The sequence below is a fragment of the Ambystoma mexicanum genome, chromosome 9 (genome assembly GCF_040938575.1).
Source record: "Ambystoma mexicanum isolate Mex_15411 chromosome 9, UKY_AmexF1_1, whole genome shotgun sequence".
In the NCBI taxonomy this organism is placed as follows: domain Eukaryota; kingdom Metazoa; phylum Chordata; class Amphibia; order Caudata; family Ambystomatidae; genus Ambystoma; species Ambystoma mexicanum.
This window is the reverse complement of record NC_090931.1, coordinates 1,497,981,377-1,498,125,555: the sequence shown is the minus strand read 5'-3', so window position 1 is coordinate 1,498,125,555 and position 144,179 is coordinate 1,497,981,377. Positions and strand designations below refer to the sequence as shown.

Genomic DNA, 144,179 nt, shown 5'->3' with positions numbered 1-144,179 from the left:
CCACCTCAGTAGCGTGGAAGACACATGTCTCTGCTTTAGTGAACAGATGGTTTTCTCGCAAATGCTGGAGTACAGAAGTCACATGGAGGACGTGTTGTTGATAGGAGGAAGAGTAGACCAGCATGTCGTCTAGGTATACTACCATGTATTGGTCGATCATATCCCCAAATATGCCATTCATAAAATTCTGGAATGTGGCTCGGTAGTTGCAAAGTCCAAATGGCATTATACAATACTCGAAAAGGCCAAACCGCGTCTTGAAAGCCGTCTACCATTCATCACCCTCGCGGATCCTCACCACATTGTATGCTCATCTTAGATCCAGTTTTGTAAATAATGACAGAGGATCGATCCAGCAGGGTGGAGATCAAAGGCAAGGGGTAATGGATGCGGATGGTTACTGCGTTTAAGTCCCTGTAGTCTGTGCAGGGCCTTAGGTCCCCCTCCTTTTTTGGAACAAATAATAATGGAGAGGCTGCGTGGGAATGTGACGGGTGAATGAAGCCTGTACGTAATGCATTATCAATATATTCCTTGAGTATTGTGGTCTCTTTCTGACTGAGGGAGTAAATCTGCGCATTCGGTACACTTGCTCCGGGAACCAGATCTTTGGGGTAGTCGTATGGTCTGTGTGGTAGTAACTGATCTGCTCTTCCATTGTCGCACACATCCCTATATGCCAGGTAATCCATAAGTATGGGTGTGGCGGTAAGAGAACCAACCACCAAAGCAGGGTCCATCAATGGACGAGAAGACCCAGTTGTCTTGTAGTCGTCATTGTCCAAACATTGTGACTCACAGTAATCTGATAGGAAGAAGATCTCGTCTTTCTGCCAGTCGATACAGGGATTGTGCAATGAAAGCCATGGGAGGCCAAGAATCACCTTGAACTGTGGAGTAGCTATCAGGTCTAAAGTAATGGACTCTGTGTGTCCGTTTTCTGTGACCATCAGAAGGTCCACGGTGCACTTGGTTACCAATCCAGACACCATAGTGGTCCTGTCCACTGCATTGACCACTTCCGGTCTTTCCTTGGAAAGGACAGGCATGCCAGACTTGCGGGCATATTCAATGTCCACGTAATTGCCTGTGGCTCTGGAATCTATTATCGCTAGGGTAGTCCAGGGCCTCCCCTTCGGAAACAAGAGGGTTACCTGGATGGTAAAAGAAGAGTGACCATCCCCTGGATTGGGGTCCGTACTTAAAAGACTCAGCAGGTTGACCCCATCTACTGTTGAGTCTTGGCGTTTCCCAGTTTTTTGGCTGGTTTTCAGGGGCAGGACTGTATAAAATGGTCCAGAGAGCCGTAATAGAAACAGAGATTGTTGACTCTCCTGTTTTTCCGTTCAACAGGGTTAGAGTCAGGGAAGGAAGCGGGGCGGCAAAGGAAGTGTAACCAGCACTGATTAATGAAAGTCTGGTACTGTTTGGGATCCCCATGAAACCTCTCAGGGGCAGCCAGGGGAAACTGGGTTGACATAAGCACTGGAACCGGATACTGGCGAGGAATGGGGACCCCAGAGCCTAAGGTAACCTGGGGAGCGGAGGCCTCAGCTCCCGCAGGGAGAGTCACGGCCTATAGATCATCGATACGTCGATGTGTGGCTTGGTGTGCTGCTGTCATGACTGCGCGCAGCTCCGAAACCAGGCGGACCAGGTTACCAAGGGCATCTGCGGTCTGCATTGGTAAGGGCTTCTGATTAGGTTAGGACCCACCGCAAAGGTGAATACTGCTTGGAAGAAGAGTAACTCCAAGGAAGCCTGAACAGTAGCCAAAGATTTCTTTCTACTGTTGTAACCCTTTGCTGTATAAGGTGAGCAGACAGAGGGGTCAAGCAGTCAAAAGAGGAGATACATGCCCACAAAACACAGGCTGTGGAAAGACAAAACAAAACCGTATCAATACCAATGGTCCGGACTCTGGGAACACCCAACCTCCAGGAGAATAACCAACCTTATGATGGAAAAAGGCAGGGAGGCCGGTCACTCGTGGTATGTCCCCAAGATCCCAGTACTGGTGTCTAAGATGGCAAAAAGCAGCTGATTACCCAGACAGAACTAAAACACGATGCAATGTAGCTTAACAAATGATGAATGACTCTTACCGTCATGACAGTCTGTTTGAGTCCTTTGTTCTGTTCCTGTAGTTCCAACTTCTAGCCCGACAGCACGAGGACGCCTGGAGCAATCCCACAATGTCCAACCTACCCCGACGCACTCGGACACCTAGTAGGCACCTGCAGCAAGCATCTCTAGTCCGGGTGCGTAGAGTGTCCTGAACGGACCTGTGCTAATGAGCTGTTCCCAGGCAAGAAGCAGGATGTAATCTGAGAAGAGGAAGTCCTTACACAATCCGGGTCCGTAACGTGTGGTCATCAGACAAGGACAGAGTCGTGAGGCAATGCAGTCGTTATGAAGGCTTAGTTCGGCAACATTGCGCAGTAGACAAAGTCAGAATAGTGAGGCAGTGCTGTCCGTTATGGAGGCTGCGATCGGCAACTTGCAGGCAGCAGAATGGGACAAAACCGTTCAGCAGCTCAGTCCGTTGTGAAGGCTGAGTTCGGCAACGTGCAGGCGGTAAACAGGAACCAACACGTAGACAAGGGATTCTTGAAGCGGGCAGCATAAAATCAAATAACGTAATATAGAGGGCTAAGCAAGGCAGTCCAGAGAGAAAGCTGGGGTCAAAGATACAAATACAAAGTGAAACAACAGAACAAGAAGGTCCTAGCAACTTCAATCAGAAGTGCCCGCTTATTTGTTTGGCATAAGCATCCCTGGGTAATGTGGACAGCTTATGAACGCCTACTTCCTGCTAAGTGAGGCTTAAGGGAACGCTAATCAGCACACCAGGGCCACATGGAAATGAGGTAGGAAAATCGATTTTGGGGAGAAAGCAAATGCAAAAGGAAAAAATACAAACAGCAAATGGAAATTTATTTTACACAGGGTTTACAATGACAGGTAGCTAAGGAAAGGGTCTAGCTTTCAAAATAGGAAATCAGTTTCATAGACAAGGACAAATGCACATAACAGATAGGATTCTAGGCAAAGGGGATTGCTCTCAATGGGACTACGGTTTGGGGTTTTCAATAGGACAGAGCAAATTAGGAATTTGTGGGGTAATGCACACAATACATGGGTAAATTCGGTTTTCAGTCACACAGAGACTAATTCTGTTGAGGCTATACTTTAATGACTATAGTTAATAAAAACACTCAACAAGATTGTTGATTTTGAATGGCAACAATTTTGAATGTGAATTTCAATGGGAGAATTAATTGATTTATTTCAAAATGATGCTAAGGACTTATCCAGACAACTGAAAGATTTATCAAAGGAATACGCTAACGTACAGAGGCTAATACAGATTCTTCTATGGAAAGGTGAATTAATTATACTGGCAGTTTGGTACTTTCAATGGGATTTTCAATGGGGTTATGTTGCAAAAAGGAAAACATTATGCAATTTAGGGCTGGGGTTATTTGCTACTAACAAAGTAAGCCTTGGTTTAGGATTCTGGAATGCCAGCTGGATCACGGGACACTCTGGACAGCTAGGCAAAGGGTCTGGTCTCTGCACTCTCCTGGATCGGATTCCGGACAGCCAGCTGGATCTCAGGACACTCTGGACAGCTAGGCAAGGGTCTGGTCTCTGCATTCTCCTGGATCGGATTCCGGATAGCCAGCTGGATCTCAGGACACTCTGGACAACTAGGGAAGGGGTCTGGTCTCTGCACTCTGCCTTGGTATGGTTCAGCTGCCTCCTCTCCGTCCTCCTTCTCCTGGCTCCCCAGATTCTTGTGTGTCTGTCTCCCTGTGTCTGTGTACAGTCCCCCTTTTATAGCCCAAATGATATCATTCACTTTACAATCTGGGGGAGTACTCATTAAATACTCCTACCCTGGGATAGGACAATCTACCATTCCTCTCCCCGCCCTCTGGCATCATTGGTTCAAGGGGAGGGAGCACCATCTGTCTGTTTGGCATTCATAACAGTTCTTTGTTTCTCAGGTCAACCTTTTAGCAAAACAGAGTTATGTTTCCTAACTTCATATTTATACTGGCCACCACCATAAGAAATAAATATGCGGTTTCAGTTAGTCATATGGAATTAGGTAAGCCATTCACCAACTCTGTGCAAGGTACCATGGCCCTTTGGCACATTTATGTCCTTTTCATAAAATATATAACAGTTATAACTCTGCAAATAATTAAGCATGATCATAATCTCATTTATTTTCCATCTTTCCATCAAATCTCATGCTTGTCACATTTTTAAATCAGCCAGAAACAAGTCCTTACTGGCCATTTCAGTCCACAAAGTCCTAGGAACATGCACTAAGTCTCTAAATAACCGCCTGGAAATCACATGGAAAAATAGCAGAAAAATAAATTACTTCTTATTCTGAGTGCTGCGAAAAATCCCTAAAATGAATAAATCCTTTAATGTCAGTTTGGAGGATCTGTCACATATGGGAGGGCTGTGCTTCATCCCTCACAGCCAAATGTGTTCCCCTTTCACAGCCGGTGACCAAAGATTTTTATTACACCCTTTGAGGTTTGTCAGCTTGTTGTTACGACACTCGCCCCAGGCCCCCACTGGCAAGCCCACTTGCCAGGTGGGATCAGGGATCAGGTCTCCAGTAAGGCCTTGAAGGCCTGGCATCCACTCCCAAGGCTCTCTTGGGGCCGGTCCTGGCACCTATGGCACCAGGCTCATACACCTTGAAGAACATGTGTGCAGGGAACTATTTTTTTCATTTGGGGCCTTCAGCCAACATGGAGGCATCCACATAGCTTGGCTCCTAGGAACCAAGCTATGCGGTATAGTGTTTTGGGTGTGGTGGCCTAGGGACTACTTTACCTGGACTACTTTGTTGAGGCTATTTAAACCACACCCGAACAGGAAAGCACACTTTGCGTTACTTTGCAGTCTGCAACGTGCCGCTCACCGTGTCCTGTGATACTCACGAGCCTCGGAGAAGCAAACCTGCAAGGAGACAAAAGGAACATCGTTAGCAGCATCTTATCTGCAATCTCCATCTTATTATCCACTCACAGCTCCAGTGAACATCTTCCTCTGGATCAGCATGCCTCCCGGACCAAAAGACCTGAAAGAGGAAGGGAAAGGACAATATTAAAGAAGGTATATTGGGCATTGCAAAACCACGAACTGCACAAGAAGCTTACCTGGCTGGTCGCCTCCCGGCCGGCATCGTTCCGGAATACCACACACGCTGGGAAAACAGTGCGACCTGCAAGAAAGGAAGTAAACAGGTTAGCAAAGGCAAGATAATGCAGCGCTGCGCATAGCGCTTACTTACCGCATCGTAGCGCACATTATTTACTGGCGAGGCCCAACTCAGCCAGTTTGCCACGCTGAATCTCTGCACACCTAGGACATTATTTAAACAAAGAAAGGCATGCAAGAATAACAACGCTATACAAAAGCTGCAATAAGACCTACCTGAGAGACACCAAACGGGCCCGTGCCAGTGAAGTAACTTGGCCGCACACGCCCACACAAGACAACGCCCCCTGCCAAGAAGGCAGGACGGAGAGCATGCCTAATTCCACAACAAGGTGAGGAGAGGGCCCTGAGGGGCTGAAGTCACACGGGGTAGTGGGAGGATATTTACCTCAGTCGGCCAGTCTTGAACACAGTCCTCCTGTATTTTCAGGCAGAACCTTCCCCACAGACCATACCTGGGAAAAAACTGGGAAGAAGATACCAGCAACCAGCCCGGCTGAGTGGCGTCCCGTGGATACCAGGTGAGCGTAACAGAACGCTAAGCCTACCATAACTAATCCACCTGGGCGCCATGGAGACATTGGAAATTGACCAATTGGCTCAATTGTTGGGCCAACTTCGTGCCTGTCAGAATTCTTCCTCACAAACTTGACCCCGTAGTGTAGAGGAAGAATTCTTTCGATCAATATACCTCTCTGAATGTACAAAGGAACATCCAGAAAGATTGATTAACTGAAAGACCGGAATCCTTGGAGACCTCGTGGCTGTGAAGAAAGATACGATAATTAATAGGTGACTTCAATAGCAAACCCAGAACTAAAGATTTCTAGTCGGGAGTCATGGAAATGTCACGTAACAGAAACTACTGCGTGAAAAGAACAGAATAACTGAGAAAATAAATGATATAACCAATACCCTAAGTGCTATGTAAACTAAACAGTTGGTATAGGTAGGAATAACCCTTGGACAGCCAATGTGAGGGAAGGTCCTATCTACTAGTATGGATTGAGGTGACCCACGTCCCTGAACAAAGAAAAAATAAGAATGAAGCACTAGTTACCGTACGTGAAGTTACAATGATCCCGCGGTGCAGCTGAGGCTGAGAACTACAAATCCCACGATGCAGCAGAGGCTGACAGGATCCCGCGGTGCAGCTGAGGCTGAGAACTACTAATCCCACGATGCAGCGGAGGCTGGCAGGTTTCCGCGATGCAGCGGAGGCTGACAGGATCCCGCGGTGCAGCTGAGGCTGAGAACTACAAATCCCACGATGCAGCGGAGGCTGGCAGGATCCCGCGGTGCAGCTGAGGCTGAGAACTTCAAATTCCACGGAAGCGAGTTAGAGAAAGAAAGGAAGTCAAAGCACTGAAAATCCGAAATCCAAAAGGCGTAAACAACAAGAGGGTCAAGCACATCAAGCCAAAGTCCAGTCCGAATCGAAAACACAGACGAGCGGTGACAGAACCAGGGGACAGGCAAGTAGCGAATCCAGGGACGAATGCCGTAAGTCGAAAACAAATCAGAAGTTCCAGGTACCAAGGCAGACTAGGGTAATCCAAAAAGCAGGTCCGAACAAAGCGTAAGCAGAATCAACATAGCAGGGATCGAAGCAGTAAACCGAAATGCTCAATCAGAAGCACTGAGCATAGGACAGGGCGGAGTTTAAGAAGGGGAAGTCATGTGACTAAGGGTTCCTTCCTGGACGCCGATTCCCTCCCCTTGACAACGGCTTCCACCGTTGCCAAGGTAACTTCCAAGCCCTTCTGCGTGAGTCCGGTCGGAAAAGCAGGATTCTTTTGCTGCCGTTCCGTCTTACATCAGATTCAGCGAGACGCTTGGTGAACAGCGGGTTTCTTGAAAACCGCTCCCGTGGCGTGACAGTACCCTCCCCAAAAGGTAGACCCCCTCTCCGGGACGCCCAGAAGTCGGCAATCAAGCGTGGGGCATGGATATGATCCACGGGTTCCCAAGTACGGTCCTCTGGCCCATAACCCTTCCAATCAACGAAATACCATCGAACACCCTTGGAAACCTTAGTAGAGAGGATCTTGTGAACTTCATATTCCTCCTCTCCCTGTATCTGTAGAGGTAGCGGGCGTGAAGGCAGGGAGGTGTTTGGGTAGAAAGGTTTCAGAAGGGACACATGGAATACCGGATGTATCCGCCACTTCAAAGGAAGGCGCAGACGCACCGTCACCGGATTTATTAATGCAGTGATCGAATAAGGACCCACATAACGAGGCAAGAGGGCCCTTCTGCCTGGCAAGTGTAGATTTTTTGTAGATAACCACACCTTCCCACCCACAGAATAGTTAGGGGCTGGAGAACGATGAGCATCAGCATAGTGTTTGGTGCGTACCTGCGCCAGTTCCAAATGACGTCTAACCTGACTACGGATCGACACCAAACGCTCCACACAAGAGGTTGCCGCGGGATGGTTAGAAGGACAAACAGGGGACACCGGCAAAGACCTAGGATGACGTCCAAATAACGCAAAAAAAGGCGAAGACTGAGTAGACGAGTGCAGAGAATTATTATATGCAAACTCCGCCATGGTAAGGACTGAGAGCCAGTCGTCCTGATATTGATGGGTCAGACATCTTAGGTATTGCTCCATGGAGGAATTCAAACGTTCCGTTTGCCCATCCGTCTGGGGATGATATGAGCTAGAATATCTGTCGTCGATACCAAAAGAGGTAGTTAAGGATTTCCAGAAATGAGAGGTGAATTGTGAACCCCTATCCGAGATGATAATAGAGGGAAGACCAAAGAAACGGAAGACGTTCTTTAGAAACAACTCCGCCAACACCGGAGCAGTAGGTATCCCATGACAAGGTACGAACAAGGCCAACTTGGTGAAATAGTCAACGACGACCCAAATGGTATCGAAACCGGACACTGGAGGCAGTTCCACTACGAAGTCCATAGATATCATATACCAGGGCTGGTCTGGTATGGGCATGGATTGAAGCAAACCTACTGGTTTAGCATGGGTGCTCTTACACTGAGCGCAAACATAACAACGAGCGATGTATTCCGGGACATCTTTGCCCATGGATGGCCACCAACACCACCGATGTAATAGATCCATGGTTTTCTTAGTACCAGGATGTGCTGCCACCTTAGAATCATGGCACCAACTAACTGCTTTCTTTCGGGTGTTCTCGTCTGGTAAGTATAACAATCCTTTAACATACGGAAGACCCCTGATAACATCAAGACTCAAACGTTTAACTTCGTCTGGACTTTTCTGCACCCAAACCAGCAGTTCAGAACGAAGACTAGGTTTTAGAGTACAAGCTCATACTACCTGATGGGGCAGTAGCAGCTGCTTCTCGGGTCGGTTCGCAGAAGGAACACCATGCATACGTGATAATGCATCAGCTTTGGTATGTAAGGACCCAGGTCTGTATGTTATGGTAAAGTTAAACATTGCAAAGAATTCATGCCACCTTGCATGTCGAGCCGTGGAACATTTAATTGATTGTAGGGCTAGTAAGTTCTTGTGATCTGTGAATACCTGGACTGGTACCGCTGAACCTAACAAGTGATGCCGCCAGGTCATAAATGCATCCCTGATGGCCAACAATTCTTTTTCTGTTATGGTATAGTTGCTTTCATAAGATGTTAGTTTACGTGAATGAAAAGCGACTGGGTGTAACCCGTGAGTATCTGGGCATTCTTGAGACAGGATCGCACCCAGGGCTATGTCAGAAGCATCAGCTTCAAGCACAAAAGGAAGAGAAGGATCTGGATGTTGAAGAATGGGAGCGGTTGTAAACGCTGTCTTGAGATTAACAAAAGCATTAGTGCAGTCCTCTTCCCATATAAACGACTTTTTACTGCTTGTGAGAGCAGTTAAAGGAGCCGCCACTGTAGAGAAGTCCCTAATGAATCTTCTGTAGAAGTTTGCAAATCCCAAAAAGGACTGGAGAGCTTTAAGTGATTTAGGTATTGGCCAGTCTAACACGGCCTTGACTTTAGATTGACTCATTTGTATTCCCTTGGACGTGATGTCATACCCGAGAAATTCCACTTCCGTGGCATGGAAGATACATTTCTCTAATTTAGCATACAGGCGGTTCTCTCGAAGCCGTTGTAAGACCTGGTTGACATGTTGCACATGAATATCATAGTTAGCTGAGTAAATCAAAATGTCATCCAAGTAGATAACAAGGAATTGATCGATCATATCGTGAAAGACATCATTTATGAAGTACTGAAAGGTAGCCGGGGCATTACAAAGTCCGAATGGCATAACCCTGTATTCAAATAGGCCATATTTAGTTTTGAATGCAGTCTTCCATTCATCCCCACTACGAATTCTAACCAAATTGTAGGCTCCTCGGAGATCTAATTTGGTAAATATGGCTGAAGAACCCAGCTGGTCTAACAAGACCGAGATTAGAGGAATAGGATATTGATTCCTAATAGTGATTAGATTCAGGGCCCTGTAGTCGATACATGGACGCAGCTCCCCTTCTTTCTTCGGAACAAAAAAGAGGGGAGAAGCCGCGGGAGACCGAGAAGGACAAATGAACCCAGACTTAAGAGACTGGTCAATGTATTCTTTAAGTACTTGGTCCTCCTTGTGTGTCAATGAATAAACCCTCCCAGAAGGTATCTTAGATCCGGGAATAAGATCTATGGGGCAGTCATAAGGTCTATGAGGCGGTAAAACCATGGCACTTCCTTCGTCAAATACGTCTTGGAATTCAACATATTCTTTAGGTAATTCCCCTGTGAGCACTGCTCCGATGGTGGACGTAGCCTCCATCAATGGACGACATGGATTATCTCCTGGTGATCTCGACTGCCAACATTGGTTTTCACAGTGTTCCGACAAGAATTCAATATTATTCGTAAACCAATCAATGGTTGGATTATGTGTTCTAAGCCAGGGTATCCCTAAGATTAGCTTGAGCTGTGGGGCTGAAATGACATCGAATCCAATGGTCTCAGTATGCCCCTGACAAGTTTCCATAACCAGGTCAATGGTCTGATGGGTAACCATACCAGACAACAAGGAAGAACCATCAACAGCATTAACAGCCACCGGTTTGTCTTTCGCAAGGACAGGTAAGGCTAGCTCCTTGGCGTATAGAGAGTCGATATAATTTCCAGTAGCACCCGAATCGAGCACTGCAGTAGCTGGAACCGGTTTCCCAGGAGGGAACAGAAACATAACTTGGATGGTGAAAGGCGTTACCAAGTTGGAGTCCATTAACACAGAAGGACTCGACAAACGGACTCCTCTTATTGTCGAGCTTTCAAGTTTCCCTGTTTCTTCATGGGTTTCTTAGTACACTCTTTCAAGAGATGATCTGAAGCACCACAATAGAAACATAAACGATTCTTTCGTCTATTTTCCCTTTCTTCTGGGGAAAGGGGTCCCCGTGTAGCCGCTCCGATCTGCATGGGCTCAGGACCACCTGCAGTTGGAATGGGGTTAATAGATATTGGAGGAGGTAACCCCCTCTTCTCACCCTTTCTGGCGGCTTTACGGGCATCGATCTGTAGAACCAGTTCCAACAATCCTGGAAATGTGTTTGGAACAACTGGTACCAAAGCAAGAGTGTCTTTCAATGAATCGGATAGCCCCTTGTAAAAGAGCGAGGCCTTCTTATCATCTGGCCACCCTGTCTCAGCAGCCAGTTGATTGAACTTGGCCAAATAAGCCAGAAGAGTTGAATCCCCCTGTTGTAAACTTAACAACTCCAACTCCATAACCTGGGCCTTGTACCGTGTATCGAACACTTTACTCATGGCTGCAATTAGTGCATCGCAGTCAAACAGTAGGGGGCTACCCTCTTCCAATAAAGGGTTAGCCCACGCTGCAGCAGTACCCCCAAGGTGGGATAACAGAAAGGCTGCTTTAGTTGCGGAATCAGGGAAAGATCCTGGGCGACATAAGAAGTGTAACCGGCATTGGTTCAAAAAGGTCCTGAAATGTTTAGGATCCCCATGAAACCGCTCAGGAGGAGCTAGCGGAAACTGTGAGGTGACGTAAACCGGCCCTGCCTCGGCCTGTGCGGCTGCAGCACCTCCATCCGAAGTGGACGGAGGTGAATGAGTCTGAAGAGAGGAGGGGTGCATGGCCGTTTGAATCTCTAGGATCTGTTGTTGGGTCGTGGCATGTGCATTAGCCATGTCAGTGCGCAAATCTGCCACTAACTGAAACAAATTAGCCAGGGTCTCGTTAGATTCCATTTATGAGGCTTCTGATTTTGTCAGAATTCTTCCTCACAAACTTGACCCCGTAGTGTAGAGGAAGAATTCTTTCGATCAATATACCTCTCTGAATGTACAAAGGAACATCCAGAAAGATTGATTAACTGAAAGACCGGAATCCTTGGAGACCTCGTGGCTGTGAAGAAAGATACGATAATTAATAGGTGACTTCAATAGCAAACCCAGAACTAAGGATTTCTAGTCGGGAGTCATGGAAATGTCACGTAACAGAAACTACTGCGTGAAAAGAACAGAATAACTGAGAAAATAAATGATATAACCAATACCCTAAGTGCTATGTAAACTAAACAGTTGGTATAGGTAGGAATAACCCTTGGACAGCCAATGTGAGGGAAGGTCCTATCTACTAGTATGGATTGAGGTGACCCACGTCCCTGAACAAAGAAAAAATAAGAATGAAGCACTAGTTACCGTACGTGAAGTTACAATGATCCCGCGGTGCAGCTGAGGCTGAGAACTACAAATCCCACGATGCAGCAGAGGCTGACAGGATCCCGCGGTGCAGCTGAGGCTGAGAACTACTAATCCCACGATGCAGTGGAGGCTGGCAGGTTTCCGCGATGCAGCGGAGGCTGACAGGATCCCGCGGTGCAGCTGAGGCTGAGAACTACAAATCCCACGATGCAGCGGAGGCTGGCAGGATCCCGCGGTGCAGCTGAGGCTGAGAACTTCAAATTCCACGGAAGCGAGTTAGAGAAAGAAAGGAAGTCAAAGCACGGAAAATCCGAAATCCAAAAGGCGTAAACAACAAGAGGGTCAAGCACATCAAGCCAAAGTCCAGTCCGAATCGAAAACACAGACGAGCGGTGACAGAACCAGGGGACAGGCAAGTAGCGAATCCAGGGACGAATGCCGTAAGTCGAAAACAAATCAGAAGTTCCAGGTACCAAGGCAGACTAGGGTAATCCAAAAAGCAGGTCCGAACAAAGCGTAAGCAAATCAACATAGCACGGATCGAAGCAGTAAACCGAAATGCTCAATCAGAAGCACTGAGCATAGGACAGGGCGGAGTTTAAGAAGGGGAAGTCATGTGACTAAGGGTTCCTTCCTGGACGCCGATTCCCTCCCCTTGACAACGGCTTCCACCGTTGCCAAGGTAACTTCCAAGCCCTTCTGCGTGAGTCCGGTCGGAAAAGCAGGATTCTTTTGCTGCCCTTCCGTCTTACATCAGATTCAGCGAGACGCTTGGTGAACAGCGGGTTTCTTGAAAACCGCTCCCGTGGCGTGACAGTGCCGATGTTCATTTTGCCCGGCAAAAGCCTAATGCTCTCCTGAGAGACCTAATAGTGATCAAGGATCGCACTGAAGAGATCAGTAGGCAGTTATTGCAATCACAGGCAGGACAGACTCCTCTGCCCGGGAACAATCCATTGGTACAAGACCCCACTTTAACATCCATTACCCCCACTCCAGTACAAATTACGCTGCCGGGGACAGTTCCCCTGGCACCACCAGAACCGTTCTCAGGCGACCCAAGGACGTATGCAACATTCATAAGTCGGTGTCGCCTTCACTTTGTAGGCCTGCAGCATTTCCAAACGACCAAGCTCGGGTAGCTTTTGTTTTGCCATACATGAGTGTAAGCGCAGCGGATTGGTCAGTGCCGTTGGTGACCCATGATGATCCTCTGTTACACGACTTTGGGGGGTTCCAGAGAGAAATTGAAAAACATTTTGCTCGCAGAACAAGCAGTAGACAACAAACTCTTATCACTCCGACAGGGGAATTAGGACTTCTTAACGTACATTGCCACCTTCAATAGACTGGTTGCTGAAGCTGGTGGCCAGAAAACAAAAGAACCACGCTATTTCATCGAGGCTTACGAGGCAAATTAAAGGACGTCCTAGCCCAGGTGATTGATCGCCCCAGAGACTGTACCGAATTAATAAATTTGGTCGTGCAGCTAGACCACCGGTTGCAGGATCGGAAAGCAGATCAGTCTAAAACGGACACTCGGGCTGTGTATGTTCGACCAAGGGACAATACATCACATGTGCCAGAAAACAATGTATAACCCATGCAACTTGGAGGGATACGACCTCCATTAACAAAACAAGAACGGGATGAAAGAAGAAAACAACAACTTTGTTTATATTGTGGAAAACCAGGACATTTCCTTAAGGACTGCCCAGTGAAACCCCCAAGGAGAACAGTCAGGCCACAGAGAAGGATGAGGTTACGGAGTTGGAAAACTACCAAGCTCTGCAAACGTAGAGGTCAGTTTGTCGAGTGAGAAGAAAGAGCCACTGACCTCGCACTTTGCAATACCAGTGATCTTAATTAACCACCAACGGTCATCTAGGATGCATGCCGTTGAGGCATACAGAGAGTGGAGCAGTTGGGAATTATATTGATCAAGAACTGGCAGCAGAGATGGGGCTTCCTTTATGTTCCAAGCCGACCACAGACAAGGTAACCCCTGTGGATGGGACAGAAATCGCTTCTGGACCAGTAACCCAGTGAGAACCTTGCTATGTCAGGATGGACACCGGGAGTCCATTTCGTTCGATCTCATCAAGGCACCTCAGTTCTGGCTAATATTAGGGATGCCATGGTTAGTTGCTCACAACCCTTTGATAGACTGGCGGGCACGGAAATTAACCTTCCCCGGCGACTGCTCCCCTGCCTGCTATTACCAAGAGCAGAAACCTGACTTTTGTACCCCCATGGCTCCCAGAGCGACAGTATCAACTCTGTGAGTAACTAATACCTTACCAAGTGAATAACACGATTTCCAGGATGTGTTCCGAAAAGACCAAGAAAACATATTACCGCTGCATAGGCCCTATGACTGCCAGATCGACCTTGTCCCAGGTGCACAAATACCTTGAAGCAGGATCTATGCACTCACAGAACCAGAAAACCTCCACCTGAAATCCTATCTAGACCAGTACCTTGCAAATGGATTTACCCACCCGTCTAAGTCCCCGGCAGCCAGTCCTTTGTTCTTCGTACCGGAGAAAGAAGGGGACTTGAGGACCTGTATTGACTACCGCGCATTAAACCAGATCACAGTGAAGAACCGCTACCGCTTGCCACTCATCCCTGAAATGCTAGACCAAGTCAAAGATGCCCAGATTTATACCAAATTGGACCTTCAAAGAGCATACCACCTGGTCCGAGTTAGAAGCGGAGATGAGTGGAAAACTGCTTTCCATGCTGAATACGGCTTGTATAAATATCAAGTCATGCCCTTTGGGCTATGCGTCGCTCCTGCGGCATTCCAATATTTCATGAATGACGTCTTGAGAGAATTAATTGATGTTCGCGCCTTGGTTTACATAGATGACATCTTAGTTTACTCAGCCTCGAAGCAAGACCATATAAAGCACGTTCGTTCTGTTCTCACCAAGCTCCGTCAACATTGTTTATATGCAAAGCTTGAGAAATGCTTTTTTCACGTCATCGAAGTGGAGTTCCTTGGTTTTATCCTCACTCCAGGAGGCATCAGAATGGACGTGCACAAGGTAGACGCCATTTTGAAATGGCCATCACCGATGCCTCTAAAAAGGGTTCAAAGCATGCTGGGTTTTGCTTGTACCGCTGGTTCATCCCAGACTTCTCTCAGACTGTACACCCGATCACAGCATTATTACGAAAAAACAATAAAAAGTTTGCTTGGACCGAAGAAGCAGAAAAGGCTTTTCAAGAACTTAAACAAAGGTTCACCTTTGCTCCAATCCTGCGACACCCTCGTCCAGACCTCCCTTATGTTGTTGAAACCGATGCTTCCAGTATGGCAATGGGGGCTGTCCTTTCACAGAGAGACCCAGAAACTGGCCAGGTACATCCTGTGGCTTTCTGGCCAAAAAAGTTCTCACCTCCGGAGATTAATTATGCCATCACCGACAAAGAACTCCTGGCTATCAAATCCACCTTTAAGGCCTGGCGACACTATCTCCTAGGGGCCAGACATACTATTACAGTTATCACGGACCACTGAAACCTGCAATATCTCGAAACAGCCAAGGCCCAGTCCTCGCTCCAACTACGGTGGGCCCTTTTCTTTGCCGAATATGACTATGTAATTACATTTCGACCAGGAGTCCGGAATGGAAAGGCTGATGCCTTATCTTGTATGGGCATTGATAAAATGGTATATAAAACTCCAGACCCAGTACCCATTGTACTTGAAGACAAACTCTTTGGTCTCACGGCAGCCTTAACGCAAACAGAACTCTGAAACAAAATTCAAAGGGCAATGAACCCCGATGCTTTACTTGCATGGCATACTTAGGGAGAACAATAATCCATCAAGGACCGCTTGCCCTTTTTTGGGGACCGTCTATATGTACCCAAGAAAGAACTACAACAACATATTATTTCAGGTTATCATGATTCACTGATTGAAGGGCACCCTGGAATCGCCAAAACCCTAGCCAAGGGGAAACAGAACTTTTGGTGGCCTACCTGGCATAAGGACATCATCCAGTTCATTCAGTCCTGCTGTGTCTGCGTACAAAATAAATCACTAAAACAGAAACCAGCTGGTCTCCTACAACCATTGGACATTCCTCCTGCTCCATGGCACAACCTTTCCCTTGACTTCATCACCGACCTGCGTCCCAGTCAAGGGTTCAACACCATCCTAGTAGCCGTAGACTTGTTCTCAAAGATGGCACACTTAATTCCTCTCAAGGATCTCCCAGATGCATCCAGTTTAGCGAAAGTGTTCCTGGAAGGCATTGTTAAACTACATGGCTTCCCATCAGTTCTGGTCTCTGATCGAGGCAGGCAGTTTGTGTCCAAGTGTTGTGCAACGGCTCAAATCGACGTCCAGCTATCCACCAATCGCCATCCTCAAACGGACGGTCAAACCGAGAGGACCAATCAAACTCTCGAGCAATATTTACGGTGCATGCTGCACCAAGAAGAAAGGAATTGGAAGGATTTACTATGGATAGCAGAATATGCATATAACAATTCCTTGCATTCAAGCACCGGACAAATGCCCTTCTACACCCTTTATGGCAGACACCCACGCACTTCCAAACTAAACCTTCCAGCCAGCTTGGAAATGCCAGCAGTGAAGACTCTTCACACAACCATCTCTCAGGCTTTTAAAAGGGCAAAAGAACATCTCATTCACGCCAAGGACAGACAAAAGAAATTCGCTGATCAACACCGAAGAAAAGCTCCTGACTATCAAGTAGGAGACAAGGTTTGGTTAGCCACTAGATTTGTACCCATCAAGGGAACCCGGACCTTTCATCCTCGATATTTAGGACCCTATACCATCAAGGCAATTATCAACCCGGCAGCCGTCAAACTGGAATTACCACCCAAACGCAAATCCATCTGGTATTCCATGTGTCCCTCTTGAAACCGATGCAACCCGGTACACGGGTTATGACACCACCAAAACCCATACTTGTTGATGGAGAACCAGAATTCGAAGTCAAAGATATCCTGGACTCTATGTACACTAGGTCCAAATTATACTATCTCATCGATTGGAAGGGATATGGACACCAAGATAGGTCCTGGGAGCCCAGTGAGAACATCCATGCACCACGTCTGATCAAGAAGTTTCATCAGAACTTCCCAAATAAACCTGGCCCGGACAGAAGGAACTCCATGGGAGGGGCCTTAGGGGGGAGTGCTATCACGACCCTCACCCCAGACCCCCACTGGCAAGCCCACTTGCCAGGTGGGATCGGGGCTCGGGTCTCCAGTAAGGCCTTGAAGGCCTGGCATCCACTCCCAAGTCTCTCTTGGGGCCAGTCCTGCCGCCTATGGCACCAGGCTCATACACCTTGAAGAACATTTGTGCAGGGAACTACTTTTTTCATTTGGGGCCTTCAGCCAACATGGAGGCATCCACATAGCTTGGCTCCTAGGAACCAAGCTATGCGGTATAGTGTTTTGGTTGTGGTGGCCTATGGACTACTTTACCTGGATTACTTTGTTGAGGCTATTTAAACCACACCCGAACAGGAAAGCACACTTCGCGTTACTTTGCAGTCTGCAACGTGACGCTCATCGTGTCCTGTGATACGAGCCTCGGAGAAGCAAACCTGCAAGGAGACAAAAGGAACATCGTTAGCAGCATCTTACCTGCAATCTCCATCTTATTATACACTCGCAGCTCCAGTGAACAGCTTCCTCTGGATCCGCATGCCTCTCGGACCGAAAGACCTGAAAGAGGAAGGGAAAGGACAATATTAAAGAAGGCATATTGGACATTGCAAAACCATGAACTGCACAAGAAGCTTACCTGGCTGGTCGCCTCCCGGCCGACATCGTTCCGGAATTCCACACACGCTGGGAAAACACTGCGACCTGCAAGAAAGGAAGTTAACAGGTTAACAAAGGCAAGAAAATGTGGCGCTGCGCATAGCGCTTACTTACCGCATCGTAGGGCACATCACGTACCATCACTTACCGGCGAGGCCCAACTCAGCCAGTTCGCCACGCTGAAGCTCCACAAACCTAAGGGAGAAAAAAAGACATTATTTAAACAAAGAAAGGCATGTAAGAATAACAACGCTATACAAAAGCTGCAATAAGACCTACCTGAGAGACACCAAACGGGCCCGTGCCAGTGAAGTAACTTGGCCGCACACGCCCACACAAGACAGCGCGCCCCTGCCAAGAAGGCAGGATGGCGAGCACGCCTAATTCCCCAATAACGTGAGGAGAGGGCCCTGTGGGGCTGAAGTCATACGGGGTGGCGGGAGGATATTTACCTCAGTCGGGCAGTCTTGAACACAGTCCTCCTGTATTTTCAGGCGGAACCTTTCCCTCAGACCATACCTGGGGAAAAAACTGGGAAGAAGATACCAGCAACCAGCCCGGCTGAGTGGCGTCCCCGTGGATACCAAGTGAGCGTAACAGACTTGGTAGTGGGTGCCGCAGGAACTCACACTTCCGGGCCAAGCTCTAGCCACAATTGCTTTCTTTGTGCTCCCTGCTAGTACTGCCTTCAAGTCTGGCAGAACAGGGAATTATAACGTCTTCAGTCACATCATCACATATCATTGCGGAATAGTTCACTTATAGGTGTGACTTCCAGTGGGAGGCAAGGTTTTCAATTGAGTTTTGTGCCTTAGCCCAAAAACAGTTTTTTTCTGGTATTCTGAGCCTCTTCCAAGGTGATGAAGTCTGGTGGGGGAAAATATAATGTACATGGCTTTAGTCAACACCCCACCCGTAACACATTTCACTGACATTTTTTGTGCAAACAAAAGCTATCCTTTCACAGTGGCTTTTAAAAGTCATTTTCTTTATTTCACCCATGTGCAAGCCGTTTTTCCTCTAATGTTTGAAATGCTGTTCTGTAGGTCATGGGATTATTTACTTTGTCCGTTTTGAGTGAGTTTGCATCTGCTGTTTGTCCACTGACACAGAGGTGTAGGTCCCCTGCAGAGGGTTCTTTGATTTGACACAGAATAAAAGCAAAAGCCAAGCCATTTTTTTTCATTTGCAGTGTTTTAGTGTGCTGCTGTTCACATGAAAGGGAAAATAAAAGCAGTGTCGGGTTGCAATGTTGAAATCCTTGCCCATCATGTGATTCAACAGTAAAACAAGGCTGTTTTGGATGTAGAGCATAACTTTGATGTAGTGCATAGCTTTTTGGTATTCAGAAGAAAGAAAAGCAAACACAGGGCTGTTTTTGAATGTAGGGCATAACTTATTATTATTTAAATAAAAGAAAAGCAAACGCTGAGCGGTTCTTGGTGAAATGTTCAAATGCTTGCCACACATGTGCCAGGGAAAGCAAAGCACAGCCGTTTTTTGTGGCACTGTTTAAATGTAGTTTTTTGATGACAGGGATTTCTGCTTAGGGCCTGTAAATGCACCCCACACTGCTCTGGGTAGCCCATGGAAGGGATACCCAGTGCGCCTGTGCTGGGAGGCCCTCGGAAGTGATTCCCAGTCTGTCTGTGCTGGGTAGCCCCCAGAAGTGATTCCCAGTGTGCCTGTACTGGGTAGACAGCTTATCGCCTCTCTCTCTGCATTGTGACATGCGCAGAAACATGTGCCTTCCACATCTCAACCATTCTCCAAGATAAACCATGCGCGCTCTCAGATTATATGTTTTACATTCAGCTAGAGCAGTGGTCTTCAAACTGGGGTGCTGGCCCCCCTAGGAGGGCTTGAAGGAAGTCCCTTGCGGGTCAATGGGGGACAGATGCTTTAAAAAGGGATTAAGATTACTGTTTTTAATATAAAGAAGGATTAACGTGACTCCTTTTAATATAAGCAGTAGACAGTCTGCTTATATTTTAAAGACACTGTGGCACTCCTGAACGTCATTTGAATACCCCTAAGGGGTCCAGCCACTGGGTGGGGAGGGGCAGAAACAATATTTTTTACGGGGTCAACGGTCAATATTTAGTCAACGGGGGACTCGGTATGAAAAGGTTTGAATACCATTGAGCCATAGGGAGGGAATGGTTACGTTTTGATAGTGTCTGCTGTGAGGGCCTAATGAAGTACGACATCGACAACAGACCTCAAGTTCAAACAAAAGAATATTTATTAACTCAAATGTCCGGATGGTAGAAGCCCTAACGTGCCTTATTCTAAGGTGGGATTTCCCTACCTGAACGAATCTAAGGGAAGTCTGAGTCAAAGAGTTCAACTTAAAGGTCTCTCTGTGTCCAAAACCTAATCGTTGCCCTCACAATTACATTGAACCAATGTGTAGGCATGTCAAAGTCAAAAGAAACACGGTTTAACTCAAAGTTCTGAGCTGTGTTTAGCTCACAGCTTCCATTCAGCTTCCCTTCCCCAAGCATAAGAATGTTTCATGAAAAAGGCTCAAAATGTACCTATCCACAGTTCAAAGTGATGTAGTTCAGCATCTATCCTTGGGGTTCCCTTCCCCAAGTTTCAAGTACCACAATCCAAAACAACTGGGTCTTGAGACTCAGGTTCCAAGACAACAAGTGTAGTTCTGTAGGTCCCAGGGTTCCCTTCCCCAAGACTGCCAATACCTTTGAGGACACTTGTCTCAGTCTCTTCAAAAGTCTTAAACAAAAACTACCAGGTCAACCTGACTCTTTCCTGACTCGCTTTGCCAGCTCCTTTGCAGTGATTTTGGTGGCCTTTTCTCACAGTGTTTTAAGCTTTCACCATCCAGGGCTCTCTGGTCTGGGCGCAGTTGTCAGACCACATGGTCCACCTGTGACAGGTCACAAAACTAGAAAACCTGGGATCCTTGACACACCCACAGGTTACTTGGTGTTGGTTGCTGAGCACCAGGTTACTGTTGCTTGTTTATTTATATTAGGCTTGTGGTTTAGGGGTATTCCTGTGTTCCTCTGGCTCCTTCTTGGTCACCTCATGGCTGTGCCACCAGGCCTCACACACCCCTTTCGAACCTGTAGCCTCACCACACTGCATTCACTCTGTTTGGCTTTCTTTAGTCTTCAATGGTGGTTTAATTAAGATCAGAATTTAATGTATGCCGGCTCGCATTAATGTTAAATGGCGCTGTAATTCAATCTTCAAGGCGCGTTGGTTTTATCTCAATGTATAGTGTGCTATTCAGTTCAGGGTTTTTTTTATTTATTTTTTTTAAGTTGCACAGTAAACATCATTATACATTATCACAGTATTTTCACAGTAACACAAGTAGTATATAACATGCTGATCGCGGAAATCGCATAGTGAGCACTCATAACACATCATCGTCATTGCAAGCGGTATCAATTCTGTCATACAGATATCGGCGGAAATCCCCCCATATGTCCTTCGGCTTACTGGTGCCAGGAAGTAGGCTGGAATATGTTTCCTCCTGGTCATTCGCCCACACCATATCGTGTAACGAGTCCTCTACTGTGGCGGGCTTCCCCTTCTTCCATCTCATCAAGATGGCGCGCCTAGCCAGAAGAAGTCCAATGTTTACAAGTTTACGTTTCACCTTATTCATTTTGAGTACACATCCCAGTATACATACAGTTTGATCCCATGTCAGAGATTGCTCCTCCATGCCGTCCAATGCCTCACAAATCCCACACCAATATTCAGAGAGCTTCCCACATGACCATAGCATATGTATCAAATCTGCCTCTGTTTCTCTGCATCTAGGGCACCATCCTGTATGTGTTAGATACATTTCCCTCAACTGCGCAGGGGTGAGGTGTACCCTATTCAGTATTTTAAATGGGATTAACCTATACCTAGAGTTGTACGACGCCTGTTTCGTGAGACTGCATAGTTGTGACCAGTGTGCGTCTGGAACTCAACCCCCAGGTCCCTCTCCCACTCTCCTGTAATGTCTCGTAGCTGTACCCTCCTCGTTTTGAGCGCTATTTTGTAGAGTCCAGAGACCATTTTCTTGACTGTCCCTGTGGAGGCTACATAGTTGAGGCAGTGGTGTGACTTTGGCTTGTGAGGGAACCCTGCCCATGTCGCAGCTACTGCCGACCTAAGTCTAGGGTATTGTAATTTCCGGAGTGGGGTGTTAGCAACCTGTAATTTAATCTCCTCCCATGGTCTAAATACACCCTCCTGATAAAGATCTCCGAGTTGTATGACACCCGCCTCCCTCCAGTGTGTGGAGAGTGCAGTATCTGCTGAGGGGGCCAGGTATGGGGCATCCCAAATCAGCATGTGGGAGCTATATAGGACCGTGCCACGGGGATGTTGTCAATTTCGCCCATGCCTGCTGTGTGGCTAGCCTAGGGAAAATGTGGTCACTATTCCCTCATGTTCAAGCTGCTATCCCATGTAGCAATGTGGCCCTAGGTTTACCCTGCGTTTCCAATTTGGTGAAAGAGGTACATGGTGCCTCTGCGACCCAGTGCGTAGTGTACTGTGCCTGAGCCGCTAGGTAGTACATCTCAAAGTCGGGTGCCGAAAGTCCCCCCTTTTGTATGTCTGTGTGAGACGACGCCAGCTGGCCCGCACGGTGCCCCTCCACACCAAGGCAGAACAGGCAGCAGAGATCTTCTTGAAGAAAGATCTGCCTGGCCACAGCGGTATTGTACCGAAGGGGTAGAATACTTTTGGTAGTATTATCATTTTGACCAAAGCTACCCGGCCCATGAACGAGACAGGAAGATGGTTCCACTGGATGAGTTTAACGCATGCGCCGTGGCCAGTGCTTCATAACTAAAGCCAGAAGTCTGCACCATTTCCACCCCCAGGTATTTAATCTGTTGAGGTGCCCGACGCAGAGCGCAGAGGTCTCCCGTGGGGGTCATGCCTTCCGTTAGAGGGAACATTTCAGACTTGTTTACATTCAGCTGCAAGCTGGAGTACCTTCTAATCTCCTCGACCACCTCCAGCACTCTGTGGAGATATTTATTGGGGTACCTAACAAATAACAGTATGTCGTCAGCGTTTAGAGTGATCAGTTCTATACGCCCAGCCAAGGGGGATACGTGCTCTGGTGTAGCGCATTCTCATGAAATCAGCTAGATGTTCAATTACGAGAGCAAATAATAGCGGAGTGAGCGGGCAGCTCTGCCTTCCCCCTCCTGCCAGCTTCAGCCCCTCAGATAGCGTGCCATTTACCACTAACCTAGCATGCGGTTGTATATACAGGAGTTTTACCCATTTGATAAAATTAGGGCCAAATCCATAGTTATGAAGCACCCTAAACAAGAACGGCCAATACACTGTGTCGGAGGCCTTCCTCATATCCAGAGATATGGCGACCCCATTATAATCTGCTGGGATCCCGGCTAGCACATTGTAAAACCTGCATACGTTGTACACAGTCAACCTACCCAGTACAAATCCTGCTTGATTCTCATGGACCATGTATGGCATCACTGAGTTAAGTCACAATGCCAGAATCTTGGTGAACATTTTCGCCGCAGTGTTGATGAGGGACAGCAGGCAAAAAGATTTGCAATCCTCTCGGGGCTTCCCAGGTTTTAAGAGGAGGGTTATAACGGATACGCGCATAGATTCGGGAAGGGCGACGGTGTCCTGGGCTTTGGTCCACACTGCCAGGATGTGGGGGGCCAGTGTTTCCGCAAACTCTTTATAGAATTCTGCTCCAAATCTATTGGAGCCAATCGCCTTCCCCCCGGGGAGGTCCTTTATTGCTGCCTTGACTTCGCCTATCATTATGGGGGTTTCTAGAGTGTTGCGCATTTCCTCCGACAGTAATGTCATTGGTATCGTGGCCAGGTAGTCGTCTTTCTCTTTGTCAGTAGCTTCACTCTGGGGTGAGTATAGGCTGCTGTAGGAATCATAGAATACCCTGCTGACCTCGTCCGCGTTAGTGACCACCACACCATCTTGCCTGGCAATACATGGGATGGTTACACTGCCCTTTTCGGTACGTACCAGGAGTTGCCCGGCCTATCCTGTTCGCTGTATCTGCGCGCCACCATGGGCCTATCAAAGTAACAAAGCTCTCTGCCTGCAGCTTCTCGGAAATGGTCTAGCTGCGTCTTAATCTCGGAAGAGATCTGGGGTGTTGGACTAGTTAAGTATTCCTCCTGTAATGTGGTTATGATCTCTTCGCTTCTCTTAAGATCCCGCCGGATTTCCCGTAGTACCCCAAATTTGGTGGACATTGCTATCCCCCTCATATAAACTTTGAATGCTTGCCAAAGGGTGCTTTGCTCGGCGACTGAGCCGTCGTTGTTATCATAATAGTCTGAAACAATTGTTATGTGCTATGTTCAGTTTGAACACCAGGCCCAGGAGCCATGCTGGTTTAAAGCGCCATTGCGGCCTGTTTGGCACACCCTCTAGAATGTCCATGGTGAGTGTCACAGGGGAGTGGTCTGACAGTGTCCTAGCGAGAATCTGAGCCTCGGTCACCCAGGCCATAGCAGTGTCCGACAGTAACCACAGGTCTATTCAGGAGTGCATATCGTGCACAGAGGAATAAAACATAAAGGACTTCTGTGTCTGATGCAGTGACCACCAGGCATCCCTCAGAGACAGGTCAGCGATGTGTATGTGGAGCGCGCAGGCCGCATTAGACAGGGGTCTGGGTCTGGATGAGGTGCGATCCAGGTCAGTGTCGAGAATAGTGTTGACGTCACCCCTGCAGAGTACCTGTGCCGTGGGTATGCTGCGCATTTCTGAAATATCAGCATAAAACTGGGGATCATCTACATTGGGAACATAGATATTTATTAGCAACACTTCCACTGTGTTCATTAGATTTGGAAGTGTGATGCATGTAGGGGAGGGTCTTATGTATCAGGATCATAAGACCCCTGGCCTTGGTGGAATAGGAGGTGTAGTAGCAATGTTCCCCCCAAGCAGGGTAGAATTTACCTGCTTGGTAGTCTTGGAGGTGCGTCTCTTGCAGATATAAAATCTGCGCACCTTGTCGGTTCGCATATGCAGCAACCTTTAGGGCTGTCACTTGGTTACCCAGGCCTCGTTCCGGCTCATTAGTGTAATTCCTGAGCTTTTGGTGTTAGCCATCGCCTCTCATATGTCGATATGTGTGCATTGTCAGTGCGTGTTCGTATGTACTGTGATCATTACCCGTTTCTCTTTGTGCAATTTTTTTTTTAACATTTTCACCCCAACTCTGAACCCTGCCCTCCTCCCCCTTCCTCATAGTACCCCAAACTTCGACTATGCACCCCCCACACCCCACTAAACCTTCCTCCCCCAAAACTAACAAAACTAAACTATGCACTCGCATTGGGGGCATCTGGTTCTGTGGCGACCAGGAGTACTGGCTACTGGTATCCCGTAAATTGTCTCCCCGCTCTCCAACTTAACAATCTTGACTTACGTTTCTAACACACATTGTGTATACCTTCTGGTGGTATGGGTTACAGCCCACGTTGTATATAACTATAATCACTAACCGTATCAGAGAGTCTTCAGTAACCTCTACATGCTTGCAGACCATTTGCTAGCTGCTGGTATACCTCTGTAAAGCATAATTACAGTGTCTACATGGGCAAGCTAATAAAGGATGTCCGTCCTCTCCAGATCAAACGGATGGCATCCCAGCTGGATTATGTTGCTTTGCATCATTCTGTTTCGACGGTGGACTGTGCCCTGAGTAGGGGAATATTAGCCTCCACAAACGAAGCAGCCTCTTCCAGAAACGTGAAGAAATAGTTCTTGTTCTTGAACTGGAATTTTAGTCTTGCAGGATATAGCATAGCATATGAGACTTGGCATTCCCTTAACAGTTTCTTCACACCAGTAAATGAGTGGCGTTCCTGTTGAACTGACAGGGTGTAGTCAGGGACTATTCTTATCATGTCAGATCCTAGTTGAATTTCCTTTTTGTCCCTAGCTGCTCTGAGTACCAAATCCCTGTCCCTGTAGTTCATCAAACGAGCGATGATAGGCCAGGGAAAGGCACCAGGTTTAGGTTTTGCTGCAAAAGATCTATGTGCTTGCTCGACTGCAAACATCAGGTACCACCCTAGATCACCTAGTGTGTTTTTTAGGAAGTCCTCCACTGCTTGATCCAGGGGTCCTTTCAGGGTGTCCTTGGGTATCCCCACTATGCATATATTGTTCCTCCTCGACCATGCTTTGTGGTCCTCACACTTGAACTTGACGGTGCCCAAGTCTTTCGCCATTGCGGTCACAGTGGTCTGCAGGTTTTCCACTGTGTCTTCTACCGTGGTAATCCGCGTCTCAGCTAATGTTATGCGTTGTGTCATTTGTTCCATCTGCGTTCGCATTATATTGATATTGATGTTGATGCCATCCAATTTATCGTTCATTGCAGCAAAGCCTTGTTGCATAGCGGTAGTAGCTCCTTGCAGAACCATGGGCGGCACTGGACCTGCCATTTCCCGGTTGCCAGTAGCTGCACCTGCAGTGCACAGTGGCTTAGGAGCGGATTTCGTGAGCCTGTCAATCGTGCCACTTTTCTTTTTGTTGAGCGCCCTTTTGGGCATTATCCTGTTCGGTGAGGTGGGCGGGCCGGTATCACTGATGCTGGGGGGATGTATCTGCGTGTTCTAGCAGGGGAATTGGCAAGCACTGCTATCCAGCAGACTACTCTGGCATTCCCTGCTTAGGCGATGTGCTGTTTGGCCAAGGGTTTGGGAGTGGCGAGGCCCGTCGAATGTGCCACACAGCCTGCACCGGGCAGTAGCAGCTGAGGGGACAGTCAAGCCGTTTGTGTTTGTCAAGCCAATATGGGTTGGGCTCCTGCCAGCCATGTAGGTGATATCCTGGCTGCGGCCTGCTCCACAGATATAACTAATGCTGTCTCCCCTTCAGTTCTGTATGTCTCGCTGACCTAGTTAGCCCGCCATTTTGTTCCTTTCCAGAGGTCTCCCTCGTAGCACAAGTGTGTGTCTGTGCCCCATCGGAGGTATCACCTCGGGCACAGCGCTTCTTATTTTGTTGAGCCGGGTTTGGGCATATGCTGGACTGTGGGGTGGGGACCTGTATGGTAGCTGCATCTGTGTCGTGGTATCACGTTGGGATGCTGTTACATGTATGCAGAGCACCTAGTTATGGCCCTGCAGATACTGCAGGGTATTCCCAGGTGTGGCGGTGGTGCCACAAAGTCTAGCTGCCCCCACCAGCACTCCTCTTGTGTTGTTCTCCGTGTCTCTGTGCCTCCGTCCCTCTGGTGATGTGGAGAGGTGCATCCATGTACCCGCCCAAGTGGGGGGGGGACAGCACGACTCTTCCACGATATCTTCTTGTGCCCCTTACATGGCCAGTGCACTAATCACCACGGGGCAGTGATCAGCGCACCCCGTTTGATTTTATCTGAGGCCAGCCCCAGCCAGTGATGCCAAGAGAGCGTGGATCTAATCAGGCTGTGTATGAGTTTGCACAGGTCAGTGTGAGTCTGCCCCCTGCAGGCCAAATGGGTAGTATCACAGCAGCATCTAAAAGTGTTGCCTTATCAGACTGCCGGACTCCCACGCAGGATAGTTGCTCCACTTTACTTTATCCCTGCAGTCCCCTATTCAGTGCTAGTACGTGGCTCTAGTGTGCTTGGGGAGTTTACATCAAGCGTGGTCTCTTTAGCACAGCAGGTGTTCAGCATATGCCAGTCTGCGGGGGGTGGCCTTGTGCGTTATCTGTGCCCGTAATATCACAACTGTCCAGGGCGCCGCCGCTCCTGTGCGATATGTCCAGAGAAGGACCTCAAGGTGCCGCGCACCTCTCCACCGAGAAGCGGACATGCGGCACAATGTCCCTTTGTCCCCACTACATATGACACGGCACTGGGGTCTACGTTACTGTGTGGCTATCCCCTCAGTGAGAGGGACAGGGGAGTGGAGGGGGGGGGGTCCCCTTACCCTGTGTGTGAGCTGTAGTGGGCACTTCAGTAGCCCGGGTAGTCTCTCACCTGGGAGTGGGCAGGGGGCTGCCAGGTTCCCACAGCACAGGATCTGCTGTTGCGTGGTGGCAAGGGTGTGAGTCTGCCACGCCTCAGTCCCCACTTGCTTGCTCAGTCGTGGGTGAGGTGTGCCGCGTTTGGTGACCCCCTCTCTCATGCAGCCCTCCTCCGCTTGGGGGGTTTGCATACCACTGCCAATGGTGGGCTGCTCCTGCTCTGCTTGCAGATCATGGGACCTTGTGCTGAAATCCCTGGGTTGCGTCTCAGCACAGTGCGTTCAGAGAGCAAAACCAGTCTCGCCCACAATGCAGGGGGCTGTACCTCCTCCCGCCCAGTGCAGAGGTGCACAGTGGGTGCCGAATGGGGTGCAGCTCACAGCAGTGTTGGCGGGTCGGGATTCTCCGTTTGGTGTCTTTCGTCCTGTTCAATTGCGAGGTGCTGCCTCTTTCTTCCTCTATGACGCAGGTCCGGCGGGGAGCAGACTTCAACGTTGTGTAACTCCGGCGTTATGAAGCAAATTCTTCCAATCTTCGAACCGCTTGTGGAGAGTAGATTTATGATGGTCTCCGTGCAGTTTTGTGAGAATCCGGGAATATTTCAAGAAGTTGTCATGCTGGACCCAGTTGGTCATCCACCGAGCTCAGGCAGGGACCTGCATGCAGCTCAGCTCTCGACAGCGCCCCCCCCGTCAGTTCAGTGTTTAATATGCATCAGCGTTTAAATGTTAACTTTGCCTTTTGTTCAGTTTTCAATATGCCTTGGATTTCGCAAAGTCAACTTTTTCATTTAGTTTGGTATTAAATATGTGCATTTTCATTCATTTGCATGGCCCGTCACTTACTTGTGGCTCTTTCGGAGCTCCTGTGGTGCGGGTATGCCTCCCTGACACTCACCTGCCTTCTCTGCTCTCATCCGGTGGTTCCTGTGACTTCCTTTCCCTTCCCGAAGTCCGGACCAGCCACTGTAGCAAGCTCTGCTCACTCGCCATGTGCTCCTGCTTCACACCAGCACTTATGCAGCTGGATTTCAGACGTGGACAGCGTCCTCTGCATTCCGGGCCCCTTGGCAGCTCCTGCTGCACATGCTGCTGTTCCGAGGCTCCCAGGCTTGTGGGGGATATGAGGCCCACTTACATTGGGTCCCACAACTCCTCGGGGACATCTGCCGGCATCCTGGTCCCTCTTCCTGGACCACCATGGCTGGCTCCTGTCACAGGTCTCCTGCTGCCCCACCAGTTGCTTCACCCGTCGCTCTACCCGTCACTCTCCTTTATGCTAGGCCGGTCTCCCTTTATACACCTGTTGCCTCTTATGCCTGACCATAATTACAAGATAACACCGTAGATCCCTTACTGCTATGTATCAAAATCAACATGATTAAATTGTTCAAAAAAGTACCAAACTCTGGTATCATGCATTTTTATGAAATTCTCTGAAAACAAAAAGGGCAAATTTCTAGAAAGTTATTTGAAAAGTTTATTATTTAGACAAAGAAAATCCTGATGAGCATAAAGGTTGTAATAACAAAGAAGTATAACAGAAATTGTTAAAACACTCACAGTTGTAATTCACAATTTTGTTTAAAGAACAGAAAACAATCAATTATTCTTTTTTTGAGAAGCAGAAAAAAATATTTTTTAAAATAGGTTCTTCTTTGTTGTAAAGTCACAAAGAAGAAGTAAAAAAGGAATGGAGTACTAGTGGAGAGAAGATATATGGACGGTTCTTAAGGTAAACAGTTCTTCCTTCTCTACACAGAAGAACCGTATCCTCTCAAACTCTAACTCCAATATTCCTAATGACAGGTCTGCCTACGTGTAGGTGTCAAAAAAATATTTCAAGAAAAATCAAGGTTGACATCATCACAACAACGTTTCGGCTGAAATGCCGCCTGTCTGGCCATAGTTTCTTTACATAGTTGAAAGTTGCCTTCCTCAGGGCGAAAGAACCTCACAACAGTTTAACCCTGTGGGGAAGCAGACATGAAAGAAAATGAAATTAAATTTAAAAGCATAATGGGAGCGAACTCCAAAATTTGAGTAAAGTTGCCCTTGTTGTTTAAAAGAGAATAAATTAGGAAATAAATTACCTCAATTTTGTAGGCTGTGGATAAGTTAGAAAAACAGGCGTGAAAACGGGCTCAGGGGCCCACAACAGTAATGCCTGAAGAGTGGAACCAACAGGGCCCTTGGTGTAACTGCATCGAGTTAGGACTCACATTGGAAAAAAACAACAACTGAAATGGAAGGGGGAACTTATCAGAATAAAAGTGAAGAAAAGTACAAATAGAGGTTATCCAAATGGGGAGAGGAGTGTAGAGGTATGTACTCACATGTGGATTAAATCCTGTAACTAGATAGCATGCACAGTTGAAAGGTGCAGTCTGTGGAGTATATAGTGCGGAGAGCACATGCGTCGGGTAGCCTAGTGTGGTCCCATATCACTGGCATAGAAGGTGTACAGCCTCTGAAAAATAGAAAATGATGAATAGTGTTAGAAGAATGGACAGATATATACTGTAAACACTAAACTGTGTTTAAGAAAGAACCCACGAGAAATCGTGTTAGAAGAATGGACGGATATATACAGTAAACACTAAACTGTGTTTAAGAAAGAACCCACGAAAAAATCGCGTCTTACCTATAACGACTTGACCAAAGTATAATGCAGATGTACGAGGGGAACAGCCTTTCTTGAAACCCTCTCGCAACACTCTGCAAAGCGAGCACGAATGTTCATATAGCCTAAAGAGGGCAGGAGGCCTAACTCGCCATTTCATTGGGCCTAAAAACAAGATGTGTGGATAGGCTGAGAGCTGCCCCACCTGCATGTCACTCACTTGGGTGGATACAAAAGGGCGCCATGACAGCGGCCTCTGTAACGTCAACTAAGAGAAGCTGCCGCGCCGGAAAGCAGACAGAAGCCTGCGGAGAAGCGTCCGGCTGGGGAGCAGAACACATGCTGCTGGAAGGAGGCAGCCGCCCGCAAGGCAAAACCCAGGTGTGGGATGGAAGCCAAAACATGTTAAATTGGACTGAAATCCTCATTAAGTCCATTAATGTGAGTGGATAAACGATGGATCCATCGAGCCTCCTTCTGTAGGAGGCAGTGGGTTATGTTGGGCGTATTTTTGACCACATCCAGAATCCACCATAATATGTCATTAGCAGAGTGCTGTAGCTCAATGTAGTGACTTACTAGGGGTGCGGTAAGTGTTTTACACCTGATTCTAGATCGATGTTCTGATATTCTAATATGTACCGGTCGTGAAGTTTGACCAACATACCGAAGGCCACACGGGCATTGGATGCAGTATACCACATGTGCGGTTTTGCAGTTTGTCATAGTGGTAAATGTCCATGTTTTTGGCCCAATTTTGAACTCCTTCATTTTCCTGGTGAATTGACAGACAGAGCAAGATCCACAAGGGAAATGCCCTGTGGTGGTCCTCAGGTCCCACAGACCTATTCTGGGGGCGGCTTTCTTAAGGGAAGAGTGCACAAGTTTGTCACGAATATTGCTGCCCCTCTTGAAAGCAAAGCGGGGAGGAGGTGTGTCTGGCAGATTTATTTTGACAATGGGCCAGTATTTCGAGATGAGTTTTTTAATCTCGAAGGTCTGAGGCCCATGGGTCAATACACATGTCATCTGTGAATTGTTCTTATCCAGTACTGAATTGGAATTTTGTTTGGGCGTGAGCAAATTGTCACGGTCAGTAAACCGAGCCCTTTTGTACGCTTGTGTGATCAATCGTTTAGGATAACCTCTGTCTCTAAGGCGACTACTAAGCTTATCTGCTTGTTCATAATAATCAAATAACTCGGAACAGTTTCGCCGGATCCGGAGAAACTGGCCATAGGGTAGATTATCCCTAATATGCCGAGGGTGATTGCTGGAGTAATGTAGGAGAGTATTACGGGCTGTGGTTTTACGGAAAAGCGAACACTTCAATTTTCCAAAATCATCTTTAATTATTAAGTCTAGAAAAGGGATCTGAATATTGCTAGACTCCATGGTGAACTTGATATTAGGATCAACGTTATTCAACCAATCAAAGAAGAGTATTAGCTCGGCTTTAGTGCCTGTCCAAATAAATATGATGTCATCGATATATCTCTTCCATTTGGTTATAGAATAGCGGAAGGGATTGGTGGAAGATAGAATGTGACGAGTTTCAAATTTGAACATAAAGAGAATCGCTAGGCTCGGCGCAAAAGCAGCCCCCATGGCCGTACCTTTTACTTGTAAGAAAAACTGGCCATTAAATTCAAAATAATTTTTGTTGAGAGCTATGGCCATAAGTTCCAAGATGAAGTTATGTGGAACGCGATCCTGAGAATCATATTCCAGGAGAACTTCTCGCATGCATTCTATCGCTTGATCTTGTGGAATGCTAGTATAGAGGGATTGAATGTCCATTGTCACCAGTAATTGAGTAGTGTTGTCAAATTCAAGATTTTCAAAGATAGTAATAGTGTCAGTCGTATCTCTGAGGTATGTCTCAGTTTTTACGCTAATAGGTTTCAGAAATACGTCAATAAATTTGCACAGTGGTTCTAAAATCGAACCACAGCCTGACACTATTGGTCTTCCGGGTGGGTTTTCCTGATTTTTATGTATCTTAGGTAAAGAATACATAGTCGGAATACGACTTTGACTGGTAATGAGAAATTTAGATTCTTTTTCCGTAATCCATTTGCGATCTAAAGCAAATTGTACTACGCTTTCAATTTCTGTGCGAATGTCTCGGGTGGGATCCTTCCTAAGTTTCTTATAGCTGACATCATCTTGTAATAGCGTGTCCATCATGTTGATATATTGAGCCTTAGACATAACTACAATTCCACCTCCTTCGTCTGCAGGTTTTATGACAATGGAGGGGTTGTTGGATAGTTCAATGAGAGCAGAGTTTTCTAATTTAGAGAGATTATGTCTAAGAGATTTCTGTTTTGAATTACTTTTGAGTTTGTCTAAATCTCGAAGGACACATTTTTCAAAGGTCAAAATTTCTCTTGTGACTTCATTGTCTTGGGGCTTGAAGGTTGAAGGGGCTCGTAAGCCAGTGTCTAGTTCCTGCTCATTTCCTCCATGTTCATTAAAGAAAACTTTGAGGCGCAATGTTCTAAGGAACCGGCGAACCTCAAGTTCTGTTTCAAACCAATCCGTTTTTTGTGAGGGCACAAATGAAAGCCCTTTCGAGAGAACTTTAATCTGAGGAGATGTAAGATCAATTTTGGCAAGATTAAAAATTGGTATGTCGCTTTGTTCAACTACCTGTTCAGACGACGCCGTCCGCGAAATTGGCGGCGCGGTTGTTGATAGGGGGGAAACCATGGTTGCCCCCAGAAAGGCCCTCCGGGGCCACCTCTGCCTAAAAAAGGCTGCGGTGGTAAAAAAGGTTGTTGGGGTGGGTGATTTCCAAAGGCTTGTGGTGATTGCCGGTCTTGTCTGGCCTGACCGTCTGAGCTGCTACTGCTAGAATTGGAAAAAGACACCCACCTACGTCTGCCTTTATTTCGTGGTTGGGAAGTTGACTGTGTTTTGGCGGCTTCAATGTATTCCTCTGTGATATATGGGAATATTTTATCCACTTTAAATTCCTGTATGTCAAACTGAAGTTTCTTTGTTTTTTTGCTTAGAGTAGTCGACTTAAAATCGTCAAAGAGTTTATTAGTTTTCACTAATTGTTCACGAGCGTTAGAGATAGTAGTGTTCTCTAAAAAGGTTTTCTCTTCCTTTTCAAGCTCCTTCTGTATTTCTGCCCCAAGACGCTGGGCAGTTGTTATGGTAAGGACCATAAGGTCCCTACTGCATTTAATGGCAATGTGGCTAAAGGTAGTAGTGTATTCCTTGTCTGTAAGAAACAGACAAGGTTCATTGCGAACTATCAATCCCGCCGGGATGGTGTCAGCCCTTAAATACTCACGGAGGAAATGTCCATGGAGTTCTGTCCTAAAATGCTTTTTTTTGAGTTTCAATATGTCGTCACAACACATGGATTGGGCAACCCCCACTCCTGATCCTAATTGATCAAATAAAGACGGGCCTCCTATAATCTCAGCGGTTTGTTCAAGCGAATAGCTGAAAGTTTGTGCTTCTGCCATTCCGTATTGCTTGACCAATGGGATCCCAACAGTGGGGATGCAGAACTACCAAGGGTAGGCCATGGAAGCCACTCCCACAGCCAAGGGGAAAAAAAGGTTATAAATACCTGCCTCTGAAAAACATAAATTAAGTGTGTTCTTCAGGAATCCTCATTAATTGCGAGATAGCTATAAAGAACGATCCCCAAGCAACCAGGTTGCTGAATATACAAACAAAGAAAGAGGGGGGGGATTTGCCCCATGAGCAGAAAAGGAGGGGACAAAAGACCAAAATAACACTGTAGATCCCTTACTGCTATGTATCAAAATCAACATGATTAAATTGTTCAAAAAAGTACCAAACTCTGGTATCATGCATTTTTATGAAATTCTCTGAAAACAAAAAGGGCAAATTTCTAGAAAGTTATTTGAAAAGTTTATTATTTAGACAAAGAAAATCCTGATGAGCATAAAGGTTGTAATAACAAAGAAGTATAACAGAAATTGTTAAAACACTCACAGTTGTAATTCACAATTTTGTTTAAAGAACAGAAAACAATCAATTATTCTTTTTTTGAGAAGCAGAAAAAAATATTTTTTAAAATAGGTTCTTCTTTGTTGTAAAGTCACAAAGAAGAAGTAAAAAAGGAATGGAGTACTAGTGGAGAGAAGATATATGGACGGTTCTTAAGGTAAACAGTTCTTCCTTCTCTACACAGAAGAACCGTATCCTCTCAAACTCTAACTCCAATATTCCTAATGACAGGTCTGCCTGCGTGTAGGTGTCAAAAAAATATTTCAAGAAAAATCAAGGTTGACATCATCACAACAACGTTTCGGCTGAAATGCCGCCTGTCTGGCCATAGTTTCTTTACATAGTTGAAAGTTGCCTTCCTCAGGGCGAAAGAACCTCACAACAGTTTAACCCTGTGGGGAAGCAGACATGAAAGAAAATGAAATTAAATTTAAAAGCATAATGGGAGCGAACTCCAAAATTTGAGTAAAGTTGCCCTTGTTGTTTAAAAGAGAATAAATTAGGAAATAAATTACCTCAATTTTGTAGGCTGTGGATAAGTTAGAAAAACAGGCGTGAAAACGGGCTCAGGGGCCCACAACAGTAATGCCTGAAGAGTGGAACCAACAGGGCCCTTGGTGTAACTGCATCGAGTTAGGACTCACATTGGAAAAAAACAACAACTGAAATGGAAGGGGGAACTTATCAGAATAAAAGTGAAGAAAAGTACAAATAGAGGTTATCCAAATGGGGAGAGGAGTGTAGAGGTATGTACTCACATGTGGATTAAATCCTGTAACTAGATAGCATGCACAGTTGAAAGGTGCAGTCTGTGGAGTATATAGTGCGGAGAGCACATGCGTCGGGTAGCCTAGTGTGGTCCCATATCACTGGCATAGAAGGTGTACAGCCTCTGAAAAATAGAAAATGATGAATAGTGTTAGAAGAATGGACAGATATATACTGTAAACACTAAACTGTGTTTAAGAAAGAACCCACGAGAAATCGTGTTAGAAGAATGGACGGATATATACAGTAAACACTAAACTGTGTTTAAGAAAGAACCCACGAAAAAATCGCGTCTTACCTATAACGACTTGACCAAAGTATAATGCAGATGTACGAGGGGAACAGCCTTTCTTGAAACCCTCTCGCAACACTCTGCAAAGCGAGCACGAATGTTCATATAGCCTAAAGAGGGCAGGAGGCCTAACTCGCCATTTCATTGGGCCTAAAAACAAGATGTGTGGATAGGCTGAGAGCTGCCCCACCTGCATGTCACTCGCTTGAACAAACCGCTGAGATTATAGGAGGCCCGTCTTTATTTGATCAATTAGGATCAGGAGTGGGGGTTGCCCAATCCATGTGTTGTGACGACATATTGAAACTCAAAAAAAAGCATTTTAGGACAGAACTCCATGGACATTTCCTCCGTGAGTATTTAAGGGCTGACACCATCCCGGCGGGATTGATAGTTCGCAATGAACCTTGTCTGTTTCTTACAGACAAGGAATACACTACTACCTTTAGCCACATTGCCATTAAATGCAGTAGGGACCTTATGGTCCTTACCATAACAACTGCCCAGCGTCTTGGGGCAGAAATACAGAAGGAGCTTGAAAAGGAAGAGAAAACCTTTTTAGAGAACACTACTATCTCTAACGCTCGTGAACAATTAGTGAAAACTAATAAACTCTTTGACGACTTCAAGTCGACTACTCTAAGCAAAAAAACAAAGAAACTTCAGTTTGACATACAGGAATTTAAAGTGGATAAAATATTCCCATATATCACAGAGGAATACATTGAAGCCGCCAAAACACAGTCAACTTCCCAACCACGAAATAAAGGCAGACGTAGGTGGGTGTCTTTTTCCAATTCTAGCAGTAGCAGCTCAGACGGTCAGGCCAGACAAGACCGGCAATCACCACAAGCCTTTGGAAATCACCCACCCCAACAACCTTTTTTACCACCGCAGCCTTTTTTAGGCAGAGGTGGCCCCGGAGGGCCTTTCTGGGGGCAACCATGGTTTCCCCCCTATCAACAACCGCGCCGCCAATTTCGCGGACGGCGTCGTCTGAACAGGTAGTTGAACAAAGCGACATACCAATTTTTAATCTTGCCAAAATTGATCTTACATCTCCTCAGATTAAAGTTCTCTCGAAAGGGCTTTCATTTGTGCCCTCACAAAAAACGGATTGGTTTGAAACAGAACTTGAGGTTCGCTGGTTCCTTAGAACATTGCGCCTCAAAGTTTTCTTTAATGAACATGGAGGAAATGAGCAGGAACTAGACACTGGCTTACGAGCCCCTTCAACCTTCAAGCCCCAAGACAATGAAGTCACAAGAGAAATTTTGACCTTTGAAAAATGTGTCCTTCGAGATTTAGACAAACTCAAAAGTAATTCAAAACAGAAATCTCTTAGACATAATCTCTCTAAATTAGAAAACTCTGCTCTCATTGAACTATCCAACAACCCCTCCATTGTCATAAAACCTGCAGACAAAGGAGGTGGAATTGTAGTTATGTCTAAGGCTCAATATATCAACATGATGGACACGCTATTACAAGATGATGTCAGCTATAAGAAACTTAGGAAGGATCCCACCCGAGACATTCGCACAGAAATTGAAAGCGTAGTACAATTTGCTTTAGATCGCAAATGGATTACGGAAAAAGAATCTAAATTTCTCATTACCAGTCAAAGTCGTATTCCGACTATGTATTCTTTACCTAAGATACATAAAAATCAGGAAAACCCACCCGGAAGACCAATAGTGTCAGGCTGTGGTTCGATTTTAGAACCACTGTGCAAATTTATTGACGTATTTCTGAAACCTATTAGCGTAAAAACTGAGACATACCTCAGAGATACGACTGACACTATTACTATCTTTGAAAATCTTGAATTTGACAACACTACTCAATTACTGGTGACAATGGACATTCAATCCCTCTATACTAGCATTCCACAAGATCAAGCGATAGAATGCATGCGAGAAGTTCTCCTGGAATATGATTCTCAGGATCGCGTTCCACATAACTTCATCTTGGAACTTATGGCCATAGCTCTCAACAAAAATTATTTTGAATTTAATGGCCAGTTTTTCTTACAAGTAAAAGGTACGGCCATGGGGGCTGCTTTTGCGCCGAGCCTAGCGATTCTCTTTATGTTCAAATTTGAAACTCGTCACATTCTATCTTCCACCAATCCCTTCCGCTATTCTATAACCAAATGGAAGAGATATATCGATGACATCATATTTATTTGGACAGGCACTAAAGCCGAGCTAATACTCTTCTTTGATTGGTTGAATAACGTTGATCCTAACATCAAGTTCACCATGGAGTCTAGCAATATTCAGATCCCTTTTCTAGACTTAATAATTAAAGATGATTTTGGAAAATTGAAGTGTTCGCTTTTCCGTAAAACCACAGCCCGTAATACTCTCCTACATTACTCCAGCAATCACCCTCGGCATATTAGGGATAATCTACCCTATGGCCAGTTTCTCCGGATCCGGCGAAACTGTTCCGAGTTATTTGATTATTATGAACAAGCAGATAAGCTTAGTAGTCGCCTTAGAGACAGAGGTTATCCTAAACGATTGATCACACAAGCGTACAAAAGGGCTCGGTTTACTGACCGTGACAATTTGCTCACGCCCAAACAAAATTCCAATTCAGTACTGGATAAGAACAATTCACAGATGACATGTGTATTGACCCATGGGCCTCAGACCTTCGAGATTAAAAAACTCATCTCGAAATACTGGCCCATTGTCAAAATAAATCTGCCAGACACACCTCCTCCCCGCTTTGCTTTCAAGAGGGGCAGCAATATTCGTGACAAACTTGTGCACTCTTCCCTTAAGAAAGCCGCCCCCAGAATAGGTCTGTGGGACCTGAGGACCACCACAGGGCATTTCCCTTGTGGATCTTGCTCTGTCTGTCAATTCACCAGGAAAATGAAGGAGTTCAAAATTGGGCCAAAAACATGGACATTTACCACTATGACAAACTGCAAAACCGCACATGTGGTATACTGCATCCAATGCCCGTGTGGCCTTCGGTATGTTGGTCAAACTTCACGACCGGTACATATTAGAATATCAGAACATCGATCTAGAATCAGGTGTAAAACACTTACCGCACCCCTAGTAAGTCACTACATTGAGCTACAGCACTCTGCTAATGACATATTATGGTGGATTCTGGATGTGGTCAAAAATACGCCCAACATAACCCACTGCCTCCTACAGAAGGAGGCTCGATGGATCCATCGTTTATCCACTCACATTAATGGACTTAATGAGGATTTCAGTCCAATTTAACATGTTTTGGCTTCCATCCCACACCTGGGTTTTGCCTTGCGGGCGGCTGCCTCCTTCCAGCAGCATGTGTTCTGCTCCCCAGCCGGACGCTTCTCCGCAGGCTTCTGTCTGCTTTCCGGCGCGGCAGCTTCTCTTAGTTGACGTTACAGAGGCCGCTGTCATGGCGCCCTTTTGTATCCACCCAAGTGAGTGACATGCAGGTGGGGCAGCTCTCAGCCTATCCACACATCTTGTTTTTAGGCCCAATGAAATGGCGAGTTAGGCCTCCTGCCCTCTTTAGGCTATATGAACATTCGTGCTCGCTTTGCAGAGTGTTGCGAGAGGGTTTCAAGAAAGGCTGTTCCCCTCGTACATCTGCATTATACTTTGGTCAAGTCGTTATAGGTAAGACGCGATTTTTTCGTGGGTTCTTTCTTAAACACAGTTTAGTGTTTACTGTATATATCCGTCCATTCTTCTAACACGATTTCTCGTGGGTTCTTTCTTAAACACAGTTTAGTGTTTACAGTATATATCTGTCCATTCTTCTAACAGTATTCATCATTTTCTATTTTTCAGAGGCTGTACACCTTCTATGCCAGTGATATGGGACCACACTAGGCTACCCGACGCATGTGCTCTCCGCACTATATACTCCACAGACTGCACCTTTCAACTGTGCATGCTATCTAGTTACAGGATTTAATCCACATGTGAGTACATACCTCTACACTCCTCTCCCCATTTGGATAACCTCTATTTGTACTTTTCTTCACTTTTATTCTGATAAGTTCCCCCTTCCATTTCAGTTGTTGTTTTTTTCCAATGTGAGTCCTAACTCGATGCAGTTACACCAAGGGCCCTGTTGGTTCCACTCTTCAGGCATTACTGTTGTGGGCCCCTGAGCCCGTTTTCACGCCTGTTTTTCTAACTTATCCACAGCCTACAAAATTGAGGTAATTTATTTCCTAATTTATTCTCTTTTAAACAACAAGGGCAACTTTACTCAAATTTTGGAGTTCGCTCCCATTATGCTTTTAAATTTAATTTCATTTTCTTTCATGTCTGCTTCCCCACAGGGTTAAACTGTTGTGAGGTTCTTTCGCCCTGAGGAAGGCAACTTTCAACTATGTAAAGAAACTATGGCCAGACAGGCGGCATTTCAGCCGAAACGTTGTTGTGATGATGTCAACCTTGATTTTTCTTGAAATATTTTTTTGACACCTACACGTAGGCAGACCTGTCATTAGGAATATTGGAGTTAGAGTTTGAGAGGATACGGTTCTTCTGTGTAGAGAAGGAAGAACTGTTTACCTTAAGAACCGTCCATATATCTTCTCTCCACTAGTACTCCATTCCTTTTTTACTTCTTCTTTGTGACTTTACAACAAAGAAGAACCTATTTTAAAAAATATTTTTTTCTGCTTCTCAAAAAAAGAATAATTGATTGTTTTCTGTTCTTTAAACAAAATTGTGAATTACAACTGTGAGTGTTTTAACAATTTCTGTTATACTTCTTTGTTATTACAACCTTTATGCTCATCAGGATTTTCTTTGTCTAAATAATAAACTTTTCAAATAACTTTCTAGAAATTTGCCCTTTTTGTTTTCAGAGAATTTCATAAAAATGCATGATACCAGAGTTTGGTACTTTTTTGAACAATTTAATCATGTTGATTTTGATACATAGCAGTAAGGGATCTACGGTGTTATTTTGGTCTTTTGTCCCCTCCTTTTCTGCTCATGGGGCAAATCCCCCCCCTCTTTCTTTGTTTGCATAATTACAAGGACTTGCCTGACCCTGACAATTCCTTGCAGGCATCTTCTTGGTCCCTGTTATGCACAATAGGTCAGTTACACACCCATACAACACCTTGCATAACACTCCAATACAAAGTACTGTCAGGCTCCCCGGTTCACAGCCCAACCCTCCTCATGTCCCATCACCTAGGGTGCAGGGGAGACGCCATCACCGATGGATCACACGCAGAGGACGGTGTGGTTTGTTTCCTCGTCTCCAATGGCAACTGCCATGGAGATTGCGATCGGGCTGGAACAGCCGATCGCGATTGCTTCCTCGTTTCACATCAACTTCCCGATCACGTGCACGGAGCCCCACTCACGTGATCGGGAGGCGGCTCGCATAAAAGCCGGGAGCTTTGAATCACTCGCCGCTTCACAGCTGTTCTCTAACACTGTTCGGCGTTCTTGACTCTTGGTTTTGACCTCATCGGATTTCGACCTCAGGCTTACTCTCACGGATTTGATTAACTCTTGCTCCTTGGATACGGTTGCCGATACTCTGCACGGATACTGGTTCTTTGGACCTTTGGTTTGCGCATAACGGACTGCTTTGGATTTTCCCTATCTGTTCACTTGCTACAACCTGGATTTTGACCCTTGGATTGTTTACGACCTTTCTTCTGTTCATTCTTGGAAATCATTACGGGTTCCTGGTGGTCAGCTCGTACCTACCTCCAGGTACTTGACTGTTTGAATCATCGGCGCTCCCTTGCACCAATTCCTCAGGCTCCCTTCCACTGAACATAGGTAAGAAAGTATCCTTTATTCACTCTTAACTAAAGCACTGTCTTTGCCTGTATTAACCCCGACTTCCTTCCAACAGCCTCTGGAGTCCTCGGCGCCACCTGATTCTACAACCAACAACCACCTGTGGCCTCAAAGCTCGCACAGGGAGTGTTTATCTTTCTCTCCCTGTGGGTGATTTGTGGACAGAGGCTCCATACTCTTCAATACGTGGCAAGTCTCGACAGTCCCAGTACCAAAATAGTGAAAAGGCGTCATCTGCATGCCTCTTAGTTGTATCTTCTTTGTCTCAGTACTGTCAACTGTTATATAGAAAGAGTTGAGGGGAACTGGCTTACAGTAGCCCATCAAGGCTCGGGAAGGGTTAGGGTGGTTGTCAGTAGGGAAGGGGCGACATGATGTCTCACCCAAGGGCATCCCACTCCCTGTCCCCAAGGACCCTCCACTCAGTTGATCCTCCCTCGCATGTGCACCACCAGGGTCAGGATTCAAAAGCGATAGCCTTTCCCTGGCCACCTGCGCAGAGGATCCCAAGGGAGTAGAAGTGAGAACACCCTCAGGTTTCTCCTCACACTACCTAAAATAAAGCACATCTAGCCGCTGACTTTAGTGCACAGTCAGCAGAAAAGCAAGAGAAATACTCTGCAGACAGTATTCAATTTGTAACACTAGCACACAGTGGACAATGCCAACAGGGGGCCAGCCTCCCTAAACCACACAACTCCAATATGCCCCACAATCAGTAGTTGTAATCTTAGAAAGGCTGGTGTGGTGCCACACTTTATGTACCACTGAGTGGTATGGTAATGTTTATTTGTATGGCGCCTATACACAAGACAAGTGTTTCAAAGCGCTCAAGGGGGGAGGCAACAAGGGGAAGAAACAGTCATTCAGAAGCCTTGAATTTCTGAACCATACAAGTCTGCACAGGCAGAGTAAGTGCATTTGATACAATTAATAGTGTAGATAACAGCAAATAGGTCTGACGACAATTCTGCAGTTTTTCCAAGTGCATCGATGCGCACCATGAAAGGAGAGGGAGGCGAGGGAAGACAGATAGTCGAATCTTCAAGGCATGGTACATTCAGATCGCGCAAGTGCACAGACGGTACAGGGGAGGGTAAGTGGGTTGGGAAATCCAGTGTGCCTATTAGTCAGAACTGGATAGGTGCTGAGAGGACACTCTTGTGGGGTCATTGACCAAGTGCAGTAGCAATGAGGCAAGTGCAGGCCCGGAGGCAAGTGCAAGAGGACTGGCGACCAGTTAGACTCTGAGGTACACCTGGCGGATAGTTGGCAAGCTGTGTGTAAAAGTAGGGAAAGAGGGATGGAGCAGACAGAGAGGTTAGCGGGGTAGTGGGAGAGAGAAGGAAGAGGAGAAGAAGTAGGTCTTAAGGAGTTTCTGGAGCTTAAGGAAATCAGGCTCAAGACGGAGGGCGGCATGGAAGCTGTTCCAGAGGGAGGCCCCTGTCGAGGATGAAGATCCTCCCTCCAAATCTCTGCTTGGAGAACCGGCTCACCTGCAGAAAGTTGGAGGTAGATGAGCAGAGGGTTCGGGAGGGACATTATTTAGGTAGGCAGCGTTGCAGGTAGGTAGGTCCCTGGCCCCAGAAGGCCTTGTGGACAATGCAGAGGGTCTTGAACTTGATCCTTGCATCCACAGGGAGCCAGTGAAGGGATTTCAGCACCAGAGAGATGCGGTCGCTGGCCTTGAGGTCAAGAATAAGTCTCAGGGTTCTGTTCTGGATGAGTTGCAGAGGGCGCAGGGCAGAGGCAGGGAGGTTGAGGAAGAGGCTGTTGCAGTAGTCCAGCCTGGAGAGAACCAGGGCTCTGGAGACAGTGAGCCGCTGGGGGGAGGTGAGAAAGGAAGAGGAGGTGCAGCTGGTAGTTGGACTTTTTAGAGATCTCCAAAATGTGAGTGGAGAAGGAGAGAGTGGAGTCGAAGATGACCCTAAGGTTTTTTGCCTCACAGGTGGGTGCGAGCGCAGGGCCAAGGGAAGCCGGCCAGAGTGAGAGTGGGAAAGCGGGAGCAGGAGTCCCAATGGGAACGATCTCAGTCTTACTGGCGTTGAGGCAGAGGTCGTTTGCAGCACACCATTACTAAATTGCAGACAGTCAGATATGAGTGAGGTAGAGGAGGTGGCCTATGGGTAGCCTGAAGGAGAGTTGTGTGTCATCCACATAGCACTGCAAGTTGGAGATGAAAGTGGCAATCACACGAGCCAGGGCAGCCATGTAGAACCAGGGGAATAGGTTAGAACCCTGGGGAACGCTACAGGTTGAAACTGTGATAGTAGAGAGAAAGGGCACGTTGTGAGTGCCACTGAAGTGGTTAAAAATAGCTGTTACGAAATGCCTAGAAATAAAGAAGAGGTGTGGTTAGCATTCGAAGCATGGACTTTTTTGTGAAACGGTGCCATCATGTATCTTCCATTATTGGGGGTGAACGGAAGAGGTTGTTCCTGTGCACAGGTGAATGGGTGCATTGACCCCACATCGATGCATATGTGTGCCACCAAGAGTTTCTAGTAAACACTTTCACCTGGAAATAATGAGCAAATACTTAAGGACTCTTGCATAAGGCAACACCACAAAAGAAATCACCTCTAGGGGGCTTCAGTATAAACCAGTGCTTTAAGTGAGCCGGGACTAGCCAGAGCCGAGAGACGGCAGTCTCCAGAAAGGGCTCCCGAGCCAGGGCCCACCCCAGACTAGCCCCAGCCAGCCAACACCTCAGGCAGCCTGTGTAGAGGCTGCACGGTTACACGAGCTGCCTGCAGGTGTCAGCACCTCGGGTTAGAAAACAGCAGCAGGTGTAACCGTGCAGTGCCGACAGCCTTATGTCTATGTACTTGAATACAGGAGGAGGGCTGGACTGCCCAGCTCTCCTTTTTGTTTCAAGTACATAGACACCAGCAGCAGGCAGACCTTTCATTCAAGGAGCCCGTGGTTAAAGCAGGCTCCTTATATGAAAGGGCTGCCTGCGAGCACACTGGTGTCACACCTTTAGGTGCGCCCGGCCCCTTCTTGTGTTTAAAAGGGGGGGCTGGGTGCATCTAAGGTGATACACCAAAGGAATTGAGGCCTCGGGCCTCAATACCTTCAACTCTCTCTTCCTAAATATCTTCCTTCCCGAGCTCTTCGCTCGTACGCCTCCAACTCCCTCAGGGTCAATCGCTACTCCAAGCAACGAGTTGGTGGTAGATCTCTCTCTTCGACTGGGACCTCCCTCTAGAACAGCCTTCCTGCCCCCCTGAAACTTGAGGAGAACCATCTCCGGTTCCGAAAGCACCTCAAAACCTTCCTCTTTGCTTCTGCTTTCTCTCCTCCTCTCCCCTGCTGAACCTGCACTGGTTACCTGCCCACCCTCTCTTCTCGAGCCCTGGCCCCCTCCACTGCCAGTTGCACTCCTGCACTGCCTTGCTGGCAACCCCCTGCACTTGTGAGTGTCTCTGTATCCCTACGGTCCCCTACCAGCACTTGACACTGGATGTCTGCACTTACCCTCGCACTTGCCACCAGCTGGCCGTACTTTACTTATTGTTATTATTCTTATTCCATGTACTTTCCCACCTCCCCCTCGCACTTTCCCCTTCGCCCCTTCCCATGCACGTGTGCGATCTGATTGACACCTGGCCTGGTAGGATCGTTGTCTGTCTTCCCTCCGTTCCCCATCCCTTGCCTCGTTGCGCCTTGAAACCCTTGTGCATAGGCGCGTTATAAATGCCATAGCATATCATAATGCCAGTGTGCCCCAGCTCCACTTCTTTTACCAGCCCCCCTCACCGCCCTTAATCGAGGGAGGGCTCTCAATAGGGGGTGTCTCCTTAAGCCACACAGAGACACTCCTCCCCCCCCCCCCCCACTCGATTTCCAATCCCACTTAAACAACTGGTATAATAATAATTATTTGTATGTATGTTGCGCTACGAGCCCTCGGGCATCTGAGCGCTGGTTATCCCACGGTGTGTGGTATAGACTGATCAATAACGCCCTCTTAGCTGGGCCATAACATCTGAGCCAACTGCAAACAGGAATAACACATATTCTGGGTAGTGGCTCAGTGACAAGAAGAGCAGAGGTCTTTAGCATGCGCAAAGACGGAGCTGGAGAGTATGTAGAGACTCGAGTGCTGCACCAAGCAAACCAATGAAGTGGCACAGACCTGGTCTGCGGTCTACCAAGATGTCTGCCTGCCTGCCTGCCTGCGTTCCTTGCAAAGCACCGCACTCACTCACGCACACACGCACCCACGCACGCACGCGCCTCTATCAGTGCCTTGCAACTCTAGTGCTGCAAAACAAGCGTTGTGTTAATAGTGCTTTGCAAACGGCTTCAACATAAAGAGAACACGTGAGATGCTGGCCGGAGCGAGTGGGACATGATGTGTAGCAGCTGGCAGACAGAGCACGCTATTGCAATATTATTCTTATTCTTGCCAACACAGAAAGCCAGAGTGCCCGGGAGTGTGATATTGCCCCAGTCGCTCCCTCGCTGCGCGTGACCAGTCTCTGTGGACGTGGGGGGCCACTGGGTCCTCTCTGCAGCGCTGCTGTGGGGGCCCCACAGCAGGTGTTTGGCGCGGGCAATCAAGGAGCGTTTCTGCCGAGTTCATTGCCTTGACATTGACACGGGAGAAGGGACGCGGAGCAGGTGATATCTGCAGTCGCGCGCGCCCCACCCCCCCTGGTTATCCCCCCGGCCGCTGCTGGTGTTTATTGCCCGGGTGGGCGCGCCCCTCGCCCGTGCCATGGCACGGCCACTTAAAATAGAGTCCCTTCGATGCTGCCTGCTCCTTGCCTTGGCCCATCCTGTCCGAAGTTGGTGGAGTGGGGCGGGGGCTCCGGTGAGAATGGGCCCCAGCCCTGGGCGCACAGGCCGCATCTTCAAAGTCCATAGCCCCCTCCCAGGAACAAGGCGTGATAAAGGCTGGGACAGAGGGCCGGCACAATGGCCCCCAGGAGCCCATCCGTAGAGGTGGCGGGGGGCTTTTAAGACGTGGTGCAGCAGCCATTGCCTCCAGGGAGGACTTTCACCCCTCTATGGAGCCCGGCCTCTGCCCAACTTGTTCCCTCGGGTATTCGCGTGTCCGTAGCCCCTCCCCCTAGCCCGATGGGCTATCTGCTTTTGTATTACTTCCGTGGGTGTCATTAACACAAAGGCTTCCCGAGGCAGGGGGTGGAGGGGTTCATGACACCCCCCCCCTCTCAAACTCATGCTTAAATCTGGTTTTATGCCCCCCCACCCCCGCCCAGCGCTTCAATATATATTTCAAGGTGGGTCCGCATGGGAATGGGAATGGGAACGTTACTGCCAACAGAAAGTAGCGTTTCTCTTACTTTTTTTTGGGACGTTGGTATAAAAAGTGCTGCGTTTTAGCGCCTTCTCCCAGGTATGCTGACCTTCGAGCCGCCAGAAGGTCTCTGTATCTCGTGTCTTCCTCGTCTGAGCGCTGGCACACCCCTCGGGAAGAGGGAACCTACTTTTATCCCCTGAGATATGGCACACCCATTGGGAATAGAGAGACCGTCCTTTCATCCCTGTGACAGCTGGCACACGCCTTGGGATTAGAGAGCTCTTCCTTTCATCCCCTGAGAGCTGAGCTGGCACAACCCTCGGGAAGAGGGGCAGATCCTTTTATCCCCCGAGAGCTGGCACACCCCTGGGGAATAGAGGGAACCTACGTTCATCCCCTGTTAGCTGGCACCCCTTGGAACAGAGAGACCTTCCTTTCATCCCTGTGACAGCTGGCAGACCTCTGGCACACCCCTTGGGAATAGAGAGCCCTTCCTTTCATTCCTGTGACAGCTGGCACACCCCTTGGGAATAGAGGCAACCTACTTTTATCCCCTGAGATATGGCACACCCATTGGGAATAGAGAGACCGTCCTTTCATCCCTGTGACAGCTGGTACACGCCTTGGGATTAGAGAGCCCTTCCTTTCATCCCCTGAGAGCTGAGCTGGCACACCCCTCGGGAAGAGGGGCAGATCCTTTTATCCCCCGAGAGCTGGCACACCCCTGGGGAATAGAGGGAACCTACGTTCATCCCCTGTCAGCTGGCACCCCTTGGGAACAGAGAGACCTTCCTTTCATCCCTGTGACAGTTGGCAGACCCCTGGCACACCCCTTGGGAATAGAGAGCCCTTCCTTTCATCCCTGTGACAGCTGGCACACCCCTTGGGAATAGAGAGCCCGTCCTTGTATCCCCTGAGAGCTGGAACACCCCTCGAGAAGAGGGGCACTTCCTTTTATCCCCCGAGAGCTGGCACACCCATTGGGATTAGAGAGACATTCCTTTCATCCCTGTGACAGCTGGCATACCCCTGGCACACCCCTTGGGAATAGAGAGCCCTTCCTTGTATCCCCTGAGAGCTGGAACACCCCTCGGGAAGAGGGGCACTTCCTTTTATCACTTGAGAGCTGGCACACCCCTCGGGAAGAGGGAACCTACTTTTATCCCCTGTCAGCTTGCACCCCTTGGGAACAGAGAGACCTTCCTTTTATCCCCGTGACAGCTGGCACACCCCTGGCACACCCCTTGGGAATAGAGAGTCCTTCCTTGTATCCCCTGAGAGCTGGCACACCCGTCAGGAAGAGGGGCACTTCCTTGTATCGCCTGAGAGCTGGCACACCCCTCGGGAAGAGAGAGGCAGTCCTTGTATCCCCTGTGAGCTGGCACACCCCTCGGGAAGAGGGAACCTACTTTTATCCCCTGTCAACTTGCACCCCTTGGGAATAGAGAGCACTTCCTTTCATCCCTGTGACAGCTGGCACACCCCTGGCACAGCACTTGGGAATAGAGAGCCCTTCCTTGTATCCCCTGAGAGCTGGTACACCCCTCGGGAAGAGGGGCACTTTCTTTTATCCCCCGAGAGCTGGCACACCCCTCGGGAATATAGGGAACCTACTTTTATCCCCTGTCAGCTGGCACCCCTTGAGAACAGAGAGACATTCCTTTTATAATTAAATAACATCAAGTGGGGCACCTGGGAGCAAATCCATTCACATTTGGTAAATAAATATTTAAATAGCATCAAGTGGGGCACCTGGGAGCAAGTCCATTCACATTTGATAAATAAATAATTAGATAGCATCAACTGGTCACCAGGGAGCTAGTCCTTTCACATCTGGTAAATGAATAATTAAATAGCATCAAGTGGGGCACCTGGGAGCATATCCATTCACATTTGGTGAATAAATAATTAAATAGCATCAAGTGGGGCACCTGGGAGCAAATCCATTCACATTTGGTAAATAAATAATTAAATAGCATCAAGTGGGGCACCTGGGAGCTAGTCCTGTCACATTTGGTAAATAAATAATTAGATAGCATCGACTGGTCACCAGGGAGCTAGTCCTTTCACATCTGGTGAATAAATTATTAAATAGTATCAAGTGGGGCACCTGGGAGCAAATCCATTCACATTTGGTAAATAAATAATTAAATAGCATCAAGTGGGGCACCTGGGAGCAAATCCATTCACATTTGGTAAATAAATAATTAGATAGCATCAACTGGTCACCAGGGAGCTGGTCCTTTCACATTTGGAAAATAAATAATTAAATAGCATCAACTGGTCACCAGGGAGCTAGTCCATTCACATTTGGTAAATAAATAATTAGATAGCATCAAGTGGGGCACCTGGGAGCAAGTCCATTCACATTTGGTAAATAAATAATTAGATAACATCAACTGGTCATCAGGGAGTTAGTCATTTCACATTTGGTAAATAAATAATTAAATAGCATCAAGTGGGGCACCTGGGAACAAATCCATTCACATTTGGTAAATAAATAATTAAATGGCATCAAGAGGGGCACCTGGGAGCAAGTCCATTCACATTTGGTAAATAAATAATTAGATAGCATCAACTGGTCACCAGGGAGCTAGTCATTTCACTAGCTTGGTAAATAAATAATTAAATAGCTTCAAGTGGGGCACCTGTGAGCTAGTCCTTTCACATTTGGTAAATAAATACCACCACAGCCACGCCTTGAATGACCCTGAGCATTTGATCTTACATTAAATTCGAGGCAGCCGAACACAGAGAGAGAGAGACAGCAACGCGACTGAGCATACTCATTGAAGACACCGGTAGCAGCAATCTTTCTACCTTGTCTATCGCGGGAGGACCCACTTAACTACAGCATACACCGCGGAGCGGTGAGCGGAGCTTGAGACGAGGTTGAGACAGTCTCCGGCAGTAGCAGCAGTCTCTCTACCTTGTCTATCGTGGGAGGACCCACTTAACTACAGCATACACCGCAGAGCGGTGAGCGGAGCTTGAGACGAGGTCGAGACAGTCTCCGGCAGTAGCAGCAGTCTCTCTACCTTGTCTATCGTGGGAGGACCCACTTAACTACAGCATACACCGTGGAGCGGTGAGCGGAGCTTGGGACAAGGTTGAGACAGTCTCCGGCAGTCCGCGGCATCCCGTGGCATTCCCTGGTCCAAAGCCCTCTGAATGGAGCCTGGCGAGCCTTGTGAAACTTTGGATGAAACTATAACCAGTACTCCTAACCCGCTGGCCGAGTGTCATGCCTGCCAATGGCTTCTCCTCGACGTCTTGTCATTCAGCCCAGCGAACGGCTAGACCGTTCTACACTCGCTGGCGGCTGTTTAATAAACTACCCGGCAAAAGAATACGTTGACATTATTCGCAAACATTTGGTTATGAATTGTACTTTGTTTACTTACCTTCCTTCTATTCCACCTTCATGTGCGTAGTGCCTCTTTAAGGACTTTCCGGCATACGCGATAGCCAGTTGACAATGCGTTGGTCATGTGTTACGCGCTAATCAGCTGACACGTACTTAAACCCGGAAGTTTCGGTATTCGGCGCTTCTGATCGTCGTTAGTTCTACGTTCTACGTTCCGGAGCCGTTGCTCTTGCTTCTTTCCTTGCTCCTCCACGGAATACGCTTGGCTACTCGATCTCTTATTGAGTAGCCGTCCTGCCTGCATTACACTGTGACAGTCACCTGAATATTCCGAACTCTGCAACCTCCCGAAGCGGCACCTGCAGTCTTTCCCGCGGGGCCATTATCCGGTATTGGCTGCCCCCGCTGTCCTGGCCGCATTACCCTGCGACTGCCACCTGAATATTCTGAACATTCTGCAGCCTCCTATTGTTGTACCTGCAGCTCTTTCCGAGGGGCTGCGCTCTGGATTCACCATTCCTCTCCATTGTCTCCAACCAGCTATATTCACGGAGCGAACATTCTTACTCCTTCAAAGGTGAGAGAGGTTTCCTCTACTCTCTTCTGTTATACAACCTCTGAGGGCAATTCCTGCAAAGGACTTACCAGCTTGTATTTCGGTTCTTCTCACGAACTTCCATTTTTACTTCAATCCTGTCTCTGTTCTTCACCTCCATACATCAAGTGCATTGAGACTTTATGGACGCTATCCAGCGTGCACCATCCCGAATCTAGTGTGGCCCTCGTTTCGTGTGGGTTAGTTTTTCCCTACTAACCTTCCTTGCCCTGTCGTTGGTTAGGAGTCTTCTATTGTGGGGATTACTAAAGACACAACAGTAGCAGGTTGATCGTTCCTACATACTTCCCGCCTTTAATAGAAAACAGGTCAGTGGCTTTTCAAACCGAAACATACTGTCTTATATTGTCTCAATCAGCTCCTAATATCTTCTTTATCCTTCTCCTAACAGGCTGGTGGTTCCTATATACTTACTCGCCCTTTCCACTGATTCCTCCCTTGGGCTGTTTCCTTAACAGTCAAAGAGTGCCATCAGTTGGAAGGTCGCTATTCAACAGATACTAGGTACATCAAGTCATCTCTGGAAGACTCTACGTGTATCCTTTTGGTAAAATCTACCCTACATGTATCCTTTTATGCTGGTATTCTGTACAATTGTTGGTTTATTGAAGTTACCAAATCCATTTCTCATGGATTTATAACAGGATTTCTAACAGAATCAGAAGCCTGAAAATGCAGGGTTTCGATCCCTTAACTGTACTCACTCAGCTGGTGGCTGACCTGAGACAGGAAATGATATCAGCTCAGGATACATTGCGCCACCGTATGGACATGCTGCAAGATGCCATGCACGCATCTCCACAGGGGGTGGCAGGCTTGAATCCCGTGGCCTCGGGTTCGGGTCCCCAGGCCACCCAAAGGGACCCCGTACAGGTGCTCATGCCAACCCAGTTTCCTTTAGCCCCTCCGGAGAGGTTTATGGGGGAACCTAGGAACTTTCGCACCTCTGTAAACCAGTGTCGGCTTCACTTCCTATGTCGACCCAGCTCTTTCCCAGATTTGACCACTAAAGCAGCGTTCGTGCTGTCGTATCTAGGGGGAAAGGCTGTGGCATGGGCTAACCCTTTGCTCGAATCAAACAGTCCTTTGTTGTATGACTGTGACGCTCTATTGTTGGCCATGGGTAAAATTTTCGAGATGCGACACGCTACACAGGCTACGGATCTTGAACTATTAAACTTACAGCAAGGCAATCAGACCTTATTGGCCTACCTTGCTCATTTCAATCAACTCACAGCAGAAACCCAATGGCCTGAGGACAAGAAGTCAACAGTCTTCTATAAAGGCTTATCTGAAGAGTTGAAAGACGCCTTGTCAGCGGTCCCTGTGGTTCTGTCAGCGTTTTCGGACCTTCTAGATCTGGTCCTCCAAATAGACGCCCGACGATCTGCCAGGAAAGGAGAAAAGAAACCCTTCATGTCAACACCTGGTCGTTCTGAAGCTTCTCAGTCCGCTACTTGCGGACCTGAACCCATGCAAATAGGCGCAGTACGCGGCCGTCTGTCTAATTCTGAACGTGAAAACCGCCGCAAGAACAACTTATGCATGTACTGTGGCTCCTCTGAACACATATTAGCGTCTTGCCCCAAGAAACCGCCTAGAAAGACGGGAAACGTCAAAGCTCGGCAATAGCAGGGGTCCCTTTGCCGAGTACCAAGCAGGACTCCTCTGTCTACATGGTTTCCTCCATATCAGTACCTGTGTCCTTAGAATTTAACGGGACGACTTTACAATCCCAAGCTATGCTTGATTCAGGCGCCTCTAATTGCTACATGGATGTAACGTTTGTGGCCCCGTCAGCTATACCCATGGTTCCTAAATTGGTTCCAGAAGCAGTTCATAACATTGATGGTTCTTCTTTGTCTTCCGGGTTGGTAACAGAAGAGACCATCCCAATTAAGCTGTCTTTACCTGACGGTCACACGGAACTTCTGGTCTTTGATGTGATAGCTGCACCTCAATACCCATTGATCTTGGGATTGTCATGGCTCAAACTGCATAATCCTATCATTGACTGGACCACAGGCCTCATTCAATACCCCTCGGATTTTTGCAACAATAAGTGCCTTCCGGGATCTAAAGGGAGCCATTCTCCAGTGTTGGCATTCCTAGTGGGGGCTCCTAGCATCGGCTCGCTTACTAACAAATCCATCCTGGTACCTTGGGAGTATGGGGCATACGCCGATGTGTTTGATAAAGGTAAAGCAGAAGTGTTATCACCTCACAGGCCTTATGACTGTCCTATAGAGTTAGTGGCTGGCGCCAAGACTCCTACAGGGCGTGTCTATTCACTTACCAAACGGGAGGATGAAGTACTGAAAGAGTACATCGATAAAGCCCTGGAAAACGGTTTTATTCGCCCTTCTCGGTCACCAGCTGCTTCACCCCTGTTCTTCGTCCTGAAGAAAGAAGGGGACCTACGCCCGTGCATTGACTATAGGGCCCTCAATGCTATCACTGTAAAAAATCAGTACCCGTTACCGTTAGTCAATGTACTCCTAGACCAACTGGGTGCTTCTGTCATCTTCACTAAACTGGACTTGCGGGGGGCGTACAATCTCGTACGTATTCGACAGGGCGACGAATGGAAGACCGCTTTTAAGACCCGGTACGGTCTCTATGAGTATTTAGTCATGCCTTTCGGATTGTGCAACGCCCCCGCAACGTTCCAATATTTTATGAATGATATCTTCAGCGACTACATTGATCAATTCATGGTCGTCTACCTAGATGACATCCTGATCTATTCGACCTCCATGGAGGATCACCTCACACATGTTACCAAAGTACTTCAAAGATTGAGAGAAAACCACCTATTCGTTAAAGCCGAAAAATGTGTTTTCCACACTCGGGAAGTTGAATTCCTAGGGTATGATATCACCAGTAAGGGGGTGAGAATAAGTCATTCCAAGGTCAAAGCAATCCTAGACTGGCCTGTTCCTAACTCAGTCAAAACCTTACAATCCTTCCTGGGCTTCGCAAATTTTTATCGGAGATTCATCCACTCTTTTTCTAAGACAGTAGCACCGCTGACAGCCTTGACCAGTCCTAAAGCTCCATTTCACTGGTCGACAGAGGCACAAAAGGCCTTCGATATGCTGAAAGAGGCCTTTACATCAGCCCCTGTCCTACAGCATCCCGATCCTGATACACCCTTTATAGTAGGGGCTGACGCTTCCAGCTTGGCTATAGGGGCTATCCTCTCACAGGAATGTGCGTACACTAGAGAGGAACACCCAGTGGCGTTTTTATCACGTAAATTAGCCCCTTATGAAAGGAACTACGCTGTCACAGAGAAAGAGCTACTGGCGATAAAAGACGCGTTCTTAACATGGAGACACCATCTTCTTGGGGCAAAACATCCGGTACTTGTGTATTCAGACCATCGCAATCTTCAAGAAATAAAATCGATGAAATGTCTAACTGCTAGACAAGTTCGTTGGCACTCATTCTTTGCCCAGTTCGACTTCCATATCTCTTATCGTCCAGCCAAAGACCACACCAAAGCAGACGCATTGTCACGTCTCCATTCTGGTCGGGTCGATGGTGTTGACCCAAAACCCACTTTATTGGCAGAAAAGGTTATTTGCAGTTGTTCTGTTCAACCTTCCCTTAAACAGGAAATAACCAACTGGGTCTCGCAAAACCCACAAAAGGTTTTGGAATTGAATCTGGATGTCAACGATGGTCTCCCGTACTACAACGGTCTTTTATATCTACCCACGGACAAGACTCGTCTCAAGGCACTGGAATGGAGTCATGACTCATTAGTCGCGGCCCATCCTGGTCAAAAGAAAACATTGGAATTGGTTCAGCGATGGTCTTGGTGGCCGGGTATGTCACGCGATGTTATAGACTACGTTTCTTCCTGTGCTGTATGCGCTCAATGTAAAAACACATCGAGAAAACCCATGGGATTGCTGCAGCCTTTACCAGTGCCTCACAAACCTTGGTACATGGTTTCTATGGACTTTGTAGTGGAACTACCTCCCGTACAGGGATTTAACACGGCGTGGGTTGTCGTTGATAACTTCACTAAAATGGCCCTGTTCATACCTTGTCAAGGTATTCCTACTGCCATTGTCTTGGCGGATCTCTTTCTGAAACACGTCTTCCGATTTTTTGGTCTTCCTGCAGTAGTGATCATAGAAAGGGGATCGGAGTTCGCTTCTCGTTTCTGGAAGGCTTTAACATCTACACTTTTGATGGACATAAGTCTATCTAGTTCTTATCACCCTCAGACTGACGGGCAGACAGAATGGGTTAATGGTGTCATGGAACAGTATCTACGATGTCTATTGCTACAACATCAGACCTCTTGGATTGCAGTTCTGCCTGCGGCCGAATTTGCGTATAATAACTCGGTGCATGCCTCCACTGGTGTATCACGGTTTTACGCACTTTACGGTCAGCATCCTCGTTCCATTCCTGTTCATCCTGAATTGCCCGGTTCTGTTCCTGGGGCGGTCAACAAACTATGGAACATCACTTCCCTACAGGCCAGGATCAAAAAGAACCTGGAAGAAGCCCAAGGTCGCTCAAAACAGCATGCTGACAAACACAGACTTGTCGCTCCTCAATACAAAGTTGGTATGTCAGTCTGGCTATCCACCAAATATCTGAAAATACTTGGAAAAAAGAAACTGCTACCCCGTTTTGTAGGTCCTTATAGGATTACTAAAGTACTTAACCCTGTGGCCGTCCGTTTGGAACTGCTTTCTCGTTGGAGGGTTCATCCAGTGTTTCACCTCTCTCTCGTTAAACCTTTGGCCGCTGGAACTTGGTTGCCGGTTAAGCCTCTGGCAGTCGCGGTACGAGGTTCAGAGGAGTACGAGGTGAAGGCTATTCTGGATGTTAGGTTGCGTGCAGGGGTTCCTCACTATCTCATTGATTGGAAGGGTTACGGCCCTGAGGATCGTTCCTGGAACCATTGTCCAACATCCATGCCCCCGCTCTGTTGCGCCGGTTTCACGCTTCTAGGGGGTGGGGCGCTCTTTGGGGGATGGCACTGTCATGCCTGCCAATGGCTTCTCCTCGACGTCTTGTCATTCAGCCCAGAGAACGGCTAGACCGTTCTACACTCGCTGGCGGCTGTTTAATAAACTACCCGGCAAAAGAATACGTTGACATTATTCGCAAACATTTGGTTATGAATTGTACTTTGTTTACTTACCTTCCTTCTATTCCACCTTCATGTGCGTACTGCCTCTTTAAGGACTTTCCGGCATACATGATAGCCAGTTGACATTGCGTTTGTCATGTGTTACGCGCTAATCAGCTGATACGTATTTAAACCTGGAAGTTCCGGTATTCGGCGCTTCTGATCGTCGTTAGTTCTACGTTCTACGTTCCGGAGCCGTTGCTCTTGCTTCTTTCCTTGCTCCTCCACGGAATACGCTTGGCTACTCAATCTCCTATTGAGTCGCCATCCTGGCTGCATTACACTGTGACAGCCACCTGAATATTCTGAACTCTGCAACCTCCCGAAGCGGCACCTGCAGTCTTTCCCGCGGGGCCATTATCCGGTATTGGCTGCCCCCGCTGTCCTGGCCGCATTACCCTGCGACTGCCACCTGAATATTCTGAACATTCTGCAGCCTCCTATTGTTGTACCTGCAGCTCTTTCCGAGGGGCTGCGCTCTGGATTCACCATTCCTCTCCATTGTCTCCAACCAGCTATATTCACGGAGCGAACATTCTTACTCCTTCAAAGGTGAGAGAGGTTTCCTCTACTCTCTTCTGTTGTACAACCTCTGAGGGCAATTCCTGCAAAGGACTTACCAGCTTGTATTTCGGTTCTTCTCACGAACTTCCATTTTTACTCCAATCCTGTCTCTGTTCTTCACCTCCATAAATCAAGTGCACTGAGACTTTATTGACGCTATCCTGCGTGCCCCATCCCAAATCTAGTGTGGCCCTCGTTTCGTGCGGGTTAGTTTTTCCCTACTAACCTTCCTTTCCCTGTCGTTGGTTAGGAGTCTTCTATTGTGGGGATTACTAAAGACACAACAGTAGTAGGTTGATCGTTCCTACATACTTCTCGCCTTTAATAGAAAACAGGTCAGTGGCTTTTCGAACCGAAACATACTGTCTTATATTGTTTCAATCAGCTCCTAATATCTTCTTTATCCTTCTCCTAACAGGCTGGCGGTTCCTATATACTTACTCGCCCTTTCCACTGATTCCTCCCTTGCGCTGTTTCCTTAACAGTCAAAGAGTGCCATCAGTTGGAAGGTCGCTATTCAACAGATACTAGGTACATCGAGTCATCTCTGGAAGACTCTACGTGTATCCTTTTGGTAAAATCTACCCTACATGTATCCTTTTATGCTGGTATTCTGTACAATTGTTGGTTTATTGAAGTTACCAAATCCATTTCTCATGGATTTATAACAGGATTTCTAACACCGAGCATGTAGCAGAGCAGCGCTTGTTAAGGAGTAACTTTAAATCTACGGACCCAGTGACACTGAAACCCCCGACAAAAAAAACGAAGGCTCAGCGCAATACTTCTTCGGCTTCTTTTCCACAAGAAAAAAATCCAGCAGTCCGATTCGACTTTGAAAACCCTTTTGACGGAAGCCAGCGTTCACCCTTTGTCTCCTGCTCGATACCCATGGAGCCCTTGCTTAATGCTGTTGAAGCGAGTCAAGCGAGTCAAGTTATGAAAGCCACAAAAATAACAAACGCAACAAACACAAGCACTCGACTCTCCCAACATGACCACAGGGAATTGACATTTTTCACCCCTGTGGTCCCACCAAGTTTCTCGTACGTTCCCCCTAACAGCTGCGACCCCCCCTCAGAATTCCCCATCTTACCTGTTCAACAAACCACGAACACCGAAGACTCTCGGGACCTACGGGACTCTCGGGAACTTCACAACAACGCAGTTCCCGCATCGATGCAATCACCAATTGCACTGGAATCTCCTCCCTCCTCTCCTTCTAACATCAGCGCTCAGCCTGCTCAGCCTTCCCGCCAAGCCCTCACGGTGGCGAGAGGTGTGGATGATTTGACGGTTGGAGGACGGTCAGCGTCCGCCCCTGTTCTTGCAGCCTGGGCTGCGCCGGAGGTCGAGGGAGACTATCCAGTCGCTGAAGAAAACGAAAGCAAAAATGAGGGGGAACAGGATCAAGTTTTGCCGGCCCAGACTCGGCCTCTCAACAGTGGCCATCTTCTCCCTAGCATGGCCCCCGAGAGCACCGCCGGAAAACCAACTCCTGCCTGCAATTCAAACAACCCAAACAGCTGGCGCTGTGGCGCCCCCGCAGGGGTTCCCTTGTCAGCTAGTGAAACCATCAACAGCTACAGTTCCAACTCTGGTCCAAATCCACGCAGCAACGGATCAAACTGCTCCAGCAAACCCGCCAAGGGAGCAAAACGAGGGGAACCGTCTAAGCTCAAAAGACCCCTTCTCGTTAAAAATCACCAAAGCCAGCACTATTAAAGCATCTCACAAAGTCATTGAAGCACTGCCAGAGGTATCCGTTCCCGAAGTCACTGACCCTCAAACCCTGGCGTCGAATAACAAACGAGATGCGCAATCTAAAAAAATACAAAACTCAAAAAGAAAATACAGGAAAAAGGACATAGGGAAGAAAATCCTCCCTTGCCCGCTGCTATCTTCGGCTCTGAAGGACTTCTTTAAAAAACAGTGTAAAAGAAAGTTAGATGAGGCTAACGAACTTTCGGATGCAGAAATTCTGGAGGCAATCCAAGACCTCCCACCAGCCACCAAAGCTAGAAAAACAACACCACAAGCAAAAAAACGAATAGAACCCTCGAGTACCGACAAAAGCGATTCAGACCCAAGCAACGCGGAGAAAAGGGTAAGGCAAGCAACGAAGGCAATAAATGGGGTTACAGAAGCTATCCCAAAAGAAGTCATACCAAATACACCGGCCGCAACCTCACAGCCTACACCTTCACTTACACTAGGCTTAAACAGCTTGGAAAAACCTGAACTAGCAGACACCATCAAAACTTTGTTGCCTCCACAAGAGGACGACCCAACTGGCACACTGTTGCCACCAATCACAAAAAACATTGGCAAAGAAAAACCTTTTGATGGAATTACACCATCGCCTCTCCCAGTCCCAAATTCCGAATCACTACTTGAGACTCAACCGAAGACCCAACCGCTTCAAGTCCAGCAAATTCTGAAACCTAAAAACCTAGATCAACCTACTCAGACAGAGGAAAGTATTTCTCTACCTCCACCAACATCGCCATTCACACCTCGAACACGATCTCCCCCAAGAAATAGGAGACTTAGCGAAATAGCTTCCACAACCCGAAAAGACTCACCATCTAAAAAAATAGACTTGGCCACCATCATGTCGGCTATAACAATAGCTCTAGCCCCATTTGGGAAGCTTTACGAAAGTATCAACGATTCGTTAAAAGAGAGCATCACAGTTACAACAATGATGCACACCAAATTGATATTTGTGGAAGGTTTTATGATCGCTCTGGACCAAACCAACAAGAAGCATAGAGAAACCTGGGACCTGAAGCTGTCAGTCCTGGAGGAGAAACTACGACTCCTCCAAAACACAAGTCAGAAAAAAACCACTTCAGACGACAAAGAAACCCAGACCTCATGCCAACCACAAACCATTAAAACGGCTCCCCTTTTTGATATTCAAAAAAACAAAAATTCACCACAACCAACGGTGACCACGAAACCGGCACTAAAAAGTGTCACTTCAACAAAAGCAACCGCTTCAACGGCTAAACAACCTTTATTGAAGTTATTCAGAAGCCCTCAACACGACTCGAGTGCAAGGAGCAAAGAACCGACGCTAGATTCAACAACGAGTTCAAATGGAAACCACAAAAAAACTAGACGAGAGATCTCGCATGAACTGAACGAACTCGAAAACATTATCAATACTACGATTCACCCTATACCTTCACCAAGATCGGCTGACGAATTCATCTGTCAAAGTTCCTTGATCGTCTGCTGAGCCTGGAGGAGCAGGAGCTCCCTCCATCTACTGCTGAAGCAGTAGTCAGCCCTGCACTGACGCCCTCGAGCCCTGCCTAACTCCAGGTATGCCACAAGCCTCCCTCAGGTGCATTTTGGAAAACGGAGCACGAGTGTGCCTTTTATAGTCAACTCGCAGCGGATTATTTATTAATATATCCGCGCCGCACTTGCTTTGCCCAGTGGCCCATTTCTACTCAGGATTTGCCCCCTTATTGCACTCGGAGTGCAACCAGCCACCATTGGGACCCACGAGGTCTGCACCACTCCAAGATGGCCGACCGTCACCGCCTCAAACCTCTACTCGGCCCCACAGTCCTGCAAGCATCGTGATTGGCTCCTCTCCCCTACTTGAGAGCCAACCACAAGCCGGCAGGCTTGGAGCCGGCCCACCACGAAGGCACACACAAAGGCACTGTGCCTGTCTCCAGCCTGTCTACACCGTCGAGCCTAGAGCCACAACCCCTTGCCCTCCAGCTTACAAGGTAAGCATACTGCCCCCCTTCCACAACCTACTCCTAACCCTTTAGCCAGAGACCTTGAACTGTTCCCATCCATCACGGACCCGGCGTACATTCACCTCCCAACATTGCTACGTCCAAGGTCCCACTTGTACCGTTGTGCTCTCGAACTGCAACATAATGTTTCAATGCTTAATCTGTATCTACTTAACCACCTACCATCCACTACTCCTGCGCAACCATAATTAACCTCCATTGTGGCTTCTCGCACTGCACAAGCATAAGTACCCAACCCACTCTTGCCTCATATTAGCAACATGTTTTTTTTCACCTGTTTGCTGCCCTGGCCCTGCCTTGCTGTATGCTGCCACTTGATAACTGTATCTGCATTACGGTCGCCCAGAGACCACTGTGATATTGTGTATTGCCTTATGGTCGCTTATTGACCACTGTGATATTGTGTAGTGCCTTATGGTCGCCCAGAGACCACTGTGATATTGTGTAGTGCCTTATGGTCGCCCAGAGACCACTGTGATATTGTGTAGTGCTTTATGGTCGCTTAGAGACCACTGTGATATTGTGTATTGCCTTATGGTCGCTTCGAGACCACTGTGATATTGTGTAGTGCTTTATGGTCGCTTAGAGACCACTGTGATATTGTGTATTGCCTTATGGTCGCTTAGAGACCACTGTGATATTGTGTAGTGCCTTATGGTCGCCTAGAGACCACTGTGATATTGTGTAGTGCCTTATGGTCGCTTAGAGACCACTGTGATATTGTGTAGTGCCTTATGGTCGCCTAGAGACCACTGTGATATTGTGTAGTGCCTTATGATCGCCCAGAGACCACTGTGATATTGTGTAGTGCCTTATGGTCGCCCAGAGACCACTGTGATATTGTGTATTGCCTTATGGTCGCTTATTGACCACTGTGATATTGTGTAGTGCCTTATTGTCACCCAGAGACCACTGTGATATTGTGTAGTGCCTTATGGTCGCCCAGAGACCCCTGTGATATTGTGTAGTGCCTTATGGTCGCTTAGAGACCACTGTGATATTGTGTATTGCCTTATGGTCGCTTAGAGACCACTGTGATATTGTGTATTGCCTTATGGTCGCTTAGAGACCACTGTGATATTGTGTAGTGCATTATGGTCGCCTAGAGACCACTGTGATATTGTGTAGTGCCTTATGGTCGCCCAGAGACCACTGTGATATTGTGTAGTGCCTTATGGTCGTTTAGAGACCACTGTGATATTGTGTAGTGCCTTATGGTCACCTAGAGACCACTGTGATATTGTGTAGTGCCTTTTGGTCGCCCAGAGACCACTGTGATATTGTGTAGTGCCTTATGGTCACCCAGAGACCACTGTGATATTGTGTTGCGCCTTATGGTCGCTTAGAGACCTTAACCCACCAGCTCTCGCTAACTTATCTCAACATGTACACCTGCCACACATTGTACCTCCTCATAGGTCTAGTCTACACCTTACTGACTAGTACTACTGACTACTCAGTGCCTACAGGGCATCCCAACAGCCTGTATCTGCATTACGGTCGCCCAGAGACCACTGTGATATTGTGTATTGCCTTATGGTCGCTTATTGACCACTGTGATATTGTGTAGTGCCTTATGGTCGCCCAGAGACCACTGTGATATTGTGTAGTGCCTTATGGTCGCCCAGAGACCACTGTGATATTGTGTAGTGCTTTATGGTCGCTTAGAGACCACTGTGATATTGTGTATTGCCTTATGGTCGCTTCGAGACCACTGTGATATTGTGTAGTGCTTTATGGTCGCTTAGAGACCACTGTGATATTGTGTATTGCCTTATGGTCGCTTAGAGACCACTGTGATATTGTGTAGTGCCTTATGGTCGCCTAGAGACCACTGTGATATTGTGTAGTGCCTTATGGTCGCTTAGAGACCACTGTGATATTGTGTAGTGCCTTATGGTCGCCTAGAGACCACTGTGATATTGTGTAGTGCCTTATGATCGCCCAGAGACCACTGTGATATTGTGTAGTGCCTTATGGTCGCCCAGAGACCACTGTGATATTGTGTATTGCCTTATGGTCGCTTATTGACCACTGTGATATTGTGTAGTGCCTTATTGTCACCCAGAGACCACTGTGATATTGTGTAGTGCCTTATGGTCGCCCAGAGACCCCTGTGATATTGTGTAGTGCCTTATGGTCGCTTAGAGACCACTGTGATATTGTGTATTGCCTTATGGTCGCTTAGAGACCACTGTGATATTGTGTATTGCCTTATGGTCGCTTAGAGACCACTGTGATATTGTGTAGTGCATTATGGTCGCCTAGAGACCACTGTGATATTGTGTAGTGCCTTATGGTCGCCCAGAGACCACTGTGATATTGTGTAGTGCCTTATGGTCGTTTAGAGACCACTGTGATATTGTGTAGTGCCTTATGGTCACCTAGAGACCACTGTGATATTGTGTAGTGCCTTTTGGTCGCCCAGAGACCACTGTGATATTGTGTAGTGCCTTATGGTCACCCAGAGACCACTGTGATATTGTGTTGCGCCTTATGGTCGCTTAGAGACCTTAACCCACCAGCTCTCGCTAACTTATCTCAACATGTACACCTGCCACACATTGTACCTCCTCATAGGTCTAGTCTACACCTTACTGACTAGTACTACTGACTACTCAGTGCCTACAGGGCATCCCAACAGCCATTTCATGGAACTCAGACACACCACCACACACGCTACTCCTCCCGAGATCATACTCAGACAGCACAGACTCAGTACGCGCACACTCCCTCTAGCTTTCCTCTCCACACCCATGCAGGTAACACCTAGGAACTCATGCCTAGGCTCTCGCACTCACGCTAAGACCTGCTGCCCACCATACACTATTACCCGCAAGCACCTTAACAGGGCTCCGACGCTCGCTCCAACCTCACATGACCAATGTGAAGTCAGACATCACTTGACCAATAAGCCTACTCACGCTACCAAAAAGCTTATCCCTATTACCAACCTCAAGCCACCACAACCAAAAAAGCTCCAACACCTTAAATGTGCTCTATTAAATGTTCGCTCACTCAACGCCCATGCTTTAGAAGTCAATGACATTATTACCAACCAAGACCTAGACATGTTAGCCATAACAGAAACATGGTTGCACCCTGCCTCTGGCCCGACTATCAGCTTAGCTGTACCATCAGGTTACTCGATCCTAAGACAGGACAGATTAACTAAAATGGGAGGTGGAGTCGCACTAATCTTTGAAGACACCCTAGCCTTAAGACAGACTCCCACCACAGGGGAAGACTCCATTGACATCCTCTCAGCCAAACTTACCCTCTCCCCCAAAGATACAGTAAACATTAATGTCATATATAGACCCCCAGGCCCCGCCAATAATTTCAAAGGCATAGTCAACCATCTCCTTGGAAAAAACATCAAACAAACTTCCAAAACATTGTTTCTAGGAGACCTAAACCTTGGATATAATGATAAACTTGACAAAGAAGCTACCACTCTCGCCAGAAACCTCACAGATCTAGGATTCACACAGATAGTTACTGCCCCAACCCATAATAAAGCCTGTATCTTCGACTGGGTGGCTGATCACAACTGTGGCTCCACCCTCAACTCCAACACAGCCTTTCCATGATCTGATCACAACTGCCTTCAATTCTGCATCCCCATATCCCCCTACTCCAAACCACTTATACCAGCACCGGCCATTCTAGCCAGAAGTGCCAAAAAACTTACAGCAGACAATATACGTCCCCTTCTCAACATCCCTTGCCTAGCACCTCCTTTCTCCTCCGACCCCAGCATTCTAGCAGAGGTCTTCAAAGACACCCTCACCCATGCCATTAACGCCGCAGCCCCTCTTGAAAACAAAAAAGAAAACAAATCATTTCACTCCAACTCATGGTTCACGGAGGACTTATTAAATCTTCGCCAATGCAAGCGCCAAGCCCTCAAAACATGGCAGGCCAATCCCTGTGTTGCCACCAAAGTAGACTTTCTCAGTATCTCTAAATAATACAAAAATGCCATATTCAAGGCGAAATCAGAAACCTACAATAAACGTATCATGGAAGCCAACTCCCACTCAAAAGAGCTTTTCACCATCTTTAAAGAGCTCACTATCCCCCCAATCTGCACAGATGAGATTGTTAAGGATGACGACTGGTGCAATAACATTCACACAGCAATGTTAAATAAAATAGACCTTCTTCAAAATAAAATAGCAGAACACTTTAAGGCTCTGCACCCCCAACAGACCCCTTCCATCAATACCGTCAAAGATAAGCACACCTCCAAATTCAATTTCTCTCCAATCACCGAGTCGGATACTCTCCACATCCTCAAACAGCTCAAACCATCTCAATGCAAAGGCGATATATGCCCCCCAACATCATTAAAGAGTGTGCAGCACCCCTTGCACCGATCATCACAGCATTCATTAACGCCTCATTCAAGACGGGCAAAGTCCCTGACAGCCTTAAAGAGGCGTGGGTGCGCCCACTCTTAAAGAAAGCAACCATGGACCCTGCCCTACCTAATAATTATCGGCCGATTACTACGGTTCCATTTCTCCTAAAAATCCTAGATAAAGCTGCACACATGCGGATACAGGCCTACCTGGAAAACAACTCTGTCCTAGGTAAAAGGCAGTCCGGATTCCGCAAAGGTCATGGCACTGAAACCGCCTTACTAGATCTGAAGAATCAAATTACCCTGATCTTAGATAAAGGCAAGCCGGCCCTTCTGCTCCTCCTAGACCTCTCGGCGGCATTTGATTTAGTCGATCACGCCATCCTCACGAACCATCTCACTCAGGCCGCACATTTCTTCAAACAAGCCACACATTGGATCACCTCCTTCCTCGAAGGTAGAGTGATGAAAGTGTTTTCCAATACAGCCAACACAGAGCCTACCACCATCAGGTATGGAGTCCCTCAGGGCTCATGTACGGCTCCCACCCTCTATAATCTTTTTACCAAACCTCTCTTTGATAAACTGGACGCACTCGGGATCACATACACCAACTACGCTGACGATACCCAAGTACTCCTCCCGCTCACAGGACTCTACCACCAGGACGCAGCCACCCTCCAGAATATATACGCCACCATCCAAGCATGGATGGCCACAAACGGTCTATGTCTTAACGGAGATAAGACCGAAATTCTCATCCTTGGCCAAAAATCCACTCTCACGAACCTCGACCCACTCTTCACCAACTTCTGCATAGAAAATTGTGTCATCCCAGTCTACCTTCTGTTAAAACACTAGGAGTCCACATTGACGCATCACTCTCCATGGACAAGCAAGTCAACTCCATTGTCTCTGCCTCCGCCCTGAGCACTAAGCTCATTAATGCAATCAAACCTTTCCTAACTAAAGATAATTGCCTATCCATTGCCAGAGCCACCATTGGAGCCAAACTAGATTATTGTAATGCGCTATTGGCTGGCACCTCCAACTCCAATCTCAATAAACTCCAAACAACACAAAATAATGCACTAAGAGCAGCCCTCAATATACCTAAAAGAGACCACATTGCGCAAGCCAGAAGGGAAGCACACTGGCTACCTGTTAAAGAGCGCATTACATTCAAAATACTTACCACCGCACACAAATGTATTAACCTGTCTGCACCTTCATACCTGTCTGACACGCTAGTCGGATCTCACTCCACTAGACCAACGAGACAATGCCACACCAACCAACTTAGGGTCCCACGCATCAAACGAGCTAGAGCAGGTGGAATAAGCTTCGCCTACATCGCCCCTAAGCTATGGAACGCATTACCTAGCACGCTCAGAGCAGAAACCTCTCTCACTGCCTTCCGAAAAAAACTGAAAACCACCTTGTTCAACTAACTCCTCCAACGTCATGTCTTCTGATCCTCTCCTCCTCCTCTCCTCTCTTCTCCTCCTCTCCTGTAGCTACTACTTTTCTCTTGCAACTAAGTAATGACTTTTCTGTATGTATAACAAGTCATGTTCATATCTGTAACAAGCGCCACGATGCCCTCTGGGCTGCCTGTGCGCTTAACAAATGTGAATAAATAAATAAATAAATAAATAAACCTATCACAGCATGAGGACTCAGCAGAAATTTGCGAGCTCGACACAGAAACGGAAGATAGTCCTGGGAACCAAATTTTAATTGAATCGCCACTAACAAAAAAAACCACTAGCAAATCTCCACTCTCTAACCCGGGCACGAGGCCATCTAATAGAAGCCAGGCGAAAGACATGAGCATTGAACAACTATACCAAAAATTAAAATCTACCCAATCTAACGCCTCGACCAGACATTCGCCTACTAAAGACAGAAAGTGTTCAATCGAACACCAAAGCGGACCGTCTTCAAAACCTAAAAGCAAGTCTGCAGACTCTGTCCGCCTGTTCAAAATTGAACAAAAACCATTTGAAGATCACTATGTGATCCTGAATAGAAGAACTGTCCTCAGGATCCTCAAACAGGTCGACATACTTAACACCTTAAAGTCTGATGACTTCACGCTCACAGAGCCCTACCACAGAAACAAGCAAGCAAAGGCATTCTTACACATCAAGAGCCTGGCGCTCTGGGAGATTCCCCAAGAAGTCTATGCAATATTGGATCATGCAGGCTTCAGTTTGACTGAGATCCACATAGCAAATACCAACAAGAGCCAAGCGGAAAATTCCCAAAAAATACCGGCTAAAAACTATAGATACAAATCTCAAACTGAGGACCTGTACAGATCTAAAAGACGGGGAAGAACACCGACTCGTCGGGAAAAGTTTGGCCACAACGAACGCAGATATTCGGGGAAATATCCGAATAGATCGGACTACTCGAAAAATCAACACCACGCCAAAGAGAGAATTGAAGAAAAAAGTGAACCAAGAAAGTACAAAGAGTACCACAAAGAACGAAGACCCGTATCACCAGATCACCTTGTACGTGCAAAACAAATTAGAGACCAGTCTACTCCCCGTCTAGACACCAAGCCAACAAAAGGCACATGGTCTTGGTTGCAAGATGCCTTTACACCTGGCCTTAAAAGATAGCAGCAAACGAGGGGAGCCAACTCTCTACCGTGGCGGCCCCAAGCAAACTACAAAGCGCTTCAAAATTCTACCATATCCGTAGCTTCATGGAACACCAGAGGCCACACGCACCTTACCAAAATTGGTAGTTACAACCTGGGGGGCAATAATCTTTGCCTTCAAGAAACCTGGTTACTGAACAAACCCGCTTTAGATGGCTACACCATTGAGATCTCGCCTGCCCTATAAGGTCCATTTGGCAGACCATCCTCTGGCCTACTGACCGCTATCCGGACGGGATCGAACATAACTATCAACGAGACAATAGCAGCTACCTATGCTTTTCTGGCAGTACTCATAACAACGAGCAATGAAAATTGTTCTGAAGTCTGGGCGATAATCAACACCTACTGGAACCCACAAAAAACATCACCCGGTAAATTCTGCAATGAAGCAGCCAACATCATCGATGAAATAACGATTAAACATGAAACCTCGAACATCCTTATCTGTGGAGATCTCAATGCCAATTGCTTGAACCTGTCAGAGTTAACACCGACGGCAGAAAGAGTAAAAATGTGGATCACGCTAATGAACTCCAAAAACCTTCGAAATGCTGCAAAATCTACTAATCAAATTACAATTCCCACATGGGAGCGCGATCAATCTACAGCAAATCTCGACTATATCTTTGTTTCTGAAAAAATCTACTCGAATATAGCTTCTTTCGAAGTAATCAGAACGGAAGCGAGCAATCACAACTTCACCTGCAGCACCAGCCGTCGGGACCAGCAATTCTATAACGTTCCAATTGAGACCAACACGCAGCTCTCTCGTCTACGCATGACCCAAAACGATATCAAAACTTTGTCAGACGAATACAAAATCTTAACCTCTGACATCAAAGCGGACAACAAACCTTCAGGTCCAGCTATATCCCGCTGCTTCTGACCTACAAAAAAACCTCGAAAAGGGCTAGACAAGCAGGCCGAAAATCACAACCACATTTATAATCGGAGCCTAGTCATCAGGCGTCGTCTCTTAAGAAAATTAAAAAAAGAGGCTACGACTTCGAGCTCTCCTACGCTTTGGGAATCCTATCTTTGCGAGCTGAGCCTCTACAAACCGTGGATAAGAAACATCAAATCTGCCCTCTACCAAACCGACGCCGAAAATATGATGAAGATCATAGCCAACAAAAAAACTCCAGAATTTTGGAAAATAGTCAACAACACCAAACCCCATCCTAATTCTAAGATGATAAACGCGGTCTCCGAAGAGTGTTGGATTAACCATTTTTCAAAACTGTTTGATCATCCTCCCTCTGCCATCTAGAGGACAAAACCTTCTACAAAATCTAACTGGGTTGATCTCTCCAATATAGAAGTTATAAGGTCTATCATTTCAAAATTGAAACTGTTGCGCGCTCCTGGGCCCGACGGTCTAGCAAATACTGATTTAAGGCAACATCCGGAGGCTTGGTCAGCGGTCCTGAGCATGATTTTCATAGACTGCAAAGAACGAAAGACAATCCCTAGCTCATGGAATCAAGCAATCATCGTTCCAATCTTCAAAAAAGGCATCGGGGAATACCCCTCCAACTACCGTCCTATAGCTTTATTGGACGTCATGGGTAAAGTCTTTGCTACTAGCCTTTTGACCCACTTCCAGAACTGGGCAAGAATCTCTCCGGCCAGGGACCCACTCCAAACGGGATTTCAGAAAAACATCAGTACAGGTGCTAATATAATATAATATAATGATTCTAAACATCCTGAAAGAAAAAGTTTTGCTAGGTGCCCCGAGAATTTTCCTAGCCTTTGTGGATTTATCGCAGGCCTTCGATAGAGTTCACAGATCGAAACTCTGGACCAAACTGAAGAAGTGGAACTGCCCTAACCAGATCCTTGACCCGATCATCGCCTTACACACCAACACCAGTGTTTCAGTCAGACTAAACCACCAAGGGCTACTTTCCAACCTCATACCATCTAATCGTGGAGTAAAACAGGGATGCCCTCTTGCCCCTGCTCTCTTCATCTCCTTCCTTGGCGATTTCAAAGCCTCAAAAGATCTGATTAGATCCGTTCCGCCGAAAATTGGAAATACAACGGTTGACAGACTGCTATACGCCGATGATCTCATCATTCTGGATCACACTCAGGTGGGCCTTCAACGCCAACTGGATAACTTGGCCCACTACACCAAGGAAAACAACTTGGAGATCAATAAATCTAAAACGAAAGTCCTGATTCTTCAGAAGCAGGGGCCGAAAAAAAAGGAGTCCTTGAAGTGGTACCTTGACCACTCTAAAATCGAAATTGTCTCCACATTCAAATACCTTGGAGTCGACATTGACAGCACGAAAAGAGGTTTAAGTATGCAGGCAACCCTGTGGACAAAAGCCAAAAACTTAACGGCCCAACTACGAGCAGTCGACAGAAAATACAGCAAATACAGTCTTCTACCGGCAATCCAATTCTATAAGTCAAAAGTAATTCCAGCATTAACTTATGGCATGGAAGCCAGTCCTGCTATTCCTTTGACCCTATGGACCAAATTAGAAGGTTTCATCTGGAGAGCAACATTAGGCCTACCGAAATCGACAGCTGTGGCACCTATAAGACGTGAATTTTCTGCTGCTTTCCATGGAGGCAGAGGTCGCTCAGACTACCATTCAACTCTATGGAAAAATCAGGAACCCAGAAAGCCTGGAAATATATAGGATGATTTCTGAGGAATTATCTAAAGGGAGCAACACATTCCTTAACAACTGGGCTGAGAAACAAAGACGTATATTGCAAGATATAGCGTGCTCACAAGACGAATTTATCCAGAACCCTCTGAGAATAAAAACAAAAATGGAATGGCTCGATTGGATAAAAACAAATGACAATGCTGTAGCGAACAAACTGCTAGCCCACTTGCCACCAGTCTTCAATAAACTGAAAAAACCGATGGAATATTGTACGAAATACCAGAGCAAACTTCTTATGAGAACTCTGTTGAAAGCCCGTCTAAATCTTTTTCCGACACAAGAAGTTTTAGCCATCCGCTCAGTAACTGAAGAAAGATCCTGTAGACTCTGCAGAGATGCTCAATCCACAGAATCTATCAAACACCTCTTGATGGTTTGTCCTGCAATTGACCAAGAAAGAAAGGCCTTCTTCGGTCCTGTGTACAAACTGTCTTAAGTAGGTGACGACAACATTTGGTGGAACCGCCTCATCACGGGAGCCCAAACAAGGTGGTTTATAGCAGCTACCAAAATGTAAACCATTGCATTAGAGAAGACGTCGCAGATGACACAGAAGTAAACCATCGGAAAAGTCTCTCTCTTCGCTCTTTCTTCGCTTTCTTGGTCCTCCTTGAGAAATTACCAATTACGCAGAAACGTCCTTCTTTCACTTCAAGAACTGAAAAACCTCTTTTTTTTTTGTAAAAATCTAACAGATTATATACAAATAATAAAAAAATAATAATAATTAGATAGCATCAACTGGTCACCAGGGAACTAGTCCATTCACATTTGGTAAATAAATGATTAAATAACATTTGGATGGGGCTTTTCATAAATAGATAAATAACTGGCCCATGCAGCCTGATGATCTGGTCATTCTGAGAACGTAGACACTCCTTTACATTTGATGAATCGAGGGCACCACTCTGGGATTTCAGAACTAGCACCGCTGCATGCTTAAATGAGTTCCATTAGGTCGCTTTACATTGGAGAATGGTTTGATTCTCTCTCTAGCACTACCCTACTGTAACGGTAGCTGCAGTCTACCACGGACATTACTCGCTTAACACGGGACACATTTTACACACACACAAACACACACACACACAGACACAAAGCTAAGCTCCCCACAACCCCCCCGCCAAAACACATTTGGAAGAGGTGGCAATATAGATACACTCCTCAGCGTCCTTTCCTTACTCAAACAAGCACTGCGTGGCCTTGTCGGAACGGTGCTCAAGGGAACAGCCACCTAAAAAGACACTTGTGGCCCGAACCTCTCACTGTCTGTCAAACTCCCTGCAGGTCTACCCTCGTTAAGTGAGGTACGGATGTGCCCACTTCCCCAAACCATGAAGCCCTGAGGGCCTTGGATGCCCACTGGAGCTGAAACACAGGTGGAGCACCCCTGTGTGGATGCTTGTTTTTTTTTTCTTTCTCTTTTCTCGTCTCTCTCTTTCTCTTTGTTTTCTCTAGTTCCCCTAAACACCAGCATGAGGCAGAGTATAACAATCCTGTCCCTCAGATGCTATGTTCGCGCTTGACAAAATAACACAAACCAAACCCCAAGTGGCACATTCGCCAGCAGTACCGCCCGGAGAGATATAGTGGGAGAGGATGTTACCTCTTTACTTTGCTTTCCATATGGTTAAGGTAAAGAGTATTGGACCAACTCTGCTTTTTCAAGAAAAGGGAGTATCACCCTCCTACTTTCCTTTCCATCGACCACGGAAAGAACAACCCACCCCCACCGAACGCGGGTGATAGGCAAGGCTACTATCATCGGTGCGGGCACGACAGAAGCCAGTCTAGGCCCAAACACGGTCTGATGCACAGCACCTCACACCATCCACCTCAGGCTACTCGACCTTGTGGGTGACCTCGTACAACACAGCCCGAAGAGTCCTGTGATACTGAAGTACCAAGGGTTCGGGGTCTGGGATCCATGTTGGGGAAGTGCTCCCCGAGCTATATAGCAGAGGAATACGAGTGACACTCCGAGAACTTCGCAGCAGAGTAAACCAAGGCTGTGGGTGAATGTGAAGGCAGATAGAAAGAACAGTTTGAATGTAAACATAAAAACATCAAAGGGCTACATGATAACAGGTTACCTGATAGAGAAAAAGCCCATCTGCCAACGTCACCGTAATTTGGCCAAATCACTCAAAATGGACTTGTACATGGAAGATAATGAAAATATGTTGAGACATTTTATGCAGGCAAACAGTAGACTATTTTGGGCCAGTATTAATAAAGCCTTAAGCGACTCTCCCTCCTTTACAAACTGGTCTATTACTAAGGACATATGGGTAGAATTTTACAGGGACAAGTGTTTCAGTTGCCTTATGCTTTTCACAGATTACAAGACCCTACCACCGGCCATATAATCTCTGGTTCCTGTCTGTGGACAGAGGTGGATGTCGAATAGGCTATTTCTAAACTTAAACCATCTAGGGCCCCTGATCCAGATGGTATCCCATCTTTTGTTTTAAAGAATGCTCCATCACTCTGGATCCCCTTCTTGAAGATACATTTTGATTATATTTTTTAGACCCATAACACTTGGTGACCTTAATATCCATTTAGACTCTCCTTGTTCCTCCTCTGTACTCTTCCGTGTCCTCTGGGACTCCCTCTCCCTGTCCATCCTCCCCTCTGGCCCGACTCGCTCTGCAGGGCACACACTCGATGTCTTGACCTCCTCTGACCTCGCCCTCTCCATCCCTCTGACCACTCCTCTCTCCTGGAGTGATCATTCCCTCCTCTCCTCTCCTTTCTCCCTCTCTTCCCCCCGAGCCAAGCCTACCCCAACACTGCCACCTACATTCTCGGACATTTGGCCCATGAAGCGTGTGTCAGTTGAGGCTTTCGCCGCCACCTTCTCTCCCCCCCCCCCTCCACCTCTGGCTGTCTCACATCCTGACACAGCCCTGTCTCTGCTCTACTCTTCAATTTCTGATACTCTTGATGCTCTGAGGATCCCTTTGAAGTCCAAAGCCAAGTTCAATTCCTGGTATGACTCTGACCTAGCTACACTTAAACCTAAGTGTAGGGTGACTGAGAGAAAATGGAGGGCTTCTTGTTCATCCTCTGACAAACTGGCCTGTCGCCTGCTCCAAAGGAAACACTGACTCTCTGTCCTCACCAAGACGAGAGTCCACGTTCAAGCCAGTGTCTCTGCGGCATCTAACAACTCGGTCAAACTCTTTAAAATCTACAAGGAGTTGGCCAACCCTGCTGCAGTCTCTACCCTCCTGTTGCCTCCCAGGCTCTTTGCAATGCCCTTACCTCTCACTTTATCTCAAAGACCCAGGACATTCTGTCCACCCCTTCCTCTCCCCTCTCCGTCTTTGCTTGCTGACCCTTCTTCAGTCACCCCCCCCACCCTCCTACTTGTCCTTACCTCTTTTCTCCCCTGATGAGGTCTCTAGACAAGTCCGATCTATGAAGGCCTCATCAAAACAGGTTCATCCCTGTTCCTCTAACACCATCAAGGACCGCATTGACACCCTCGCTTTTGGCCCTAGCTGATTTTTGCAACCACTCTTTTGCCTCAAGATCCTTCCCCTCCTCTCTGAAGCACTCCCTTGTGCATCCTCTCCTCAAGAAACCCACAGCTGATCCTTCTTGTCCCGCTAACTTATCACCCAATTTCCATTACTCCCTTTCTGGGCAAACTCCTGGAAAAGCTGGCCATTTCTTAGCTTAACCCACACTCCAATTCTGTTGGATGACTCCATGACCACCAGTCTGGCTTCAGAGCTGCCAGAAGCATGGAAACTGATCTCCTGAACATCTGTGAAGATCTGCTCTCCAACCTTGACTCTAACATTCTCTCTGTCTTCATCCTACTCGATCTCTCTTCTGCCTTTAACATGGTCAACCATAACATCCTGCTTCTCTGTCTCCGTGATAGCGTGTGTATCACTGATCAGGCTCTGGCCTGGCTGACCTTTCCTCTCTGATCGACCCTCCCAGGTCCAACTTGGTTCCTTCCTATCATCTATCTTCCTCTCTACCTGTGGTGTTCCCCAGGGGTCTAACCTCTCGCCCTGGCTTTTCAACCAATACTTGGCAACTCTCGCCCACTGCATTGCCATTTTCTGATCAAATTTCCAGTGCTACGCTGACGACACTCAACTAATTGTCAGGCTGCCCTCAGCCACTTCCTCTCCCTCTCTCATCTCTGATTGCCTAACTGCCATTCAAGATTGGTGTGCCGCCAATGATCTTTGTCTGAATGCCAGCAAGACGGAGATCCTCCTCATCGGCACACCTTCACCATCCTTTCCCCACACTTTATGGCCGGCCTCCCTTGGCTCTGCTCCTACCCCCAACTGCGAGGCTAAGAACCTCAGGGTCATCTTTGAATCCACACTTTCCTTCTCCGACCCCATCTCTAATGTCTCTAAAAAGTCAAACTTCCTACTACACTTCCTCAGAGGTACTCTGCCTTTCCTCTCTTTCCCCCAGAAGCTCACTGTTTCCCAAACTCTGGTTCTCTCTAGGTTGGACTATTGTAACAGCCTCTTTCTAAATCTACCTGCCTCTACTCTCCGCCCTCTGCAACTAATCCAGCAAAGGACTGCAAGACTTGTCCTTGGCCTCAAGCCCTGTGATCGTATCTCAGCTCTGAAATCTCTCCATTGGCTCCCACTGGATGCAAGGATTAAATTCAAAACCATCTGCATTGTCCAAAAGGCTTTCCGGGGCATGGGTCCAAAATACCTTCAGCTATCGCCCCGCAAATACCTCCCCTCTCGAGCTCTTCGCTCCTCTCCCTCTAACTCCCTCAGGGTCAGTTGTTTTTCAAAGAAACGAGCTGGGGGTAGATCTGTCTTTGGCTAAGGCCTCCCTCTGGAACAGCCTCCCAGCCACTCTAAAACTTGAGGAGAGCCATCTCCGGTTCCATAAGCACCTCAAGACCTTCCTCTTTGCTTTTGACTTCGCTCCCCCTCTCCCGTGCTGATCTGTTCTCTCTTGACACCGCACACCTGGCAACTCTCTGTTCTCCGGGGCCGGGTACCTGCTCACCCTGCCATCCTCCCACACTGCCTCCGGGCCCCCTCTTGCACTGGGGTCTGTATCTGTACCCATACAGCCCCCCCTTTTTATTCCTCACTTATCAGACTTACCCTGTCTGCTGCCTTAAACCCAGCACTTGCCACTTGCTGGCTGCACTACCACTGTTTGTTGCCTTTATTATTAATTTATGTATTTATTATTATTTATCTGATTCTCCTTTGCTCTGCACTTTCCACTTCTCCTTCCATGCACTTTTCCCCTTCCCCTCTCCCATGCACTTGCGTGTTCTCAAAGTCACAGGGCCTAGTAAGATCTTTGTTTTGTTCTCTCCTCTTCTCCTTCCTTGCCTTGTTACGCTCTGAAACTCTTGTGTACGAGTGCGATAGAAATAAAATATCAATATCAATTCCATCTTCCTGGTCCAATTCCATTGTTATTCAGGCACACAAAAAGGGTGCTCTGAGCTCTCCAGAAAACTACAGACCCATGGCTCCAATCGACTCCATTAGTACATTTTTTTCCATTCTTATATTGAGAGATCTTAACATGGTCATTCACACATTTTCTGTTCTAACAAAGTACCAAGTGGGTTTTTGACAAAATATGGGCACACCCCTAAAAGTCACTGTGTTAGCACATTTACTTCACACTGCTAAACACTGCCGCACGGGTCCTGTCTATATTGCATCTTTGGACGTGTCTTCTGTTTTTGACCGTATGGTTTATGAAATCCTCTGGTCTAAATTGTTGGGCAACAATGTTCCGCCTAGATTTGTGCAACTTATTGCTCTTTTACATAGGGATACCTTGATAAAGATCTGCCAAACTCTTTCAAGATCTATCCCCTCCTGGTAGTGCAAGGAAGGCATGGTATCAAAGTAAGACAGACACAAGTGATCACAGTTCAAGGGTGTTTATTGAACTTTATCAAGGGTGTGAGAAATGCCCATCTAAACCTAAATCTAAGATGGGAGCAAGCTACGACCATCAAATAATAATAATAATGCAGTCCTAGTGGAGTCTCGTCAAAATAAAAGGGCCTATACTAAAAAAAACTTTTGCCAATCCTTACAGCTTATTTTCAAACAGTGTGGGGGAAATGTTAATGAAAAGAGTGTTCACAAAATGATAAGTCAGGATGTTGAGGCCATTGGCCTCCCTTCCTCAAGTTTTTGCACGGGACAAGACAGTTCACTCAAGTAATGCACACTCTTGTGCTTCTTTGTAACAAGGACACAATTCCATTACAAGCATCATGGCCTTCTATGTCCAAGTCTCTTAGGTTCTCAAAAGTCTCTTGGATCAGAGGGCCTGATGTATCAAACGAATGGAAAGTTTCTTTCCAAGTATTCAAGTAGGGCGATTCACTCTTCACCGTGGATCCCCCTATGCCGGGCTCAGATCCCCTTTTCTAACACAATCTTTTCTCTGGTGACTGATGGTTCATCCAGGATCTCCCTCAGCCGGGCTCAGACCCCTTTTACACAATAAGTCCCTCTCAGCTAAGCTCTGACCAATTTCAGTTTGTATATATTTTCCCAGGTGACTCACTGTTCACTCCGGATCCCCCTCAGCCAGGTTTAGATCCCTTTTCACAATTAGGCTCCTTCACCCTGGCTCGGACCAATTGTTAACTGTACATCAAGTATCAAAGACTTTCGAATGTGCGCAGGGTTTGGCTTGACCAGTTGCAGGACCACGTCGAGTTCACAGTTTTACACTCTCAGTCAGATACCTTACAGAGACCTTCGAATGAGCACCCATGTGGCGCCGGACCACTCTGTATATGGCTTCTACGTTGGGGTCAGAAGTTCATTTACTCCTTGGATATTGAATTATATTCGTGCTGCTCATCACATGCGCATTATATTCTGTTCTTTGCATATTTCTTCATACAATGTTGCCGCTTGCAAACTTTGTTGTATTTTTGCCTGCACATTGTATTTGGTTGATAAAGTCACACAGTATCTGTTCTTGGAACCTAAAAAGTCCCTTTCAATTGAATATGTACTAAAAAAATGTTCTAACAGACCAGCAGTTAAATAATTATAAATGCTCACATACAGGAAAGTTTCTAAAAATATAAAAATCAAAATAAGATCAACAGCCAAATAATAAAAGCTGTTTGAACACTGCTTAGCTCGAGTGTGCTTCTGAATGTTACGCTTTGGTTATTAGTGAGACAAAGATGTTCTTGCCTCAGTGATACACTACAAAGGAAAATAAGTTTGCATGAAATGGTTGCAATTATTAAAATGTGTTGGTAGGACGCCCTCCCTGTTCCAATGCAACCTTGGTTCTAACACAGACCGGTCTGCTATCAGTCTCCCCGACTCACCGGCTGTGAGCCTTTACTGGACTGGCTTTGTTGTAAGAGCCAAGGACAGTACAACGGTGGCAATCGCTCCTCCCCACCTCGGCTATCAATGCAGAGGAGCCCCGGGTACCTTTCTTCAGCTTTGGATTAAGGCGCTATATAAATAACACATCATTGTCATTAATTCAGGGCTTTATGTTTCTTATTATCGAGGGCTCGTGAAAGTACTGTTTTTCTTCCTCTGAAAAGGCCAAGAGCAATTCCCTCCTGGCAACCCCTTCTGGTCTTGCCGTCTTTCTCCTCATATTAAACTGCCCTCTCAGAACTGCTGCTTTGTTGTGTGTTTTGCCTTGCTCACAGTGTGCTTTCGTGCTCCGCCTTTTATCCATGTGGGGAAGTGTGATGGAAGTGAGGTGTGTGTAATAATCAGTAATTGACTGACTCTGCCTGATCCTTGTGTTGGGACATGTCAGGTATACGGCTCGGGTGTTCGTCCATTGTCGCTCACAATGAACTGTCTGTGAGAAAGTGTTTGTGTCGGGAAAGGGGGCGGGGGTTGAGCTTTTAGGTATACTACCTGATGGATAGGGAAAAGGTGTTACAGGGAAGGGGATACTGTGTCTCACCCTTCGGTGTCCCATTTCCGCTCCCCGAAGACACCTCATCCAGGGGATCCTCCCTCACTGGTCCACCCCCAGGAAGTGGATCCAATCGCGATGGTCGTGTCCTGGCCACCTGGATGACAGATCGCCGGGGACTAGTGGGTGAGAAACCTTCAGGTTTCTCACACTTGGTTTCCTGAAATGTTGCTGAAAGTTTTGAAGCTGCAATCTTTTGAATGCTGTGAAGATGTTGCAATCTCGTATCAGTGGACATTGACCACAAAAGCCCTTGCAGTAGTTAAAAGCTGTTCGGGCAGTGAAGTATACCTGGATGGTCAACCTTTAGTCCTGGCAGGGAAGCAGGCCAAGGGTGGGAGTGCTGCAAGGTGGTCTTGATACTTGATATTTTTTATGGAGTCTGAGGAAGAGCCAAGCAAGGCCGTTACAGAGAAGTTGTATTTCTTGAGTTGCTAAAGTGGAAAATCATCCTGACAGAGACCATCATTGTGGCTACTGAAGAACTGAACACCTATTTAAAGAAGAAGAAAAGACTTGTATTGCCTGCGTTGGAACATTCGGTTGACAAGTGTGAGGCAGGCATGGTATCAAGAGAGACACAGACTCAAAAGTACCACTTTGAAAACCTTTATTGAAACACTTTGTTGGGTTGGTGTAATGCCTAACTGGCTCTAGCTCTAAAGGGGTGGTTCCCTCAACTGATGCTTCTAAGGGCTGTTGATGTCCGTAAGTCCAAAACCAAAGTATGTCTGTGTCAACACCCATGCTTACCCTCATTCTTAGCCAAAATGTGATATGGGGTCTTCTTAAAGGAAAAATGGTGGCTCAAAAAGAAATGTAAACCAAAGGTGGTTTCAGGTGGCCTTACCATTGGGTGTAGTTCTAACAGTTCAAAAATAGGTTAACTCAAAAGTAGCCAGGTAAAGCTTTGCCAGTTCAGTTCAAAAAGGTGCCCTTGGATCTTCCAGGTAGGGCTCTTGCAGCAGGACAATACAGTTCACAATGTCTGTGGGTCTCTTGGGGTTCCCTTCCCCAAGCTCGGACACCTCTGGTTCCGAATCAGAAAGTCACAGTTCTCTTCAGGCCTCTCAGAGTTCCCTTCCCCAAGTCTAGGCCTTTCTTTTTAACAATGTCTTTCAGTTTTCGATGGGCTTGTCAGGGTTCCCTTCACCAAGCTTAAGGCCCCTTCTGGCTCAAACAAAAGTTCACCAAAATGTTCAAACATAAAACACCAGAAGTCAGCACAGGGGTAGTGTCAGACCTTTTCAAGAACGCCAGGTTTTTGGCTCCTCCCAGGCGCAACCACTTTGACCACTGGCCCCTCTTTACACTCTGAACTTTGGTTTCTGACACCTCTTCTTACTTGTGCCTTTCCCTTCTGTTCTTGCTTTCTTTCTAATTTCCACTTGGCTGTGCCTCTTGCCTCTTGCACAATTTCCAGCTTTCTCTGTGCTTCTTACGAGCTTATGTGCCACCTTCCCGTGCAACCTTGCACCTTTCCTTTGTTGTTCCTCTTGCATACTAATATTTTACTTTTGGGTTGTTCGCACCCTCTCTTTGCTTTCCGCTCCTTGACTTGATTTTCTTACGCTCTTTTCTGCATTTGTTCCGCTCGTGCATCTGTTTTCCCTCTTTCTTTCATCTTTCCCACTTCACCTTGTTACTGCGGCACCCGCTCCAGCCTCCCGTACGCTACTGAGTTTCTCTCTTTCTCGAAACTCACCAGTAGCGCAGCGGTGGCAAGCAACCTCGTTGGGACTGGCGTCACGAGGTCAGGGTCCCACCACCTGCCCCTCAGACAGCCCTGGCACCTGCACACGCCTTAGGGAAATGAGCACTGCTTCTCTCTTGTAAGCTGTATCGTGCGTCCCAGACATTTTCTGAGCTGGTCTGGTTCCCAAATACTCCAATGAGGGAATTTCGTCTGGTTCTCTCCCCCACGCCTGGGTTCTGGTCTTCCTCCCACTTGCTGCAGGTCTCAGACCCTCTTCTTAGTATTTTTATGTTTTAGCCTAGCACTACAATTGGTAGATGGGCAGTCTTCACAAGTTTCAAAAAGCTCTTTTAGAGGAATTTTCCTCATAAATGTAGGAAATCTCCTCTAAATTTGAAAAAGTTGTGTTTTTGGTAAAAACATTTGTTAAGAACTTGTTCCTCAGTATTAGATATATTATAATCAGAAATGTTAACTACTGGTGAGTCCCGCTCCTTGTTTGCCATCGGTCGTCCTCCCCCTTACCTCTATTGGGGCCTCGGTGTAAAAAAGATCTATCAGACCTGGTTTTGTTTCCTCTGAATTGTCGTGTTAGGTTGTCCTTGTCCTCTAGTAGGTGGTCTGCTGGTTGAGGGGCCTTCATTGGTGTCGTCTGCCTCACTAATGTCATTGCTTGTGCTGTATGAGGTATTTGGAAAACGTACCAGACGATTACTCTTATTAGGACCAGCACTTTGGAATGTAGAGTGATTACGGTATTCGCCTTTACTATATGGAAATGTTTTCTCATGGGTGTAGTTATTACGATCTTTGCGTAATCTGTTTCTTCTTTCAAAAGTGTTTAAACTCTACCATTTCTTTCTCAATTTCCTTGATTCTTTTTTTGTAGGTGTCAATGGATGTTATTTTCTTGATATCTTCCTCAATTTTTTTAAGATTAATTTCTATTGTTTGAGCCATTTCTTTAGTTGTGTTGATTATCGACTTCATCCAATCTCTCCCACAGCAGTTGGCTATATAATTCCACTGGATTTGAAATGTTTTGTTGGTTCATTTCTAACAACCAAGCCATGGGGGAGAGATTTATTCTTTAAATACTCAAGCATAATAGGTCCATGTAGCTCTGTTCGGATAAAAAATTTCCGTAATTAGATGACTTCATCCCAATCATTGGGCATTTGACTATTTTCCCCAATTTCTCCATCAGTAAGAATCGAAGCAGCCACAGTAAGGGCTGCTGCATAGTCATCACTAAATGATAAAAGTCTCTTTTCGGCCATATTAATGAAGCAAGGTAACAATCTCTATTGCAAAAATCAAACAGGAATGACTTGAAAAACACCACTGTATATTTCCAGTGACAAACTAGGCACTATAAGAATACCTAGGCAGAAGGCAAAATTGGGTTGCACCTTTATATTCTATACGTGCAGTCCTCTCACTGGATTCAAAAGTAACCAAAAGAACATGTATGAGGTCAGGAGTTTGAGTCGGTATCCACTGGGATCAAAAAATTCAAAGCAACATCATTGGAGTGGTTAAATTGGAATCCTCACTGCTTAAGAGGTTGTTTCGACGTCCGACCTGCACTCCCGGTGAGACTATTCTGCTTGAGCTTATCATCGAGTCTTGCTTGGTAAGATTCCAGCTGACTTGCTTGAGTATATACTGGAGATTAGCCAATGCCCAGGCCGTCACTCTGATTTCCTTATTTTCGAAGCTGGCCGAGCTAAGGCCCCTTATATGCAGGCTAGTGCCTTACTTTGCATCTACTCTGATGCTGCTGGATGGCTGGCAGTAGTCCCAGACGGCTCAGTGAATTGGCATCTCCCGCGTTTTAATACAGCTATGAAAGGAGTAGGTCTCTCTTTCTTTAGTGAGCAACATGCCATGGCTCTTACCACAAAATCTAATAGTGGCTTATTCACAGCACATATTCTCAATCGGGAACACCCCTCAAATTATATAGGCCAGTTTGTGGGCAATCCCTTGGTTTGGGACTACCTTAAATTAAAAACGAACTTGGTAAAGACCTTGGAGATCACGGGTCCGTGGAATAACCTCCCTGGGCCCCTATGCGTGTGCCGCTTGTGTGGCTCCAACCACCTTGGGTCAGTTAAAAAGCTGTGAAGTCTTGGAAGCTCTGAAGTCAAAACCTCTACTTGCAGCCGGACTGAGCCCCATCCTTCCTGGCAAGGTGCTTTGGGCATTGTTTATGGGGGGAACAGCGAACCTTGTATTATATTCCGCACAATCTTTTGGAGAAAAGTAGCAAGCATTTTGGAGGATTGTAATTCTTTTTTATGAACTGACTGCGTGAATGAATTCAATGTGGGTTTATGGGACTGCTGGGGAACCATGGGCTCTTCTTATTCTTTTGATTCTGCTTACTATGAATTGTATTGATCATTATGTTCTTTTCCTATTAAGATTGTGATCAAAAGTTGTCATTTGTACAGCTTTGTAACACAGTAAATAAAAAAATTCAAAAATCAATAAGCACACGGTCTGCCTCAACACCACCCAAACATTTGCATGTGCACTTCTGGGCAGCAGAATGCCGATCCCCAAGCTTGAGCCAGCATGTTGGCATCTTTACTTGGCATGATAAATCATCCACGACTCTATTGAGCATCATTGGATTACGTTCTAAATGAGGCCGCTGCTGATAGGACCAGCTACTAAATTAGCAACCAGATTCCGCTCTTCACGGTCCGCTCTGAGGTGCCCCCCCCCTCGGACCCACTCACCAGTGCCCTAGAAACCTGCTTCATTCACCCCCAATCAAATCATCCTCTTTAATAGCCGTCGGCAGACCTTCCTCTTTTAGAGCATCACTCGGATGTGCCCCACTTCCCTCTCGATATATTAGACTTCACCGTCTTTACCATATAAAGTGGGGGGAGAACCCCACACAACCCCCTCTTCTGCTCCCCTGCCCTTTATATACATTACCCATACTTAACATCTATGGTTAAAAAATTACACGAAAATACTAGAAACAATTGTGGTATACCCTTCCCTCCTATGTCCCACCCTTCCACAGACGGATGCCCGCCCGCCCTCCACATCCCCATATTGACCCCTCCCTCTCAACCCATACCCAGATGAACCCTTCCTCCCAAACTCACACCCATATGCCCGTCTTCAGACCCAGTGCTCAAGTCGAGGGAACATGCAATACCCTCCCCTCACCCCCAGATTGTTTGAGGAATTAATAATATAAATTGCTGTTTTCAATTCGTTTTGCATGTTTGGCCTGCCATACAAGGTGCTGAAGCCAGGTTTAATCCAAGTTCATTGAGATTAGGCGCAAGTCTTAGCCACAACACCACATGATGATCTGATCAGGAGTCCTCTGAAAGATCTTATTGAGATTTTTTTATGCAGGGAATATTTAAATGCAGTATTTTAGGTCTAAATGGTGCACACCATTTATATCTTGCCAGCAACATGGTGAGAAACACTCCTTTTTTGGGGTTATTGTTGGGTATTCATGACTAAATCTTCTGAGAGGCGAAAGCTTATTTGTCCTGTGCACGCACTTCATTGGGATTACATGTTAATGAGTGCCTCCACTATATATACAGGACTTGTGCACTGCTCACATGGCCCCTTCCTCACTACTGACACTCTGCTGTCCCCTGCCTCACCACCAACACCCTGATGCCACTCTCTCTGAGCTTTCTCTCAAGTTTCCTGTGGCCACGCTTGAGGTGACCAGCCGGTCCTGTTTTTCCCCCTTTGGATTCTGGGGCTTGTAGTTTTTCTTCCCCATTAAAACCACAACTTCCAGATGTCTAAGCAAACAAAGGAGTGGATGTCCTGCTCTTGTATGTTCACGGAAAACGTGAGAACTCTGCTCCCAACCTACATGCCCACGTCCAGATCCTCTCCCTCTCTTCAGACACACACACACCCAGATGCCCCCTTCCTGTCGCTGGACCAGACCGTCTGCTCTAGCTCAGGTTTTTGTGGGCAGTGGGCACTGATGGGATTACTGAGACATAACAGACTCGAACAAAGTCACGTGATAACGCCTAGCAGGGCCCATTTCTCGGGCGGCAACTAGACGACCAATGCGGAACGGGAAATGCCTTTTATTGTACTGCACATGCGCAGAAGTGGAAAGTGTCACTGACGCATGCGCAGAGGCCCTTGCTGCCCGCCTACTACATGCTCGCCCATTTCCTATTCCTCGCAGATCCGCCATCAGAGGGAGAGAGCGCGGGGAATGCGGAAGTCCGGCGCCAGTGCGGGGGTCTAAGAGAAGCAGCGGGCTTCCGTAGAGTGGACGGCGAGAGCAGCGGGCGGCTGGGAAAGCCTCGTTTGGTGGGGCAGGCTCTTCCACTGTGTGGTTAACTCATGGAAAGGGAGCGCGCCCTCTCCCAACACTTTCCAGGTATTTAATATAATATCAGCCCAAAATGTGCTTCCAAATTGGAGGCCAGAGGCAAGAGGTGTCTTTTTGACAAGTTGCAACCTGAAGTGATCATCTGATTGCCTCCTTTTACCCTTGCGCAGAGTGCTATAACACATGTCCCTAATCTGTAGTGACATTCCCATCTACAAAAAGGGAGAAGTTGTGTTGTCCCAATTTTAAGTTAAAATCTTGTCCGCATTGATCGTTCTTACAGTATTATGGTTCCTCTCGGTATACATTTATTTGCTCAATTGATTTCCTCGATGTCCCAGAGAGCAGCAGACCAGCCACCACTGCCCATAGAGAGGTCACAGAGAGCAACAGACCAGCCACCACCCCCCATAAAGAGGTTCCTGAGAGCAGCAGACCAGCGTCATCCTCCCCGAAGAGGTCTCTGAGAGCAGACCCGCGTGAGCAAGAGACCAGCTGCCATTCCCCACCGAAGAGGTCCCTGAGAGCAAGAGACCAGCTGCCATTCCCCACTGAAGAGGTCCCTGAGAGCAAGAGACCAGCTGCCATTCCCCACTGAAGAGGTCACTGAGATCAAGAGACCAGCTGCCATTCCCCACTGAAGAGGTCCCTGAGAGCAAGAGACCAGCTGCCATTCCCCACTGAAGAGGTCCCTGAGAGCAAGAGACCAGCTGCCATTCCCCACTGAAGAGGTCCCTGAGAGCAAGAGACCAGCTGCCATTCCCCACTGAAGAGGTCCCTGAGAGCAAGAGACCAGCTGCCATTCCCCACTGAAGAGGTCCCTGAGAGCAAGAGACCAGCTGCCATTCCCCACTGAAGAGGTCCCTGAGAGCAAGAGACCAGCTGCCATTCCCCACTGAAGAGGTCCCTGAGAGCAAGAGACCAACTGCCACCCCCACTAAAGAGGTCCCTGAGAGCAAGAGACCAGCGTCATCACCCCGAAGCGGTCCTTGAGAGCAGCAGGCTAGGAGCAGAATGCTGTAGTACACTGGTGTTACCAGGCTGTTCTTGTTTGATGGGTGATCCCATTGGATGTACCAGAGTAGTTGTCTGGTTGCAGTGATGATTTTTAAGCCCCGTAGAGCAAATGCATTTTCCTGCCCTGAGAAGAATTGTCCATTAGGAAAGAATTTGGTTGGAGGACTTTATATCGCTAGACTGTGAGCAACTCTATGACCCATGCACGGGGAATATGACCTGGGCTAGGAAAGACTGTGAGCAACTGTATGACCCATGCACGGGGAATATAACCTGGGCTAGGAAAGACTGTGAGCAACTGTATGACCCACCCAAGGGGGATATAACCTGGGCTAGGAAAGACTGTGAGCAACTGTATGACCCACTCAAGGGAAATGTAACCTGGGCTAGGAAAGACTGTGAGCGACTGTATGACCCATGCACGGGGAATATAACCTGGGCTAGGAAAGACTGTGAGCGACTGTATGACCCATGCACGGGGAATATAACCTGGGCTAGGAAAGACTGTGAGCAACTGTATGACCCATGCACGGGGAATATAACCTGGGCTAGGAAAGACTGTGAGCAACTGTATGACCCATGCACGGGGAATATAACCTGGGCTGGGAAAGACTGTGAGCAACTGTATGACCCACCCAAGGGGGATATAACCTGGGCTAGGAAAGACTGAGCAACTGTATGACCCACCCAAGGGGGATATAACCTGGGCTAGGAAAGACTGAGCAACTGTATGACCCACTCAGGGGGAATATAACCTGCGCTAGGCAAACGGCAACTGTATGACCCACGCAAGGGGAATACCTGCGCTAGGCAAGACTCTTCAAGACGTTTTGTAGATCCCAGACCTGAACACTGCAGCAGGGGAGAAGAAGAAAATACTTGGGTCTCCCTACCCTTACCTGTTGTGTGGAAACTAAAGATAAAACGTCGAATCCAGCATCTTTCTCAAATTGACTGATCAGCCATGACATTGCCCATGTTTCTGACCAATTGCCGGCGACCCTGCATATCTTTGTCAGATGTATGTGTCAAGATATGGTGGACTAAACCAGAGGATTACCTTGTGAAGCCCTCTCTGCTTCATCCCCCATCTCTATAGAATAACCAGTTCTCTGCCCTCCTTGATCTTCGGTGCATTGGTATTCTGTTTGAATTCATCTTGTGGGCTGTATTGCTTTCTTATTTCGCCAGAATCCTCACCCAAGAGCTACTGCTGATCTTAACGCTGTTGTTTTAGTCTCTGTGGCCACAGACGCTGATTCTTTTGAAGACCATTGACTTTTTAAATGTTATTTAAACCCTGGACCAGGTGTTCAGCATAAACCAACAGCCATTTGATATGTTGAAGGTTCTTATACTGTTTGGTGCCGTGGCGCTTTGGTGGATCTGTGAAGCAAGATGGTATGGGGGTTTGGGGTGTAAGTTAGTAGGAGTGAGCGGGAGAATCGAGCAAGAGAGCTGTGATGTGCTTTTGACAGCTTCAGTTCGGTTTACAGTTCGCTGAGCGTGTGTCTGATAGTCGGTAGCCATCATATGCTGCTGTGTATGTGGTTTGTTTCGTTGTTGTAGTGAAGTGCGTACTGTTTGTTGTGCTATAGAGGTATGGTTGTGTTTAGTTCAGAGTTTGAGAGGTGTATGCAGAAAAGTGAATTGTTATTTTTATTTTTTAGTAAGGTTGGTGAATTGCGTTACCCTACCCTCACTGTTTTACTTGACTGTGGCCCGTGTCCCCTCCCCTGTCATTTATTCTGCACTCCTATGTTGTGTACAGAAGAGTGGGTCTTCAATAGGCTATTCAGTGGTGGTACCTCTTCGTCCGCAGCATGCAGACCAAGTGCTGCCCATATCCTTTCCTCCTTAGCACACCCAGGTGTGCAGCAATCTCCACAGGCCACTCTGGGGCCGGGGGTGTGCTCCCTGTGCCGTGTGGTCCATCCGTTCCGAGATCTGGACTCCTCGCTCCCCATTTTTCTCTTAAGCTCTGTCAGTGGTCCAATTTAGCCGGGAAGGGTATACCTAAATCTCCCTCCCAATGGGACGTGCTCTTCCTGTTAGCACTCCACTGCGGTCTGGCTTAATCCTCAGTCCTTCTCATGGGCGAGCACCTAAATTTGGGACCAAACGGTAAATGCAGTGACACCCAGATCTAAAACACAGCAGTCGGTGATGAAACGCTGAAATTTGGGTTACCTGGTTAAGATTTGCCGTTGGAGGTGGTTTTGTCGTTGGAAGTAACAAGGCGTTGGGGGTAAAGGGCAAAACTGGTTTTAACGTTTGCTATGCAAGTCAACGGTGTTCTCATTCAGTACCATAATTGCCTTGTTAGGGGTGCTAAAGAATAGTTGTCTCTTACTGTTTAACCCATAACCTAGTCAAGGAATGCGGTGTACCCCCCCCCACCCCGCTTTTGTTTTTTGTACAGGTGCTATAATGTTCTTTCGTGCATAGTCTGGGGTTTTATTTGACTGATTATATATATATAATAGTTTTTTGGCAGTGAGAGATGGTACCCCAAAGCACTTAATTTAAATAAACTCTAGCGCAAGGTTGGGGACCTGGGGCTTTGCCGATTGAGGTACTTGGTGGCATTGTCTCTGCTTGTTACCAAAGAAGGGTCTGCTTTTGTTGGTTCCAGGATGGGGACTGCTGCTTTCCACACACAATATTGCTGCCTACTGATTGGTCCAAGCATCATTTGGAATGTTGGCATCCATTTAGTTTTATTTTTACTATAACCATTAGAGTACAGATAGGGAGAGATAGCAAATGAGGAGGGACACACAGCTTGTAGGTGTTTGCCCACACGTTGACTGCCTATGGCTAATCCCACCCAGTTCCTGCCCAAAACGCCTCCTTACCATCAAAATGTGCACTCGGTGTCTGCCAGTGTTTTTTCAAAGCAGTGCACTACTTAATTGGTGTTGTAAACCGCTACTGGTGTAATTTCCTTCAGCCACTCTATTTATAAGCACTATGCGTGTCCTTCACTCGCTGAGGTCCTGTTAAAAACAAGCATTGACAAAGCCAACAGTTTGTAGTGGGCATTTGCCAAGCACGGCTATTAGCTGCCACGGTGCACGCATCATTTTGCAGCTAGTACCATTCATGGCCAGTTAATATCACTACGGTATTAATCCAATGCCTAGACAAAAGAGCAACCTACTGGCATTGCCAATATTTGTGTTTTGGTACCTTTTTAGCAGCGAGTTGTTGAAACTGTTGGGTGTTTGTAGCAGCGCACAGAAAGAGCTGCCGCCTTGCATGCCAAACGCCTATCGATTGCTTGATCGTGAAGTGTGGGGTTAGCAGATTTTGTGCCGAAGGGCACGTTTTCACAGATGGCTGAGGTGATTTGTTTTGTCGCTTCTTGTTATATGGTGTTTAGACCTGCACAATTGTTCTGCTTTTGCAGAGCCATGGGTCTGCAACCCGCGGCTCTCCAGATGTTTTGAACTGCAACACGCACAGTCCCTCAACATTGACCATGCAGGCTAGAACTAGTGGGGTTTGTAGTCCAAAACATCTGGAGAGCCAAAGATTCCAGGCCCCTGACAGTTTAGCCTGCAGTTCCATTTGCCGTAATTTCACTTCACAGCGGCTTAAATGCGGCTAGCTAATTTCATCTAAAGTGGGGACCTCCGATTTAGTTGGGAGGATTTTGCTCGCTCTGGATGTGCCGTTCATTATGGGCTGTGCTCTCGAGAGTAGTATGTAGTCGGTAATCTTGCATGTGGCATAGAATAGCATTGCCTACTCTGATGGCTCTAGGCTAGGCTATTCGTCCTGTGATGACACAGCGTGGCACTAACCAAGTATCGACGTTTGAACATTTGATACATGATGTTACGACACTTCAGTGTGACCTAGGTCTGCTGATGCATTCCTAGAGGGCAACCTCAAATGGGTTCCTAATGAAGGAAAGCTCCTCGCAAGGATTGATTGTGCGCTCAACTAAACAGGTGTTCGGGACACCAATGCTGTCTACTGAAACGGCAGTACTAGATAGGATTGTGAATGTCAGCATGTGCGACACTGAACTGTGAATGTTAGCATATGCCACACTTAGATGGAATTATAAATGTCAGCATGTGCCACACTTAGATGGAATCATGAACATTAGCCTGTGTCGCATCTCGATAGGTTTGTGAAGGTTAGCATATGCCACACTTAAATTGAACTTGTAAATTGTAGATGGAATGTTAGCATATGCCATACTTGGATGGAATTGTAAATGTCAGCATGTGCCACACTTAGATGTGATCATGAACATTAGCCTGCGTCGCATCAATTTAGGATTGTGAATGTTAGCATGTGCCACACTTGAAATGAAATATTTTATTTATATCGTGCTCATACACTTGTGTTTCAGAGCGCGACCAGGCAAAGGGAAGGGAACAGGGGAGAAACAAAAACAACAATCTTACTAGGCCCAGGGACATTGAGAACACGCAAGTGCATGGGAAAGGGAAAATCGGGAAAGTTCATAGGAGGGGCGGGGGGTGGGTGGAAAGTGAGGAACAGAGGAGAGACAGAATAAAGAATACATAAAAAATAAATAAAGGAGATAAACAGTGATAGTGCAGCCAGCAAGTGGCGAGTGCTAGGTTAAGCCGATAGGGTATATCTGAATAAGTGCAGAAGAAAAGTGAGTGGGGGGGACTGTATGGGTACAGATACAGACCCCAGTGCAAGGGGGGCCCGGAGGCCGTGCAGGAGGGAGGCAGGGTGCGCAGGTACCTGGACCTGAAGAACAAAAGGCGGCCTGGTGCACGGTGCCAAGAGAGAAAGCAAATCAGCAGGGGAGAAGAAGGGCAAAGGCATAAGTGAGGAGGGAGGTCTTGAGCTGCTTCCGAAACCGGAGATGGTTCTCCTCAAGTTTCAAGGTGGCAGGGAGGCTGTTCCAAAGGGAGGCCCCAGCCGAAGACAGAGATCTACCCCCAGCTCGTTTCTTTGAAAAACTGCTAACCCTAAGGGAGATAAAAGAAGAGGAGCGAAGGGCTCGAGAGGGGAGGTAATTACAGAGGGATAGTTGAAGGTATTTTGGACACAGGGCCCAGAAAGCATTGTGGACAATGCAGAGGGTTTTAAATTTGATCCTTGCATCCACTAGGAGCCAATGAAGGGATTTTAGTTGTAAAGGGCGGAGAGTGGAGGCATGTAGATTTTAGAAAGAGGCTGTTAAAGTAGTCCAACCTAGAGAGAACCAGAGCTTGACACAGTGAGCTTCTGGGGAAAGGAAAGGAAAGGCAGAGTACCTCTAAGGAGATGCAGTCGGCAATTTGACTTTTTAGAGATGTCAGAGATGTGTCCGGAGAAGGAAAGTGTGGAGTCCAAGATGATCCCGAGGTTCTTAGCCTCGCAGGTAGAGGTATGAGGAGGGCCAAGGGAGGCCGGCCAGAGAGTGAGGGGAAAGAATGGTGAAGGTGTACCAATGAGGAGGATCTCAGTCTTATTGGCATTTAGACAAAGATCGTTTGCGGCACACCAATTTTGAATGGCGATTAGGCAATCAGAGATTAGGGAAGGAGAGGAGGTGGCTGAATGAAGCCTGAAGATCAGTTGGGTGTCATCAGCATAGCGCTGGAAATTTGAGCAGAAAATGGAAATGCAGTAGGCGAGACAGAACAGTGAATATTAGCATGTGCCAGACCTAGATGGGATTGTAAATGCCAGCATGTGCCACACTTCTATTTAATTGTGAACATTAGCCTGTGTCGCATCTAGTGAATGTTAGCATGTGGGACACTTAGTCAGAACTGTGAATATTAGCATGTGCCACACCTAGATGTAATTGTGAACTTTAGCCTGTGTCACATATGGATGGAAATGTGAAGGTTAGCAAATGCCACACTCGGATGGAATAGTGAATGTTGACAAGTGCCACAATTAGATGAGACTGTGAACAATACCCTGCATCACAAATAGATTTGTGAATGTCGGCCAGTGCCACATCTAGAGTGCATCGAATACTATCAAACCCAGTTCCAATAGAATTGTGAACACTAGCTTGCCTTACACATAGACGGGATTTCCAAAGGTGGACCAGTGCCACATTTGGATACAGTGGTTACATTTGGTGGGCATCACATATAGAAAGGATTGTGAATATTAGCCAGAAGCGATCTAGATAGAAATACACGCGCCACATCTATCAAGAACATGGAAATCGAACACATCACTTCTAAACAGCGATGCCAATAACCAACCCACTAACAATTTCACACCTCTGCATACACCTCTCAAACTTTAAACAACCACAACAAATCACACTACACCGCAACAACAAACCAAACCGCACATAGACGTCACGTGCTGTTGTGAGAGTCTATCGACCAGGAAACCCCCCAAACCCAGCGAACGGTCTTAACCGTGCTGAGGCTGCCAACAGCACATCACTGTTCTCTTGCACTTTCCCGCTTACTCCCACTAACTCGCCCCCTTCCTTTTTCAGAGCGTCAGGGGACAGCTACGGTGGTGAATAGTGCGCGGTAGAAATATCCTTTAACATTAACAGTACTGATGCCCCGAAATGCATCAGCAGACCTAGTCCTGGGTGGGCGGCCCCCCTCATGAGTTCTACTAAAGATTCTGTTCACACTTACTTATTCAGCTGTAATTTTCTAAAGTTGATACGTGGTTAATGATAAGATCGATATTCGCTCACATAGGTGACCCTGTAGGTGCTGCCCACCTGTTCCCATCCACGTTGCTTTCCTTTTAGCCTCTTATTTCCGAGTCTGGTGTCGCAGTACAAGGGGACCGTAGTCGCCTGTCCAGTTGCATAATCCTTAGCCTTGCCTTTCCAGCTGTCCATTTTAGCAAGCATCATATCGCATGACATTGGGGGGGCTGTTAGAGGAGGGGCGCTGGTGGTGCGCCCTAGTGGAGTCGGACAGGTTTGGATTTCTTGGGAAGTGTCTTCGCGTTTCTGAAGACTTTTTGGGGGGGGGGTAGGCATGCCATATCCAGGGTGTCTAGTGTCTGTAACCCCCGGTATTTATTCATTTCATGTCCGGCGGGGGGTTGTACTACGGCATTCATCCACTTTTTTTGAGAACGGACACCGGCACCCTGTGTCTTAAAAAAAATGTAAAACAAAAAATCCCAGGGCGGTGCAGCTGTGTAGTCCTGTTGAATACAATTTGCATATTTCACTTACCGATATGATCGCTACTTTATCTGACGTCATTTCCCAATGCGTACGTCAGTCCGTCTCTTCTCCACCCCCCCCCCCCCCCAGCCATTTTCTTTTTCCAGAGTGCAGTAGTGGCAACTTCATTAGGCTGCATGGGTTTGAAAGCGCAAGTAAGGTGGCAGTCTCTATGATTAAGCCAAGACCAGTAGGCCCGGGTAACGGGCATTGCATGGTAATGGGCGGCAGCAACTTGCCTTGTGAGGGAGGTTGTGCCTTTTTATTTTTATTTTTCTTTCTTTAAAGCGCTGCCTATGTGTGGTGTGTTTGAGTTTTTTTCCATCCTTTACTTTCAGGGACATTTGATTAAACCGTTTCCTATTATAAATCCATAGCTAGAAGTACCGGAATGCAATGATAAACCAGACCTGGGAAACGCATTCTCATTTTGTGGCATCTGCATTGTTCCGTGCCCAGCGCTGCACCCCTCACAGAACGCACTGGTGGCATCATTTTGTGGCATCTGCATTGTTCCGTGCCCAGCGCTGCACCCCTCACAGAACGCACTGGTGGCATCATTTTGTGGCATCTGCATTGTTCCGTGCCCAGCGCTGCACCCCTCACAGAACGCACTGGTGGCATCATTTTGTGGCATCTGCATTGTTCCGTGCCCAGCGCTGCACCCCTCACAGAACGCACTGGTGGCATCATTTTGTGGCATCTGCATTGTTCCGTGCCCAGCGCTGCACCCCTCACAGAACGCACTGGTGGCATCATTTTAAAAGGTGCAGTGAAGCTAATTTTTCACACACAGCTGTTCCTTCATAAATCATTAAATGCTGGAGTCGAAGCGCTACGTACTTTCTGTAGAACCATGGCCACTACACATGTCGCCAAATCGCTTCCAAATGTTGTTGCCAGAATCCTAGAAATAATTAATCCATTGCCAGCAATATCCAAAGGTCCCCGAACACTCCTGCAAATGGGAGAGCGGCGTTACCTTTGCACACTGACTGTTGGTAGAGAGGCCCACAGTGACTTGGTTTAGCAGACAGCAGGGAGGCCATCGATCATGAAGGCTGCGCTGCCAGTTGCAACTAAGCAGCAGAGAGGCCAGGGATCATGCAGGCTGGGCGGCTGAGAATGGGTAAGCGGCAGAGAGGCCAGGGATCATGCGGGCTGGGCAGCTGTGAATAGCTAAGCAGCAGAGAGACCAGGGATCATGCAGGCTGGGAGGCCGGGGCAAGTAAGCAGCAGAGAGGCCAGGGATCATGCAGGCTAGGTGGGCGGGGGCAGGTAAGTGGCAGAGAGGCCAGGGATCATGCGGGCTGGGCGGCTGGGAATGGGTAAGTGGGGAGTGCAGGTGGGAGGGTGGTCAATTCGCGTCATGGGTGGGGAGCAGATCACTGAGTCTCGGGTAGGGCAGGCAATTGGCATCATGCGTGGGGAGTTGATCACTGAGTCTCGGGTAGGGTGGGGGAGTGCAGGAGGGAGGGTGGGCAATTGGCATCATGGGTGGGGAGCAGATCAGTCTCGGGTAGGGTGGGGAGTGCAGGAGGGAGGGTGGGCAATTGGCATCATGGGTGGGGAGCAGATCACTGAGTCTTGGGTAGGGTGGGGAGTGCAGGAGGGAGGGAGGGCAATTGGCATCATGGGTGGGGAGCAGATCATGGAGTCTCGGGTAGGGTGGGGAGTGCAGTAGGGTGCGGGGGTCAATTGGTGTCATGGGTGCAGAGCAGATCACTGAGTCTCGGGTAGGGCAGGCAATTGGCATCATGCGTGGGGAGTTGATCACGGAGTCTCGGGTAGGGTGGGGGAGTGCAGGAGGGAGGGTGGGCAATTGGCATCATGGGTGGGGAGCAGGTCCGAGTTTTAGGTAGGGTGGGCAATTGACATCATGGGTGCAGAGCAGATCACTGAGTCTCGGGTAGGGTGGGGAGTGCAGGAGGGAGGGTGGGCAATTGGCATCATGGGTGGGGAGCAGATCACTGAGTCTTGGGTAGGGTGGGGAGTGCGGGAGGGAGGGAGGGAGGGCAATTGGTGTCATGGGTGCAGAGCAGATCACTGAGTCTCGGGTAGGGTGGGGAGTGCAGTAGGGTGCGGGGGGCAATTGGCGTCATGGGTGGGAAGCAGATCGCAGAGTCTCGGGTAGGGTGGGGAGTGCAGGCGGGAGGGTGGGCAATTGGCATCATGGGTGGGGAGTTGATCACTGAGTCTTGGGTAGGGTGGGGAGTGCAGGAGGGCGGATGGGCAATTGGCATTATGGATGCAGAGCAGATCATAGTCTCGGGTAGGCTGGGGAGTGCAGGAGGGAGGGTGGGCAATTGGCATCATGGGTGGGGAGCAGATCACGGCGTCTTGGGTAGGGTGGGGAGTGCAGGAGGGAGGGAGGGTGGTCAATTGGCATCGGTGGGGAGCAGATCACAGACTCGGGTAGGGTGGGGAGCGCAGGAGGGAGGGTGGTCATTTGGCATCATGGGTGGGGAGCAGATCACTGAGTCTCGGGTAGTGTGGGGAGCGCAGGAGGGAGGGTGGGCAATTGGCATCATGGGTGGGGAACAGATCATGGAGTCTCGGGTAGGGTGAGCAATTGGCATCATGGGTGCGGAGCGGATCACATAGTCTCAGGTAGGGTGGGGAGTGCAGGAGGGAGGGTGGGCAATTGGCATCATGGGTGCAGAGCAGATCACCGAGTCTCGGGTAGAGTGGGGAGTGCAGGAGAGAGGGTGGCAATTGGCATCATGGCTGGGGAGCAGATCACCGAGTCTCGGGTATTGTGGGGAGTGCAGGAGGGAGGGTGGGCAATTGGCATCGTGGGTGGGGAGTTGATCACTGAGTCTCGGGTAGGGTGGGGAGTGCAGGAGGGTGGGAGGGAGGGCAATTGGCATCATGGGTGGGGAGCAGATCACTGAGTCTCGGGTAGGGTGGGGAGTGCAGGAGGGCGGGTGGGCAATTGGCATCATGGGTGGGGAGCAGATCAGTCTCGGGTAGGGTGGGGAGTGTAGGAGGGAGGGTGGGCAATTGGCATTATGGGTGGGGAGCAGATCACTTAGTCTCGGGTAGGGTGAGGGAGTGCAGGAGGTAGGGTGGGCAATTGGCATCATGGGTGGGGAGTTGATCACTGAGTCTCGGGTAGGGTGGGGAGTGCAGGAGGTAGGGTGGGCAATTGGCATCATGGGTGGGGAGTTGATCACTGAGTCTCGGGTAGGGTGGGGAGTGCAGGAGGGAGGGTGGGCAATTGGCATCATGGGTGCAGATCGGATCAGAGTCTCGGGTCGGGTGGGCAATTGGCATCATGGGTGGGGAGCAGATCAGAGTCTCGGGTAAGGTGGAGAGTGCAGGAGGGAGGGTGGGCAATTGGCATCATGGCTGGGGAGCAGATCACTGCGTCTCGGGTAGGGCGGGCAATTGGCATCATGGGTGGGGAGCAGATCAGTCTCGGGTAGGGTGGGGAGTGCAGGAGGGAGGGTGGGCAATTGGCATCATGGGTGCAGAGCAGATCCCTTAGTCTCGGGTAGGGTGGGGAGTGCAGGAGGGAGGGTGGGCAATTGGCATCATGGGTGGGGAGCAGATCACTGAGTCTCGTGTAGGGTGGGCAATTGGCATCATGGCTGGGGAGCAGATCACAGTCTCGGGTAGGGTGGGGAGTGCAGGAGGGAGGGCGGGCAATTGGCATCATGGGTGGGGAGCGGATCATAGTCTCGGGTAGGTTGGGGAGTGCAGGAGGGAGGGTGGGCAATTGGCATCATGGGTGGGGAGCAGATCACTGAGTCTCGTGTAGGGTGGGCAATTGGCATCATGGCTGGGGAGCAGATCACAGTCTCGGGTAGGGTGGGGAGTGCAGGAGGGAGGGCGGGCAATTGGCATCATGGGTGGGGAGCAGATCAGTCTCGGGTAGGGTCGGGAGTGCAGGAGGGAGGTTGGGCAATTGGCATCATGGGTGGGGAGCAGATCACTTGGTCTCGGGTAGGGTGGGGAGTGCAGGAGGGAGGGTGGGCAAATGGCATCATGGGTGGGGAGCAGATCACGGGGTCTCGGGTAGGGTGGGGAGTGCAGAGTATATGGACCTTGGTGTTAAGCCATTCCTTGATGTTCCTGCTGTTTTTCCCGACAGTAGAATTGATGGGGCAAGTCTGTTGGCGGGGAGGAGGTTCATGAGTCTTGGAGCGTAGAGAAGACCTGTCTTCTGGTTCTTTCCTTCCTGCACTGTCATAATTAAAGTCTGCACACTTCCTGAGATTCTCAGGGACGTAGCTTGGTGACTTCAGGGTGTAGATGATGCAACAGGATTTGAAGATGATACATGCTTGCAGTGGGAACCAGTGCAGTTTGATGAGGGTCGGGTGATCTGGTCAAATTTGCAAAGTCCTTTAATGAGTCTTGCTGCAGCATGCAGGACACATTTCAGGGGTGGCAGGGCAGTTGCTGGAAGGCCTTCCAAAAGTGCATTGCCACCATCCAGGTGGGAGAGGACCAAGACTTGGACAGCGGATCTGAAGTTGTTTTCTGAGATGAAGGGTTTTATTTTCTGCATGAGAGAAAGTTGGTACTGGACTGTTTGTCGTCCTTGCTATGTGCTGTTTGAACATGAGGTGCCAGATGTTGAACCTAAGGGACTTGGCACAGGGGTCCAGCTGGGTGTGAATCCCTCGAGGTTCACAGCAGAGAGCCAGGTTTGGATTTGAGGTGGAGTTTGGTGAGGTCTTCTGTGAGAACCTCCACTGGGAAGTTCTTCAAGGATCATGAAGGCTTGATTTCCAATGGATTTGCTTTAGAGGTGTGGTGTGACTAATCTCAAAGGGGATTTCCAGATGGTCCGACCAGTTGAGCGGAATAGAAGAGCTGTAATGAAAGGTGGGCAGTGTGACGATGTCTAGGATAATACCATTTCTGTGAGTTGGTTCTTTTGTGTGCTCTGTGAGGTTGTGTTGAGTAGGCAGTGGAGATCTTTCTTGATTTGGTTGCTGCATTGAAGTCACCAAGGAAGATGTTGGCATGGTGGTGACCCAGTCTGTGAAGTTTTCGATGAAGGTGTTTGGCTTGGGTGGCCTGTATATGAGAATAAGTGACTGTGTCCATTAGGGAGAGCGGGAGTGGTGGATAGGTTTACGAAGGTGTCAAAGGTGGCGACATCCAGTTGCATGTATGGCCATGAGGCCTCTGCCGATCTTTGGACGGTCTTGTAGAATTCTGTAGCTGTTAGGGGTGAGGACATCTAGGATGTGGGTGGATGTCATAGAGGCCTCAGTAACGAAGATGGCATCCAATGTCACATGTGGTGATGAGGTCAGCAATGTCAGCTGCATGGTTGATTGCTGAGCGAACATTGGCGAGCATCAATTTTTGTGTAATGATGGGTGATGGAGTGGTGATGTGATGTATGGTTGCTGCAACGCAGTGTTCATGATGTTGCTGGTGAGCGGCGTGGTTGGTGATGATGGGAATGGGCCGTTGGGAGAGAGGAGTGAAACACATTCAAGGGTGCTTACCTGGGGCTAAGGGGCAAGAGTTCTGGTCCTGGGTCCTCCTGGTCAGTACAGGTCCAAACAGGAATTGCCCTTTTCTTTGTCTGCCCTTCACCTCGGAGCTCTGGCGAGAGACACCCTCAGAAAGGAAGAGGCAGGGCAAAAAAGGTGGGTGGGCCTTATCCATTTGCACCTACTCACCAACTGCCAACACCAATTTATTGTACATTGCCACCTCCAATGGGTAGAAGAAACCATTGTATGGGTATGGCTGCAGTATACTGCGGGTGGTATGCAAGTTATACTGCCTCCACCAGTGGTAAACTGAATTGGATGGGTTTACATGTGGCTGGTGTCTTATTTTTGCTTCAAAAAACTGCCCTTCTCGTAATGGGGCTAATTCTCCTCATTATTGCCAAGATTTGAAATCCTTTTTTCACTTAAATCCTTATAGGCTTCTCCTGGCAGGCACACTAGTGATCTATTTGTTCACCAGGTGTTAAGATGGATTTCTGAACTCTGCCCTAAAGTGTTAATGCACAAAATGGGTCCACAACCTAGAAAGGGGAAGGAAGCAGGTAGTGCAAAGAGTCTGTAGGCAATTCTGCAGTAATCACAATCCTAACTGAAAGGCAGTCCAGTCCGTAAGAAGAGGGGAGCCTATTGTTCTAATGTACTTGCAATGCTGGCGCACGCGTTGGTGCAGATGGGCGAAAACGGGATCTCTTGTAGGGTCTGTAGCAGTTCAGGAAGGTGGGTGAGGTGATGCAGAATAGGTTCTGACTATTCATTGGAGGGTCTCCCCGTGAGGGCAGTACAGGTTCTAGGAGTTGGGAATAAGTTGATAACTCAGGCTATCTGTGGAAATGAGGGGCCCTCAGGGCCCACTTGCACATCCATCCATTTCTATGCACTAGGGGCCACCGGTAAGGGTTGCAAGTACTCGCTGTACCCTGGTGCACTCCGGGCCAAACTTTGGCAGTCGAGTCCAATTCGGTTGCAGGATCATATGCGGCAATTCTGCGGCTTTCAGTGACAAAGTTGCAGTGTTGATTCCCAAACGGGACAGTGGAGATTTCTCCTATACTGGTGGATGGATCAGGCCAGTTTCACTGTAGCAGGGTTCGGGGCACAGCTGCAAGGCACCTACAAAGTTCATCACCATGGCTGGGCGACATGGTAACCGCCTGTACTCCAGTTCAGCTGCTCTCTTTACTCCAGACCTGGGAGCGCCAAGTGTAAGAAATTCGGTATGAGTGCCGTGAACACAGATCTTGTGATCTACCAAGATTCAATCGACTCCTTGAAACGGCGGCGGTATCAGAGCAAAGGTCCTGCACAAGCGTCAGCCCACTGGTTGGCCCAGGGACACTTCCGAGAAGGCTTACTTGCAGGGTTTGAAAGTGCAGAGAATAGTTAGTCCCACTATTCGAATGGGTCGAAGCGTCTTCGCAGACCTAGTTCGATCAGATGCAGAGGGGTCCAGCGGTGCCAAACCTTCCAGCGGATCACCAGCGGTTCCTCGGCTTCTTAGTTTCAGGATACTTGTATCCTATCCTTCGTTCAGTGAGAACTCCAGAGATTGACATGGTATGGGTGTTTGGAGCCTTCTCTTATCCAGAATCTCCTTCATGCCAAAAAGAAGAGGACGCAATGGGAGATCTGCTCACATACAGGCATGACAGACATGGACCAATCATGGAGCATGGTGGTCCCAGTCATTCCCAGCACAACGGACTCTCTGGCACCCAGGATGTGTATTGGAACCAGACAGTCCAACCCACATCCTGGAAGCACACACAAGGCATGCAGAAGCCCGCAAAAGCTTGATGTTTCGCAGGTGTATGCATGCCCAAATAAGGACTGACCCGGGTCGGCTTGACCTGGGGAAGGTGAAGGTGCAAGATGACCAAAGGACAGGACAAAAAACCCTGTGGCATGGCCATTTTGGAGCCAGGCTACCTATTTGTGCCAAATGTGGTAAATGCGGTTTACCTGGCAGAAAAGGGTTAAAAATATTAGAAAAGATAAGCTGCCACCAGCCCTGTCCCAAGGCAAATCTACACTTCTCCTAAAAAAAAAAAAAAAAAATCCTTAGTGTCTAGGGCCTTTAGAAATGACTGGAAGACCCAAGTGTACTAAACTGTAAGGTACATTGTGCACTTGTAACATGTTGCAGAAACAATGGAAAGGACGAAGAGATACAAAGTCTCCCAGTACTCGCTGTCTTTAAGGGCATGTCCGTTTCCCCATAACGACGAAAGCGAAAAGCCCAGGGGAATGCACCTGAAGGCGCTGCTCCTCCTGCAAAGTCAGGTGTTAAACAGCAGCAAAAAGTTGGTGGGGGGGGTACACAACTGGAGGGAAAACTTCACATAAATCGGAATATTTCCTAACGCCAGGGTGGCTGGGATAACGCACAACTGCCCTGAACATGTTGCATGGTGTAGCCTGCCATGAAGGCGTCGTCCAGTTGAAACACACTGCTCCTGCGGGAGTGTGACCTGCCTGCCCGGTTTCTACCTCCATAGCGAGCCGTAATTTGTGAATAGTTATTCAGTGCGTGCATGTATTTCTGCGTCCATAGAAGCACACTGCTTCAGTTCTCCCCTCTGTAGCTCTCTTCCCATTCTCCCCCCTGCCTATTACAGCCCCTCCACTATACTTGCTCCACAGCTGCTGTAAACTTCATAAATTCCATAGAGTGTAAAGCCTCAATCTGCTGTTCCCAGTGGTGAGTGATTATTTGAATTTTCTCCCTTGGCGAGTAAGAAAAAGAACTGGCACTCCTCATGCCAGGGGCGAGCAACGTTTCTGTCTGGCAAAGACATGACCCTTTTCACCAAGTGTGCAGTATACATAGACCGCACGCATGGTGTCCTTTCTGTAGTCCCCGTGGGGCTAATGACTGCTGCATTGGAATAGTATTGGGCTCAGCAGAGCTGCTTCAAGTAGCTGCAAAAATATTCAATTCCAATATTTTACAAGGGGGGGCACATTTTAAAGGATGTTGGGTCTGAGACATCCACTCTTGACGTTGTGCTCGTTTTTGGCTTAAAGGGGTAGTCCAGCAAAAAATTTTATTTAAAAAATAGCCAACATTAAAAAAAAAAATACTAGCACTTTTTTTTTTTTTTAAACTTCCTATGTAAAATTTTGAGCTATTCAAGCTCAAAATTCGCAAAAGCAAGCACATGGGCGCATCCATTTTGTGAAATGGATGCCCGCCTGTGCTGGCTTTTGCGGCACTAATGAAGGAAAAAGCCAGCCAGCTGTAGTAAAGAAAAGCTACCGCTGGGTGGCTTTTCCTTCATTGGTGCTGTACGCGGAGGACGGGGACCGGAGACCAGAGCAGGAAAACTGCAGCTGAATCTCGGTAAGTGCTATTTTTTTTTTTTTTATTATTAAATAAGCACTAGCTGCGTTTTTTTTTCTTCTAAGTTTTCCGGGCTGGAGGAGCCCGGAAAACTTAGAAATAAAACCGCAGCTTTAAAAACATTGTATTTATGTTTGCGGTCGCTTTTTAAACTACTGCACACATAAATACAAGGTTATTGTGTTTGAAAACGCTGCGGTTTTTCTTTCCAAGTTTCTCAGGCTCCTCCGGCTCGGAGGAGCCTGAGAAACTTGGAAAGAAAAACTGCAGCGTTTTCAAACACAACCGCGTTGTGTTTCTGCCTGCTGTGGCTATCACTTTGGGTCTAGCACCGGAGACCCAACGTGAAAGCCAAGGCAGGCCGAAACACACCGCGGTTGTGTCTTCTGTCTAAATCTGCTTTCCCATTTGGGGCTCTCGGCTCCCCCACGGGAGCCCGAGAGCCCCAAATGGGAAATCTGATTTAGGCAGAAACACTGCAGCATTTAGCATTTCCCATTTGGGGCTCTTGAGCCCCCCGTGGGGAGCCCAAGAGCCCCAAATGGGAAATCAGCTGTGGGCAGAAACGCCGCGGCATGTAAACACAACTGCGTTGTGTTTCTGCCTGCCTTGGCTTTCACTTTCGGTCTCCGGTGCTCCCCTGGGGGAGACCCAAAGTGATAGCCAGAGCAGGCAGAAACACAACGCGGTTGTGTTTGAAAACGCTGCGGTTTTTCTTTCTGAGTTTCTCAGGCTCCTCCGAGCCGGAGGAGTCTGAGAAACTTGGAAAGAAAAACTGCAGCGTTTTCAAACACAATAACGTTGTATTTATGTGTGCGGTAGCTTCAAAAGCGACCGCAAACATAAATACGTTTTTAAAAGCTGTGGTTTTATTTCTAAGTTTTCCGGGCTCCTCCAGCCCGGAAAACTTAGAAAAAAAAAACGCAGCTAGTGCTTATTTAAAAAAAAAAAAATAAAAAAAAAATAGCACTTACCGGGATTCAGCTGCAGCTTTCCTGCTCTGGTCTCCGGTCCCTGTCCTCCGCGTACAGCACCAATGAAGGAAAAGCCACCCAGCGGTAGCTTTTGTTTACTAAAGCTGGCTGACTTTTCCTTCATTAGTGCCGCAAAAGAAAAAGCCAGCACAGGCGGGCATCCATTTCACAAAATGGATGCGTCCATGTGCTTGCTTTTGCGAATTTTGAGCTTGAATAGCTCAAAATTTTACATAGGAAGTTTTAAAAAAAGTGCTAGTATTTTCTTTTTAATGTTGCCTATTTTTTAAATAAATATTTTAGCTGGACTACCCCTTTAATTGTGGACTGTCCAGCAGCACCCAGTGTGTCGTAATGTTACACACACGCACACGTTTAGATTCACCAATGACCCAAATGACTGTGAATACCATTCAGCCTGCATTGTAGTTCTGACACACTAGCACATGGCCGTTCTCACCTGTCCCCAGTGGTCGAAGTGGGCGGGAGCGGTGCTCCTCTACTTCTTTAAATTAAGTTTTACCGTTCCTGTACTTTTATTTTAAAAAGAAACCGTTCCGGAATGGTTTCGTTTTAAAATAAATTTGTAGGAAGAAGTTGAAAGTGAAACTTGCACTTTCAGTGCACTGCAATGGACGTTCCCTTTAACAGCAGACACATGTGTTTTGGGGTTTGCATTGTGCATGGGAGTGGGCGTGGCGATGGGGTCTGTGGGGAGCGGTGCAGACCAGTAGTGAACACAGTTCCACTACTTCTTTTCGTACACTTCAACCGCTGCCTGTCCCACCAGAAGTGCGGCACTTGATAGTTTTAGCAGAGTCTCATTACACGTTTCATTTAGACTTGAGTTTCCTTTCGTTTGCGGCGTGTGCGTGACCTGGCGTGGCGATACCTGCTCGGTTCCTCTTCACGCCACCTGCATGGGAGACAGCTGCACCCCTGGGAATCCGCACCCCTGGGAATCCGCTCTTAACAGCAGCTGCTGCCCTGAGTTTGGTGGACTGTATCGCAATGCACGTGATTTCATTCGTATATACTTTCAGTGAACAAAGTTCAGTTAACATTCTCCAGTTCGTCGGGAGAAACCCAGGCAGTGTGGCTGGTGTGGGAATTGACGAGAGCCTGACCTCGGAAGAGCATGTCTGGGGTGCCGAGTGTTTGCACGTCGAGGGGACGTGGCCTAGCAGGCCTGGCTGCTCCACCACATCCTGATCTGCATATGACGTGGTGGAAGCGCATGAAGCAGGCATGGCAGCATGTCTGGGGCTAGATTGCATCGTACCCCTTTCCAGTCCATGTAATCATTTTTAATTTGAGTTGGACATTTCCTACTTATCAGGATTGTTGGTTCTGGCATATTGTGCTCACCAGGTGCACGTCGCGCTGCTTTGCTCACTACATTTGTACATAACCATGTCTTTGGGTTGTATTCACCAACTTCAATGATCCAGAAAATGTGGACTAGAACAGCCACAGCCCCCCCCCCCCCCCCCCCCCCCAAGTCAGATCTTTCAGGCATAACATTTCAATACATGCAGTGGATCCGGAAGAACACAACAGGTTGCTTAAGTGGTTTGATTTTCCAACGGGAAGGGTGTGCATCCAAGCAAGGTAGACTCCATGCCGGTAACGCTGTTACTGCTCAGCAATCTGCAATGAATCCACTCGCGGAATTAACGCCGGCAGAAATGGGGTCCTCGCCAGAACGGAGTGCAGCAGCAGCCATTGTGATATCTCAATGCGCTGCTTCCTGTAGCCAGCCAAAGCAACATGAATCCTACCCCATGACGGAGCCAAAGCCAAGGCATCAGAACCCAGGTTCATAAAGCCCAGGTTCAGTGCGCGGGAGCTGGAGGTCCTCACTGATGAAGTGGTAGCACATGGTCTATATGGCAGCCGCCACAAAAAACCTCCGGCCGGCGTACCTCCTCCATGTTCCCGAGTCACAGCTGTGGGCACAGGTCCGGTGATGAGGTGGACTGCAGGAAGAGGGGCAATGACCTCCGGGTGAAGGTGCGCAGCCTCGGGCCACAACACTGCAGGAGTCACTGGGGGTGGCACCACAGAACGCCTCGCCCGGACCCTGTGGGAGGTGAATGCCCCCTCCATCCTGGACACCGAGGGGAAGACCAACCTGGTGTGTTTGAAGGCCACCCCCTTCCCCTGACACGGGGGGGGGGGGGCAAAATCTCTGCACCCCCCCTCCCCCCTGGCAGCATCACAGCCAGGGCCAACATGGCAACGCCTGTGTGTGCACTGAGTAAGGCCAGGTGCCATAGCACCCCTTCAGCCCCCCCTCCCCCATGTAATGCCCCCTTGGTAGCATGAGGGGCAAAGAGCACCTTCTAATCGGGAGTACACCCTCAGCAGCTACTACACCCACCTTGCTGGGGTCATGGGCAAAGGCCTGCAAATGACAATGCACTATAATCCACATGTGTGGGATGCTTGCCACTATGTAGCCTGTGGGACTAGCAAGCCAACGTACTAGTATGCATTTTGAGTGACTGCATGTCATAGGGTTGCAGCCAACTTGGAAGGGGGGGGCGGGTATGGGGGGCGGCGTTGAAAGGCCTTCACCCTCCCGTGGCCGGGTCTCCAGGTCCACGCCATCGGGCACCAGTCAGCGACGGGAAGGGGACATCAAGCGACACCAGGGTCCAGCTGCACCACACCTGCCAGCGCGAGCCCTCCACCCATTGCCAGTGATGGGGACTCAGCCACTGAGGCTGCAGCCCTGGCACCTCCACCAGCTGGCCAATGTAGACGTGGCGGGGGAACTAGCTGCTGGCAGGTGTGCGAGAGGCACAGTGTATCCCACCGCCCAACAGGCCCGTGAGAGGTGCTCCACACCTGAGCGGGGCAGCCAGCATCATGGGCAGGAGTCAGAGGGTGACTCGGACATTGGGTCCTATGGGTCACTGTGCTTCAGCCCCAACCCTCTGCACAGCCATCAACCCATTTCCCCCAAGCCACACAAGGCAATCATGAGGAGGCTTGATGCGATCGAGGAGTGCCAGGTACGCCTGTAGGTGCTCGCAGATGCACAGGTCCTTCACCTCTAGGCCATCCAGTTTTGTGTACAGGCTGCCACCCCGCAGGATTGTTCGGCCCATTGACCATGACCGACGTCAGATGGCTGTGACATCTGCCGCCCTGACTGTCTATGGCCGTGGGGTGCAGGAGCTCAACATTCAGCTGACCATGGAGCACATCTGGGAGTCAGGGTCTGAGCAATCCAGCTCTGTCACCCCCACAAGGGCTCATTGACCAGCACCGCCCAGCGTATGTACTTCCCCCTAACTGGTGTCTCCAGCACCTTGGGGCAAGAACCCACGAAAGTGGCCAGACAGTTGGTTTGGCACAAGGGTGTGTTGAGGATGGTGTTGGTGGTGTGTTGGGGGGATGGTGTGGTGTTACGGGGGGATGGGTTGTGGCGTGGGAGTGGGGCAGGGTCGTTTTGTGGGGAGGGAGCAATGGGGAGGGTGTGTGTTGGAGATGGTGTGTGTTGGGGAGGGTGTGTTGGGTGTCTGAACATTTTCACATTATACATTTAGTTCACCTGAAGCAATTCCAGGGCATTCCTTTTGTGTACATGTGTCGTGTTCAATCCTTAAATATATATGGTGGTGCATGGCATGCTGAAAGAAAAGGGCTAAAAATACCCAGCCATTACATACAACTGCTTAAGCCAGCCACCGACCGGGAGTCCACCTCTTCAGGGGGTGGTTTGTCCATACCAGGGGGTAGAGGGACATCCTTGCTAAGGCACATGTTGTGCAGCATGGCACAGGCATGCACCATTTCCCCAGCCTTTTCCGGCCTATGCATCAATGCCCCTCCGTCGGGTCCAGGCAGCGGAGATGAGCCTTCAGAAGGACCAAAGTCTACTTGATGCAGAGCCTGGGCTGTATGTGGGCCTCCTTGTGTATCCCACATGAGTGTCATGAGCCATGGTAGCTGGGGATATCCAGAGTCACCTGCAAGGACAAAGGTCAGAGGTGTCAGCGACAGGGCATTTTGGATGTGCTGCCATTTTACTACGGCGTGTTGATGGGCATTCTGTGCATCGTCGCACTACATGCGTTACATTCACAGTACTTGCATGTGGGATCATTCATTATTCACATTGTTCTGTTACACCATGCACCATTTGTGTGTGTTTCAAGTTTGCAGTGGAAATGTGCATTTCTAGTGTGATGCAGCACTGTCCATGTCCTAGTCTTGTGGTTTGTAGGCTGTCATTAGTGTGTTCAGAGGGAAGGTGCTGCATGTACAGGTCCTTGATGGAGCATGCATGTTTCTGTTGTGACTGTGTACCCCCTTCGAATTGCTGTACTGTAGTCCTGCACAATGAAATTCTGTGATGGCAGTAGTACTCGCCCACGTTCATTGGCCTCTGTGCCTCTCCATGTATGTATGTATGTATGTATGTATGCAGACAGTGTACTGTTGCGCAGGACAATGGCATCATGACTGGAACCAGGGAAGCAGGCAAAGCTGTGTGTGATGTAGCGGTCAATGCGTGCAGCATGGCCATGGAGTGCTGGAAGGTGTCAGTTCCCAGGAATTGCAAAACAAACCCTTGCTTCAGCAGCAGGGGCACAGCTGTCCCGATGTTTATCATGCTCTATAGGTCGTCTTGAATTAGGTTCAGCAGCTCACCTGAACACGGAGTCTCCTCAGCCGGTACAGGGTGACCGGCTGATTGTCAGTGAGGGTCCATGGTGGTGATCTTTCCCGGGGTATGTGGGCTTGTCTTATATGGCGGCTCCTCCACCTGTGCTGGTATTTCTGCCTGTGTAGGTCAATGCGCTGCGTGAGCAGCTGCATGTCCCAGGTCGCAATGGGTAGTGGCTGCATGGTGTTTCTTTATGCACGTAATGACCCCTGTTTCTTTATGGACCGTATCTCAAAGAAACTGATTCAAAAGAAAGTTTGGTAAAAGGCTTAAGTGAAGCTCCAGAACCCCACGGCCAGGTTTGTCTTAAATAATTTATGGAAATGGCAAAGTATTCTGCCAAGCTCCTATGAGGCTCGATCTATAGACTGACGGTGCACTCTCCTCTGGTCAGGTGGGCCTGTCATGCATTCCAAGGCCATAAAACAGAAATGGCACAAGCTTGTGCTTGAAACCATTGAATACCAGTCATAGAAAGGGCACTCGCCACCGCAATCGAAGCATACACGACGCACACCATTTCTCACTCACCAACAGTACACTATCGCTAGCCAATATCTAGTGCCAAGTGTGCTCCCTGCTGAGACTTAATAGCAGTAGATGGTAGTGAGGCAGCACCTATGCAGAAGGAGATATGGACATGCCCGCAGCTGAAAATGACACTATTCAGTGACTGAGAAAGAAATACTTGCATGTGTTTGGCTGGTAATGCATGTTGGAACCTTTTGGGGCGAAGATTATTAAAATGATGGACTGGTCGGAAGTGGTCCATGTGCCTCTAAGGAACGTGGCACGTGCCAAAGGCAGGATGAGGCTAGAGTCATTCACACTGGGAAACTGCAAAGTTTACAAGGAGGGCGACTAAAGACTACAAAACAAAATGGCCAATCGTAGCTGGGCCTCCAGTTGAAGAGGGCTCTAGATTCCCTGTCCAGCATATTAACCAGGAACTGTACATCTGTCCTGGCACATGATTCATCAAAGTGCTGGGAGTCTAGCTTGTGTGCAATGCGCCTGAAACCCAGGGTTTCTGGCATAAAGTGCGATCTAGAAGCATGATTTTTCTGTGAATAAAGGGGGAAATTTACGAGTGAGAGCTTGATATATTTCACAGAAGTATTGGATGAGGAGCAATAATGTAAAGCACATTGACCAACAGCGAAGGTCAGTTGGGAAGTTGGTGTCACAGGATGGTAAGAAGCATAAAGTAGCTGTCTATTGTGGCCAAGGAAATGGGTGTTCGGTAAGTTTCCAGAGAGTCTGGTGTGCTAGGAATGACTGGGACCACTGTGGTCCGTGATTGGTTCTCGTCTGGTGTGCCTGTATGTGAGCAGATCTCCCATTGCGTCCTCTGCGTTTTGGCACAAAGGAGATTCTGGATAAGGGACGGCTCCAAACGCTGATACCAGGTTGATCTATTGAGTACTCACTGAATCTAGTATAGGATCCAAGCATCCTGAAACCAAGAAGCCGAGGAACCATTGTTGACCCTCTGGAAGGTATGGCACCCTGAGCCTGCTGCTATCCCGCACAACTCCTCTTCATCTGATCGAATTTAGGTCTGCAAAGGCGCTTCAACCCATTGAATAGTGGGAACAACTATTCACAGCACCTTCTTAACCTACAAGCGAGCCTCTTAAGAAGTGTTTTGTGGCCAATTGGTGAACTGACCAGCTTGCGCAGGACCTTTGCTCTGAAACAGAAACTGGTAGTTCGTAAGCTCTGTGTTCACGGCACTCTCACACCGAATTTCGTACACTTGGCATTCCCTGTCTGGAATAAAGGGAGAGCTCCTGAACCAGAGTGCACATGGTCACCGTGTCGCCCAGCCGTGGTGACTAACTTTGGAGGTGCCTTGCTGCTGTGCCCCTCTGAGCCCTGAAGCCTGCTACAGTGAAACTGGCCTGATCCATTCACCATGAATGGAGAAATCGCCACTGTCCCGCTGGGGAATCAAAGCTGTAACTTTGCCGCTGAAAGCCGCTGAGCCGCATAACTGCCACATTTGAACCTGCAACCGAAGAGGACTTGACTGCTGAAGTTTGGCCCGGAGTGCGCTGGGGGTAGGTGAGTACTTGAAACCCTTACTGGTGGCCCCTAGTGCATCCATCAATTGTTAATCACGAGTGTCCCCTGAGGGCCACACACCTTTCCTTAGGTAGCCTGTGCAACATCCTATTCCCAACTCCTGGAACCTGTTCTGCCCTCTTGGGGAGACACTCCACGAATAGTGGGAACATATTTTTCTTTCCTCAGCCACCTTCTTGAGCTCCTACAGCCCCTGCAAGAGACCCCGTTTTTGCTCCACCGCATGATCACATGCACCCGTATCTGAAAGTACTTTGGAGTACTAGGCTCCAGGGACTGGACTGCCTTTCAGGGATTGATTGATTGATGAACTGCCTGCAGTCTAATTTGCACTGCTTGCTCCCTTTCCTCTTAGGTTGTGGACCCATTCTGTGCACTAATCCTTTAGGCCACTTGAGATATATCTTTTTTGGTTTCCTTTCCTGATGCATTTATATTAATAAAGAAAACGTGCTGCCAGGAAATACCGAGGTGTTTTCTCCACTTAATTGTCGCAAGGATATTTTTCTCCTGTTGCAGCTGCTCTCGGGAGTGCATTCCACTCGCTGCCTTTCCTTTTGAAAAGCTTAATTTTTTATATATATATATATATATATATATATATATATATATTTAGTGTTGTATTGGTTTGGAGTATTACTGTTGATATTTGCTTTGTTTGATTTCAAAGGCCTTGAATTAATGTATATATTTTTATAGACACCTGACTGGAAGTTACTTGTAGTGTCCTTTGCTGTGTGTGTGCGCGCGCTCATTGTGGGCTTTCAGTCACCCTTGCCCCTCCTGAGACCCAGTCTTGACCGCCTGCCATAGCTACCTTGATTGGTTTGCTTGTCCAGAAGGTTACCATGTTCCAAGAAACTAGGCTGGCCTTCTGAACCTCTGCCCACCAAGTCAGAGTTCAGAAATCCATATTAATGGGCAAGCGGGCGAGTCGAAGCATTGCACTGCACAGAAGCACAGCGGGCCACTGTGGCAAGGTCATGATGTGACCAGGCGTGCCAGTGCTGCAACGCCCCCCTCAGAAAGGAAAGGGTGGATGCAACACGATAGGGCCGCAAGAGGAGCAATGTGATGGCAGTCTTGCGGATGGCGATCCCTGTGTGGAACGGCGACTTCTGAAGGGGGCAGTGTGGTGGGAAAGCCATACAGTGCGATAGCTGCTGTGGGGTGTGCTAGCACGGGGTGCAGCATGCTGTTATGGCGGGCCTTGGGGACCCACGGACGTGCAGTGCCCGAGCTCTGGCTCGGATTGCTATGTCTGCCAGTCTCTGCACAAGTCGTCGTGAACTGAAGATGAGGGGGGCGGGAGGGGCATGCAGGTGGCATTTTCACAGGCTCAGTGGGTACGTTTTAGGAGGTTCCGTTGAGATGGCTGCCCTGTCGCGGTCCATGCAGGCACTGTCCTTGGCTCCCATCCTCCCCATGTGTGCCCTTTGCTAAAGTGCCTACTTTGCACCGTATATTTGGAAGCTAATTACTGCAAAGCCCTTACGCCTCTGAAGAGATTCACTCCCTCCGGCAGGTGAGTGGAGGGCTGGGGGGAGCGGGGGATTTTGATTACCACACAGTCACCACTGCCCAGAACACACAACCTCCAACTGCAAGTAAGCGCAGATTGTCAGAAGTGTAGTAGTGGCCTGTATGCATAGTAATGGACCTGTAGCACGCATACTGGCGAGCACCTGCACCGCATGCCTGCCTGCCTGCCTGCACTGGTGACTGGCGAACACATGCATCACGACGATCTGACTCGAGATGAGTGTTGTTTCGCCCAGGTTGGCTGTCCGTAGTAAGGTTTCTGTATGGTTTCACTGACCGAATAGGTCTTTGTAGGTTACTTTATTATTCCCAGCCCGAGCCCTGTCTACCCTCGGTTACCCACCAGAAACCTGTCTGTGGGTGCAAGCCCTGCACGCGATGGTAAGCCAAGGGGCGGCTGTAAGCAGCGGGCCAGCGCCGGTTACAGGTATCGGGTGCAGATGGCATCGCGTGCCTTGGCATCTCCGGCGGCAGCCGCCACCAGAGTCTCCATACTCGTGGCAGCCTCCCTGCGCACACTGAAGGCGGAGATTCCGCCCTGCTGGTGAAGTGTGTAGGAGCCGCACGGCCGGGGCGCTGCAGCCGCCCGCCCCGAGTCCCGTGGCATCGCCCCATACGGGCTTGAGAAGAGAACAGGTTCCCAGCGATGGCATACACGGTTCCCCATGCTTAGCGGACGCTGCTACGCTGTGCCCAGCCCGGGCCCTCCGCGCTGGCGCCCGGCCGCGGGGCGCAGTTGTATTATAGGGCACCTGGGCGAGTAAGAGGGCAGGGGCAAGACCTGTATGATGGGGCACCGGCCGGTGTTCCCATGTCCTTACGCTGGGCCCTTCTCCTTCGGAAGATCAGCTGCTAGGGGCGCCCTCACCAGACGAGCGTGGGGGGGGGAGGGGAGGGGGAGTCTGTGTGCCTGTCGCCAGGCGCTGGCGCACAAGAGTTGGTGCTTAGGTCCGTGGGGTGCTCAAGGGGCCGGGGGATGGGGTGGCCGCTCCCACGAGAACCCTCATTTGACAGCAGAGGGAGCCAGTGAAGCCCCCGTAGGACCCCCCCACCCCCCACTGGTGCCTCAGACTAGAGCTTGGTGGGATTGGAGGCCCGTGCATGCCCGCCCGCCCGCCCCCCCCCCCGCGTCCCGTGCTACTGCTGGGGCCGTGCGAGTCCCGGCAGGGGGGCTGGTAGCGCCCAGGTATCTCGGCTCTGCGGTGACCCGGCCAGCCCTCCATCTTGCGGGCACCGTGGCCCGGCGGCCTCTTGCTATCTTTATTGCCCCTCGCTCGCCATTAAATATATTGCCCTTTGCACTGAGCTGCTTGTGCAACAATCCTGGCGCCGCACTGACCATGTCAGGGGGACGGGGGTGTGGCCAGGTGTATTGTGTCCGGACACGAAAGTACACGGATGGCTCCAACCATTGGCATGCGGGCATTCGTGTGCGGCAGCTGGCCGTGCCACTTCACAATAGCATGTCCCGTGCAATGCACGAGGCACGTGCATCACAGCGCCCTTCTGCAACCACATGTGGGGAAGTGCCCCACAGCGCTCATACACAAGTGTTTCACAGCGCGACGAGGCAAGGGAGGGTAACCAGGGAGAACACAAACCGCGATCTCACTAGGCCCAGTGACATTGAGAACACGCAGGTGCAGGGGAGAGGGGGAGGGGGGGAAAGGGCAGGGGGGGCAGGAGGGGCAGGAGAAGTGCTGAGCAAGCGATACAAAAATAACAGGAAGTGATAGTGCAGCCAGCAAGTGCTAGGTTTGAGGCACAGACAGGGGGTGTCTGGTTATTGCAGAAAAAAGGGGGGCACTGTAGGGTTACAGATACAGACCCAAGTGCAAGGGTTTCCAGGAGGCAGTGGAAGTGCGTGCAGGGTGGGCAAGTACCTGGACCCGAAATCGGAGAGTTATTTCATGCAGAACAGATCAGCAGGGGAGGGGAAGAGAGAAGGCAGAAGCAAAGAGGAAGGTCTTGAGGCGCTTCCAGAACCGGAGGTGGTTCTCCTCAAGTTTCAGAATGGCAGGGAGGCTGTTCAGAGGGAGGCCCCAGCTGTATAGAGCGATCTACCCCTAGCTCGTTTCTTTGAGAAGTGACTGACCCTGAGGGAGTTGGAGGTGGGGGAGCGAAGAGCTTGGGAGGGAAGGTATTTACGGAGGCAGACTTGAAGGTATGCTGGGGGTCGCATAACTAGTAAAACGAAAGGCCTGGGTGCAGCAAAGTGGAAGGCGTCCCTATGGAAAGGGCTTAATACCTGGGAGTAAACACAATATAGAGAAGCAGCAACGGCTCTGTCCAAGGGCAAGGAGATGCAGAAGACAGACATCCATGCAAGAGCTGCCCTGGCCACAGGCTGCCTTCTCAAGCAAAGGTTCTCATCCACCCTGGTCCCTGAAGAAAGTGACTGCAAGCAGGTGCTCATGTTTCACTCTGCTAGTGGCACGGACATCCAAGGGAAAAGCTGCTCTGGCCCACAGGTTCACATCTCAAGCACAGGTTCCATATTCAGTCTGAGCCCTGAAGAAAATGACTGCAAGCTTTTGCTCATGTTTCACTCTGCTAGTAGCACAGACATCCACTGGCAGAGCTGCTCCGGCCACAGGCTGCCGTATCAAGCACAGGTTCCATATGCAGCCTGAGCCCTGACTAAAGTGACTGCAAGCAGGTTGTATGTGTGAGTGCGCTGTGAGATCTTTTGTCAACTTCTGTTTCTATTTTGATAGATTCTGTGAATACTGTGTACTCCGATCCTGAACGCTTTATCAAGTGAATCTTTGTTCCTAGGGTTGCTAGAGAAGCGATCCTTCTCGGTACGTGGGTAGGATTCCGTCTACATCTTATATATTTCGAGACCTAAGTGCTGAGGCTGACGATTCTTTGTTCTGTTTTATCCCCATTGTTTAGAATTGCCACGTCAACTCTCCACGCCTTCAGTACTCTTCCATGTTTAGTGGCCCAGACATCATCTATGAAGTTCCCTGCTGCCCCACTATCCACCAAGCAGGAACCTCTGGATTTGAAATGTAACCTTCTAAACAACCATGGGGAACTCGGGGATTTCTGAAATCTGTGATGAAAGATGAATGAATGGGCGGGAGGGAGGAAGGGATGAGGGAGTGAGGGGGGTTAATTTCAATCCTCCTGCAATCACAAACTCCCAAACCAGTTACAGCCAAGTTGGTCATAAGTTTCTTAAATCTTCCAACGGCAAACAAGTGTTTCTTTCTAGGTCCCTGTGAATCATTATGTACGCCTTCTGTTTTTTCACTACCTGCTCGTAGAATCCACTTCTGGAAGCAAGAGACGGTTACGGAGCAGAGCCCCATTACCCAAGTCTATGGTATTGGGAATTCTGTATTTCTTTTCCTTATGTGATTAAACTTTTCGAATCTGTTGACTAATCTGCTCTATCTCCTTTTCCTCTGGGTTTGCAAGAACCATACTACTATTTGAGACGCGCTTGAACTGAGCTCATCACGTCTGGCTGTCGCAACGTTCCGCTCCCGAAGCAGCAGGGTTTTCTTCCCCAGAGGGTTTCCCAGAAATTTCCTTTCCTCCCTGGCTCACGAGCTTAGGAAAGGGTTTGACAGGAGATCTTTCAATTACATGTAGAGGAAAGTTTGGATACAGGTTGGTGACCTGTGTACTACTCCAAGAGCTATTTGTGACACTGGTGGATATCATAGAGCTTTTTTAAACGTAGAATTGTTACGGATCATTATAGATAGCAACGCCCACAGAACAAGTACACTTCGGGAGTACACAGTCCATCAATATGGACCAGGCACAGCAACAACAGCTTTTTGCTGCAGTACAATCCCTTCAAGCTGAAGTGCAGGCATTAAAACAAGAGAACGCCGTACCTCGACAACAAATGAATCGTTCCCCTAGTTGTTCTGAACTCCCTCCTGGTCCTTTGTCAGGCAGGAGGTTTGATGGGAATCCCCATAAATTGAAATAATTGATGGAATCGAATACAGTACAATGCGCCTATAAGGCAGCCTTTTTTCCTACGGATAGAGACCAGGTAGGCCATATGATGTTGCACCTTACTGGACCCGCTCTAGCTTGGGCCACGCCTTTAGTCATACCAAGCCTTTTCTAACAGCCTGAAAGCCATGTTTGGCAGGCAGGAGTTAACTGTATCCTCACAGGAACATTTACTAGATTTGAAACGGGGATCACAAGATCTGTTAACCTATATTACGCAGTTTAAACAAATGGCCGCTGACACCGCTCTGGGGCGGATGACGCACTCATTGCATTATTTCGACATGTATTGAATGAGGAACTTAAAGATTAGGTTTCTCGAGTACCATGTCCTTCCACGTTGGCCGAGTTGATTAGGTTAGTAATGCAGTTAGACTATCGTATGCAGGAAAGACACCTTGAAAAACGAAAATACTGTGGTTTCTGTAACACTTCTGATTCTCAAACATCGAAGGTAAAACCCCCAACGACAGATGAACCTATGCAAATTGGTACTACCCGGGGTCCTTTGTCTCCAGAGGAATTTACATGTCGTTGCAGCTTAGGTCTGTGTATGTACTGTGGCTCCAAAGACCATCCAGTACAAGACTGTCCCATTGCTCCTCCACGGAGACGGGGAAACTTCAGTACCCGATCGTCGGAGGAACCACGAGTCGGGAATCTGTGAGCGGTTCCTCACCTATTCATCTTTCATCACAGATTTCTGAAATCCCTGAGTTTCCCATGGTTGTTTTGAAGGTTACAGTTCTCTGGTCCACTGACATGTCCAGAGGTTCCTGCCTTGGTAGATAGTGGGGCAGCAGGGAACTTCATAGATGATGTCTGGGCCACTAAAAATGGAATTCCTCGCTCCCTGAAATCCATTTGCATTCTGGTGGAATCAGTGGGCGGTAACTCCCACTAACTCACCCCCCTTTCCCCTTTTCAGAGCCGCCAGAGCACCACTCCGGTGGTGATGGTGCGCGGTACAAATATCCTTTAACATTAAAATTAACCTATAAAAGAACAAACTCTTCCCATCCGGATGAACACTGTCGCATGGTGAAGATATTGGACATTATTCGGACAGCTCATTATGCTGTCATTCTAGGGTTACTGTGGCTCAGAATTCATAATCCCTATATTAATTGGACGACTGGAACGTTCTTCATGGAATCCAAACATTGTCTGGAACATTGTCTTTCTACAGGTGCTGTGGTTTTGCATCCCGCATCTACTACTCTCATATGGGAACCCAAAACCACAGTATTGAACGACCTACAAGAGATCCCTGAGCCTTATCAAGCCCAGCAAGAAGTGTTTTTGAATACCGAATATGCCGAACTTCCTCCTCATTGAAGAGATGATTGCGCAATAAATCTAATCCCAGATCAACCAATTCCTTTTGGACGGATGTACATTCTTTCCGCCAAAAAGTCTCCGCCGTGCTGGATTGGCCTAAACTTGTGTGCATTAAAGACAGAGATTTCAGTGTTTTGCAAATTTTTATAGGCGGTTTATCCCTAATTTCTCAGAGGTCATTCTCCCCTTACTACTCTTCTAAAAAAAAAAAAAAAGGTTCCTGTGTGGTCACTTGAAGCCCAACACTCTCAAAATGCATTTTTCACGGCCCCAATTCTTTGTCTCCAGGCCAAGGGCAGTGCTTTCTTATTGAATCAGACGCGCCTCCTCATGCTTTAGGGGCGGTACGTCTTCAAGAAAATCAGCGTGAAGTGGAATGCCCAGTAGCTTACCGGTCTAAAACCCTTTCACTTTCGGAGTTGAATTATACTGTGATGGAAAAGGGATTGTTGGCCATTAAACTTTTCTTTGAAGAATGGAGACATTTGCTGTTGGGCGCTCAACATGCTGTGGAAGTCTGGACAGATGACCATAATTTACGCGCCCTGCAGTATGCACAAACTCGTAATAGTCGACGGGCACGTTGGGCCCATTTCTTTTCTCCATTTAACATTGTCTTTACATTTATCCCTGGGGAAAGTAAATCTCAAGGTAGATGCCTTGTCCAGGATAGATTCAGGCAGATTTTCACAATTGCGGACCGAACCATCTACCTCAGGCCCGATTTGTCAATGTAATCTCAGACTTCTTGAAGGCTGTGTGTAATGCTACTTTGCAGTTGGAAACTGACGATCTGCTAGCTCTTGAGCATTTGGGTCTCTCTATTGAAGACAGATTCTGTGTTAAGGCTCGTAGATTTTTCATACCGACTGAGTAATGAGGTACTTTGTGTGTGCCACGATTCTCCAATGGCTGGTCATTGAGGAATACACAACACGGCTTATCTTGTCAGACGTCAATTTTGGTGGCCCGAACTTCTTTCAGATGTTCAGGATTATATTTCTGCATGTTCCACTTGTCTACAATCTAAGTGCCCTCGTCAGTGTCCATTGGGCAACCCAACCCGAATGCCACTACCAATGCGCCCTTGGCAGATCAAATCAACTGGTTTTGTTGATTTCCACCTTTTAAATGGATGTACTGCTATGATGGTGACTATCGACTCTTTCACTAAATTGGTGCATTTTGTTTCCTTTCCTGGGGTCCCTACAGCGGCTTGAATGGCCAGTGTTTTCATTGAACACATTCGGTTCACGGTCTCCCAGAGGTCATTATTTCAGCTCGAGGGCTGCAGTATACTTCCCATTACTGGCACCAGGTTTGCAATCTACTTCACACCAGGAGGGCAATGAGTTCTGGGTTTCATCCACAAACGAATAGCCAGAAAGAACGCCTGAATCAGACCCTTGAGGGCTACCTCCGGTGTTACATTTCTGCTGCATAGAATAATTGGATGGCCATTTTGCCTTTGGCCGAATTTGCTCATAATAATGCTGTTCATTCTTCACTGGATACCAGTCCCTTTCACTGTTCTTATTGGGTTCATCCAATCCGTTTCCCCGTGGGGACTGTTTCTACTTCATCTTTTCCTGCCGTGGACAATTTATTACTGACCATTCAAGAGGGACATTGGAAGGCATCCCTTTTGGATGCTCAAGATCGCATTAAGCGATTTTGCTGATAATCGGACACCGGCACCGGTGATCTCCCCTGGGGATATGGTTTGGCTTCGTTCCCGGTTTCTTCCCCACCATCTGGTACCATCCAGTCATCCCGGTGTTTTGGGCTTTTTAAGGTACTTCATCAGCTGGAGGCTGCTGCTTTTCGGTTGCAACTCCCCTTGTTTTGGGCCAGAATACACCCTGTGTTTCATGTAACTCTGCTGAAGTTGGCTGTGGTGGACCATTTTCATCGGCAAAGAGATGCACGTCCTCCCTCCGTCCCGACTCCCTTGGGTGCCGAGTTTGAAGTGGGAGGGCTTTGTGATTCCCGTTATCGTCGGGGTCGTTTGCAATATTTGGTGGATTGGCGTGGTTGCTCTCATGCTGACTGTTCGTGGGAACCTGCCTCCGCTGTACATGCCCCTCATCTGGTCCGTCTATTTCATCATGTTCATCCTGGCAAACCCAGTACCTCTGCCCTTTGGAGGGGGCATACTGTCATGTCTCACCAGGCGCTGATCTATTTGGCACAGTTGGAGCAGACTTCACATTAATCATACTGTTTCCTCCAAGATGGCTGCCCGAAGTGCCTGCAGCGTTGCAGCCGTACTGTTGAAGGAGGAGCAGATGGCCCCGCCCCTGTTGCCAGGGAATGCATTTCTAGCTACACGAGCTGCGCTTTGCTACACTTCTCCTAACAACACTTCGTGAGCATGGTTATAGGGCAACCTTCTTTTCTTTGTATGTGTGAGTGCGGTGTGAGATCTTTTGTCAACTTCTGTTTCTATTTTGATAGATTCTGTGAATACTGTGTACTCCGATCCTGAACGCTTTATCAAGTGAACATTTGTTCCTAGGGAAGCTATCATTCTCGGTACCTGGGTAGGATTCCGTCTACATCTTACGTATTTCGAGACCTAATTGCTGAGGCTGACGATCCTTTGTTCTGTCTGATCCTCATTGTTTAGAATTGCCACAGCAACTTTCCACACCTTCGGGACTCTTCAGAGAGAGATGAGATGAGAGACTGACTCTCTCGCTCTTCCCACGGCAAACCAGTGTTATTTCTTTCTAGTTCCCTGCGAATCATTATGAACGCCTTTTGTTTTTTCACTACCTGCTCATAGAATCCACTTCTGGAAACAAGAGATGGTTACGGAGCGCAACCCCATTGCCCAAGTTTATGGCATTGAGACTTCCATGTTCCTTTCACCCTTTTCCTTATGTAATCAAACTTGTAGAATCTGTTTAGCTCTATCTCCTTTTCCTCTGGGTTTGCAAGAACTATACTACTACTGTTGGATACAGGTTGGTGAACTATGTACTATTCGAAGTGCTATTTGTGACACTGGTGTATATTGTGTAGAGGTAGAATCATTACGGATCATTACACAGGTGTTCATGCTTCACTCTGCTAGTGGCACGGACATCCAATGGAAGAACTGCTCTGGCCCACAGGTTCACGTCTCAAGCACAGGTTCCCTAGCCAACCTGAGCCCTCAAGAAAGTGACTGCAAACAAGTGCTCAGGTTTCCCTCTGATAGGGGAACGAACATCCAATGGAAGAACTGCTCTGGCCCAGAGCCTCATGTCTCAAGCACAGGTTCGCTATCCAGCCTGAGCCCTGAAGAAAGTGACTGCAATCAGGCGCTCATGTGGCACAGAGAGGCGCAGCACTCGTCACACTGGGCTGAGGCTGTGCTATCTCTATACATTATGTGCAGGGGGAATCAATGTCATGTTAGTGCACGATACAAAACCATCCTTTAACATTATCACCTCCAGAGTGGTCCCCTGGTGGCTCTGAAAACCGAAGGGGGGGTGAGTTAGTGGGAATGCGCAGGAAAAGTGCAAGAGAGCAGTGATGTGTCGTTGGCAGCCTCAACCCGGTTAGCACCGTTCGCTGGGCTTGGGGTGTTTTCCGGTCGGTAGCCGTTGTGCAACTCTGTGTGGTTTGTTTTGTTGTTGGAGTGTAGTGAAGTTTGTGCGGATTGCTGTGCTATAGGTTGTGGTTGTGTTTGGTTTTGAGAGGTGTATGCAGAGGGTTCAATTTGTTAGTGGATTGGTTAATTGACATTGCTGCCTGGAAGCGAAGCGCTAAACTACCATATTCCCTCCAGGTGGGGCGCACGAACATCTCCGCATCTCCATCTAGATCCGGCACCGGCTGATACCCACAGTGGCTTCCACACATGACGCCCACCTATATTAATAACCGTGTCCAAGTTCGGCCCCTGCCCACCTTCGTCAAATCTGTCTGTATGCACGACGAGCAAGCGTTCACGAGTCCATCCGAATCGGGCCCTGATAGCATTCCCAATTCAGTTCATATGCGGCATCGGTCAACGAACGCTACTCCATTCAGATGTAGCAGTAGTCGGCGTTTGCAGTCTTAGCCTGCATGAGCAGCTGGATATCGCTCACATCCCCTTAGAAGCGTGGCATATGCCAACAGTTGCACCTACGTCCAGGCACTGCACCTGCCATCATTCACAACTCTCAGGTCCCGGCGCATGCCTATGTCCACAACTCAGTTCAAGTGTGGCAACTGCTGCAATTCACACAACTCTATCCAAGTATGGTACATGGTAGCGTTCACAGAGTGGGTGAGGTTGTTGGATAGAGTTGGGCAGGGATGCTAATTCTGTCCTTATGGGGTGTGGCTTGTGTCCGATTCGACCTAGCGTCTTCTCTCTTATTAATGTAGGAGTTTCCCTTAGTCGGTTCTGAGTGTTGTCAGTGTCATCCTGAATGTCGCGCCGTTGTTTCCTGTTTCCTGTTTTCTGTTTCAATTTGAATATACAGCGTTGAAGAGCCAGGTTTTTAGTAGTTTCCTGAATTGTAGGTGGTCTTTGGTGTTTCTTATTTCTTTTGGGATGTTCCAGATTTTTGCAGCTAGGTGGGAGAAGGAGGATCCCCATAGTTGTCTTTTCTTGAGGTATGGTTTTGGTTCCAGGCGGATTTTGTTGCTTGATCTGAGGAGTCTGGTTGGCTTGTAGATTATTTTCTTTTGTAGGAATTCTACTCCTTGTCCACAGATTGCCCTGTGCGTTATGCACATTGTTTTGAAGATGATGCAATGTTTGACTGGGATCCAATGTAGTATTTTTAGTGCTGGAGTGATGTGGTCTCTTCTGGATAGCTGCTGCATTTTGGATGCGTGTAGTTTCTTCAGGAGGTATTCTGGCATCCCGAGGTAGAGGCTGATTCTTGACATGATGAGGGTGACCATTGTGAGTGTTTTGTGGGTGAAGGCGAGGAAAGGTAGGATTGTTCTTGATTTGTGTTTGTATTCATTAATTTTATATAGCGCTTTACGCCAAAGCGCTTTACATTACAACAGGAATACAATAGAAACATGAGTTCTGAATATGAGTCAAATCGAAAACTGTATAAAAAACACTTTACTGAGAACTAGGAACAAGATAAAAAAGTAGCGTAAGAGTAGGGAGGAGTAGTACGGGGCTGTCGATAGGATGAAGTAGGTGAGATTTTAAGGAGGAGCGGAAGGAGGAGTAAGAGGAAATGGAACGGATAAGGAGAGGTAGAGTTCAGTGTAGAGGCGCAAGGAGCTGAAAAGAACAGAAGCTTGAAAGGGCGCAAGGAGAAAGAGGAACAGTAAGGAGGAAAAGGTCAGCAGAACGGAGGGGGCGAGGGGAGGAGGTGTGTTGGCGGGAAAGAATAAGACTTCCGTCTTGTCAGTTTTAAGGGAGTGAAAGTGGGGAAGATATCCAGTTTTTAATAGCAGTGAGGCAGGAGGAAAGTTTGAGGGGGCTATTGGGGGTGAAGGGGGAGAAAGAGAGGAAGAGCTGGGTATCGTCAGCAAAGGAAGAAGCATTTCTTGATTATTGCATTTATTTGTGGTTCTAAGGTTAGGGTGTTGTCCATCGGGACTCCCAGAATTTGTACTACCTTAGATGGTGTTGGCGCGGTTCCCAATTCCGTTGGCCAGGGAATGTAGGTGCTGTTGTCACAAGTCTGGCTTGGGAGCACAGGGCAAAGGCTATGCACTGTAGAGTAGGGGTGATTCCGGAGGCAATGCTAGCATCTAACAGAAACAGGTTACATGCCAAGCTTATCTGAATTGAAACTGGTATTCACAGGAACTACAGGGGCAGAAGCTGGCTGTAAACCAAGAGAGAGAAAGCAAGTACACTGGGCAACAGAATAAAGGGTGTACCGGAATATGATAAAGGGTCTCTAGGGATTAACATCATACAGCACCGTCATGAGTTAGGCGTGCCGAAGAAACTGTTGTACTCGGTGCAAGGGTAAAACTGGAGACCATATACTGAGGCAGGTAAGACTTCAACGGACTAGGTGAAGGCAACAGAAGTCATTCCCTTATCTAAACTGAGACCAACCCAGGAGGGGGGGGGGTGTCGCACTGTAAACGGATTCAAAGTGGAGGCACAACAGTGGACCAAGATGTAATACTGGTAGAAAGCAGCATTGAAAGAAATAACCAGGTACAGGACAGGATGGAGAAACACAGTACAAAGCATAGACTGGAATATCAATCTACACAAGACAAAGGACTAAGGCAAGATGGGTCGCTGCCAACACTGCGAATACGAGGGATTCGGGTAATTCAGAGTACTTAAGAACAGGCGCTAGAACTATGGACTGAAGTCCGACAATATCACAGGCAAGGAACAAACAGGAACACTTCAAAAGGCTGGGTTTGCAGAAAAAAAAAGAGGAAAGCAAGGCAGAAACAGGACAAGTCTGTGAAGCAGAAAGGCTTACAGAAAACTGAGTTACAGAAAGTCATAAAGGCAGAAAAGATATCAGTTAAGAAATGAATGTCTCAAGTTATCTGAAGTCAAAAGCTGAAAATCAAGGAAAGATTGAATAATAGGCAGGCTGCAACACAGGGAGCCCAGAGGAGCAGGGCAGAAGGCAGAGGAGATTGGCAGGGCTGCCTGGCGGGTGCTGCAATCAGCAACAAGATTCAAAAGCTAAAATGAGGATTTTCAGAAAAGGTCAAAAACTGGAAACGGGATCACAAGCACAAACTCTGTTCAAATTGAGCTTATAAAGGCCCTCCCAGCCAGCAGGGTGGAGCTGATTGCAGTCTCAGGCAGCTGTGTTCAATTAAGCCCAGCCTGGCCTCAGTAGCCTGCAGCAGTGGTTTCTAATTTAGGGCTCTCCAGCTCCCTGTAGCGTAGCTTGGAACAGGTGTATGAAATCGGGTCCTCTGCAGCTCTTAGTAGCTTGCTGCAAACAAATGTATTTAGTATGCCTCCTCCAGCCCTCTGCCTTATGGACTGCATAAATGTACCAGAATACATCCGCTGGTTTAACCCAAAAGACAGAATGGAACTTGACATTAGATTGGTCCAAAACTGCAGCGGTAAAACAAGTAAATAAATGCAGAGGCAGTTTGTTTATGGTATACTTGCAAAGTTAAAACCTGCAAAGTCTCTGAATGTGCACATGTAGCGGTGCTGGGCGGCAGGTGAGTAGGATCGTGACAGCTGCACTCTTGGTCTTTGGATATAATCATGATTTCTGTCTTTCCTGGGTTGATTTTCTTGTTGTTGTCATCCAACTAAAGACTTCTTTTAGACACTCAATTAGGGTTGAGTGATCGGCTTGAGTGTCTTCTATTTTGTAGATTTGAGTGTCGTCTGCGTAGTTGTAGCATTGGATTCATTTTGTATTTTTTTTGAAGATTCTGATTACTGGAGTCTGGTAGATGTTGAAGTATAGTGGTGATAGTGAGGAACCCTGTGGTACTCCAGTCGTTAACTCGTGGAGTAGATTTGAAGGGTTTTATCCATATGGATTCTGTTCTGTCTGCTAGGAATGGTTTCATCCAGAGTAGTGCAATGTCTGTTATACCCATGTCTTCCAATCGTTTGGTTAGGGTGTCATGGCTAACTGTGTCGAAGGCTGTGGAGAGGTTGAGCAGAATCAGAGCTGAGGTTGTGTTGGAGTCTGCGTTTGTTTTTTTAGGTCATCCCAGATGGATAGTAGTCCTGATTCTGTTCCTCTTGTGAGTCTGAAACCGACTTGTGCTTGGTCTAGCAGGTGGTGTTTTTCTACATGTTCTTGGGTCAATTTGTATACATATCTATCTTGGAGTTTTTCTGGGTAGGGAATGTTTGAAATTGGTCTGTAGTTGTAGAGGTCTTCCACATCGCCAGTGAAAGATTTAGGTGGTTTCTGTAGTATTCTGATGGCGTTCCAAGGATTGATTTGTAGATGGCAGGGGTCCATGGGTGATCCTGCTTTCTTGCTCTGTTTTACCAGCTTTGCAAATGCCTCTGCTGATATTTCTGGAAAGTTTTGGAGTTTGTGCTGTGGCTCTTCGTTAGGTCCGGTTGGTTGAGTGTTATGGTCGGTTGGTCTGTTTTGTATGATTTGTCGGATGTCGTTGATTTTGTTCTTGAAATGGTCTGCCAAGTTGTTGCAAAGTTTCTCCGAGGGGGTTTTAGTGTTTTCACAACCAAGTGGGTTTCTCATTTCTTTAATGTTGAACATTTCTTTTTGTGTGGTGTCGGTTGGAGGAAGGGAGGTTAACACCTGTTAAGGGTGATCCTCTGTCATCTGTCCACTTGCTTGCATGTATGATGAGTGCCTGAGTGGTGATGTCATGAATGGAGTGTTTGGGTATGCTTGTGTGGAATGGTGAGTGTTCTACCCAGGGACAGTTGAGATTATGTAGCCTGGGTGGTGGGAGCCAGTGGGCTCCGCTCTGAACTTAAATCATCGTATGTACTCCTGCTGTCATCTAATTAAAGCAACTGATGAAGATTCCTGGCTTCTAGCGTATCCTTTACCTGCAGACCCCACTTAGGGTCACAACAGTGGCATTGGTGATTCTATCATAATGTCTTCTCTTCGCCTTTTTGTATTTCCTTCTTGTGTGCGCGGATTTGTTTCTGGAACAATATTTTCTTGTCTTGGTTGTACTCTTTCCTCCATTCCAATTCCATCTTCTTGTCGTTTTTCATGGAGCTTAGCAGCAGGGTGAACCATTTTGCCATTGCCCTTTTTTTTGAGGGGTTAAATGGTTTTTCTGGGGCAATGTTTTGTATCAGCAATCTATTGGTTGAGTAGCTCCGCTTTCCCGTCTAGGTCAGCTAGCTCCAGTTTTGTAGTTGAGGGTTTGGTCATTTCCAGTTGTTCCATTAGATCACTTGCTTTGACTGTTTTCCAGTTTCTTTTTGTGATGGTTGTGAGCTTGGGGGGCTGGATGCGGACTTGAGTTGGTAGTGTGATCAAGAATGGGATGATGAGATGGTCACTCCACAGTATTTGTATCGGTGGTGCTGTGATTGTTTTTTTTCCTTGGCGAAGATTGCGTCAAAGATGTGTCCTGCGGAGTGTGTTGCCCCTTTGACCAACTTTTGTAGTTTCATGGTTGTTAGCTGCCCAATTAGTGAGTTTTGGGAGTTGGCATGTTTTTCTTTGAACCAGATGTTGAAGTCCCCCAGGATTATTAGATGTTCGTGCTTTATGGCTGTGTTGGTGATGGCTTCTATGAAGTTGTCGACGAAGGTTGCATTGTATGTCGGTGGTCTGTAAACCAGAATTAATGTAATGTTAGTTTTTGGATTCGCTGATAGATGTATGACCATAGTTTCGCAGTTGCTGATGTTGAGAGATTCGTGTTTTTTTTCAGGTGTCCTTTGAATGCTATTGCGAGGCCTCCTTTTTTTATTTTTCCGGTTTACCTGAAGGCATTTAGGTTGGGAGGCAGCTTTGGAGTGTTGTAGTTGTTGTCCAGCCATGTTTCTGTGATGAATAGGATGTCAATGCTGTTGGCACAGAGAAAGTCAAACACCAGAGGTCAGTACAACTGGGAAAAGACCAAGAAGCGGGTATGCCTGAGCACAAGGTACAGAGCTGGGCAAAAGTTGGGGGGAGGAGGGAAAGGGACGTTAGTAGGGTTAGCGGGAACTCTGCCTATGTTGCCCATATTATAGACGTGCCAGTCATGTGAAGCATGCTGAAACACAACCAATATTACATATGGCTGCAGCGCTTAAGATAGCCTCCTGGAATGTAAGAGGGCTTAACAGCTACATCAAAAGGAACAGGATTATGAGATACCTGAAACGCCAAAAGATGGATATAGCGCTCCTGCAAGAGACACACCTCATGGAGACGCAGATAACCCTGGTTGGCAAATGTAGTGGCACCACACTGGGCTCCCCATACTCTGCCTATGCTAACGGGGTGCTGGTGTGGATAGCACAGACAGTCCCCTTCCAGGTCCTTAAGACAGTGAGAGATAAAGGGTAGGATGATCACAGTACACAGGTTTCAATTGTGCATTAACACCTATGCCCCGAACCACGATAGCGCAGCCTTCTTCCGGGCCTTCAACCCTGATCCGACCACATAGAAATAGCACATTAATATGGGCAGGAGACTTTAATTGTACATTAAATACGAAGCTAGAAAGGTTGGATGACAAGATCGCGCACCAAGCCCTGAACACCCTGTTTCAGGCTTTTAACATGACCGACATATTGAGGGCTCTCCACCCGTAGATTTGTGGATACGCCCACTATACACCCCCAAAAGCCCTACTCACTAGACTAGATTATGTTTTTACAGGAGAAGAACCTTTCAGCAAATTCACGACTGCTGAATACAAAGCGCGAGTACGATCATATCATGCACAGTTGATAGTCAAATGGAGTGACGACGCTGTTGGCCAATAGGCTGAAACCAATAATAGGTAGGCTCATACATCCGGACCAGACCGGCTATGTGCCGAACAGAAATATTAAATGCAACCTGCGTAGATTGCACCACATCACTGATTGATCACACGAGTGACAGTACTAATCCATATGCAATAGCCTCGCTAGACATGATCAAGGCATTTGACTGTCACCATGGCTCATAGCCACACTGAAGGAATTTGGCATGGGACCTGTGTATATTAAATGGGCGAGGTTGCTATATAGCACACCAGTAGTAAGGGTAAAAATGGGCCTCCAAATCTCAGTACAGTGGGTACTAGAGAAAGGCACAAGGCAGGGGTGTACATGGTCTCCCATGCTGTTTATTTTGGCATTAGAACCCCAGGTAGCATACCTGTATAAAAGTACATAGAGGTTTGGCTTTTTTGGTACAGCTGGTCCTGTAGCGACTCCTTCTTCCTATTTATTTAAGTAACTTGAAAATCCAGTATTAATTAATGTGGTTTACATCAATTGTCGCGATTCCTTGGGGTCAGCTGTATGACCTCTTAACCACTTACAGATAAATTGAAAAAAGAGGAGACTCCTTGACTCTGCGCCAATTTTCAAACTTGGTTACATTTTATTGTATTGGAAGCCCTTGATAACACGTGTTTCGGCTCAGCAGAGCCTTTATCAAATCTGGGCTAAAGAAACATACTCTCTTTGACAATTGGAACTTACATATCTGCAATTTCCAACTACCACCCATAATGATGGTCCCCAAATACATACCAGTTAGTGAAAAAAAGTATATTCATGAAAATATTGCATAGATAATGTTGACAGATTTAGGATGGGTAATGGGGAGGATTGCATAGGTGGTGAGAAATTAATATTTGAATTCAGATGTTCATTTACAAATGAGAAAGGTAAGGGAGAACAAAACAAACAAAGGGGAAAGTGGAGAGAAAAAATACATTTTGTTAGCAATGCTTTCCAAGTGCTGAACCTTTTATTTAGGGTTTGTTCCATTTAGTAATGGGTCACTTACCCAGATTGTTCTAGATATTTTTGCTCATTGTCGTGGTAGTGAATTTTGTCTTGGGGTTAATCCCAGAATTTCCTCCTGCCAATTATATATAGAGAAAATACGTTAATACAACTTGTTGTTAAATACCTAAAGTGGTATGATTGCATTTGTATCCTGCCGCAGTCCCTAGGTCATTTAGCCTTAAGCTAATATTACTAGATATAGTTACCTCCGTAATTGAGAATAACTAGAGCAGGTAATTCTGATTTTGCCTGATCGTTTTCAAATTATTAGATTAATGCGTATACTATTTTCATGTTCTATCCGTGATTCCTACTGTACGATTTTACGTGTTCAATATTGATAAATATGAGAAGTAACTAGATTCAGAATGCGAGGACAGGCTCTTTACTACTCACCTTGAGCTCCTTACTCTTTCGCGTTGGCTGTATGCTGGTTGCCTGGATCGCCATCTTGGAAACCTTTGTTATAAAGGTTTCCATGACGACGCAGCGTGCCGGTTTTCAGAGTTACACTCTGTAAATCCGTAACGCTTTTGATTAATATATGAATTGTCGATCTTTCCTTATAAAGTACATCTAAATTGTATATTATACATTGTAAAGTGCTGTGCACTCGTCAACATGCCATAGTAACCTCCACCATTTTGTCTCTTGTTACTGTGTTGCCATAGCAACTTAATAAGCTCTGATTACAGATGTTTGTCTGAATCCGCTTCTGTGAGTTAAGACAAGTGACTATATTAGCGTCTTATAACCTGGAAGTCCACACTAAACTAATGTGTATGCTATTTTTGTGTTCCACCCATGATTTCTACTGTACGATTTTACGTGTTCAATATTAATGAATGTGTTATAGAGTTTCACCTAAATAGATTCAGAATGCGAGGAAAAGCTCTTTACTGCTCACCTTGAGCTCCTTAGACTCTCGCGTTGGCTGTATGCTGGTTGCCTGGAACGCCGTCGCCATCTTGGAAACCTTTTTGTTTTAAAGGTTTCCATGACGACGCAGCGTGCCGGCTTTCGGAGTTACTCTCTGTAAGTCTGTAAAGCTTTTGTGATTAATGGATGGATTATAAATCTTTCCTTACAAAGTGAATATACATTATACATTGTAGAGTGCCGTGCACTCGTTAATATGATGCCATAGCAACCCCCACCATCAATTTACTTACGGTTTCTTCATTGAGCAACATGACTAATTTGGATGTAACCACTAATTTGTCCCCAAGTAACATTTTCAGTTCATATCCTGTGTTCATCCTCTTCACCACTAATGACATCACGGTTGTACAGACAGGCTTTGCAATCAATTAGTTCACTCCATAGAAATTCCCAAATTACATAATCCAATCTGTCAAAAGACTACAAATATTGTCCGCACTCGAATAATGAGCATAAGCAATATTTACAAATATGTATTTCATTCCAAATACATTGGTTAAAGTTGTAAATCACATTCACAAAGACAATTGACATATGTTGTGCATAACATTGTATATATCTAGTTGACCCTGTTGGGTAATCTACTAGATCACAGAGACTCAATGTCCTTTCTTGGTCTGTGTCCAATGCCATAGCCATATATACTATTTATGCAGAATATTGGTTGGCGTGTCCCAAACATAATCAAACCATTCATGTATCACACCTAGAGGAACGATGCCATCTCACTGTCTGTGTTCAAACCTGTTACAGTTGCATTGAAGTGGCAAATAAGTCTTGCTTCTGCTTGTCGCAATGCTTTTACTCTATACCCGCCCCATTTGGACAAGGTTACATGCTGAAGGCCAATAAACATATCTTAGACTTATCATCCATTTGATGTGTGTTCTGCCATTGTACTGCCAATGGCAAGGATGGATCTTGACTCCCAATTTTGCTTAGGTGCTCACGAATCCTCGTTCTAAGTTCTCTTTTCGTACTGCCTATGTAGATTTTTAGACACACGCAGCGAATGCCGTACACAACTTACAGAGTAACTCCGAAAGCTGGCATGCCGCGTCGTCATGGAAACCTTTATAACAAAGGTTTCCAAGATGGTGACAGCGTTCCAGGCAACCAGCATAGAGCCAACGCGAGAGACTAAGGAGCTCAAGGTGAGCAGTAAAGAGCTTGTCCTCGCATTCTGAATCTATTTAGGTGAAACTCTATAACACATTTATTAATATTGAACACGTAAAATCGTACGGTAGAAATCACGTGTGGAACATAAAAATAGCATACACATCAATTTAGTATGGACTTCCAGGTTATAACGTGCTAATATAGTCACTTGTCTTAACTCACAGAAGCGGATTCAGACAAACCTCTGTAATCGGAGCTTATTAAGTTGCTATGGTAACGAGAGACAAAATGGTGGAGGTTACTATGGCATCAAGTTGACGAGTGCACATCACTATACAATTTAGATTTAGTTTGTAAGGAAAGATCGACAATTCATATATTAATCACAAGTGTTACGTATTTACAGAGAATAACTCTGAAAGCCGGCACGCCGCGTTGTCATAGAAACCTTTATAACAAATGTTTCCAAGATGGCGACGGCGTTCCAGGCAACCAGCATACAGCCAATGCGAAAGACTAAGGAGCTCAAGGTGAGTAGTAAAGAGCCTGTCCTCGCATTCTGAATCTAGTTATTTTTCATATTTATCAATATTGAACAAGTAAAACCATACGGTAGGAATCACAGGTGGTACATGAAAATAGTATACGCATTAATCTAATAATTTGAAAACGATAAAACCTGAATTACGAGTGCTAGTTATTAGTAATTATTGAGGTAACTATATCTAGTAATATTATCTTAAGGCTAATGACCATGGGAACTGCGGATGGATACAAATGCAATCATACCGCTTTAGGTATTTAACAGGTATTAACGTATTTTCCATATATAATTGGCAGGAGGAAATTCTGGGATTTAGCCCTAACACAAAATTCACTACCATGACAATGAGCGAAAATATCTAGAACAATCTGGGTAATTGACCCTTACTAAATGGAACAAAACCTAAATAAAAGGTTCAGCAATTGGAAAGCATTGCTAACAAAAAAATGTTTTCTCTCCACATTCCCCTTTATTTTTTACTTTTCTCCTTTGTTTTGTTCTCACTTATATTTCTTCCCTTTCTCATTTGTAAATGAACATTTGAATTCGAATATTAATTTCTCACCACCTATGCAATCCTCCCCATTACCCATCCTAAATCTCTGTCAACATTATCTATGCAATATTTTCATGAATATACTTTTTTTCACTAACTGGTGTGTATTTGGGGACCATCATTATGGGTGGTAGTTTGGAAATTGCAGATATGTTGAGATACTAAGTTCTAATTGTCAAAGAGAGTATGTTTCTTTAGGCTCTGCTGAGCCGAAACACGTGTTATCGAGGGCTTCCAATACAATAAAATTTAACCAAGTTTGAAAAATTGGCGCAGAGTCAAGGAGTCTCCTCTTTTTTATTTTTTCTGTATAAAAGTACATGGCAGATGGAAGCTGATCTTCCTATATGTGGATGACTTGCTCCTATACCTGCAACACCTGGAATCTAATTTGCAATGCATACTGTACGTACTTGAGTGTTATGCGATCTCTCGGGCATTAGTAAATGAGCAGAAATCATGCATGTTCCCCATGGTGGGATACAGAAGAAATACAGTGAACTCATTATTGACACTTCTAGTAAGATGAGAGATTGAAACCTTCAAATACATGGGGGTTGACATTTATCACGACCCCAAAACAGAACACACACAAAACACACAGACGGCGTTTGACAAAGTAAATAAGTCATCGGGTTCTGGGCTAAACTGCCTCTCTCGTTGATGGGCAAGGCTGAAATGCTGAAGATGCTGGTCCTACGACGCCTACAATAATTCACAAACGTCTTGTATGATATCCCACAAATCTTTTTTAGGAAACTAGACACTGTGTGTCTAGCGTTCTTATGGCACAACTTTAGACATAGGCTAGCACTAGCAAAACTGCAGTAACCACATAACCAAGGGGGCATCAAGGTGCCCAATCTCAAGGCATATTTTGTTGCCTGCCAATTACAATTTATCACAGTGTTGTTGTCTGACGAGCAGACTGGGGATGCTCCTTTGCCAGGGCCCGGATGCACCCCCTTTTTCCTGTAAAAGGTGATATGGATACCATGGACAGAACTCGATAGGCCCCCACTCCTATTGACACTAGGGGGAAAAAGATATGTCAAAAAGTTTGGAGGCTGTTAAAGAGTAAAACACCCTACTCACCTCAGATCCCACTGGTAGCGCTAGTTGGAGAAGTAGTGCAAAATGTGTTACAGCTGAGAAAATACTGGGAACCACAGGGGGCAGTGACAATAGGAGACTTGTTACAAGACAGGCAGCCCGTAGACTTTTTCACGCTCAAAGTACAAACGGGATTACACAAAGGGCAATACTTACTACACGCCACATTGCTCAAAAGACTAAAGCAGAAAAGGCCAGTCGTGTCAGGGGAGTAAATACAGAACAAAGTGTTGGGAACATTGGAGTAGAGCAATAGCGTATCATAAGTGTCTAGGAACGCAAAACTCCAACTAGTACAATTATGTGTGACGCACAGGGCATACCTAACCCCTCGGAAAATAGCAAGCTTTAACAAAGAAGAGGAACGGAAATGACCGAAATTACGGGCTTGTGAAATGTGGACATGGTCCATATGTTTTGGGCCTGTGGAAGCATGCAGCAGTACTGGGACAACATAGCACAAATGTTAACCAAGGCAGACATACATTTGGTCATGCGTTCTCCCAAAGCCTGCCTGCTTGGCATCTTCCCACGACTGAAGCAGGCAGGTTGGCAAACTGAAACATCTGGAGTATATCCTCACCAAACATGGATTGCAATGAACTGGAAGACACATTGGAGCCCGGAGGCATGATGATGATGATGATGATGATGATGATGAGATCTTCAAAAATGGTCGCCGGCGGAAACCTCAGTGTGGCAAGAAACAGCTTGCGATGGACATGCAGAGCAAAATGCAGATTTAAACTCCTGGAGAGTAATGCTGAACTATGGGCCTCAGTACATGACATAAAGCAGACAGGTGAACCAGGCCTGTCGCCCTCACCAGGAAACCCATGGTCGGATATGAGTATGGACAACAATGTATGGCCAAGCACTGCAAAGTGGACAACACAGGCTGACTGGGGGAGGGCGGGGCAAGTTGGGGAAGCGGATGGGAACAAGGAATGCAGACACATGTGCTTGAATTAAAGTGACAGGGAAATGTCTGCTATACAAAATGTTAATAAAACATTTAAAAAAAATAGGAATTATGACAGTGGCTGGTTAAAGTGATCCACATTCGCTGTGTGCTGCCCCCACAAAATGCATGTTACCCACTAGAACAGAGGGAGTATATGGAAGAGAAGTTGGTGTTGAAGGGAGAACACAACTGAGTAAGTGGACGGCACTGGAGTCTGGCATAAAAGAAAGGAGATAGGAGCTAGAGCGGAAAAGGAATAAGCTAGGGAGCAGTGAGGGGGCAGATGTTTGGAGAAGTAGAAGGAGAAATGGAGCTATGGACACAGAAATGCACGAAGGCGAGCGTGATGGGAGACGGAAGATGACTGGGAGATAAAGGGGCCTGGAGAGAGAATTGAGTGAGTGAAGGAAGGATGTAGACGGAAGGGAATTGAGGCTGATTAATTGGTAGTCATTCTGTTGAGTATCCTTCACGCAAATGGGGACATGCCAAGCGCAGCGTGGCAACCATCAAAAAGGCACGAAGGAGAGATTGTCATGCATCTTTATTCCCCTGCATTAGACTACACTGCCTTTTCCTTCCCTTGTGTCACTTCCCTCCACGCCTATATCGCAGATGTAGTTCATGTCTGCGTTAAGTTTGTTGTCTCGATTCTAAAGCAAGGGAGAGTGGGGTGTGTGTGTGTGTGTGTGTGTGGGGGCGGGGGGTTGGTGGTTGTGTGTCACTCAATCACTCACATACTGCCTTCCCTAATGGAAGGTCCTCTCCATAACCTTTTCTAGGGGTATCTGATTCTGGAAGGTGGAGTTGGCGGGCTGCCACAAGACACCCCTCATCAGGCTACAAAGAACAGGGTTGGAATATCTGTCTAATGTAAGCTCCCCTCACCCCCTGTGACCTGGGAATGTAACATGTTAAGAAGACTTACTGCAGGTGAGTGGCAATGCCCCATAGTGCTAGTAATTGTTCGACATCCATTCCTAACTTTTCACAAGGATAAGGCTGTGCTTCGCCCCCACCCTTGTTTCTTTCCCAAGTGGTTTCTGAATTCCATTTAAACCAATCAATATCTTTACTAGTATTCTTCCCGAACCCGATCTCCGATGGCGAGAGGGTTTTACACAATCTTGGCGTCAGACGTGCTCTGAAGTTCTACCTCAATAGAACACGTGAACTTGGAAGTTCTCCACAACAATTTGTTACGCTTGGAGACCCAAAAGGGGAACGCGCCTTGACATCTTTCATGGATAGATTCATGTATTTGAGGCCTACAAAATTCAAGGCCTTCAGCCCCCAAAGCACATCTGGTTCGTGGCAAAGCGGCTGTTGCCTTCCAAAAATAAGTCCCTTGGGAGTCCATAGCCAAGGCTGCTACGTGGGCTTCCCCATCAGCTTTTTACAGCCATTACCGTCTTGACCTGAGGTCTCGGGCTGATGCCCAATTCGGCCAGGCAGTTCTTAAAAATGTGTTCCAATAAGGAATTTTCCATCCACCCGTTCCTGTGGTCAGTGCTTGGGAATGTTCAACAAGTATGGATGAAAAGGGAAGGGACATAGGAGTATGACAGTTACTCACCGTAGTGGCTCCCTTACTCCTAGTCCATAGACCCCTTTCCTCCATACGCCTGCCCGCCGTCCCCTCTAATAAGTATCCTCTATTGTTGGTAAATGGTCCTGACGATAGAGAAGGACTGAAGGGTGATGTGCGGGTCAGAGCTCAGGAAGGCAGAGCTACGGTCATGTGCAGGGGCTCTATGTAAACCTAAAAGGACAAAAAAGTTACTTTTTTTGATCCTTTAAAAGTGCTCTGGTCCCAATGGACAGAATGTCCCATAAGTATGGAGGAAAGGAGACTATGGACTAGGAGTAAGGTAATCCCTACGGTGAGTAACTTTGTCAATATTCACGGAAGTGAAGAATGGTTGAGGTGGGACTTGGCAATGAGGATGGCAGAGGTAGAGGCAACTTGGACCAGCCGTGGGTGTGGTGCTAAAGCAACCAGAACAAGTTGGGGGAAGAGGTTCGTGCCAACCAGCGCCAGATGGGATCAGGGTTCTTGGGTACAACAACCAGAAATTGCTCAGTCTCTTAACTTGGGTGGCAGGTACCATCTTGCATGGCGTCCTAGTGAACTGGCAAAGGTGTGATTTGCTTTTATGCGCTGGCTTTCCGTATACCCGTGCGGGCGAGCCATGTGACTCCTAGCAAACCTATGGCTGGTACGAGTTGACTCTACCGTCTACTCCTATAATGGCCAATCTTAGTGAAGGTTTAGGGAGGTGGTGTGAGGGATCACACACAGGCAGAGACTCTCCCTACTCCTAATTTCTGGACTCCAACCATGATACAGTGGTGGTGGGATCTGCAGCATACTTTGTAGGAGGCCACGGATGGCAATTAGGGATACAGACCGATTACATTTCTGGGGCAGTCCAGCAAATCTCCTGAAGAGGATGGGAGACTGGGGTAGAGAGGGAACATAGGTCGAGAAGGAATGCTTGGATCCTCTCCCCCTGACGCTCTACAATATATAGACTAAGTCCCTGTTTGACCACCATAACAATCTCAAAATATCCTATGATGCCCAAATCCTGGTTAGGCTCACTGGAAACTACGCTGTTGACTCCGCCAACATTAACCGTGTGTACATCATCCTCCAGGCTTGGATGGCTCAACATCATCTATGCCTAAATGATAATAAAACAAAGCTTCTGATTGTGGGCTACCCTGCTCGTCTCAAACATCTGCACCCGTCGTTCCTATCCTTTTCCATCAATGGCAACACTATTGCTGTCTCCAGACCTGTGAAAACCTTGGGCGTTCACCTTGACTCTGAACTCTCCATGCACACACGTTAAACACACATGTTAAAGCCCTTGCCTCCTTGGCAGCTGACTCCACTAAGCTGATCAACCTCATCAGAACATTTCTGTCCCCTGCCAATTGCCTTACCCTAGGTAGACGCATCATAGGTCGCAAACTGGACTACCGTAATGCCATCCTCTCCGGCACATCATCCAAGAACCAATGGATCCAAAACAATGACCTTTGTGGGTGGTCTGAGGCTTGAATTGAACAGACGCCATCTCTCAAGCGAGGAGAGATGCCCACTGGCTGTCCAAAACCAGCCTAAAAAAAAAAATTGACACCGCAATGCCTACGTGAACACACCCAGATTCACAAGGAGAGCAGGCGGAGCTAGCTTCCCTGCCATTGTACCCACCTTGTGGAGTGCTTTACTGCCCCACGTAAAAAATAGACCTTGTACATTACCTTCAGAAAAAAAGTTCAAAACTCTGTTCAACAAATATGGCTAGGATCACGCCTTGAGACTTTCCTGACACTTTTTTCTGTGTTTAACAATCCTGTACCGGCACTGTCAACAAATGCAATAAATACTAAGTGGAGTAATATAACTAGGTACACTAATGGACTGCTCTAAAATGATGGATTTCAATACAGTTTACAGTCTTGAGTTTCACTGTTCGTAACTCGGGAGTCCTACACCTTGATTAAACCAGAGTAACTTTCCTTATGACTATCTTTAGGTGTCCACTGGTGCCAGGGGGCTCTATGTGAGTTGTTGACTGAAAGATAGGATGACGAGGCCTAAAATTCTAAAATTAATTGAATCTTAAAAAAAATTGGTGGCTGATATTTTTGTCAGTGTTGAAGTAAATGTAACTTTTTTGTTGTTGTACTGCTTAATTAGTGTTCCTTTTTGCTGTTCTTAAACCCTCTCTTCGTGCGTTGCTTCAAAGTCCTGCCACTTGGTAAAAAAGTAACCATGTTTATTAAATTATCAGAATTAATTTAAAGAATGCTGGCTTTCGGTTCATAAATTTCCAAGTGCAAATAAAGATGATGTTTTTTTTCTAATTTTACAGGTGACTGGAAAATACCATAAGACGATGATGATGATGATTAAGTAATGTGTGCATGAAATGCACATATAGTCTTCTGTGGAAGAAAGCAAGTAAGCTGCACAGACCAGAAAAGGAAACCAGGGGCCAGATGAGTTTTAATGAAGCGATTGGGAAGAAGGAGCACAGAAAAACTGTAGTTTAAAATGAGTTATTGAATTTCACATTTTCATCATACAACAGCCAATTGTGACTAATAAAGCGAAGCACACCGATAAACCATATACGAGTGCCAGTCTTAACAGAGGAACGGGACTATTATTTTGTTTCCGGATGCCTGAAATTGAGCATGCTTGAACCGCCCCCCCCCCCTCCAGATATGTGTGAAATCTACCGATGCAAATGAGAAATGCTATTGGTGCTTGTTTCATAAAAAGCTTCCAGCATCACTCCACATAAGACATCACATTGGAAGATTGCATTGCCGGTAATGGGCATGGTATGATTTAACAAGTAAAGTGTGTGTGGGGTCAGGTAGAGGCTCTCTTTGTGGTGAAACCTAATGCAAGCATTAGCAAGAGCACCTACCACTCGGAGAGATTCCGCCCAAGCTGTGTCCATGCAGGCGCTCACTTAAGAATGTTCTTTCCTTTTTCTATTGGATGAGCCCATAGCAAAACCAGACATGGAGATGCTCGCTCGAGAAAGACGCTTTCAGTGCCCTATATGTCCAAAACACTACAGTACAAAAAATGTTCTTAATCATCATACAAGAACCCACACAGGAGAAAAACCATTTCAGTGCCCTGAATGTGAGAAAAGCTTCAGTAGGAATACTTTCCTTAAACTACATATGAGGAAACATACTGGCGAAAGACCGTATCAGTGCACTGAATGCCAGAAAAGATTCAGTACGAAAAGTTACCTTGGTATCCATGAGAGAATACACATGGGAGAAAATCCCTATCCGTGCACTGAATGCCAGAAAAGCTTCTCTTGTAAACAGGCTCTTGAAAAGCATGAGAGAAGGCACACTGGCATTAAACCATTTCAGTGTGCTGAATGTCTAAAATGCTTCAGTGAAAAAAGAATTCTTATTGATCATGAGAGACTACACACAGGAGAAAGACCTTATCAGTGCACGGAATGTCAGAAAGGATTCATTAAGAAATGCAACCTAATGCGACATGTTCGAATACACCACAGCCCCATTAGTACAGAGAACGTCAGAAAAGATGACTCCAACTCTCCATGACATTACACATATTGGGGGAGAGGAGGAGGAGGAGGAGGAGGAGGATTATTCTTATCAGTACACTGGATATTGCAAATGTTTCAGTTAAAGAAAAATACGTAGTCTTATTTGAATGCAAAAAGAAACGGGAGGCACAGGATAGCGGAGAGTCTTATTTAAATGAGACATATTTTGCAGAAAAATATGTGAAGGCCCTGAAAGCTGATGGCAAAGATGACTTATTAGTTATATTCCATCTGATAGTCTTAACTAGTTTTACGCTGACTTGGGTGTACCAGTTTATTTTGTCCCTCTGAGGTGCTTTCAGTTTTTATGGGAACCGTTAACCACCTGAACTTGGCAAGCTTTACAATGGTAATTTTGCTTATGGTATGTTTGTTGCCCTTTGCAACCAGCCTTAACCCAGTAAATCCCTTAAACTACTCCTCTCCTCCAATTCTACTGCTTCCTCTATGAATCCTTTCATGACGGCTTGCTTATCCAGCTGACAATCTGCACCCCCTCATCTCTGTTCTCAAACATCAATGAAACCCAGACTCCTTGCCACTCTCTCATACACCGTTCTCTGTTAGGTTTCGTTGAATGGACTTACATGGCGTTCACTCTGGACCAACGGCCTCATTCAAGGATCACTATCCTGCTTGCTCTTTAATGTCCTTGCACTCAATCTTCCCAGCTAGCTGACAATTTGAGCCTGTAATGTGCCTATAAGCCAGTAAATGGTATTCCATGTTTTGCCATCTCCTTTCTTTCTTCAAGGAATCACTCCTTGCGCTATCCAATGCCATGTGCTCTACAAAGGCCTTGTACCACACAACCTTTCCCTCTGCTCTTATCCCACCCGCTGAGGTGAATCAAACCCTTCAGTCGGCCTTCCTCCCTTTCAGATGGTGCCTTTGCTACAGACTTCTCCAAGATTTCCACAATATGATACACGACCACTGTTCTTTGTCCCTCCCTTCCTGTATTCTCTTCCCCACCATTACCTTCTACTCCTTGTAGGTTGTCAGAAAAGCTACACACAAAACCTGATGTTTGAGAGCACAGAGTGGCCAAAATCTAATCTGTTCAGTACATTGAATATCAGGACGGCTTCAGTACAACATCAATGGTCTGAAAGTATGAGAGAACACACAGAATCCAACGCAAACCCAGAAATGGAGACACTAACCCCAAAAACATGACCTGTGCATGAACTACAGAAAAGCGTACATTGTATTATCTGTCTCACTTCATAGCAGAAGAAACCGATAAAGGAGCCTGGAATTTCATGAGTTGCAGTGAAAATAAATGTTACTGTTATGCACAAGTGCACAAGGAAGAAAAACCATTCCTCCAATTTGAGGGTGCTGTATAACTAATCGGCATGCTAACCTACTACTTCCAAAGATCCAAATCTTTCAGATAAGGGATAGCATATACAGCAGAGGAAATTCCAGTAGAACTCAAAATGGCCCTGAACTGGAAACCAGTAGATGCCGATCATGTGCCCACCACCCTAGGGCTGGAACAAACTGTGCAGGAGCACTGGTTCAAGTGCCAAACGCATCCATAGCCTGATTGAAGAACGGCTTGCCTATTAAAGCATTTTATATGACTGGTCTAAAAGCACACTGAGGAAAACCTTTGGAACATTGGAGAAATACAGTGCACGTGTAGTGTGCGGCATTGATGTGACTTCTAATCTAGATGCTCAATGGCAAATTCCTCAAACGAATTCCTAAATGTTTCCAGGGAAATTACTGACATAATGTGGCGGTCCAGACAATGTACAGACCTAGTCTTTCAACTTCGAAATGAGGCTCTCCACTCCTTGTAAAAAACAATCAATCACTTTGTTTTTATCGTCTTGGTCTGCAGCAATTTTCCTAAATTCTTATTGGATACTTTTGTATGATTTTAGAATACTTTCCGTTTTTGATTTCTTTTTTTTAAAATTATTTTTTTTATTTTGTACATTGATTATAATGTGCCTTGAATGGCAGACTCTTGGTATGAAAGCTGGACAATGAAAACCATGACTAATGGCTCATACTTGCATTCGGATTCTGTTTCCGTGTCATAGCACATGAGACCCATGCACTGCACATTGCATGGTTTTGCAGCTCCTGGCATGAACGGACGCATGCTTCTGCTCCTTACCCCATTCACTGTGAAGTTCTGCAGAAAAATGTGCTCTAGCAAGAGCAGGTTCCGAGGCGGAGCTTCCGGGATGGGATTGGAGGAGCCATCTATGCAAGCCAGAGAGACTGTTTCTGAAACGTTCTTTCTATAGACACTTTGATTACCTGATTTTGTCACGTGGGCACCATGAGAGCATCTGTTTGAAGGGTATGAAAAGAACATTGAGTGAGAATAGCGATTGCCATGGATCGGAGCGTTGCATAACAGTTGATCGTCATAGTGTATATTGAAGTGCTTAATTCATCCAAACTCTGGATGCCTCCCATTTAATCAACTGTGTACTATTTTGTCGAATGCTCCGTTTCTTTTGACAACCTTTATAGCAGCAAATGTACCTCTTGCTGTATTTTTATTCTGTTGTGCATTTTAAGGTCTTTGACATGGTACAATGTTTTCTGATGGGCATTCAATGATGTTCGCCATTAAAGCAATTTTAAATAAGGGAGGATGGTTTTAGGAAGTGGGATTTTTGGCTGGGGGTGGGGAGTTACAAGATGGCCTTTCTGGGGGTTGCTGGTCATGAACAATATTTTTTAGTAACCAGTTTTGTGCTTTGAATGTACTGCCCTTTGTTCGTTTCCCATTTGCTACTTTGCTTCTTCATTTCTGAACTACTCGTGATAATATGGGCAGTGTGAGAAAGCTGATCAAGTTAAGCCCTTGGAACATTTATGGACTAAATAGTCCAACAAAGATGGAGGCAACACAATGATATTGGTGTGGTTCGGGAATCTCATCTCAGCTGTGTTGACGATCTAGACTAGAGAAAGACTAGGTAGATGCACTAAATAACACTTATTGCTAGTAATAGTGCTATTTGGGGATTTCTTGAGCCTAAAATGTGCTCTGTCATGGCTATCTTTTAGGCACTGATGGAAGGATAGTCTTATTTAAAGTGATGATTTAGCGAAGCAGGTAGATTATTAGATACATCTACACCCCCAACATAGAGGATGGATATTAATGACCGCCCACACTGTAATGACGATGGATTAAATGTTGGTTTCTTGCAGGGATTCCTCTGCCCCCCAGGATAGATTCAGAAATGATTTAACATGGGGGTCGGGGGGGTCCCTTTTAAACCTCGTAGCTAGTCACTGATCAATAGATGTTTGGAGAATGCTGTACATATTGGTAGAAAACTTTTTTACTGATTAGTGTACGGCTCTGCTCCCAGTATTGCTATTGCTCTTCACAAAATGTACGCTTCCTGAGACAATCAACCATGGCTGCATCGCTTCCATTACCTGATTTGGTTTTCTTGCCCTTCATGCGCCTCACGTTTCACCCAGGTAGAGGTTTATTAACTTCCCTTGTTTTGATCATTGTGGGTGTGCGTGACAAACTATTACATTTTTAAGATTAATATGTGCAGTGTTGAAGATCAGAAGACTTGTATGGGGCTCTTTAAATGACCTTCCGAGGGAAGAATAATTAGTTTTTAATCGAGGTGGAAAAAAGAGAGTAGCAAAACCTTGCACAATCAGTGAGGGAAGACTCCAATGGGTGATTGTGACTTTTCCTGACTGGTAGGAATTAGAGGAAAGGAATGTACTGGTACTAATACGGGAAGCCTGTACCGTTATGGAATTCTGATGAGAAATATAGTATATTCCTAATATATAGACTAAAATAATGTATGGGTTGAATGAAATTATTGCTAAAAATAATTCTGGAGTGGTGTTTGACTTCTAGCTCTGAAATAAAGAATGTAATTGAATTGTACCTTGCAGGATACATCATTGGGGCTCCATGGCTCCATATCCAGTTTATTTCATAATTTGAGTATTACATGTTGGACCCTACTTCTGAGGGTTTTCAGTGAAAATAGTTTGCTTGCTGAGTACCCGCATGCAAGCTCTCCGTTTAATTAGTGAGATGTATGAAAGGGACCATGTCGGAAGAATGCAAGTCGAAGACACTTTTTGTTGATTGACATGAGTTGAAAAATGTACATTAGAAATCGGGCTGATTGTTTAGTGCTATGTCCAAGCTCCTCGATGAGCATCAAGTGGGCTTCATCAGTAGTTGAGAAACTGTTCATAATATTTGTCTGCTTTTCAGCATATCCAGTTTGGTATAATATCAGAATGGACCAATGCCGACTTCACACTGAATGCGGAGAAAACATTTGATACTGAATGTAGAAGTATGTCTAGAATATGGATTATTGGTGGAGGTAATCTACACAGTCTTTGTTTGTGGCTTGTTGCATATGTGTGTGTGTTGTACCACTGTTTCCACGGCACCCCACAGGTGTGTACCTGAAGGATGTACCCCTGCTGGTGTGTGTGAGGGGAAAACCGAAACACTTTTACTATAGGTGCTCCCATTGTACCAGATTAGCGCATGCCCAGAGATTGGCATCACTCTCCTATGCCTTCTGGCTGGTGTTTTCCGTTGCTGCAGCAAGGATGCTGTGATCTACTGGTCTTTGTCTTCTGGCCTTAGGGTATTTAATCCCTGTGCACCTGGACAAAGACATGCTCCATGTGTCAATGTTGCCCTGCCTTGTGCACCATTGGCCTTGTTTGTTCCTCCTGCACCATTTGTGTCTGTTCCCGCAGGTCTCCTTCCTACCTTCTCCCTGCTTCAATGGCCTGCCTTTTCCTTGTCTGCTGCGTCTCATCCCTGCACACAACCGTTTCGCTTGGGGCTTGTTCTCGCCATCACATGCCTGCTTCTGGCTTGCCTGCCCACCACCTCGTATTTTGCTTTCTGCCTGCTACCGGCCTCCAGTACTGTCCATATGCCTGCCAGCTTCTCTTCGTCCATCTTTACCCATAGCATTCAGCTCCCTGGTACAACGCTTTTAGCTGTCCCTATCCCATGTTAATCCGGAAGCTGTCCCGTGGTGTAGGGTGCTGGTTTCCAAGGGCCTAAGTTATATCACTTGTATAGCACCTACTGCTATTGGTATGGCCTTGAAGCGATGTGGGGATAAACGCCCTTCGGAAGACTGTTGTTGGAGATGTGCCTGGTGACTAAAGGATTTCTAAAATGCATATGTGCATTTTTTCGCCCGAACAAAGGTAAGAAGGTAGTGGTGAGGTCCCTAGCTGCAGTCCGTGTTTATCAGGTGAAAGGATGGGTGCCATTGGCAAATATCAAGGGAGTAGGAGAGTTAAGAATGCAGAATATGTGAAGCTGCTGGACCAAATTTATTTAATGTGACTCGGCTGTTTTCTGTTGGAGGTGGTGATGTGTGTTTAGTTGGTTGCAGTCGAGCAATGTTTATTGCAGATGTGTGGAGGCAAGTGGCCATACCCTGTGCAGGATACAGCTATGTTTGGTTGCGACCAGAGTGTTTGACGTTCCAGTGCAGAATGTCTGAACCCTTGTTGGATGTGGTCTTGTGGAGCTTATCATACGGTCTGACTGAGATGCATTCGGGGTGGCGGGGAGGGGGTTCTATGTCCCAAATTGTTGACTCCTAAGGTGCCACTGCATACATTCCAGGGGGTTACATGTCTTTACATCGAATAATTTCCATCGAAAATAAAATGCATCGCAACTTATCCAACTAAAAGTTTTCCATCGAATAGAAGTGGTTAAAAGTGCATATTCATCGAAAAATATGCATCGACAGTGACCGCAGGTTTGATGAATAAAAAGAGTAAAGCACACTATACAAGCATGTCACGCAAAGTGACAGTTGTTACTAATGGTGCTTTCAAGGTTTACTGACTATCATGTTAGCGGATCGCAAAGAAACCAGAAAGCGCTTCAGTTAATATCCTTTAACTACAATACTGGTAAGTTAATTATTTGTCCAAAAGAAAGTACCATTATTCAAATATTATACCACAATATCTATCGAATGACATATTGTAAAATATGATTCTCTTTCTGTTTCTAGTCAGTCAAAATGACACTGTATAGATTTTGTGGTTCTCAAAAATGGGGGGAAAAATAACTGGCATTTATGGGATATACATATAACAAAAGCAACTGAATGAAAAGATACATTGGAAGTGTTCCGAATATTTCAAAAACAAATGCAAGGGAAGAGCGATAATTCATGGTAAAAAAGTGATCCATCAAATAGAACACAACCATTTACCGGATGGCACTAAAATTATGATTAAGAAAAGGATTGGACAAATAAAAGAGAGCAAATGAAAATATAGGTGAAGTGAGTGGATCAGTTATCAAACATGTATGTGCAAATCTACCTTTTCATGTGGCTGGTCAAATGCCGCAACTTAAAACGCTACATCAAATAAGCAAAGAAAGAAAGTTAAAACAAAATTTCCAAAAGCATCCGAAACATATGCAGAAATTGAAATACCACCAGAATTACAAATTACGGAAAAGAATGACAACTTATTACTGTTGAATAAAAATAAACATGATCAGAGATTGATGATGATTGGCACATCACGTATTGGATACCTCAAACACTCTCAAATCTGTCATGTGGATGCAACTTTCAAAGTGTGCCCTAAACCATTTAGCCAATTTCACAGCATTCATGGAATGATCGATGACTCGCTCATCCCTTTGATATATGTACTGATGCCGAACAAGGATATGTACAAAAACATTTTTATAAATGAATTCAAGAAAATATTTCCCCCAAATCATGGTTGTAGATTATGAGTTAAAACCAATCAAGGCATTTACAGACATTATCTAATCATGCAAAGCCCAGCGCTGTTTTTCCACTTCACACAAGCAATTTGGTGTAAATTACAGAACATTGGAATGCAAATCAAGATATATTTAAGATGTACATTTCCAACATGACATTGTTCTCATTAGCTTTTGTACCTATTAATCATGTCGAGGATTATTACAAAAATTTAACCGAATCACTTTTTTTTTTAAAGCAATGAACGATACCTAGAATCACTGTTAGATTATTTTGATAGTAATTGGATCGGACAAATAACAAGAAGTGGGTCGAGAAGGAGAGCACAATATGATAAACTATAGAACTGTTAAAATTCATTATTA

At 47.1% G+C, this 144,179-nt stretch overlaps 1 protein-coding gene and 1 long non-coding RNA gene across 2 annotated transcripts; one reads left to right on the top strand and one right to left on the bottom strand.

Moving 5' to 3' along the window:
* Positions 1-29,089: 29,089 nt before the first annotated feature.
* On the bottom strand, positions 29,090-31,918 carry LOC138489305 (uncharacterized). The gene is made up of 2 exons (XM_069617005.1): positions 30,050-31,918; positions 29,090-29,953 (listed from the first exon to the last, which is right to left on the bottom strand). The coding sequence occupies exon 1, from the start codon at positions 31,903-31,905 to the stop codon at positions 30,742-30,744; it is 1,164 nt and encodes a 387-aa protein (XP_069473106.1). The 5' UTR covers positions 31,906-31,918; the 3' UTR covers positions 29,090-29,953; positions 30,050-30,741.
* A 51,575-nt stretch (positions 31,919-83,493) lies between these two features.
* LOC138489304 (uncharacterized) lies at positions 83,494-140,940 on the top strand. Its single transcript, XR_011274775.1, has 2 exons — positions 83,494-83,763; positions 135,806-140,940. It is a non-coding gene; the product is annotated as an uncharacterized lncRNA (long non-coding RNA).
* The last annotated feature ends 3,239 nt before the right edge of the window (positions 140,941-144,179 follow it).

Excerpts from the sequence above, each read along its gene's own strand:
- LOC138489305 (XM_069617005.1), bottom strand. The coding sequence starts at position 31,905 with ATGTTCAAATTTGAAACTCGTCACATTCTATCTTCCACCAATCCCTTC.